The sequence below is a fragment of the Pleurodeles waltl genome, chromosome 2_2 (assembly GCF_031143425.1).
Source record: "Pleurodeles waltl isolate 20211129_DDA chromosome 2_2, aPleWal1.hap1.20221129, whole genome shotgun sequence".
Classification (NCBI taxonomy): domain Eukaryota; kingdom Metazoa; phylum Chordata; class Amphibia; order Caudata; family Salamandridae; genus Pleurodeles; species Pleurodeles waltl.
Genome location: NC_090439.1, coordinates 71,829,032 through 71,973,210, shown reverse-complemented (window position 1 = coordinate 71,973,210; position 144,179 = coordinate 71,829,032).

The following is a 144,179-nucleotide window of genomic DNA, read 5'->3' as shown; positions in this document are numbered from 1 at the left end:
TTCGCAGCAGATAAGTGCATTTTATATTTCTACTCTGAATTGTGTGTTTTATTGTCATTGTACTTGCTTGTTTGTTTAAAAAATTTAGCGTCGCGATTTAGCGCGCCTCTCTGTGTGTACAAGCGCACCTCTGCGCTTTTGTTTCCGGCCTTTTTCTTGCCGATTTTTCAGCCCAAACTGGTGGAGTGTGATCCACGCAGTCTTTTTTCCCGTTTTATGCCTTGTGCGCGCGCGCGCGCGCACACAGCTCGCTCTTGAGCCGATCCTTCGTTCTATTGGAACGATCGGCTCGGCGAGTTGGGACGCACGTGTGCAGGAGGCTATTTATCCAAATAAATCCCAGATCTACAGTGTAGATCTCAGTGCTCCCTGACCCCCCGTTCTTTGATACAGAACGAGGGTTGTAAAATTAATATTAGGCTTCTGCCTAGAGTGCCTGCAGGCAGCTCCCTCCACGTTCTATAGTGGGCACATCCAGTTATTTGCCTGCTTTGGGGTTTTTTGCACTCCCCCTGATATCTGAAAGTTTTTAATTGAACCCCACTCAATATTGGGTGCATTCAAACAGATATTTTACACTTTGTCCAAATACTTTCCAATTTCAAGTGGCTCAGTGAAATGATCAGGACAGTGAATACTATACAGAAGAATTGGGTAACCAATTAGAAGTGAATTTAGTGGAAGCCCTTGATACCAGGGTCCAGCAATCGGTTAACGATGCTCTTGTAAGAGCTTTAGGTCCCTTTTCAGGGCAACTTTTTGATTATGCATGCTCTCAAGGATGGGTTCAAGGCCAACCCTCTCAACCGGAGGGAAAAAAGGCAAAAGGAAAAGCAAAAAAATTGGAAGAGCCTACCACTGATATTAGTAGCTTACATGCAGACGCCTTTGATAAACTTCGGAAGAAGCACAGCGGGGAACATAATTACAGCTCAAAAAAGGATGTTGCCTTTTCCCCTTCTTCCTCAGATAAAGATTCCTCTTCCGAAGATTCAGACGACTCAGAACCTCCAGTACCTAGTAAAAAAGCTAAGAAAGTCGCTCCGCCTTCTCTTGTACTAGATTTCGATCCCTCTGAAATCATACACCCCAGAGCTTCCAATTGGGTTCTTCCTCCCGAGGTGGCCCAATATGTGCAGACTAACATCAGGAAAAGCTTTGACAAAGAGGTTCGATCTCGTTTAAAAGCTGAATGTCCCAGACCAGATCTAGAAGGGAGAGTCTCTAATACTCCGGAAATAGGCCCAACCATGGTCACATTTATGAAAAAATTTGCCAAAGATCCCAAAAAAGGATTAGCTAGATCATGGCGTAATTGTCAAGATAAACTGTTGGACCTTTCCGGTCCCCTGACTAAGATTCTCGAATGGCTTACGTGGCCAAAGAGTCAGGCTCCCCGGTAGACACAGACATCCTTATTGGCTGGGCTCAAAGAGCTGTTTGTCAGTTGAGGAACACTAATTGCGCTATATCCTCCGAACGTAGGAAGTCTATTTTGATGCGCATTGACCCTAAATTATCTGATCTAGTATCTTCTGAAGCGGGACCCTCAGCTGAAGGTCTTCTTTTTGCCTCATCTTTTATTAAAGATCTAGCCAAGTTTTGTTCCACCTTTACATCTCTAGACAAGGCTCAGATGTCTCTTAAAAAAGTCTTTAAACAAGGCCTTTTTATCAGGGCCGGTCGTTACAGAGGACGCATGGCCGGCCGAGGATCATGCAACAGTCCCCAGAACTATTATCCCAGAGGCAGAGGTGGTTGGTATGGGGAACAGGACCCCACCTTCTACCCCACTCGCCATAGAGGAGGACGCCACAGTTTCCCCAGAGGTCCTCGCAGAGGACAGCAAGGTGCCATTCAAGACACTAGTTTCTCAGGTGAGCATTATTCCTTTTTCTCAAGTCACTCTTGGGGGCAGAGTGGCATTGTTTATAAAAAATTGGAGAAAGATTACCGGAGACCCTTGGATTCTCCAATCAGTCATGGGTTTTCACCTAGAGTTTGTCAGTACTCCCATTCAACTCAACCCTCCGCTTCAGATGTGTTTTTCCCTAGAAAATCAAGCTTTTATAAACAAAGAAGTCCAGGCCTTATTAGAAAAAGGCGCAGTACAATTTTCCAACCCTCATCCTTACGGTTTTATCAGCCCTATTTTTGTAGTAGACAAAAAAGGGGGAGGACACCGTCTAGTCTTGAATTTAAAGGACTTCAATCAGTGGATCCTATACCGACATTTCAAGATGGAAGGCATACACATGCTAAGAGATCTTCTGTTAGAAGGGGATTGGATGGTCCGGCTGGACCTAAAAGATGCCTATCTGTCAATCCCAATTTTTCCTCCACACAGGAGGTTCCTTCAGTTTTTGTGGAAGGGTCAGTGTCTAGAGTTTCTTGCTCTCCCCTTCGGTCTGTCATCAGCACCTTGGTGTTTCACGAAGATAATGAGACCGGTTATGGAATGGTTAAGATCCAAGGGTGTCCGTTTGATCATTTATCTGGACGATATTCTCTTGATGGCTCAATCTCCCCAGATCCTTCTGTCTCATTTGAACTGGACCATCAGTCTTCTGCAAGATTTAGGTTTCCTTATCAATGTGCAGAAATCATTATTGAGTCTGACCCAAGTGATAGATTTCCTGGGGTTTCGGATAGACTCAGTGTCATGTCAGCTTCTTCTACCCTCTCAGAAGATTCGCAACATCAAGAGGGAATTGAGGTCTCTTCTGACCAGGTCGACGTTTTCCTTAAGGAACATAGCCAGGGTAGTGGGGTTGCTAGCCTCTTCCATTCAGGCAAATCTCCCAGCCCCCTTAGACTACAGAGCTCTACAGAGACTCAAGATCAGACATCTCCAACAGGGTCTGAGTTATTCAGAGCAGATCCCATTGACTGTTGAGGTAAAATCAGAGATTCAATGGTGGCTCCAGCATATGGAAGCCTGGAATGGCAGAGCGATTTTCGGGTCTCACCCGGAAGTGGTGATCGAATCCGATGCCAACCGTTGGGTTGGGGAGCACGTTGCAATTCTCTAGTGACTGGAGGCAGATGGTCAGAATGGGAACAGACACTAAACATCAATTGCCTGGAACTTCTGGCGGGTTCCTTCGCAATAAAGAGTCTCTCCCCTCAGAAGACGGATCGTTGCATACTTCTACGGATGGACAATGTCTCAGCAGTGAGGTATGTCAACAAATTGGGGGGAACGAAATCCAGAGTCCTGGCAGAGATTGCCAAAGAGTTTTGGCATTACTGTCTAACACAACGCTTAGTAGTCATTGCGGAGTATCTACCGGGAGACTAGAACATTGTTGCGGACTGGAACTCCAGGTATCTGACAGATTCCAGTGACTGGAAACTGGATCCAATGATTTTCTCCCAGATTATCAAAGAATGGGGCAGTTGCGATGTAGACCTGTTTGCATCCCGCCTCAATTTTCAGATTTCAAAATTCTTCAGTTGGCGACCAGATCCCTGTGCAATGAAGACGGATGCTTTTCCTCAAGACTGGTCTCAGTTTCAAGTTTATGCGTTTCCACCTTTCCTAATGATTGCCAGGGTGTTGTTTCAGGTCCAGAGACAGAAGACAGAGATTGTTTTAGTGACACCCTTCTGGAGAGCACAACCGTGGTTCCCAGTAGTTCTGAATTTAGCTTGTGCCTTTCCTCTTCTCATTCCTCCTCGTCGGAATCTTTTTCTGAATCCGGAGGGCCTTCAACATCCAATGATCTCGTCAGGGAAACTGACTCTGTTGGCATGGTTGATTTCAGGTCAAGATGGAGTTCCTCAGGACTTTCGCAACAAGCGGAGGACTTCATTAAACAGGCCTGGGTCGGTAGTACCCATAAAAGATACGACTTAGCCTGGCGCAGATGGAATAATTGGTGTGATGGAAGAGGTGCCAATCCGATGGAAGCACATATTGAGTTAATCATTAACTTCCTAGCGGAATTAGCTAGTTCTGGTTTAGCTTATCGGACGATTCATAATTTTAGATCAGCCATTTCAGCGGGACATATCCCTGTTGAAGGTAAACTTGTAGGAGAACACCCTCTAATTTGTAAATTACTGAGGGGCATTCGTCTGTCTAAACCACCTCAGGCAAAATATTCAGTATTATGGGATGTTAATGTTGTTTTAAAATTCCTAAAGTCCAGGCCTGCTAATAAGGATTTATCTTGCAAACAACTTTCGGCCAAATTGACCATGTTGTTATGTCTCATTTGTTGTAAAAGAGTATCAGATGTCAGAGCGTTAGACTTATCTGGCAGGGTATATTCGCCAAATGGGGTTACCTTCACAATAACTAGAAGGACTAAAACGAATTACAAGTCGGTATCATATCCAATGTATCCTGACAATTCTAAGTTATGTGTAGTTCATTGTTTAAAAGAATATGAAACTGCCACAGAAGGTTTTAGACAGGATGTTAATGGGCAATTATTGATTTCCTTGCAAAAACCATTTAAACCAGTTACATCAGCTACCCTAGCTAGATGGATGAGATGGTTAATGAATTAAGCTGGTATAGATACCAAAATATTTGGAGCTCATTCTGCTAGAGGAGCTATGCCTCCAAGTCTTATGCCTTGGGTTCTCGTATAGAGGACATTATGAGGGCTGCAGATTGGTCTTCAGAAAATAAGTTTCGTAAATGTTATCACAAGCCTGTGTTGGATGTAGCATCTGTAGTAATGGGACAGCTTTAAACTAGCATAATCGGAGCCTCCGGTCCTGACATAGAATAAAGAAATGTGTAGCTTACACGTCAAGAATTTTCAATTCTATCAAGGACACGGAGGCGAGGATTATCCCACCCATAAGAACTGTTAGTATTGAATATAAATCGTTAACTGATGAGATTGTTGACTTATTCCGTCCATTTGATACCAGTTATAGGAATATTAATTTTATGGAAATTTGTTCATTTTTGGGAGTATTACCTACCTGTTTTATTGTTATAGGTTCTGATCAGAAGAACTCCTGAGTTCCACGACTTCTTGTAAGGCTTCGTGCGTTCATTTCGGTGGGACTGTTTCCCCATTCGAGTTGGAGTCTTCAAGCTCAGGGTATCTGATAAGAAGAGGATCTTCCCGATTCCTGAGTTACAGTTTGATGTAAGAAGTTTTGATTTCAATGGGAACTATATCTGCCTTGACCAAAGAAAGAGGAAGTGACATCGAGGGTCAGGTGTTATATGGACAGAGGTCGCGATAGGTGATTGGACCATGTGACATTGAGTAGAGCATCATGGGATGTTAAGTTTTTTGTTGAACTTGTTTGTGATTGGCTGCTGTTTTAAGTCAGTAAAGAAAGAGAAAGCATAATCTTCGCCTCTGTGTCCTTAATAGAATCGAAAATTCTTGACACGTAAGCTGGAATTTTTTTTATTATGCTTACACTGCAATAAAGACACAGGGCAAATTAGCTATAGATGCATTACACGTAGGAAGGCTTTGTATATATAGGCCAAAATCTGAGCATGACACTTTATTTGTGGGAACGAGTGAATGCAGGCATTTGTTTTTGTTTCAGAGTAAATGGACGTTCATGTTAAATGGATAGGATCCAGCGATCCCTGGGATCTATTATATATGTGGGCTTAATGCTTATTACCATCTTCCAAAGGGATGGTATGGGACATGTTATTTGGGAATAGTTTTCCCAAAGATCTATCAAATTGATGACGTAAAGCAAATTCCTAAAATGTCTGAATTACAACATGCTAGGCAAAAGAGAGAGACAGCGGGTGCTGTCGTTGGTGACATATTTGGAGCCGTAATTCCTTCAGTGGGGGTTATCTTAAACTCCATAAAGATTCGAAAGTTGTCTACTATTGTGGATAACATGCTGACAAACTTCACAGGGGCTATACACCTGATGCATACGGAACTTGCAGCCGAAAGAGCTATGACTCTTCAAAACCGGCTTGTTTTAGACATTCTTTAAGCAAAGAGTGGCAGAGTCTGTAAGATGCTTAATGAGCGCCATTGTTGTGCATTCATTCCTGATAATAGTAGAAAGATTAGAGGTATGCTTACTAACCTAACAAGAGATAGTGCAGATTTGAAGGAGCTGAAGGAACCTGGAATCTGGGAAGAAGTTGGAAAAGGAATTACCAAAGTAGGGAATTGGTTTAGTAATATTTGGAATGGGGTTCTTGCAAATATAATAGTATATTGATTGTCCTGATCTGTTTATTTGGACTATGGTTATCATGCAAAATTAATAAAAGAGTTAAAAGAGATTTGGCAAAACGCAATAAAAGAAAAGAAGAAAAAGAAAAAGAGAAAATGTTCAAAGAAATTTGGGAAAGATCACATAGGGAGGAAGAAATTGAGATGTGTAGCCTAAAGAAAATGAAAGGTTGTGAAGGGAAAGGTTTTGTGTGATGACAAGTGTCATCAGAGGAGGGACTGAGAGAGCATAGCTTATATACTTAGAAATTAACATGAAATGCTTATGAGCCAATGTGTAATAATGCTGCATAGAAAATGTATCAATGTATTTTGCTAACCGTGCGCTTGAAATATGCCCACGGGGAGTGGCCTTCAATATATACAATGACTAATGAAATTGATTAATCATGATGAAATGTTATGTTAAAGTATGATTTTGCACTAATATAAAAGAGATTATGGGGGTAATTCGGACCTCAGCGGTAAAAGGCAGTTACCGCCGGTCAGAAGACCGCCATAACACCGCCGCGGCCGCGGTAACCCGCCAGGGTCATTCTGACCCACAACTGGCAAACCGCCAAAAACCCGACCTCCACTGAAGGCCGCCACATCAGCGGTCAGTGATAAACTGGAGATGACCAAGCCTCCACCGTCACGCCAACAGAAATACACCCATGCCATTACGACCCACGAATCCACGCGGCGGTCTTTCAACCACGGTATCCCATTGGCGGTACACACCGCCGCGGTCAAAATACACGCACATCTACAAAACACTGCCACATTGGACAATTACAAATACACACACCTGATACACATACAAACACCACTCCCACACAATCAACACAATATAAAACATACACCCACATCACCAACAAACCCCCACAAATCGAAATTCAGAGACAAGGCGCAATACACAGAGAGAGAGCACAGGGAACGCAAACCACAACACACACAGGAACCCAACATCATACCCCACACTACATCTACGCACAATACACCACACACCACTACACTCATCACCACAAACACCACCCCACACCTCATCCACACCACCCCATGGCACCCCAAAGACACCCCAGGTTCTCGGACCAAGAACTCAGGGTCATGGTGGAGGAAATAATCAGGGTAGAGCCCCAGCTCTTCGGCACACAGGTGCAGCACACCACAATAGCCAGGAAGGCGGAGCTATGGCAAAAGATCGTCGACAGGGTCAACGCTGTGGGACAGCATCCCAGAAATCGGGAAGACATCCGAAAGCGCTGGAATGACCTACGGGGGAAGGTGCGGGCGATGGTGTCAAGACACAACATCGCTGTGCAGAAGACTGGCGGCGGACCCCCACCCACTCCACCCGAATTCACAGCATGGGAGCAAGAGGTCTTGAACATCCTGCATCCTGAGGGCCTCGCTGGAGTAGGCGGAGTAATGGACTCTGGTAAGTCTAATCTCAACTACTTCCCCCCCCCAACCACCAGCATGCCAACCCACACCCCCACCCTCACCCCCAACCCCCCAGCACATATCCTCCCTGCTAATGTCTCACTAGCACAACCCACCCAAACCAACACCAACCCCTGAATGCCAACACTAACCATGGACACCCATCACCTAAGCATGACCACTGCACATACCCATCCCCCCCCAAACCACCCTCACAACTCCTCCCACAAGGAAATGCCAGCACTGGGGGACAAGGGCACCCACAAATCGCACGCCATGGCACACACAGAAGCAATAACCATACTCTTTTACCCCTGCAGGGCCCGAACGCCAACACACCGGCCCGGAGGGTCCAGAAATGTCCATCCCACCCCCAGAACAGGTCCCCAGTGATGACAGCAGCTCTGTCGACCTAGAACCTGATGACCAGCCCGGACCATCGGGGACCTCTAGACAGTCGGTTCCCCTCAGGCAGCCACAGCAGACCTACCCCCCTCTGGAAACCCCAGCACAGCACCCACCCAGTGGGCCCATGCCTCTGTCTCCAGGACAGGTCAAGCAGCGGTGTGTCTACCACTACAGGGCACCCAGGGCAACCCACTACCCCAACAACAACAGGGACCTGGGGGCAGTGGTAGTGGGCACACCGGCCAGGGAACAGAGGCCCAGGAACAAAGGGTAACTGGGAGGGCTGCTGTGCGACAGAGGGAGGACAGGCCTAGGGAACCCACTGTCCAAGAGGCCCTCACCACCATCATGGGAGCGTACCACCACTCCCAAGAGACGATGGCGACGGTCCTGGCCAGGTTCCAGGAGATCCAGGCCATGCAGGAGGACCAGTTCCGCAGCATCAGTTCCGCAATGGGTACAATCGTGGTGGCACTCAACCAGATTGTCACCACATTGCAGGACCATGTGGCCCCCCAAAGGGCCCCTGCCACTAGCATGGAGGAAGAACAGCCCACCACCTCCGCCGGCGCTAGTGGTCAGGAGGCCCCGACACAACAGCAACGGGCCACCCGGACCCCACCCCCCGCAGAACATGAACCACCCCGCAAGAAAGGCCTGAGACCTAGGAAGAAGACAGAGTAGGATGTCACGACCCCCGCCATGCACGGATCCACCCGGATGACATCCCACTGTCCCACTTGTTCACCCTGTCCAACCTTGAACTGCCCCTGCTCCACCTTCCACAGGCATATGGACAATGCACCTGTGCGAATGAGACTCTGGACTCTGCCATGGACATGCCTCCACCATCACCCTTTTTGAACTATACACCAATTGTTGCACTTCAATAAACACAATTATTGCACAAAAACCATCTGGAGTCTGCTATTTATTTTTTTAAACCAAATGTATTCGATATAACCAACCAAAAATGTTCAATTACATTGTGATGACAACATACCAGTGTCACACAGCGGTAGTCCATGGGGAAATAAACCAGAGGGCACTCCGTGGGGACCAGATCACTGAAATAGGAAGGCAAATTCACAACTAAGTTCCCATACATTGGGGTGACAGGTCAGACAGTAGAGAGCCAGTACTGTTACAGATATAATAAAATACAGGAGTAGATTCTTACCCGTGTGTTACTGGAAATACTGCAGTATCACTCTGTCCCGGTTGTCTGTGTCGTCCTCTTCGTCTTCCTCCTCTTCACTCTCCGCAGGCTCCACAGTGGCCACAACACCACCATCTGGACCATCCTCCTGCAGGAAAGGCACCTGGCTTTGCAAAGCCAGGTTGTGAAGCATGTAGCAGGCCACGATGATATGACACACCTTCTTTGGTGAGTACATTAGGGATCCACCTGTCATATGCAGGCACCTAAACCTGGCCTTCAGAAGGCCGAAGGTCCGCTCGATCACCCTCCTAGTACGCCCATGGGCCTCATTGTACCGTTCCTCTGCCCTTGTCCTGGGATTCCTCACTGGGGTCAATAGCCAAGGCAGGTTGGGGTAACCAGAGTCACCAATTAGCCACACACGCTGTCTCTGTAGCTGTTCCATCACATAAGGGATGCTGCTATTTCGCATGACGTACGCGTCATGCACTGACCCTGGGAACTTGGCATTTAAATGGGAGATGTACTGGTCAGCCAAACAGACCACCTGGACATTCATCGAATGATAACTTTTTCGGTTCCTGTACACCTGCTCATTGTCTTTGGGGGGGACCAAAGCCACATGGGTACCATCAATGGCACCAATGATATTGGGAATGTGTCCAAGGGCATAGAAATCACCCTTCACTGTAGGCAAGTCACCCACCTTAGGGAATATGATGTAGCTCCGCATGTATTTCATCAGGGCAGACAACACTCTGGACAATACCTTTGAAAACATAGGCTGAGACATCCCAGATGAAATGGCCACTGTAGTTTGAAATGATCCACTAGCCAAAAAATGGAGTACTGACAGCACCTGCACTAGAGGCGGAATCCCTGTGGGTTGGCGGATGGGTGACATCAGGTCTGGCTCCAGCTGGGCACACAGTTCCTGTGTAGTGGCAGTGTTGAGTCTGTAGGTGAGTATGACATGTCGTTCTTCCATTGTCGACAGGTCCACCAGCGGTCTGTACACGGGAACATTCCTCCGTCTCCTCGCAAGTCCCAGCGGACGGTGCCTAGGAAGGACAACATGGAGCACAGAGTCAATCAACCCACAGGTAAGTTCCCACAGCCTGCACAGTACACGAATCTCTCTGGATTGAATGGCTTGTATGAGTGTCGATGTAAGGCCTAGCCATGTGTGACGCAGTAGGAATTAAGCCATGTGGGCCCTTGAAATGGCGGCTGCCTGACCTGTGAAGTGTGACAATGTGAAGTGAGGTCATTGCGCTGGTGTGGCACGCCGTGCGGTAGGCGGTCGGAGACCGCGGCGCAAAGCAGCATTGGTTAACATTGAACCCTATGGGTTTCAGGAGCCAATGACGATGTGCGCCGGCGGTCGCGGTACGCACCTCCGTGGTACGCACCGCCGCGGGCGTGACCGCCATTTTCTCTCTGCTTAATCACACGAGACCTGAGCATCAACAGGAGAGGACCTATACTGCAAGTGCTGCTGTGACCTCGGTCTGGAAGTGACAATGGCTGCTGCGACTGGGGAAAGGGCCCCCGCCTTCCGTTCCGAAGAGTTGGAGAAGCTCGTGGACGGGGTCCTCCTCCAGTATGCGCTACTCTACTGTCCTCCAGACCAACAGGTGAGTACACGGGGCCAATGCATAGTGGGCAATGCCTGTGATGAGTGGGGTGGATGTACGATGGAGGGGAGGGGAGCGAATTACGAATGCATGGCACGACAGATGAGAACATGTGCCACATGGCAAGTTTGGGGAGGGGGGGCCACTCACATGGAGCATGCAGAAAAGTGATGATGTTTCTTTCCCCCCCCTGTACATGTCACATAGGTCAGCGCCCATCAGAAGATCGATATTTGGCGTGCCATCGCCAAGGACGTCCGGGCCCTGGGGGTCCACAACAGACGGGGCACCCACTGCCGCAAGAGGTGGGAGGACATCCGCCATGGGAGCAGGAAGACCACCGAGGCTCTGCTGGGGATGGCCTCCCAACCTAGGAGGGGTGCCAGTCGTACCTTGACCCCCCTGATGTCCCGGATCCTGGCGGTGGCCTACCCCGATTTAGATGGGCGCTTGAGGACATCACAGCAGACACAAGGGGGTGAGTACCAGCACATTCAGCTATATTTGTGCGCAGTGGAGATGCCTGGGTGGGGGAGGAGGGCTGTGGGTATCCCTAGGCCAGGGCGATTTCTGTAGGCTATGCCCCTCCATGAGGTATAGTCCTGTGCCCCCGACCCCCATCTCTGTAGGGTGCCTAGTAACGCTATTCATGGACCTGTGTATTCTGTGTGGGCCGTTGTCGCCCATAGGCTTGTAGGGCATGTCCCAGTGAATGAGTAGTGTACCCCAAGTGCGCAGCGTAGTGCAGGGGGCTTCTGTGTCTGTCCTCTCCGCCAAGGGTGTCCCCAATGCATGCACTCAACTTGTATTTATTTCTCCACCCCCCCAATTTTCTTAGTTTTTCTGTGAATGTGTGCATTAGCATCATCAGGCGGAGGAGAAGTGGCATCGGCGCAAGAGGGAGCTGCATCTCACATGGCCCCGGAGGGCCATGCAACGGACTCCGACATGACCAGTGAGACGGAGGGCGAGGGGGGCTCCACCACGGGGACCCGTGCAGACGTCAGTGACACCGACACGTCCTCGGATGGGAGCTCCCTTGCGGTGGCGGCAACATCCGTGCCCACCGAAACTACAGGTACAGCCGCCACCCAGCGCACCAGCTCCGCCCTCCCAGCAGCCCCTCGGCCTTTGGCCCATGCCCGCACGGCCAGGAAGGCGGGCATCTCCTTCGCCCCAGGCACCTCAGGCCCTGCCCCAGTCACCCCTGCTGCCCTCAGTGAGGAGGTCATTGACCTCCTGAGGACCATCATTGTTGGGCAGTCTACCCTTTTGAATGCCATCCAGGGTGTGGAGAGGGAGGTGCATCAAAGCAATGCATACCTGGAGGGCCTTCACTCGGGTCAGGCTGCCCATCAGCGATCGTTCAACGCTCTGGCCTCAGCACTGACGGCAGCGATTGTCCCTGTCTCCAGCCTCCCTCTTCTAACTCCCTCCACCCAGTCCCACTCCCCTGTTCCTCTGCCTATCCCATCCACACCTACAGACCAGCCTGCACACACCTCAACACCCAAGGGAAGCTCATCCAGACATAAGCACCACAGAACACACAAGCATTCACACAAGCAACATACAGATGCAGACATGCCAACAGCCACTACCTCCTCTGTGTCCCACACCTCCTCATCTCCCTCCTCCCTCCCTGTGGCGTCTACACTCACACCTGCATGCACACCACCATCAGCCAGTACACCCATCACCAGCACACCCTCCAGCCCAGTCTGCACACGTGCAGTCACCACCCCCACTGCCATGTACACGTCCCCTGTGTCCTCTCCCAGTGTGTCTGTCACCCCACTTCCAACCCACACAAACGCAGGCAGGCACCCAACCAACAGCCAGCCACCTCACGTCAGCCTCCAGCCCAAGCACCTGCACCCAAAGACACCAGACTTGACTCTCCTACAACCACATCCTCTTCCTCCACTCCCATATCCACTCCAGCTACCCTTCCCATTGCTCCTAAAAAACTATTCCTCTCTAAAGTAAACATCTTTTCCTCACCTGACCCACCCCCTCCATCTCGTAAGAGTTCCAAAAACACCTCAGCCACCACCAGCCCATCAACTCCCAAGAACGTCGTGCCTGGTTTTTGGAGTCCGCCCTTTCCTTGGGCAGGGACATCGGTCAGCAGCAAAGGCACAGCCAGCCCCCCCCCTGGGAAGAGGAGCAAAAAACTGAAGGGCAGGTGCGAGAGGCCTGATACGCCTGCCCTCAAGGAGGGTAGCCTTGCACCGTCACCTGCCACATCGGGTAAGGGAGCCAAGGGCCACGGAGAGTCTGCCAAGGAGGGCAAGGGCAGCAAAGCGCCAAAGGCATTGAGCAGCCGACCTGGCCATGAGGGCCCCACCAGCCCCATTCCGGGGGTATCGTAGGAGACCCAGGGCCCCAGGACTCCATCACAGGAGGGCCCCGCAACGGAAAGGTCCGATGCTGACTGAGCGGGAAGTATTGGCCAGGTGTGGTTCACTCAAAACACAAGACAGGCACTGCTGAACAGGGCCCCGCCAAGACAGGCACCACTGAACAGGGCCCTGCCAAGACAGGCACCGCTGAACAGGGCCCGCCGTGAGAAGCACCGCTGAACAGGGCCCCGCCGTGAGAAGCACCGCTGAACAGGGCCCCGCCGTGAGAAGCACCGCTGAACAGGGCCCCGCCAAGACAGGCACCGCTGAACAGGGCCCCACCGTGAGAAGCACCGCTGAACAGGGCCCGCCGTGAGAAGCACCGCTGAACAGGGCCCCGCCGTGAGAAGCACCGCTGAACAGGGCCCTCTTGTCAAGCACCGCTCCGCTGGGCCCTCCTGTCAAGCACCGCTGAACTGGGCCCTCCTGTCAAGCACCACTCCGCTGGGGCCTCCTGTCAAGCACCGCTCCGCTGGGCCCTCCTGTCAAGCACCGCTCCGCAGGGCCCTCCTGTCAAGCACCGCTCTGCTGGGCCCTCCTGTCAAGCACCGCTCCGCTGGGCCCTCCTGTCAAGCACTGCTCCGCTGGGCCCTCCTGTCAAGCACCGCTCCGCTGGGCCCTCCTGTCAAACACCGCTCCGCTGGGCCCTCCTGTCAAGCACCGCTCCACTGGGCCCTCCTGTCAAGCACCGCTGAACTGGGCCCTCCTGTCAAGCACCGCTCCGCTGGGCCCTCCTGTCAAGCACCGCTGGCCCATTGGCATGCCCGGTTCTGTGTCGGGCAGGGCTTCATGAGGCACTCTGCCCACCATGCCTCCTCCATGACCAGTGGACTCTGTAATCCACCTGATGGACTGTGGCTTTGCACTCCCCAGGATGGCACAGTGGGCAATCCACCCACTGTAGAGACTTGAGAGACTGTGGCTTTGCACTCCCCAGGATGGCACAGTGGGCATGGAGGCCCTTCGTGGATCTGGCGTCGTGGACTCATGTGGCTGAGGTGACCCCCCTTCCCTTCCCCCTGAGGTGCCAGTATTTTATTATTGTGATGCCCCAGCAGTGTTCTCTCCAATGGACTCGATCTCGTGTGTGGGCTTTGCCCATGTGTTGCTGCACATTGGCCCACGGACATTTGAACTTTACAAAAATGTGCCAGACTTTTGCTACTTGTATATATATAGTTCTAGATGTGTAATAATTCTGTATATATTGCTAAGTTCGCTATACTTCATTATTGCTATAATATAGTTCTATTTTTACAATCATTGCCTTTTGTCTTTACATTTTTGTTTTGGGGGTTTGGGGGTGTCACTCTGACTTTTTAATCTGCATTGGTGTGTAGGTATTTCGGTGGGGGTGAGGGTGGGGGTGGGTGGGTGGCATATGTGTGTGCCCGTAACCTTTCCTCCTCCCCCCTCCCCTGTGTCGTAGGTGCAGTACTCACCGCTGTCGTCTGCGGCGACCTTCGTGATCCTGGAAGATGAGCGGGAAGGCAATGGCTGGGAGGATGTGGAGTTCCGGTTCCATGCTGTTCCGATTCCGCGTGGAGTGTGTCGAGGTGAGCGTTTTCCATTGGAAATGTCTGTTTCCGCCATGTTTTTATCGGCGGGGCTCCCGCCCCGGAAAAGGTGGCGGATTGGTGAGTCGTGATAGGGTGGGCGGTACATTGTCTGCCGTCTGGCTGTTGGCAGTGACCGCCGCGCTGTTTGTTTGTGCCGCCGTGGCGGTCAGAGTGTTAAAGCGGCGGCCTGTGTTGGCGGTTCCCGCCAGGGTCAGATTTCCATTTTTTGAACCGTCAGCCTGTTGGCGGGTTGGCCGCCGCTTTAACACTGACCGCCAGGGTCAGAATGACCCCATATATGTTAAAGTTCTGCTAATAAATCATTAGGCCTTAGTTAGCATGAGTCGAGGCCTAGCTGCCCAGTTTCATATTAAATGTGTTTTTCTAACGAACAGTGTGCTGACTTGCTGAAGGACATGAACTCGTATTTTTCCAAACCTAGAAGATGAATGTAACTGTAGTAGATCCGTTCTCATGAAATTCGACTTGCTTAGTGAAACATTCTTGCTAAATGCAACAGTGTAGCCTACTCGCAGGTACAGACAATGGAGCCACTGACTGAAGATGCAAAGAGGACCACGAGAGTATGAAAACATACAGGACATTCTACCTGCTGAAGACGTCATTCAAAAGGACCAATAAGAACTGTTATGGGGTGACAATTTTGGGGTGACAATTTTAATGAAGTCATTGAAACCCTACTGGAGGGAGATAATGGGGTGCCGGCCCCAAACCAATTAAAATTTAGGGGACTGTACAACAGAAAGGGGATAAAAACCCTTTACACAAGGAAGTAGATTAGACTAGGGAACTAGGAGATAGAGGAGGGGGAGATGCTGTTGTGAATTTTGCTATGACCCAGACACTTTGTCGCTCTGCATAGAGACTTTGCTGTTTGGTTCTTAAAACCATCCTTGCCTTATTTTGCCCGTTTACACTTTACCTCCTTATGAGGGAAGTGCCCCTTTACCCGACTTGCTGAATTCCTGGCTGATGGCGAATCAACTGATGCCCTGAGGACAAAGACTGAATCTGTGTGCTGACCCAAAACAGAGGGTAACTATATGACAATGAAATTGTAATTGTATGTTTGCTTTTCCTTTCTAGGTACCAACTGCTTCTTTTGACAGCGACCATAGTTAGATGTTTTCCAAATTGGTGTTGCTAAATTGTTTTGCACGAAGCCCAACATGCCAATGCTAATTCGAGGTTAGATGAGGGGTTCACTAAACAAACGCAAATAGACAAATAACTGAATCTATGCTTTGTTGAATAACGTGATAATGATAATCTGCTAAGGATAACCTATGTTGATGTCGTGCCATATTCTAATATTCGTGATTCTTGCTTTGATGAAATCTTATCAGAGTTGCCATATTGTGACTATGCTAATGTGTTTCTTGGTTTTGAGACTAATAAACTTACTAGTAGAATTGTAATCAATAGGGAATAAACTTCATATAATAGTACTAAACTGGTGTGGATATTCATGACTGAAGGGTCATGGTGGTTCCTGAGTTTTATTAATGTCTTTGACTAATCTGAATTGTCTTATTACAGTAAACCTTGATGACGTTATTGACATATTGATTGACATGCTGATTAGTTATCTCGTCCTAAGGTGTCTTCAATCAGGGTCAAAAGATTTATTGGCCTAAAACGAGTCCCAAAGTGAGTAAATTAGTCATAAAGGGACCCGTTAACACAAGTTTAAAAAAAATCGAGGCATTTCAGTAAGTGCCAATGAGCTAAGATCAGCATTAAGCCTCTTGCACTCATCAGAATAGTTGTATTTATTATTCAGAGATATATGATCAGTTATCCTCAACCCTGTAAGCTTCTTAAAATGCACACATTTTGCAGTCAAATACAGACTTTTCATTGTGGATGAAAAAGTTCAACTCTCTGAAAAAGGTCAGTAAATCGCTATTTTGTCTTGAAATAACTGCTTTTATTATTACTTGTAAGACATATTTAATCAAAGAACATTATTTTGCCATTGTAGTCTCATGTACTCTTAGCAGATATGAACAGAATCTGACTTTGATGCCCATTTGTCATGCTCAGATACCTGGGATGTTGGTCCTGTGGTGGGAATTGCTTTCACCGTTATGCTTAGGATGACATAAGTGTGTCAAGAATACACACACTGTGTCAAGGATTTTGACAGTGCTCCCATTACACCATGAATATCCACACTTTTGTCAAGAATGGCCAAGTGTCAGTGTTGGCCACCATTATGTGGGCACCATCAATGAGCCATCAATAGACAAAAGTATATAAAGTGTGCTCATAATATGTCAAGGAGGGCTACATTATGTTGAAAATAAATACAGATTTGTCCAGAATGTTCCCAATATGTCAGGAATTAACACCATTAGCCCAGAGCTACAAGTGTGACCCGGGTACTCACAAATATGCCTGGTATGTCCTCAAAGTCCTGATATCATACGTTATGCTACAATAAGGCTTAAGGCACCTACTTTTCTTCACACCTGTCATTTTCTCAGTGCAAATCGTCCTAGGCAAGGATAATTTCAACAGAGAGGGAATTATTGCTTTAAATGAAAGTAGGTGACTGTACGCAAAAGAATGCACACACCACGGAGAGATAAACATGACAAACTGTTTCACAACACAACAGGTACATTCAGCTAGACATTTGACAGGCACCACTCACAATGCAAGGGCCTCAGGTTGGAATAAGGAAAAAAAGAAGTAAAAAGGTCCAGTGATCCTGGACAATTAATGGTCTTCAAAGGTCCCCAAGGAAACTGAAGAACCACACTTTAGGACGTCAAAGAGGAGCAATTGAATGCACAGAGCAGCAGCCATCACTAAGGCCCATATTCATACTTTTTTAGCACTGCATTTTGACGCAAAAACAGCACAAATGTACAAAATCCAACTGTGTTTTGCAAGTTTGCGTCGCTTTTGCGTCAAAAAATTATGCAAATGCAGTGCTAAAAAAGTATAAATGTGGACCTAAGTTCATGGATTCATCAGACAGTTCCCCTGGAGAGGAAATGAAGTGAATGTTCAGTTGCGCTGTTTAGTTGTAACAGGGAGTTAGCCAGCATGTTCGGCTTCACTATTGCCTTATTGTTATCTCCATCTGTTGAGACACTGTTGCTCAATGTCTCAGGCTTTATCAATCAAATAACATCTCCCTGAAATTAACTTGCAACTGAGAAGAGCAATGTGCTACGTGTGGTCTTAAAGTTGAGGGACCGTTTGTATAAAACCAGAACTGCACAGACACATCACCTAACCATATAGGGAGCCATCTGACCCAGGGCGTGAAAGTGTGAGCTCAGTGGGAAGAAGGGACCAAAGACCGTTTGGCAGGGGCCAACTGAGACATACACAGAGTTGAGAGACAGGGCCCTGAGAGAGACTAGAGAGCAGGTAAACAGAGGCAACAGATGACACTGGGAACGGGCAAAATGGCATGACCAGAGACTAACATGACACCGAGTGGGGCAAAAGGGCCCAGGTTTCGGAGACGAGGGGGTAACAGACACAGGTAAAGGAGTAACAGGACACAACCGGAAAGAAGGACAACTAGTCACATGGAGGGGATAACAGGACATAACAAGAACATAAGCAGGACATGTGCAGCAGTTGGGAGGGAGAGGAGCAACAGGACACAACGATGGGGCAACAGGGCATGGAGATGGGAAACTGAGTACAGGGATTGGGATGGAATATGGTGCCAAAAAGGGACAACAGTACACTGCATGAGCAGAGCTGCAAATTATAGTCATAGAGAGCCAACATGTCCACAGAGAGGTGCAGACACCAAAGGGGTTAGGATAGGGAGTGCTGGCAGACACTGTCTGAATTTTACTTTCCAATTACAGGAATGTGTAGGTGGCATCTGAGTAATTTATATGTGTGCTGCCTTTCACTCTTTACTAATGGCTCTGTGCACTATGTTTAGATTGTGTCATGTGTGTGTGTGTGTGCAGGTTATATGATTTGCTTGGTGTATGATTCAGATTAGCTTGAAATAATATCACTCCAGAACTTACACCATTTACACTCTCGCTCCACATCAATTGCATTGGTCTTATTTTGTGGTTTCTGGGTCCACAAAAACAGGACAGTTCTTCCACTCAATATATTTCCTTAAAGTCGGCGGTCTCTTTGCCTTGCTGCACTTTCATTCAGTTTTTGGATATAGGGCCAGATGTATTAAGGTCCGTATTTGTGATTCCCAAATAGCGATTTTTACTGAATGGCTATTTGGGATTCGCAAAATGTGATGTTACAAGGCAATTGCTGAATGTTTGCGATTACCAAAAATGTGCAACCGCAAATAGTGAGTACCAAATAGCGATTCGGTAAAATAGCGAATTAGTATTTGGAAATCGCAAATTGTGATTTTTGTATTTTGGAGCAGCCTGATGACATTACAACTAGGAAGTGAATCGTATATGCTGTTTCCAGAAGCCTGAGCCACAGGAGCAGGCAGAGAGACCCAGCACAGCACTGGGAAGGTACTCAGGAGAGTCTGCCAGGACAGAATGGCCACTGATGAAAATGGCAAGAACACAGGAGGGAGAAAAGGAAAATTGAAATTCAGTGAGCAGGAATTGGAGGTGCTCACAGAAGAGGTGGTCAGAAATAATTGCCAGTCATTTGGGAAGAAGTCACTACATGTCCCAAAAAGTGAGAAAAGAAAATTGTGGCCTGACATCCGGACCAAAATCAGCACAGTGGGTGTTGCGCAGCGTACAATCAAAGAGATACGCAAGCACTGGTAAAACGTATAATCACGTGCAAGGAGAGGGTAGCAAGGCTGAAGGAGGCAAGGAGCACTGGCGGAGGGCTATCCACCCAGACACCGTCCACCCTCTTGGAAGATATGGTGGAGTCAATATTGCTGCCTGAAGCAGTAAGTGGTGTCATTGACATAGACACCTCAGACATACCCGGGACCAGCAAAGGTGAGGGCAGTAATGATTTGAATCACCATATGTGCATGTACAAATGTCCCTTAGTAATTTTCAATGTCACCATGCGGTGTGAGAACCAGTCCATGCCACATTGTCCATTCAACACAACAATGCCTTATGGGAGTGGTAGTCCAGACCCCAAATGTGCATCTTCTGCCAAAATAGAAGTATTGTGTAAAACCAAACAGAGAGACAATACGAAACACATATAGAGATACAATGCCAGGGAAAATGTTTAACACAAAAGTAACTGTTTCATGACACATGCAAAAAGAACGTATAGAATGACATACTGCGCATTGTTGTTACAGATGTTCTTGCACCTGATGCAGCAGAGACTGAAACAGGAGGGAATAAGAAAAGTCAGACACAGTCTGATACCAACAACACTGAGTCTATCATACCAGCACCACCCAGATGCAGGGCAAGAGTGGAACCCCTCCCAGATTTCACTCATGACTCTGATGAGTTACAAGAAAATGTGTAGATGCCACAGTCCGAAGGTAGATGCACCCACAAACAGCAGTCCCTGTTTCAGTGCCAGTATACTCCCTTCAGGAAGCGTTGTGAAGAAGGCAGACAAACCACAGTGGAAGGTGAGGGCCCATCTCTGTTTGGTGGTCTTGACGCATCCATGTTGAAGGTATAGCACCTACAATGTAAGCACATGAGATCAATCCACAGGCAGTTGGTGTCTCACAATCACAACATGTACAAGCTGCATGAAGGAAAACAAGCTATAGTAGAACACCAAAGGAAGATGACAACTGCAATTTATAGACTTTGCACTGTACTGCAGCAGGTGCATGTCACCCACCATAGGCGCCATCACCAAATGGTGGGTAGGTTGGATGGGTTCAGCAGATCTGTAAATCGATTCACTAATGCAACTGCTTTGCTGTCACAACATGCTCTGGGTATTCAAGTGGAAATGGCACATTGCAGTTGGGACATTGCACAAGGATTGGTGCAAGTCACTAATGCAGTGGAGACAATGCAGACAGCTCGGAGTGCTGCAAACAGTGATCTGGGTGGTGTGGGCAGTGAGGGGCTCTTTAGCCTCAGTAGTGTCACAGTCTCTGTAATGGATCCTAGGCATTGCAGTTCCAGGCACAGTACTGTCTCAGTACCTTCAACAAGATGTGCAGCTGAGCCCACTGAGAGTTCTAACGGAGTGCGTGGACGTAAAAAGTGATTTGGACATGTTCTGGGCCTAGCATATTTTGTCGCTCTGCATTGGTATATGATGTTAATAGTATGACATTGGATTGGGTACTGATTGTGCTATTTTGAAATACCCATGACCTATGCCCACATAATTGACCTGGAGTTAAGGCAATAAATGTGATATCTGTAGCAAAAAAGAAACAAGATGTGGCGTTGTCATTACTTACATTAGAAATAGTTGTGCGTAATCTCAGCACGTCTTTGCCTTCCATCTGCTGCTCTGGTTCTGTCTGCTGGTTGAAGGAGTGGCAAGGGGTCGTCTCTTCGGAATCCGTCTCTGTCGGTTCTACTGGTATACCCCGTGTTGTAGCAGTGTTATGCAACATTGCGTATGCGGCCACAATCTTGCAGGTGGTTTCTGGACTGTATTGGAGTGAACCGCCACTTTTGAGCAGGCACCAAAAGTGACTCTTCAGCGGTCCAAATGTTGTCTCTATCACCCTGCGTGAACTCCTATGTGCCGCATTGTATCACTGCTCACTTGGCATGGCCCGATTGAGATACAGTGTCAGGATGAAGGACCGCACTGCATATGCACTGTTTCCTACAATGACAGGAGTGTCATCTTAGTTATTATTATTTGTGACATCACTTATACAATATACATCATTGTTCTCTGTTACATTACCAATTAGGTATCCTTCGCCAAATTTCCGTGCTAGAATTCTTGTGTACATTCCACTGTGCCTAAAGATGTAGAAATCATGTGTACTACCAGGGTGTCTGGTCACTAGATCAGTTATGATGTGGGAAGCATGGCAAATGACCTGGATCTTCATGAAATGGGTATTTTTATGACAGATTGCCACATGTGTCCCATCAATGCAGCCAATAACGTGGAAATTGGACTACCTGGTAGAAATGTAATTTAGTTAGCTAGAAATCCTGTGTTGGGGAATTTTATGTGCAGATAAAATTTTGTTATTATAGCACTGCATTAAATATGCATGAAAGCAAACTTTGAGATACACCTCCAGGTGCTGCTATGACCCTCTGATAGTTTTCTGAGTCTAAGAGGTGCTGGGCCTCATAGCCTCAGGGATGGGAATAGAATTTGTTCTCTGTGTGTGTCACTGCAGTAGGGGTTGTAAATCTGCTATTGAGTACAGTATCGTGACATCGTTCAACCTGTACTTGTGATATATTTCCTACTCCTTTTGATCAAATAGAGTGATGCACACCCTAAAAATGCACTCCTGTCTCCTCCTCCCTCTCCTTAAACTAGCCAGGGTCCTCATCCTCCTCGCCATGACGTAGAGTACAGCCATTGTGGAAAAGGACTGCTGGATTCTGGGGCTCTTTTTATATGTTGCACCTGTTTACCACCTGATTTCATTTGGTGGTAAATTGTACATGCAAAATCCCCGTTTTGCGACTACTCTATATTTCCGACTGCTTCATACATTGGATTTGCGATTCCTTATTTGCGAACCGCAATTTGCTAAACCTAGTCATATTTTTAGGGAATCGCTTTTTTAGCAGTTCCTTAAAAATTCACTGTGAATTCCTTTCATTCATCGTAGAAGGCTTTTTTGCATTCTCAAACTTTGGAATTTTGCGATTTGTACCGTTTGTGAATGCAAAATAGTTTGATACATCTGGCCCATAGATTTTAATGAATAGAGGACTATTTGTTTTAACTATTTACCTTTTGGTTACTCATCTATCATTTTCCTACTCTTTCTTTATCCTTGTGCAGAAGATCTGAGAATGTGCCTGTGCCATTGTCAGCCTAGAATTAAGCAGTTCTCTGGATGCAGCCTCTGAAACTGAACACAGGGGTTGTGAGGGCAGGAGTGAAGTGTGTTTTTTATTGTTCTGAGGTGCGATGGAGACAAAGATTTTAAAGGGATCAAAACAGAATGATCAGACCAGAGATCTGGTTTGGTGTGGCTTCTATTGTCAATTCATAAAGATCAATAGAGGGCGAGAGAACTAAAATAAAGCTTCCACTCGACTTCCATACAAATACCTTAAACATCAAAAAGAGTGGAGATTCTCCATACAAATGAGCAGGGTTCTTCCAAGATGATATTTGAGATCCTCACCAGCCTTTTCTTACCAATGATATCCTCCCTTTGGTGTACTGATGCAGATGGCATCATCATTGGGCCTCATAGTCATTCCTTCACCTAGGAAGGACTGTAACCACTGGTCATGGAAACATGTTGGGATCTGTGAGAAAGTGCAGTCAAAGTGAAAAAAGTTAAATAAGTATCTTACAATTACCTTTATGCCCAGACAAATTATTGATTTGTTATGACTGGAATACAGTAAGAATAAAAGCTGTTATGTGATTGGAACAATTACTTGTCCTTCACATCAAATGGTTTGGTCAACATGTTTCAGCCTACTTGTGCCCAATAGTTGGTCTACAGCTTTCTTCAGGACCCCTCAGTAAATAAATCCCACATAACCAAGAAGGATATTACCCCATGGAGCCCCTATGCTTATGACTAGAATGACTTCAAGGACCTGTTGAATTGTTCGTCTGTTCTAAAAACCAAAACACAAAATCAGTGCTACATACTAAACTGTGGTGGAATAAACGCAAGCTCTACTATTTGCAGACATCTACTATATTTTTTGGACCAAATTTCTAACCCCATCCTTGTTCATCAATTCATATATATGCACATATCATGGCCAGTTGAAGGCTACAGCTGAAACACGTCACCATGCTTTGTGTGTTATGACAACCCGCACACTATTAAGTTGGAGAAAATTTTAAACTAAAAGTATTTAATCAGACCTGAAGTGTGCTGCCTCATCTGTGATCTCCCTTGGGGCCAGGTGAATAATTTATGCTGCAAGGGGAGAAAAAGGGTGTAATGGGAAACATGCATGTATCTATGTTCATACAGCCTTACTTACTATTGCAGACTCCCTATAAATAAAATTCCCTAAATTTAATGCAGACACAGTAATCTTCGCCAAGGAAGCAAGCTATTTAGGTTGTGGGTGGGCAAACAAATGACCTGATAAAAGCACTTCAAGATAATGCTAACAAACCTCTTAAGATGTCATTAAAAAAAGCCTTCTTCATGAAAATAAAATACATATATTATAGACATGAGTGCTGCGCCTTCATCCAATGAAAAGAAGAAAAAGAGAAATGTGAATGTACTGTCATCTGTTCATTATCCCTGACTGTCACATACACCTATAATGATGGAATTCAGACTTGCAACGTACCTCTAAATGGGAACATTAGTGTATTTATTAGGCTGGGGGGGTTGAGCACAGCCACAGGACAATACATCATATAAAACAGAGAGGCATATCAATCTTACCCTGATTGGGAACACACTCTAAATGTATTAAGCCTACATGAGCATGACATTCTCATAAGGGCAGTTCTCCCTATGTCTGAAGTCTAGTATTCTCTCATCGAAGAATCCTGTTATCACCTAGGATTGTGAATTCCTAAAATGACTACTTCTGAATGGTGGGTAAAAAAGGCTAACCCAAAGTCAAAGCTCTGCTGTTCTTTCATAATGAGTCCTAAGATCAGCTGGAATTCACTGGGTACCCAGATACAGCCCACCAAGATTATAATCCCATAACATGCGACCCCTAAACATATCAGCTGATTAAGTGACTGCAGGGGAGCATATTTTTTTCATCCTTCACCAGCCATTTTCTACCAATGGTATTCTCCCTTTGGTGTATGGATGGCTGATAGCATTCGTTATTGGGACTTATTTTCATACATCCAACCAGGAGGCACTGTCACCACTGGCCATGAGGACATAATGGGATCTGTGAGAAAGTACAGTGAAAGTGAAAAAAGTGTCTTAAAATTATTTTTATGGCCATACAAATTACTGATTTATTATGACTGGAATAAGGTAAGAAAAAACCTGTTTGATGTGACTGGAATGAATTAATTGTCCTCACATCAAATGGTCTGGTCTATATGTTTCAGTCTACTTGCACTCAATAGTGAGTTGATGACTTTTAGTAAACATATACCACATAACCAAGAAGGATATCGCCTCATGGAGCTCCTATGGCTATGAGTACAATGACTTCAAGGACCTGCTGACTTGTTTGTCTGTCCAAAAAAAAACAAGCTCTATTACTTGACGGCATCGATTATATTTTTTGGACCAAATTTGTAACCCCATCCTGGTTCACCAATTCATACATATGCACATATCTATGTTCATACAGCCTTACTAACGGAAGCTCCCCATATATCACATTCAATAAATGTAATGATGAAACAGTCATCTCCCCCAAGGAAACAAGCTAGTTAGGTTGTGGGTGGTCAACCAAATTAAATGATAAAAACACTCCAAGATAATGCTAACAAACTTCTTAAAATGTCTTTTAAAAGAGACTTCTTTAAGAAAATAAAAGACAACGTCTATGATGGATGTGAGTGCTATGCCTCCGTCCAATGAAAAGAAGAAAACAATAAATGTGCCCAAACTGCCATCTGTTCATTATACCTGACTGGCCCATACATCTATAGTGATGAAGTTCAGCCTTGCAAGGCAATACTAAATGGGAACATTAATATCCCCATCGGGTTGGGGGAGAAGAGGCAATCTATCATATATAAGAGAGGGGTCCATCAATCGTACCCTGATTGGGAATACATTGCCATGTAAAACTGTTGCGCAGGTTCTCATTGTCTTAATGAGAATACTGAATTCGGGTAGAAGGATCGCTTGTACTGCTGTGGACTGAGTCTTATCCCGCACCATGTGACGCCTGTCAGCCTAATCCGGGTTTTGGTCTGGCTAACTAGCAGTGCCTCATCTCCACCCAAGATAGGGATGATTGGCAACCGGGCACATGACATAAATTAATCCTCAGGGGAATCGTGGTCACTCAGATCTCATCGTTTTTTTCAGTTACATTAGTCTCACGTATGCAATTGAAGTAACTGCATCTTAGATAACTAGGACGATGAAGCACGATAACACTAAGATTGTGACAAGGAGAGTAAAACACAAACATAAGGCTACCATGTTGTCACTAAGGGTGTTAAGGATAGTTTCTACCTAGGCTATTTTAGAGCACAGCATGTTCGGCTCTAATTCTGCCCTTTGGGTTTCTCCTGGGAAGACATCATCCCTCATACCTGAGCAAGAGGCCTGTAGTCTAAATAAGCAGCTGCAGTGAAGCACTCAACAATCAGCATACAGTCGTGGTCATCTGGCTGGAATCTCCCTCTAACGAACATGGGTCAAAGTAGTGTTTTTATAATAAAACAGCTGATGTTCCAAGAAAGGATCCCCATGTAAGAATGTGTATGTTTCTGTGAACATGGAAGACAAAGCTTACCACTTTTTCTGGCAGCCTATCTTACTGCAGCCTAGAGAAAACCACAGGGTGAAAGAAATGTCTTGATTAAGAATGCAGTACTGACCTAGGCGAAGAACAGCTAGATATAGAAAATAAAACAAGACCGCAAACGTAGCTATTGTTAAAATAATATAACAAAGCTAAATAAAAACATATTTAGGTTGAAGTGCACAGCGGTGTGAGAAAGTAGCCTCTTTCCAGCATGGTTACCCCCACTTCTGTCCTGTTAGTGAGTGTATGTCAGTGTGTTTTAACTGTCACCGGGATCCTGCTAGCCAGGACCCAAGTGCTCATAGACAAAAACCTATATGTCGGTATGTTTTGCCTGTTTCACTGGGATCCTGCTAGCTAGGACCCCAGTGCTCATAGTCTGTGGCCTAATGTACATGTTGTCAGTAGTGCTTGACTGTGCCACTGAAGATCTGCTAACCAGAATCTCAGTGCTTATGCTCTCTCTGCTTTTACATTTGTCACTATAGGCTAGTGACTTTATTTACCAATTTCAATTGGCACACTTGACCCCCCTTATAAGTCCCTGGTATGTGGTACCTAGGTACCCAGGTCATTGGGGGTTCCAGGAGATCCATATGGGCTACAGCATTTCTTTTGCCACCCACAGGAAGCTCAGACAATCCCTTACACAGGACTGCCATTGCAGCCTGTGTGAAATAGTGCACACACTATTTCAGAGCCATTTTCACTGCACTTAAGTAACTTATATGTCTAGCCTTCACTAGCAAAGGTGCCCCCACATAGTTAAGGGCCATTTCCCTGGACTTTGTGAGTGCGGGGACGCCATTACACGCGTGCACTACATATAGGTAAATACCTATATGTAGCTTCACAATGGTTACTCCAAATATGGCCATGTAACATGTCTAAGATCATGGAATCGTCCCCCCAATCCAAATATGGTATTGGGGAGCCAATTCCATGCATCCTGGGGGCTCCACCATGGACCCCAAGTACTGCCAAATCGGCTCTCTGACGCTTGCACTGCAGCTACAGCTGCTGCCACCTCACTGACAGGGTTCTGCCCTCCTGGGGTCTGGGCAGCCCAGTCCCAGGAAGGCAGAACAAAGCATTTCTTATGAAAGCAGGGTGTTACACCCTCTCCCTTTGGAAATAGGTGTTACAGGCTGGGGAGGGGTAGCCTCCCCCAGCATCTGGAAATTATTTGAAGGGCACAGATGGTGCCCTCCTTGCATGAACCAGTCTACACCAGTTCTGGGACCCCTTCTCCTCTGCTCTGGTGGGAATCTGGACAAAGCAAAGGGGAGTGACAACTCCCCTGTCCATCACCACCCCAGGGGTGGTGCCCAGAGCTCCTCCAGTGTGTCCCAGACTTCAACCATCTTTCTTTGCAAGGTGTTGGGGCACTCTGGAGGGCTCTCAGTGGCCAGTGCCAGCAGGTGACGTCAGAGACCCCTCCTGATAGGTCCAAACCTGATAAGGTAGCCAAGCACCCTCTCAGGGCTATTTAGGGTCTCTCCTGTGGGTTCTCTTCAGATTCTACTTGCAAGTTTCCTTCAGGAATCCTCTGCAACAACTTCAGACTCTTCTGTCTTCGGGTCAACTGCTGCCTGCTCCAAGAAAAGCTGTAACTGCAACATAGTGTCTACAAGAGACACTTTTCTTTGGTAACCTCAGCTCCAAGTAAACAACTGCAACAGTTTCCATGGTGTGCACACACTGGGGACTCCCTGTCTTCATCCTGCACCAGAAGGACTGAAGAAATCTCCCTTGGAGTGACAGAGTCACTCTCCTGCTCCAAGCATGCACCTTTCAAGACGAAGACTGGTACCCTGGGACTCCTCTAACAGTGACGAGTGTGCTCCTAAGGACACAGAGGGTGAACATCATCAACATAAACTGTGCTGAGGTTCTGCTGACACAATTTGGAGGAGGTAAGACCTTGCGTTCCCCAAGAATAACAGTACCCCTGTGTACTGCATCTTCTTCACCTCCTGAAGCCTCTGTGCACTCTTTGCTAAATTCCTTCATGCACAGCCTGGCCCAGGTCCCCAGCACACCATCCTGCGACGCTCAACTAGCTGAGTTGTTCTCTGGTGGCGTGGGACCTTCTTTTGTTGTGCTGCATCAACTGTGTTGTGCAGCTCCTTTAAACCCGGGTCCTTTGGCTCCTGGGAGTGCTGGCTGGCATCCTGAGGGCTCTCTAAAGTGCTGAAAGCCACCCTCTTCCTCCTCACACAGAGATGAGGCCCCCAGGTCCCTCCTGGGTCCATCCAGTGCCATTTTGATGCAAAATGCACTTTTGTCATAGCCAAGGCTTGTTGGCGACTTCCAACCCGAAATCTCATCTGCAACAATCTTCACGCCGTGGGACATCTTTTGCATCATGCAGAAACCTGCTGGCATCTTCCTAGGGTGCTTTTCTACAGTCTTAGACTAACTGGGGACTCTTCTTTTGCACCCTCTTCTGTGTTGGCAGGGGCTCCTGTCCTTCCTGGAACTTCTTTCGACTTCTGGACTTGGTCCCCTTCTTTTGCAGCTCTTCAGGTCCAATAATCCAGCAGTTGTTCTTTGCAGACTTGGTTGGCTGCTGCAAAATCCCAAAAACGAAGTGCAGTGTGTCCTAGGGAAACTTGCAGTACTTTACTCCTGCTTTTGTGGGCTCTGGGGTAGAGTCATTTACTTACCTTTATGGTACTCTTACTATCACAGCGATTCTGCACACACTAGACTTGTCTAGGGGGGAATTTGTGATTCGCATTCCACTTTCTTAGTATATGGTTTGTGTTGCCCCTAGAACCATTTTCTCCCTTTGCAATCTATAGCATTTCCTATTGTTTACATTGTTCTATGACTATTCACTTGTCTAATTTTGGTGTCTAGTGTATAGATTGTGTATAATACTTACCTCCAGAAGGAGTATTGTTTCCAAGATATTTTTTGTACTGTGTCTCCCCAAAAAAAAAACCTTTATTTTTGGGAACACTGAGTATTGTCTTTACTTGTGTATAAGTACTGTGTAACTATAAGTGGTATTGCAGGAGCTTTGCGTGTCTCCTAGTTCAGCCTAAGCTGCTCTGCTATAGCTACCTCTATCAGGCTAAGCTGCTAGAAGACTGCTACATTTCACTAATGAGGGATAACTGGACCTGGTATAAGGTGTAAGTACCCAAGGTACCAACTACAAACCAGACCAGCCTCCTACAGGTGGCAGGCCTAGTTTGCTAAAACAAAGTGTATAGATCTATAGCTAAAATGCCTACATAACAAAACAAAGAACTAGAAATCAACAAATACCACAACATATGCCAGTATGTCAATTATAAAATTACCCCAACTGTGTGGAAACACAAGCTCTAAATAATCACCTCCTTCATCTCGTAGATAATAGTATGTGCTGGAAACTGTTCTAGGTAAACTACATTAACATGCAACCTTTTGCTGCAAGATCCACAATGGTAACAATGGTGTGCACCTCTCAGAAACTTCACTGGGAACACAAATAATTCAGGAGTGCCTCTAACAGTGAGAAGCTTTTGCTAAAAATCGAAATTGTTGTACCAGAAATGTCCCTCTTTTTGGCATGCTCCCCCAATTTCTGCCTTACGTCAGTGTGTTTTTGACTGTGTCACTGGGATCCTGTTAGTCAGGACCCCAGTTCTTTTGGTTTATGGGCTGCTTGTCAGTGTGTTTCACTGTTTTCTAAATTGTCACTGAAATCCTGCTAATCAGGACCCCAGTGCTCATGCTCTCTCTGTTTCCAAACGTGTCCTTACATACTGGTAACTCAGTATTTCACTCCAAATTGGCATACTGGTCCCCCTTTATTTGTCCTTAGGATATGGTACTCAGGGCATTGGGGTTCCAGAGCATTGCTATGGGCTGTAGCATTTCTTTTGCCCCCCATAGGGAGCCCATGCAAAGGCTTCTACAGGACTGCCATTGCAGCCTGTGTGAAATAGTGCATGCACTACTTCACAGCCATTTTCACTACACCAGGTCACTTCTAAGTCATCTATATGTCAGGCCTTCCAACCCTAAAGGCTGGGTGCAAAGTACCTGTGTGTGAGGGCACCCCTGCAATAGCAGAGGTGCCCCCGTTGGTCCAGGTCTATTTTCTCAGACTTCATGAGTGCAGGGACCCCATTTTACATGTGCACTGGACATAGGTTAATACCTAAGTCTAGATTCACAATGGTAACTCTGAATATGGCCATGTAAGATGTCCAACAACTGGGAATTGTACCCCAATTCTGATTCCAGTATTGGTTGCACAATCCAACGCACTCTGGGGGCTCCACAGTGGACCCCCAGTACTGCCATACCAGCCTTCTGAGGTTTTCCAGGCAGCCCCAGCTGCTGCCTCCTCACAGACATGTTTCTGCCCCCATGTTACCCGAGCAGCTCAAGCCCAGGAAGGCAGAACAAAGGATTTCCTCTGGGGTAGGGGTGTGACACCCTCTCCCCTTGGAAATAGGTGTTACAGGCATGGGAGGGGTATCCTCCCAGAGCCAATGCAAATGCTTTGAAGGGCACAAATGGTGCCCTCATTGCATAATCAAGTCTACACTAGTTCAGGGACCCCCAGCCTTGCTCTGGTGTGAACCTGGACAAAGGAAAGGGGCGTAACAACTCCTCTGTCCATCACCACCCCAGGGGTGTTGCCCAGAGCTCCTCCAGAGTGTCCCTGGGTTTATCCACCTTCGATTCCAAGGTGGTAGGGCACTCTGGGAGCATCTGAGTGGCCAGTGCCAGCAGGTGATGTCATGGACCCCTCCTGATAGGTGCTTACCTGGTTGGGTGACCAATCCCCCTTTCAGGGCTATTTAGGGTCTCTCCTTTGGGTGTTTCTTCAGCTTCAGATTGCAAGACTCAAGCAGGAATTCTCTGCATCCTTTACTTTATCTTCTACGGACGGAACAACTGCTGACCGCTCCAGGAACTCTACAAAACTGCAACAAAGAAGCAAATTCGACTTCTGCAATATTGTATCTTCAGCTCCTGCCAACAACTGCAACAGTTTCCAGGTCATGCATCATCCAAGGACTGCCTGCCTTCAGCCTGCACTAGAAGAACTGAAGGAATCTCCTGTGGAGTGACAGATTCACTTCCCTGCTTCAGCAGGCACCTATGTGCAGCGACGACTGGTGGCTCGGGTTCCCTCTCCAGATGACAGGCTTGGATCCAGCAACACGGGTGGTAGACTAACGTAACTCCAACAGTCCCAACGTCCAGCTGTTCAACTTTGGTGGAGGTAAGAGCTTGCCTCCCTAGGCAAGACAGTACCCCTTGCACCATGTGACTTGCAGTTGCCAAGGCTTGTGTGTGACCTTCTAAGAAGTTCTTCATGCACGGCACAGCTTAGGCCCCCAGCATACAATCCTGCAACGCACAGCTTCCTGAGTGGTTCTCCGGCGTTGTGGGAATCATTTGTGTCGTGCTGCCTGGGCCTTCATTTGCACCTTCTCTGTCCTCATGCTGTGGGACTCTTGTGCAAAGTGCCTGGTCTTCTGAGAGCTCTCTGAATTACTGAGAGCCCCCTCTATCAACCCCTCCTGGGGAGAGGCCACCATGTCTCTCCTGGTCCCGGGCAGCGCCATTTTCTGCTGACCGCAAGCTTTGCATGTGGCAAGGCTTGTTGGCGGAATCTAGCAACGCAAACCAGACTGCATTCATCCATCCAGCGTGGGACTTCTTCTGCACCAACCAGGAACCCGCATCTGTCTTCTTTGGTGCGATACTGACTTTGACTTCTCACCAGTGGTTCCTTTTTTGCACTTTCACCAGGGTTAGCAGGGGCTTCTGTTCTCCCTGGACTCTTTAGTGCTTCTTCGACTTAGTCCCCATCTTCCACAGGTCCAGGAATCCATCTTTGGTGTCTGCAGTCTCTTCTGGTTCTTTCATAATCTTCTATCACAACTTCTTGTATGTTTCAGAAAACGTACTGTGATTTACTCCTGTTTTCCTGGGTTCTGGGGTGGGGTCTATTACTTACCTTTGGTGTTTTCTAACACTGCCATCGCCCCTCTACACACCACACTTGCCTAGATGGGGGATCGATTTTCTAATTCCACTATTTTATGGTTTGTGTTCCCCTAGGCCCATTGCAACCTATTGTGATTTTCACCATTTGCACTGTTTTCTGACTGTGTACCTACCTGTTTCTGGTTACTAGTGTATATATTGTGTAATTTACTTACCTTCTAAAGGAGTATAGCCTCCAAAGTCTATTTGGCATTGTGAGTATTGTCTTTCATGTGTGTGAGTACTGTGTGACTACAGTGGTATTGCAAGAGCTTTGCATGTCTCATAGTTCAGCTGCTCTGCCTACAGCTACCTTTAGACAGCCTGGCTTCTGGACACTGACTACATTTCACTAATAAGGGATAAATGGACCCGGTATAAGATGTAGTTACCTTTGGTACCCACTACAGACCAGGCCAGCCTCCTACAGGAACTAATCGGGAAACGTTGGAAATCCAAAGATCATGTGCGGCAGTGAAATGGTACTTGCCTTTCCCACCTACCACATTTGTTTGGGAGGGCTTACTGTTACTATTAAGATCAAATATTCTGATATAAGAGGCCTGATATAAGAGGCCCTAGCGCTACCTCAACACATTTCACTTAGCACTCATCCCATACCTGCACAACACACAGAGCACACAAATTAATACCCACACAATACACACCAATCATTACCCACTCACCTCATAGCACCTACACCTCATCACCAATTCATTTTACTTTAAATTTTCTCTACCTCACTGTCTCATCCACCATTACCACGTCCCCACAAAAACATCCACAGTTCACTGATGAAGAGTTTAGGGTCATGGTGGATAAAATTATCAAAGTAGAGCCATACTTATCGGAGCACAAGTCCAGCAAACATCAAATGCCAGGAAAATTGAGTTGTGGCAATGGATAATCAACAGCGTGAATTCTGTAGGCAGCTATCCACACACAAAAACGAGGACATCAGGAAGAGGTGGAATAACCTCAGGGGGAAGGTCCATTCCAGGCAACAGCTGGCGGTCCTCAAGACTGCTGGTGAATCCCCACTGCCTCCCTCTGCAGGCACATCATGGGAGGAAAAGGCCTTGGACATCCTACATCCTGAGGGCTTGACAGGAATACCTGGGGTAGTGGAGTCTGATAAGTCACTACACCATTAATGTCAAAAAAAGTTTTGTATTGCATGCGTAGTGATCACCTTTCACCACTTCATTAACCAACCCATCCACCATTCCTTTGTCCAAATGCCAAATACCACTCTCTGGCATGTCACATGTCAACTAAACTCACATGGGGGCACACTGTCAGTTTATGACATGGATAGTACAGGGACAGACAGCACTACAACTCAAAACAGGCAGTAGTCCACCTATAAGGAAACCAGAACAGTGTACTACAATTTAAATTGCCTTGCATGGTAAACTAACAATAAATTCAACCCACCTGAATGCTCCACTATTGAACAGTGCTATACTTTGTTTACAGGAGGAAAATGACTTAGATGGCTTGGTCCACAAAGAATATATCATCCTTTCCTACATTACTATTGGTACATGTGTTGGTGACATGAGTTTTGACTATCATAATCCACATTTGGAAATGCCAATTAGAGTAGTTGCATGTTTGCACATTTTCTTTGTGAAGTTGAGTATTACTTGTATGCAACATTCTGTCTTGTGTTGACCATATGATAAGGTCCCTTGCCTGGTACATGAAATCAGGTCAAATGTTAATATGTGTAGATTTTGTGATATGTGGAAATCAATGTTACCACTATTTCCCATAGCATGGTTGTTGGTTGACTATGTTGCTGTGGATAGGGACCCAGTTTCATGTGGCCAAGTCTGCTTGTCAATGACTGGTTGCTGTGATAGCTCTACTGATATCATGGTATTGTAGGTGTGAGATAGCTAGCTTAGCTGGTGTGTGACAAGAATTTTATTGAGGTGTGTACATTGTATCTTGTTGTGACATGATGTTGGCACTAAACTGGTACAACCTGGGGTCGTAGTACAACTAAATGTGATGTTATTGATGTGTTCAATGTGATGTAAGTGGTATGTAAAGAATTTGATGACCCTACCTCACTTTCTGTCTTCCAGCATCAGCATTGGCAGGAGAAGGAGAGGGGGCACAACCTAGTGGGGAAGCTGCTTGCCATGGGACCTCCATTCATGAGAACACCAACACTGAGGGATCCAGTGGCCCGGAGGACGAGGGGAGTGTTACGGGGGAGTCTAGATCCACTTCATCATCTTTGAAATCCTCCTCCAGTGGACACTCCCTGGTGGTGGCAGACCCATCTGGGACCACCCCAGCACCATCTCTGTCCGCCACCCCCCTTTCTAACACCACACTCCCTGTAGCTCCCCACTCAGTTGACTGTGCCTGCTCACCCAGGAGGTGGGCATCTCCTTCCCACATGCACCTCTGCCCCAGCCCCTGTTAGCCATGCTGCCCTCAGTGAGGAGGGTATTGACCTCCTGAGGTCTATCTCTGTGGGTCAATTGACTATCGTGAATGCCATCCAGGGACTGGCAACTCAGATAAAACAGCATTGCTGTAGGGCATTCATGGTGCACTGGTTGGCCTATAGAGATCATTTCAGGCTCTTGCCTCAACACTGACGGCAGGCAGTCACCCCTTGTCTACTGTCCCCCCTCTACCTTCCTCTTCCCAATACCAATCCCCCCTTCCCTGACCCAGCCAAAGCACCCAAGCAGACAGGCATGCATCCACCTCAACATCAAAGGGTTTTGCAGACAAATCAAATCACCACAGGACACACCACTGGCATAGACACAAACAACATTCACATGCACTCACAGCAACATTCACAACCTGCCCTGACACCCCCGCCACCCCCAGCATCACAGACAGCACACCTGACACACATTCAGACACCACACCAACGTTCACAGATCCAGCCACCACACTCATCCTACTCACAGACAGCACCCCAGCAGACCCTCAGACATCCACCCCAGTCAACACAACCGCAGAAACCACTGACCCTTCTACATGCAGCACATCCACCATACCTGCAGTCACAACCCCAACAGAGAGCCACCCACCTACTATGGCATCCCGCAGCACCTCCACCCCCTCAGCCCAAGACACATAAAACACCCTCACTCACCCACCCAACAGACCTCTCACAAACATGCGCCCAAGACATCCACACCAACACCTCTTACATCCACTCCCTCTCCCTTACACCCAAACCCTTTTGCTATGACCATTCTCCTGTGTGTCCTCTTCCATGTGACACCCCTACATGTACAGTTTCCCTCCCCAAGGACATCCCGTCACCTCCAAGGCCTCCTGTAGCCCCTGAGAGGACCCACGCCTATCTCCCACAAAGAAGTTGAACCCTTCCAAGAAGAGCCAACCCTCCCCAAGCCAAAACCAAACCACCCTCCCAAGACAAATCCCAAACCCATCTCCCAAGCCTAAGCCCAACCACGCCCCTCTGCCACCACCACCCCCCAGATCATCCCTGAGGTACCTGCCTGCCCCCCTTGATGCCCCTACCTGTGGAGGTTACATGGCAGTCAGGAGTCAAGTTTGGACACCATATCGTGCCTTTTGGACACAAATTTCCTGTTATGTTGGAATGGCCAATGGCCTTTAACTTTTCTATTTATTGTTTTTAATACATAAATACTGACCAACCAGTTATTGGTTTTCTGGTTACATTTTTGTCTGGCTAATCCTTTCCTAGGTTAGAATTGTTCTTGGCTGACCTTGGTTGTGTGTGTGTATTTGTATGTGTGGGGCTTGTGCTTCTTGAGTTGGTTGAGCAGTTTGTGAGGGTGTGTGCAGTGATTTTGGGTGTGTGTTGTGTGATGGGCATGTGTATGTAGCAGAAATGTTGACGCACCATCTGAAAGTGGCTGCAAAAATGACGCACCACCTGCATTGCGGCTGAAAATCGATGCATCACCTGAGTGGGGTTTGTGTTGTTTTCAGCAGCCGCAAGCAGGTATTGCGTCCACGATGCAGGTGATTCATCGATTTCCCAGCCACGATGCAGGTGGTATATCGATTTTTCAGCTGCAATGCAGGTGGTGCGCCATTTTTACAGCCACATTCAGGTGGTGCATCAAAAGTTTACCCGCAGGGCTGCTGCGCATGTATTTCTACCTTGGTTCCACCAGCTCCACCTTTCAAGGGCCCAGGGACTGGATAGGGCACCGCTTGGCAGGGTAGGAGTCTGAACAGAGAGTGTAAGTGCTGGCATAGGAAGTCTTTGATGGCCCTGAGACTTCAAAACAGGTGGCAAGCTCAGTCCAAGCCCTTGGAGACACTTCACAAGCAGGAATATATCACAAAGTCCAGTCTTTGTCCTCTTTCAAGCAGAAGCAGCAACTGTAGGCCAATCCAGCAAAGCACACTCACAGGGAAAGGGGCAGTACTCCTCCTCCAGCTCTTCAGTTCTTGGCAAAGGTTTCCCTTGAGTAAATAAGTAGACTAAACAGCCCAACAATCAGTCTGACCCAGACAGGAAATACACAATCAGGCAGAGTCACAGAATGGCCTAAGCAAGGGTATGCCCACTCCATAAAAGTGGCCTTTTCAAACTGACAATTTAAAAAACAATTTCACCAAAAGATATATTTTTCTTTACATTGTGAGTTCAGAGACTCCAAACTCCATATCTCCATTGGCTCCCAAATGGAAACTTCACTTAAAAACGTTATTTAAAGACAGCACACATGTTAACCTACCTATGAGAGGGATAGGCCTCACAACAATGAAAAACGAATTTGGCAGTATTTCACTGTTAGGACATGTAAAAACACACGAGTACATGTCCTACCTTTAACATATACTGCACCCTGCCCATGGGGATACTCTGGGCCTACCTTAGGGGTGCCTAATATAATATATGAAAGTGAAAGCTTTGGGCCTGGTAAGTGGGTACACATGCCAGGTCGATTTGGCAGTTGAAAACTGCACACACAGACACTGCAGTGGCAGGTCTGAGCCATGTTTACAGGGCTACTCATGTGGGTGGCACAACCAGTGTGGCAGGCCCACTATTAGCATTTGATTTACAGGCCTTGGGCACATCTAGTCCACTTTACTAGGGAATTACTAGTAAATCAAATATGCCAATCATGGAAAAGCCAATTGCACATACAGTTTACACAGGGGCAGGGAGCACATGCACTTTAGCTCTGGTCAGCAGTGGTAAAATGCCCAGAGTACCAAAACCAGCAAAAACAAAGTCCAGCACACAGTCAAACCATGGAAAGCAGAGGCAAAAAAGACAGGGAAGACCACACCAAGGAGGCTCTGTCTAACAGAACCCTTATAATAATATGTTGGATTAAGACTATTGGTGTAAAGGCTTTCAGCGGTAGTGTGTGTGCAATCAAGCAATCTGGATGCAATGAACAGCCACTGTCATCTGTGCAATAAATAGACATGAACATTGTGAACAGTGCACATTCTATTGGGATACACCATTTGCTGTTCCTTTGTTTGTAGGGGCCATGCAAAAGCAACTTCAGGAGAGACCATTGTTAAGCAAAGTGTGGACTGGCTTTCTAATGGCACTGGACAGTGATATGTATCATATGCAGGTGCATGGCTTATATTAAAGGGATGGTCATGCACATGCAAGCCATCCAGGGTGGACCCACATTCAGTGTGGTTTCCTGGAATATTGCCTTTCACAATGTCAAGGAAATGTAAATGGGACTTACACTTTGGAGCCTGCAACAGGGAACAGTATCCCATGCACAACAGCTGTCTAAAATGGGGACTGAAGTGTAACTTGCATGAAATGATGTGCAGTGTTTCTGGAACTGAGCTGATGCTAAGTGCTTGAAAGTGGGTTAATAATTTGGGAAGGGGGCATTTACTAACTTAATAAACATAAGGGCAGATTTAAGAAAAGTAGCACTGCATCCAATGCAGTGCCACTTTTCTTGTGCCCTTTAGCGCCCCCCTAACGCCACCATGTGTTTGCCGTATTCAAGATAATGCACACCATAGAGGTAGTTAGGGAACTAGCGTCAACATTTTTTATGTTAGTTTGATGCTTTGCAGGATTAGGGTAAAAAATGTTGACGCTAATCCTGCAAAGCACATTGAGCTCATTATAAATAATGGTGTGCCTCCTTTTAATGCCTGCTCTGTGCAGGTGTTAAAAATGATGCAAAAAATGGCACAAAGAAATCTTTTAGATTTCTTTGCACCATTTTTTCAGCCCCCTCTAATGGAGGAAAAGCCCCCCTTGCATACAATATGCCTGGTGCAAGTATAATGTGGCGCAAGGGGTTAGAAAGTGGTGCAATGCATTGCACCACTTTTAAATCTGGCACAGTGATTTTGGCCTTGTTGGGCCACAGTAGCATAAAAAAAATGACACTAATGTTGTGCAAGGTGATACTAGGCCCTCTTAAATCTGGGCCATACTCTTTATTATCTCCAAAGATTGTTTAGTGAAACTCCGTTTGATCTCTGATAGCTGTGGCACACCCAGCACACAGGTCTACAGAGAAAGGCTTGACATATTCAAGAAGTACGAACAATTTTAATGTTGATAAAACAATCCATTAAAATCTGCAAACCAGTTTAAAAAAAGAGAGAAAGATTTAGTTATCAAAATACCAAATGTATCAAAATTGGACAAAGGGAACTAGAGATATGAAATGTTAAAGCTCTGAGGCAAAAAGTAACTAGAAAAAAATAAAATTCAATTGAAAAACATCAGTTCTGGTTGAATGGGACCTACACTCAATTTCAGGCTGACTGTGATAAAGTGGAAGTGGCAGATAGTAAGACAAGATCTCCTCCATTTGTTTTGGGCTATTTAGGCTCCAGAGGAAGGTCTTTAAAATCCTTCCTTTCATTGCAAAGAGACTTATTATTATCTCTTGGCTGGATTATGGCAATGCATTGTATCTTGGTTCCCCTAAATCTGTGAAAAAAAGATTTAGGTTGTGCAGAATGCCTCTGCCTGTCTTCTTCTAGACATAGCGAGCATATCTCCTCTCTCCATTTGCTTCCGGTGGACCACCGCATGTAGTTTAAAACCTTGTGTCGCGTCCACAGGTCATTATACAATAGAAGCCCTCCCCTGTTAAGGACTCTAGCCTCTTTTCATAAGCCCATTAGAAAGCTCAGGTCTTCATCAGCAACCCTAGCCTCAATCCCCAGAGTAAAAATATCTCTGAAAACAAGACTGAAATAATGATACTGGATATAGCCCTCTATTAGGTCATAACCCCACTATCCTAGATTCCCTGGAGGATCCGCCCTCTCCTAAGGAATATATTAAGAGCCTAGGAGTCTAGATGGATCCTCGACTTACTTTGGACTTTCTAGTGGCATGATAGATTTCCTATAATCCTGTTTTAATGAAATATCATAGGTTTTTCTCCATCTTCTTTCCAGACGTCTACATTCCCTTTTAAGATGGTGAAGATGAGACGTAAATCAAGGAGAGCCTTTTTTAAGAAGTTGTCTGGTTTTAGACGCATGGGGAATCAGAGTTTCTCAGCTTTTGGTAACCCACCCATTAACTGACTCTAGAAGGCCAGCCTTATTCTCCATAGGGGACGGTTTCAGTCTTTCAAGAGTCTTAAACTAGTCGCTAGTTTTAAGCTTGTGCCACCGCCAGTAGGGTTGAGTTATAATCTGAGAGGGTCTACCCATGGTATAGATGGCTAGGTTAAGCGTGACTAAAAAGTGGTCAGACCACACCAATGGAAGAGGGGACATGGAGGTTAGATCAACTAGATTGGTAAAAACTAAGTCAATGGTGTGGCCTTTAATATGAGTGGGACCACTAACTAATTGGACCACCTCTAAGGCGGCCATATCAGAAATAACAGTTTTAGCGGCAAAGTTATCTGAGTCCTCTGCATGCATGTTAAAGTCACCAAGAACAGTAAGGTTCAGTTTTTCACACATTAGTTCAGCGATCTGATCAGGAAACAAATGTAGAAAGGTTTCAGGAGAACCGGGAGAGCGATAAACCAGGACATCTAAGAAGGTGAACCGGGGGTTTAGTTGAATAGAGAAGTACATGCTTTCACAGCCAGGTATGTGGAGAGACTGTGACGTGACCTTTACCGACTCCCTGTAAAATAATAGCAATACCACCACCTCGTGAGGACAATCTATCCAAACTAGTTATTTAATAACCATGGGGTAATGCCAGAGCCACATCAGGGGATGACCCCTTGTGTAGCCAAGTCTTAGTAAGGAACAAGTCACTAGGTGTGAGATCACTCAAAAGTAAGTGTATATCAAGTTTATGGGCTGCCAGGGAACAATAGTTGGCCAAAAGAAGAACACTAATTGGGCCATCCTGGCATGATGGAACTAACACCGACTTAGAAAGCTGGACCAGTGGTAGGTGGCACAAGGCCACCTAACATTAATGGTGTTTAGACAACAATGACATCCTTCAGGCCTGTGCAGGCGCAGACGGCAGCAGATGTGCTTGCCTTAGGCGCGCCTTTGGCATGCCCACGGCATGCCCGCTGTGCACGTCAGCAGCATCGCGCCCCTTATATGGGGACGAGAGCAGAAGAAGACAGCAACTAGAATGCTAACTATCAAAGATGGCGGCTAGAAAATGTGCCCAGAGGAGGAAAAATGGTGGCCAATAATAGATGTCGATTGTGCGTGCTCCACCACCAAAGACCACTGAATATGGCCAAAATGGAAGCACCGATCTCTCAGCAGGATTGTCGCCAACTCTCCCTAAACCACACCTCTATTTAGATTAGGTCTTTTCTGCCAACTGTTCCTGTCCCCTTCATAGATGCTGTTTTGCCAGATGTTGACAACACACCTGCCTTCTTGCCTTCCAGGGACTAGAGGCCAGGCTTCACAATTAACTCAATACTTGAAAAATGAGTGAAAAAAACTTTCATTCATTTCGTCAGCATGTTTAAAGACTGAGAAATGTATTAAGGATTTAAAATATATCTAGACTTGTTTCTAGAAACCGTAGCCTAAACTTACATAGAGAAAACATATTTTGGGGCATTCTAGCCAGCTATTTGAAATATATAGTGTGCCACATTTACATATATGAATAGGTATAAACACTGGGCTTCCAAAGTACAATGTAGGGGTGGCATCTTATTATATAAAGTAGCTTTTCCTGCATTGCAAAGTCACTTTTCCTTCCCATGTGTCAGGGCATTGCTTTTACACTGCTGCTGAACAAGAGCACGGTGACGCATCTGACAATCATGTATTTTTCTTGCATATATGAGTGGTGTCAAAGCACACTGCAGTCCAAATAAGATATTTAAGTCCCATCCATTGGTGCATTTTCTGCACAATTTACTATGGCCTTACAGAAAGATCCATTTGGTGAAACCAATTTGAACAGTGCCATTTTCCTAAGAGGACTGGTTTTGTGCATGTAGATGTCCCTTCCTGCACAAAATCAATCCTGCCTTCAATGGAGGTACCTTGCACCATGGTGCAAGGATGCATGCGTGGCACTAGGCTGCAATTAGCGCACCAGTGAATGAGAGGAGTTTAATGTGCCATATAATGTCAAATATTGCTTATTCCTGCCCTCTCTTTGTCATCCATGTGTCTTCCTGCACTGCATTGTGTGACATTTTGATAAGTCTGCCCCTGGGCATCCAGACCTGCATATAATGCTGCTTGGACATGCTTTGGCATGCTTCATAGCTAAGCATTGATCAGAAATTGTATTTTGTCCATGCAGTATTGTCTCCTAAAAGAGGAAATAATTTCTTCTTTTCTCGTAGACAATTCACAAATTATGTTTATTCAGGTGACTAAAGAATGCATATATAATTGTTATTCAGTCTTTTTCACATCTGGTTAATTGTATCATACTGTGGGGAAACTGGACTTATTGCAGAAGCCCCCTAACTTTTTGCCCCCATTTTTAGATGATATTGGGGTTTTCTGACTCTGGCTGTGCCGTGGGCACTGCTAACCAGTCTCAGGGACTGTGCTGTTGAAAATTGTATATGCAAAATAGGCCTAATTATAATTGACTCTGACGACCTACCTATAAGTCCCTAGTACATGGTAGGACATTTAGGTTTAGGGATATCAGTATAGTTAGTGCACCCATAGGTTCACTGCTGTGGTCCCGGGTGTCATTGTAAAGGCAGGCTTGCTTTGCTGGCTGTTTTTAAGTTAAGATTAACCCAAATTCGACCTTAGACTTAAAAGTACTTCCAAAGTCTCAAACAACCTTATTTTTGCATATGTCACCCCTGTGGCCTGTCCCAGGTGCCTCCAGGGTAGGGTAAAGTGTAAATATAGGCAGGGACCTTATAAAAGATGTTTTAGAGGCCCTGTTGAGGGAGAAGTAGATACATTTGTTTGTTTCCCATTGTAGTCAATGGGCCACATAAGCTAATATTGGGAGACTTTATTTTAAAATAATAAAGTCTTATTTCTAATAGAGATTAGCTAAATATAACAATTTTGGTACCAAATGAAATGGTATAATAAATCCATCATCTTGCCAATACTGAATTTCATATACTAGCACAGGGAAATAGTTTTAGAACTCTTTCTGAAAGTTACCAAATTCAGCCCTGTAGTTCCCTTTATTGAATGGTTAGCCTCTGGCAGTCTGAGCCAGGCTACCTTAAAGAGGTGTGAAGTGACCAGGGCTGAGACAAAGAAAGCATCTGGTAGGCAGAGAACTGCCAGCAGCAGTTGGCAGAGCAGGATGGGGGAAGAGTATCCAAACTGGTCTTCAAAGGAGGGAAAGCCACTTGGGACAGAAACTGGACCTCCCCCATGTCCTGTTCCCCCAGACAGATCAGTGCCCTCCTGAGTAGATTAGGGCAGGGGCTGGAAGGGGTGTGTTTTAAGGAAGACGTAGCCACACCAGTGGGTGCACTCAGCCAGATCTAACCTCGAAGGATGAGTTTTTGACATCTTGGATTTTTAGAGGATGTTCTTTCTGTAATGGACTTTTGCCACATTGTAGAAGGCTGGGTTTGGGTGTAGTGGGTACCTATGGTACTTACACCTTATACCAGATCCAGTTATCCCTTATTAGTGTAGTGTAGGCAGTGTCTAGAAGCCAGGCTCTCTAGAGCTAGTGTGGATAAGCAGCCAAGACTCATCTAGGAGACATGCAAAGCTCATGCAATACCACGATAGTCACACTTAATACTTACACACATGAAAGAAAACACCCAGGCCCATATTTATACTTTTGTTGCGCGGCACTTGCGTAATTTTGTTATGCAAAAGCAGCGCAAACTTACAAAAGAGAACTGCAAATGCAACACTAAAAAAGTATAAATGTGGTCCTCAGTGTTACAAACATAGAGGTACTTTATTTTGGTGACACAAACACCAAAAATACCATAGAGACTATACTGCATTAGGAGGTAAGTAATACACAAATTAGATACACTAGTATGCAGAAATAGGCATAACTACAGAAAACTGTACAATTAGTGAAAATCACAATAGTTAGAAATGGGCCTGGTGGAGCACAAACCATATACTAAGAAAGTGGATTGTGAAAGTCAGTCCCCCACCTAGGCAAGTGTAGTGTGTAGAGGGGAGCTGGGAGTACTAGAGAAGCCCAAAAGTAAATACCACAACCCGCCCCAGCATCCAGGAAAACAGGAGTAAATCACAGTAAGTTTCCCAGATCACACACACTGAAGAAAAGAAAACTTATGCAAAACCCAGAAGAGACTGCAAGACACCACCAGTGGATTCCTGGACAAGAAGAACTGTGGAAGAAGGGGACCAAGTCCAGAAGCACAGAAGAGCCCAGGAAGAGCAGGAGCCCCTACAAACCAGGATGAAGGTGCAAAAGTTGACCCATCGGTGACAAAGAAAAGTCAGCACTGCACCCAAGAAGACAAAGTCGGGTTCCTGGAGGGTGCAAGTGATGTCCCACTCCGGTTGGAGGATTGTAGTTGGGTTTGCATCGTTGGAGTCCGCTAACAAGCCTTGGCACTTGGAAAGCTAGCGGTTAGCAGAAAATGGCGCTGCCGGATGCCAGGAAGGACCAGGCAGATTCTGGCCAGGAGGGAGAGTCAGAGGGGACCCTCAGCAACATAGAGAGTCCACAGAAGACCAGGTAGCACAGTCAGGGGTCCCACAGGATGGGGACAAGAAAGTTGCAGAAGAGGTCCATGCAGCACTCTGACAAAGGCTCCCATGCTGCCAGAGAACCACTCAGGAAGCTGTGCATCACAGGATAGAGTGCTGAGGGCCAGTGCTTCAAGGCATATGAAGATCTTGGAGAAAGGATGCCAACAAGCCTTAGCAGCTGCAAAGGACGAGGTGCACTGGGAACTGTCTTGCGTAGGGTGGCAAGGTCTTACCTCCACCAAAGTTGGGCAGTTGGAAGAGAGGACCTTCAGTACCACTTCAGTCTACAACCTGTGATGCAGGATCCATACAGCTCAGCAGGAGAAGGGATCCACATAGCAGGTCGTCATTGAAGTTGGTGCCTGCAGAAGCAGTTGAGTGACCCCTTCACCCAGAGGGAGATTCCTTCTTTCTTCTGATGCTGGCTGAAGACGGGCTGTCCTCAGAGGATGCAAAACCAGGGAAATGTTGCAGTTGCTGGAAGTAGCCAGAGATACAATGTTGGGGAGGCATCTTGCTTCTTTGTTGCAGCTTGTAGGTTCCTGATGGGCCCAGATGCAGTTTCTTCAATCAGAATTAGAAGTGGAGGGTGCACAGGATTCCTGCTGGAGTCTTGCAATCCAAATCTGAGGAACCACCCAAAGGAGGACCCTAAATAGCCCTGAAAGGGGGATTGGTTATCAGGCTAGGTGACCACCTATCAGAAGGGCATCACCTGCTGGCACTGGCCCCTCAAATGCTCCCAGAGTTCCCTGTCAACCTTGAATCCAAGATGGCTAAACCCAGGGACTCTCTGGAGGAGCTCTGAGCACCACCCCTGGGGTGGTGATGGACAGGGAAGTGGTCACTTCCCTTTCCTTTGTTCAGTTTCATGCCAGAGCAGGGACTGGGGGTCCCTGAACTGGTTTATGCAAGGAAGGTACCAAATGTGCCCTTCAAAGCCCTTGCAGTGGCTTGGGGAGGCTACTCCTCCCAAAGCAGTAACACCTATTTTAGAGACATTATGGAAGTCCTAAGTAAAGTGAGTTACAGTAGTTGAGACGCGAAGAGATGGGAACTTCAAAGATACTTTTGTGGAATGAGATTAAAAGAATAGGCAGAACATACCTCATGATTTTCAAGAGGAAAGTGGAGGCAGCTGTAGTCTTTTGTGATTTTAAAGGCTAAAGACAAGTAAACAGTTACTCCCAAACTGTGCACCGACTCATTAGATTGAGGGCAGAGCCATTCAAAAAGGCCACTGCTCATCTGAAGACGAGGGAACTGCAAGTGATATTAATCATCATTATTTCGAAATTCATCCCAGGGAAGTTGAGGTCAATCCTTTTGGATTGAAAAGTTTTGGGCACTGTGGTGTTTTCTTTTGCCAGCTGAGGCATTAATGCGGGCTAGAATGTGTAAGTTATTGGTCATTAATTTCATTCTCAAGCTTGAGAAGTTGGGAGCAGGCAAATGCTTAACAGAGCAAGAAAGTGACATTTGTAATATTAGGAGACGTTTAGGAAGAGGGAAGACCTGGATTGGGTGAGCAGCAATAACTAACAAGCATATGCTGATGACTGGATTCCCACCAAATGAGTGACATTATACAAGGGTAGTATTGTCCTGGCAATAGAGTGATGAAAAGTGATTATTTTACCAGACATCAGTGACAAATAGCAAATCATGTTTTGAGTTAATAATGGGAAAGTAGAGTTAGTGACTATGCTTGGGGAGGGTGAGAATATTAGTAAGGCAAGGCCGGACTGGTCGTAGCTGGCATCCTCTGGAGAATGGAAGTCCACTTTTGATATTTGGGGACTGGTTTTGTAGCAGAACAGCAGTTGTAAAATTACTGCAGAGTTCCTTGTATGTGGAACAGTTTTCAGGAAGCGATAAAAGTGTGAAGAGAACTTTTTTTAATGTACCAGCCGGAGAGAGATGGAGTTTTCTGTTGTGGCAGTTTTGACTCATCTAAGGTAACGCCGAGGGTTACTATACCTGCTGCCCAGAACGTACTATGCAGAACACAGAACAGTTTTTTACGTGCAAGGCACAATGGTATACTTCTTTTGTTATGTAGATCCTTTTGCTATTCTGGAGGTCATAAGTCACAATCATAATGTAGCACAATGAGCTATGAACTGCCATCAAAGAGTTGCATACAAACTGCATGGTACAGGCAGGGGTGGTTTCTCTTTAGGGCTGAGGGGCTGTAACCCTTTGAAATTCCTACACAGTCATATAAAAAACTTAAATAGATTGATTTGGTTAGAGACACGATTGTATCTCTGAACAAATCCATGCTTTTAAGTCTGAGCTGTTAGTCCCAGGCTGCCTGCCCTGCCTCACTTTGAAGCATGAGTCCGAAGCCAGGCAGTAAATCATCTTTCTACACTGTGACGCACAACACAGGGCTGACTGCTCTAAAGCCCCTCATTTCCATAGTGGTCTATGGTAGTATCCACTATAGGTCAGTGATGCTTTTAGAGTCATGATTTTGGGCATCAGAGACTTCATCCGTGCGTGATGGCAGCCATCCATCATTCATAGGCATAGAGCCCACCCTTTGCCCATTCATTATGCAGTAGGAGTGGATGAAAGCACGTGTGATTTAATGCATTCACTTCGGTAACTGTAAGTGTTATAATGCTAATCTTGTATAATTTTTATTGTACTGAGACCCCTTGTCATGTTAACCTCCCCCATTTGACACCCCAGGCCCTGGCTGCAGATCATTGGCTCCTTTAGAAGTGGAGCTGCTATATTTGTTCCTCTTGAAACTGTTTAAAAAGGCGAGCAGACAGGATTCTTGCTCCTTTGTGAAATGGATCCAAATATCCGAGTCAAGCACAAGGGGAGAAGAACATGCTTACAATAAAGTCAGTTATCCGATGTATGATGACAAAACTAGCCCTATCTTCATGTCCTTAATATTAATGCCACAAACGGATTAATATGCAATGAATGTTAAAATGTGTTTAACGTGTGTCAGCCATTTAGTGGCTATTGTTTCACGTTTTACTTAATGTTGCATCACCCAAGAGTTATCTGGTTCATCATGCTGTGTTTCTGTGCATTGTATTACCTCTGGCATAGAGCACACTTTGACTTGTGCCAGGTGGCAGGTGTTTATGAGGGGCTTTGATTGACAGTACTGGTGCTGAGCCTGAAGGCAAAGCAAAGTGCCTGAGAGCGGGTTGGTCTCTCTGCAGAGCACACAGAACAGTGGTGATGTATTCCAGTTTCAAATGAAATTCAGTGTAAATGTATGTGAAGGGGTGCTTAGAGGTCAAAATATTTAGAAGGCAAAAGCAAAATGAAATAAAGTGCTTAAATGTCAATTAGTGCAGTGTATGTTTGGGGTATTAAAATGAGAGAGATGTGAGGGACTGCATTTAGGGGAGAGAGAAAAGAGGGTGCTGAAGAAGAAAGAGGATGATAAAAATGTGCAGATGAATGAGACATATAGAGAAAAAGGGCATACATATCTAACGTAAAGCACATTTAACTGAAGGCCCTACTCCCTCCACAGGCGTCAATAATATTTAATTCACAGCCTCACAGTTTCAGAATTGAAACATTTCCAATGTTAATTACTTATAACTAAGCATTGTAATTGCTCATTTATATTAAACAGCTAACAACCATTGACAAAGCCAATAGTACTGACAGGTGTTAGATGTATGTCAGTTGTTGTGTTATATTTCTGGATGCAATAACATCTCAGAATGAAACCAAAATACAGGCTGGGTGAGATGAGAACCACAGAAATGTATTTTACATGTTCCCTTTTAGAGAGCTCCCACTTTTTTCATCCCACTTAAAGATTTGTCTGCACGTATGTCTGAATGATTGATTACAGCCAGCAGCTGTGGGGTGCTCCCTGATGCCTGGTTAGAGCATTTTCTTCCACAGTTGATGCTGCACGCAGTGCAAGACACTGGGCAAGCTAAAAACACTTAAAAGGACCTGAAATTGTCATGCTGTACAATGTGTACATTAAAGTAACTGTTGAACGTATTAATGCAGTATGATATGGGGCGGTTTTTAATGTGATAAGTATTTCACAACTATACATTCCCACTGCTTAATAAACCTTGCTTTCTCACTAAACGCATTTGCTTTGAAATGCTCCAATTAAAATTGTTCTATCCTGGTACACTGTAAAGTCATCATTAACTATGCTTTAAAAACTAATCCAATTGAATCTAAAATGAAAAATGTGTTGTAGATGCACTGTTTTTGCGATGCACTCTATGGGGCTGGTCTGACAGCCCTGCACTAAGGGCCTGATTCAAAGTGGTAAACATACATTTGTGTAAGTTCTTGCTTTTTTAGAATTCATTCTAAATTTTAATAGTAAGGCCTTTCCTATCTTTTTTTATGTTTGCATTTCTCATCACTAACTACAGAGTATCCGCACTCATAAATCTACTATTAAAATGCAGTATTGTTAATACTGAAAAAATGTAAACTTACACAAACATGCAAGTTTACCATTATGAATCAGGCTCTAGGTGTGCAAGGGAGCCACAGGCCTTGCTTGTGTACATCGGCAGTGGATTTAAAACACTTTGGTGGTACAGAGCAAATGGTTGGTAGAAGGTTGTGCTATCACGCTGGATTGGGGGGGATGGGGCATAGGAATAGTATGGGCTCCTGGTTGTAGAAGATAACAAACTTGTTGCCATACATTCTTATGGTGTGTAGGGAAGAACAGATGAGATTGCCTGCAGCATGCAGCAGGTGTGCCCCCTGTAGGTGTATGTTGTATACTGTTTTGAAATTAAACTAACTTGCATTCCAACTTAGGTGAGTGATACCCACTGTGAAGGGACCAGGGATTAGTGGAAGCTGGTTCCCTAAACATTTGGTGGGGCAACCAACGAAATATTTAAGGTACTGGCTGCATGTGGAACCACGACTGACTGAATACAAATGAAAAATAAAAAATGCACTTACCACCGCTGACTCGACATCTCCGGTCCTCGTGAGTCACCTGGTGCTCTGAGTGCAGCAGTGGAATACTCCACACTACTCTAGACACTGCTCTCAGGCTGCTGATAATGTTCAGCAACATAACAGCAGTGCCAGGGTTGTCTGGAGCAGGCTGCCTCAATGCTCCTGCTCAATATGCCTGCTCTTCACCTAGCTGTCTTTAACAGCTGGGTGGAGAGTTTTACACAGGACATTTCAGGCTGGCCATCCCAACACAGCTGGCCAAAATGACATGTGCAATGTAAACTGGTGTAGTGAGCACCACTTCCCTGCTGCCAGTCAGCAGCAGTGGCACTGCCCCCAAACACAGACCATTTTATTTTTCACCTTTGCGGCAGCGCTGGCCACAAGGGGGTGACGCTCCTCTGCCCTAATGGAGGGGCCGCCGCTGCCAGGGAATGTTGGGGAAGCAAGAATATGAATCCGCAAGCTTCAGCAGCACAGAAAACACAGAATAGAAGGAAGTTGGGTACAAATATAAATGAAAGCAAACAGAAGGAATTAAAATAAAGAAATCAAAGAGTGCCCCTGAGTTTTTAACTAAAAAACAGGATGAAATAAAAGATATGCAGGTATGTTCAGTATCCTCCGAAATCACTGTGGAAATCAACACTGAGAGGGTGAATAAAGTAAAATGTAAAACTGGTGTGTCATAGCAGTGCCATCAATACTTGCAGAGCATTAATGGCATGTCACACCTTTATCTGCTTTAAGTTAAGCTAATCTCATGCGCGCTGCTGTATGCAGGGTATGCCCAGTATGAGGGCAACATGGGACACAGACCAATAAAAATTGACAAAGCTCCGGCTGCACGAACAACGCTGCATAAAAGAGATTAAAATCAATTATGACAAAAAAGTAGATAAAGAGATCAAAGAAAAGAAACGAGTTTTAAAAAATCGATTTAAGTAGGAATACCCCTCATCTTTCCTTGTGACACTTAACTATTCACACCTTCTACAGGAGTTCAAAAAGGATGTTCTGAAATGAAACATGCAGCATTTTTCCTGACTTGGCAAACTAGATATAATGAAGATGAGCATCCTGCCTAGGGTAATGTATCTGTTCAGAGCATACCCCATAGTGTTTGCCCGAGTAACTCCTAACAAACTGCATTCCTTAATCAATAATTACATTTTAATATAAAACACAGATGATTACAGTGAAACATCAGTATAGTTTGGATATGTAAAGGTGCCAGGCATTTCCTCACCTACACGTGTATCACCAAGCGATCTATTGGGTTATTTGGTGGAGTGGGGCAAACTTGAAATATGAACAGTGGTGTGCAATAGATCACTTAATAGCGGCCCCTCTAATGTAGCAAGTGCCATGGCAATTACAAAAATACCGGAGTTGGGGTTTCTATTGCTCCCGGATTACATGGGCCACATTAGCAGTCTGAGATGGGGTCGCAGTTCAGAGGGGATTCATAACATTCCACTCCCCATTCACCTGTTCTTGTTTTCATCCTGAATTTTAGCCAGCTAAGGGCAAAAACAAGCTTTTAAAATGGAGGGAGGCCAGATGTATGGTGGTGTACCCCTGTTTGAGAAAAAGCGATTTAAACATTTTGAAGATCTCATGAGCTAATTCAAACTGGAGAGGAGAGGTTTTTGTAGCCACAGGCCAGACACAGTAATGCGGGAATAATTTTCCGTGTGTGGTGCTACCATTAACTTTACATCACTGAAGTCATAGGGACTGTGAAAAATGCAATAGTGAATGAAAGAACACGTGTTACAAATGTATTCAGCAAGCGTAATAAGGGTGTAGTATGTAGCTGGTGGTGCCTTTTGGAACACACTGTAGCAAATATAGGCCCATATTTATACTAGTAAACTCTTCGCTTCCATCACAATTCAAAATTACAAAAAAAAATTGCTTCATGTATGTTTCTGATAGCTGATATATGCTGAAACATTTGTACGGTTCATTTACATTGGTTGTAATGTTGTGTGATAAAAAAATGACAGCCTTTCCTTTCACCCTCATGTTACCATAGAAAAATTGTCACATAGTTCACCTTAAAAAATCCTCTCACTTTGGAGCCAGAGAAAGAAAATTAAACACCAATCTCCATGTTAAAGGAATAAGTAACGATTTGTCAAAAGATGTAGCCTGAAGTTTGACCTCGGTCATTGAACACACAGCAAAGGTGACAAGATAAAAACACATTCCAGGGCATTTTTATTGCTCATTCTCCTTCTGAACTTCTGCATGGTAATTTGTGGGGGCGTTGCAGTGCCCCTGCTTTCTTCGCCTATGGTCAGGCATTGTTTTCTCTAGAACTAAGATAAAGGAAGGCAACTCAAGACAGCTTACAGATGTTTAAACTGAATTCAGAATACTTCTCAACTCAAACATTCCATCTCAGTTTTAGAGAAAACCTGTTAGATTACCAATCTATACATGAGATTCTAGCGCAGAAGAAGTTGGAATGAGAACTGTGAAGGACTTCATTGGATAAAGAGTGGCGTAGAATAAAGGACAGAGCAAGGAGCTGTGTGATAAGGAAACGCAATGCAGAATAGTTCCCTACTTTTAAAGAATTCCATAAAAACTGGAGGAAATAAATAACTCTAAGCAAGGAGATTATTGGAATAGTTGAGGAGTATCAGGTTCTCTGTTGCAGTTGCTGCGGCACTGTCCCAAATGGGAGCGGTATTGGCACAAGGTAATGAAAGGGTTAGAGAGGGGCTGTGAGGTAACCATGCTTGACTGAAAAATCCTTAATGCAATTCATGCAAAAGCGCTTCTCCAGATGGTATAATTTATAAAAATATGCAAGAAACAAAACGAAATCAGTGCTGATTGTTCAAATTGATCAGAAATAAAAAACGATATTTATGAACAATGCCAGATATAGAATAATGATTCAAGCTCCTGTGTCCATAAAAGAATTAATCAGTTTGAGAAATGTACTTTTATTGGAATACCTTTACATATAAACTTAAACTATAAACAGGGTTCTTGCAGGGATGCTGTCCACTCAATTATTAGTTTACTGTTCTCAGTTTGGTTCATTATTTACCAATGGACGTCATGTAGGGATCACCTGGTGTCTCAGCTGCGACCTCTGGTGGCCCCTTGCAACCCCTGCCACTGCATTTGCCAGCCCTGGCCTCAGAGGTAGATAAATCACTGCCAAAAACAATGTGGTAGCTTAGCGCCCCCCTACTGCCACCATGTGTGCCGCGTTTTAAAGTAGGGGGCAATAGCATCATTATTTTTTATGCTATTGATGTACTCTGCAGGATTAGCACCAACATTTTGCAGAGTACATAGGGGGCAATTGTATTCAATGCCATGCCCCCTTTTAACGTCTGCTCTGAGCAGGCATTAAAAATGCCAAATAAAATGACTCAAAGAGATTTCTACGCAAGGTTTTTTCAGCCACCCTAAAGAGGCATACCCCCTTTACATACATTATGACTGGGGCAGGCATAATATAGGGCAAAGGAATTTCAAAGTGGTGCATGCATGCATTGCACCACTTTGTAAATATGGCGCAGTGTTTTTGGCCATCTAACGCCACAATAGCGTAAACAGAATGATGCAAATGTGTCATTAGGCTGGTGATAGGCCTCTTAAATTAGCCCCGAAGTGTGAAGTGTGGTGAAGCATAGACGTCCAAAATATTCTCCTTAGCAGGGTAGCTATACCAAAAAAATACTGCCAGACGTAACCAGAAAAATGACACTACTGCCCCTTACACATTGCCGGGGTGCGCCGTATTTTAAATACAGCACACACATGGTGACAGTAGGGCGGTAAAAGGCAGAAGAAAAGTGGCGCTACGCGCAGTGCAGCACCACTTTGCTTAAATATGCCCCAAAATGTCTAGTGGTCTGGAGCTGTGGTGCAAGGTGAGGCTCTAAAATACCCCTGGTATGTAATAAATATCCTGAAATGTTTAAGAAAGCATGATCATTTCGAAAAACAGAAATTTTAAGTCAAAATGTCAAATAGTATGGCAAACACTGGATTGTACATATAAACGCATAATTATATAAAACATGTAGTTTTGAACTAAAAGCCCAAAAAGGATTCCGAGTAAATGAATCTAGCTAGATATAGGTCGCTTCTACACAGAGACTACTATACTCTTCTAAAAAGATACCTAAATTGAGTAAAGCTTGTGCACATACTGGAAACTATCGGCAATGCTCGATTTCTTTATGTACCTATCACATTCAAGCTACAATCCACATAATGCATGTAGCAAAGAGTACCATAGTGGCAGAGGCACCTATACTTGATTTGTCCTTAATATGAGTAACAGTATAATGTGAACTTGAATGTCCAATCACAGAAATGTCCAAACAGAAAAGTATTCCAAAGTAATGGTTTAGTAAGAATCTTCTAAGAATAAACAACGATTCAATCAGTCTTTCGTTTTACATTCGGAACATCTTCAAAGCTGTGAAATCACAATGAAAGTACAATTAATTCTCCAGAATGGCTTAATAATACAAATTAATAATTCGACATACACAATTGTTTCTGAAAAATATAATTTACACATGAAAATGTTCGTGAACAATTACCAAAGTAGTCGATATGCCAATGCATGTGTCAACCACCACCAATAAGGGAGCTGGTATGAACTGATGGCCAGAATTAGCGTAATGCTTTTGAGTGTTGACAAACCCAATAAAAGGGCAGAGGATAACTCTATGAAACGGTTAAAAATTATAAAGATATGGATGAGTGTGAATAAGTCCCAGTAACGCTGAGATTTAATTGTGCAACATGTAGCGTTCCAAAGGTTAAAAAACATTACCTATGATGTCATTTGAGCGATCTGTTTTGAGTCCTGGTCCATGGAATGGACTACGAATACAGTGAATACGTGTTACAGGCAAGGAGTTGAGTTTTTGGTGGATGATCCGGATATGAGGCCCGGTCTATGTTAGACCATCATGTTTGATAGCATTTTCGCAAAGCAAACCAAAAGATGTCTTGAGAAGTAACTCACCACAGACCTCAATTATAATAGTATGTAAACTAAAATGCACGCTTGCATTATACAATACGTTTAGGAGGACCCACTTCCCCCAGATCTAATATGCCACATATCTGGATTATTATGTGATAATCTAGATCTGAGAAGAGTTTTATTCTATGTGCATACATGTAATAAAGTTTATATAGAGGGCTGACTTTACCGCTGGTGGTGCCCTGTGTAACAGTATTTTTTTGCGCCCCTTCACCCTGTGACCTTCTACTTGGATTCACTCACTATCACCTGGCGAATTTGCCCCCTCATCTCTCCTTAGCCCCTCTTTCACATACATTAATTTGTTTTAAAACGCTTGTAAAGGTTGGCTTTACTAATCTACTCAGCTATCCACATAAAATATGGTTCTGTTCTTTGCAGGAGGCATATTAACCCCCTAAGCTACATTATGGTGTGACAAAGCTGGCCGTAGACAAAACTTCTATCTCTCTCCAAGGGACATTAATCACAAGAGTAATCTTGACAATTTATCTGCATCCTGAAGGCTGGACACACAAGGAACTTTTCAGCAGGTGTTTTTAAATCACAAGTTTTGTAAGTCATTGCTAAACACAGCGCCCCACTGAGGTCAGCGTCCCCCAATCCAGGGCACCACTTGCACCGCCCTAAAGCCGGCCCTGTTTCTATAGGTCATGCTAGTATACTGCTGGCCAATATTACAGAAACTTTTTGGTCAATTCATAGATGTATAGCGTGATTTTATTATGTTACATCAGAACACACCCTAGTGATTATGAATGAAAATCTAATTCATTGGCACCTGTGATTGGGGCGGTATTACCTTGGGCTATTCCAGAAACCCATAATATGTAGTGAACTGGGGTCAGAATGCACATGAGAACCAAATAAGAGAGACATCCTATAATTTAGAGGAATGTCTGTATAAAATACATGTAAACTAATAATTGATGAGAAACAATCTACTGAAATAGAGTGCAATGTCAATCAGGGTTCTACTAGACATTAATACTTGCTGAAAAGAGTTGCAGTCCATAACAATATCTCAAATGCAAAAGGATAACATCCTATAAATCAAAGACATGATTCACTGGTGAGTCACAAACAGGCTCTGCAATCCCCAAAATAGGGCTGATAACTCTGGGTCAATTTTAAAACAATGAGTTGACGTAGAATAGGATTACCAACTTTGAAGCTATATTTTGATACAACAATCATAGAGGACATCGAAGGTATTTTTCTATAAAGACCTAGCTTTGAGGGTGATGGTTTTAGTTCCAGCAGGTATTATTGGCAGAGGTACTTACCGTGGTATTGATTTAGAGTGAAACACTTGTTTTGAAGATGGGATGGTAAATTTGACTTCAACAGTGCTATTACAGGAATTGTTTGCAAGAGAGTTCTCATCATAACTTATGTAGTGTGAAATACTTGCCAGATGGCCTATGCAAATACAGCAAGCTGGATGAAAAAGATAATGAAGCCTCAGATTGGTGAATTATAGTTGTTGGTGCTCTTTAAAGCCTTCGCTGCCAGGCCTTTTCCCCCTCAGGTGCCATGCCTTTTTTTGGCTATTTGGGGCATTCGCACTTAGGCCCTCATAACATTTTGTCCACAAAAGCTACCCATGCCAAATTTGCGTCCTTTTTTTCCAACACCCTAGGGATTCTAGAGGTACCCAGACTTTGTGGGTTCCCCTGAAGGACACTAAGAAATTAGCCACAAAAATGGGATAAAAGGGCTGCAGAAGAAGGCTTGTGGTTTTTCCCCTGAAAATGGCATTAACAAAGGGTTTGCAGTGCTAAAATCACCAGCTTCCAGGAACAGGCAGACTTGAATCAGAAAGTCAAATTTTTAAACACAATTTTGGCATTTTACTGGGATATACTCTATTTTTACTATTTTTAGGGCTTTCAGCTTCCTTCCACTTAGTGACTGAAATGGGTGTGAAACCAGCGCTGGATCCTGGAAAGCTAAACATTTCTGGATATTAGACAAAATTCTGAATTCAGCAAGGGGTCTTTTGTGTAGATCATACAAGGTTTCCCTACAGAAAATAACAGCTGAAATAAAACAATATTGATATTGAGGTAAAAAACAGTCATTTTTTTCACGTTTTACTCTGTAACTTTTTCCTGTGATGTCAGATTTTTCATAGCTATATGCCATTGCATCTGCTGGACTCTTCTGGTTGCTGGGATATATAGGGCTTGTAGGTTCATGAAGAACCTTAGGTACCCAGAGCTAACAAAATGAGCTGCCCCTTGCAATGGGTTTTTATTGTATACTGGGTGTACAGCAATTTATTTGGTAAAATATAGAGAGTCAAGAATAGGTATCAAGGAAACCTTTGAATTTCAAAAATGTGCATAAGATAAGGTGTTGAGAAGCAGTGGTTAGTTGCACATCTCGGAATTCCCATACTAGCATTTGAATTACAGTGCAATTCTCAAACAGACGTCTTTTTTACACACTGTCTTACATTTGGAAGGCAAAAATTAAGAGAAAGAAAAGGGGAAATAACATAGTTTTTCTATCCTGTGTTCCCCAAGTCTCCCAATAAAAATGGGACCTCACTTGTGTGGTTAGGCCTAATGCCCGCGATAAGAAACGCAACAAGGACACATCCCGTTTTTATATTGAAATCTGACGTGTTTTTTTGGAAAGTGTGTAGCTGTGGAACCTGAGAGGATCCACACATTTCCTTCCACCCAGCATTCCCCCAAGTCTCACGATAAAAATGGTACCTCACTTGTGTAAGTAGGCCCAGTTCCTGTGGCAGGAAATGCCCCAAAACACAACTTGGACACATCACATTTTCCCAAAGAAAACAGAGCAGTTTTTTGCAAAGTGCCTAGGTGTGGATTTTGGCCTAAAGCTAAGCTGGCACCTAGGGAAACCTACCAAACCTGTGCATTTTTGAAAACTAGACACCTAGGGGAATCCAGGATGGGGTGACTTGTGGGGCTCTCCAGGATCCTTTGCACACCTAAAACCCTCGAATGAAAAACTTTTAAAAAATCACTTTTTCCTCACATTTCGGTGACAGAAAATTCTGGAATCTGAGAAGAGCCACAAATGTCCTTCCACCCAGCGTTCCCCCATGTCTCCCAATAAAAATGGTACCTCACTTGTGTGGGTAGGCCTAGTGCCCGTGAAAGGAAATGTCCCAAAATACTATGTGGACATATCAAAATTATCAAATACAAAACTACCTGTTTTGGCTGGGGGGGGGGGCACCTGCGTTTTTGGTCGTGGGCTCAGCAGTCATATAGGGAAACCTACCAAACCCAAACATTTCTGAAAACTAGACACCGAAGGGAATCAAGAAAGGTGTGACTTGCGTGGGTCCCCCAGAATCCTCAGCAAACCTCAAATTTAGCTAACAAATGTCATTTTTCCCACATTTTGGGTCAAGTTTCCTACCACTCAACTTTCCCCTCAGTCTCCCAGTAAAAATTATACCTCACTTGTGTAGGTGGGCTAAGTGAATGTGACAAATACTTGTTGAAATTGAGGGGGAACCAAAACGGCTCCAAAAGGGCAGTTTGAAAAAAAACATTTTCAGGCTGACAAGGGGGGATGAATTTTTATTGGTATAGATGAGACAATGCTGGGTGGTAGGAATTTTGTGGATTCCTGCAGATTGCAGAAGGTTCCATAACAAATATGTTGGAAAAATGTGTGATTTCCATCAAAGTAGGAGGTTTGCAGGACACTGTGGGTAAGAAAATGGTGCGGCATGCATGTGAAGCACACCACCCTGGACTAACCCAGATGTTTAGTTTTGAGATGTGTCTAGGTCTTGTGGATTTTTCGACATGGCAGCGTCCCAAGGTCCAAAAAGTGCAGCCCTCTCCATTCCAAGTGGGACAATTTTGAGAGTTAGACAAGTTCTCATGGCCCAAATGTAAAACCAAAACACAAAATAATCCACTGTCCTCTTGCTTGTCATGGGATAAGATGTTCTAATGTGTGGGAGGAGAGCTGAAAGACTGTTACCCCCTTCAGTTGGGGTGGGGGCATAACCATGCCCATACTGGTTGGTAGCCACCACCCCACTATTTTGTTTTTTAAGTCCCTGGCATCTAGTAGGTTTTCCGGCCCCCTGGGAGTGAATCAGAGGTAATTGCCCCATCTGCCCACCGGTGGGCAGAACAACTTTGGCCCCGTTTATTTGGGGTGGAGGTATGGTCCTACCCCCCCCCCCTCTTTTTTCGAAAAATAAATCTTTCCTGGTCTCAAGTGGGCATTCTGCCCCCCTCAGGGCAGATGGGCCTTCCAAAAATAGGCCGATCTGCCCCCTTTGGCCATCTGTAATGTGCCCCCAAGCGGAGTGACCCTTGCCCAAACGGCTACCTCCCAAACAAAACACAGATATAGACACACACCAATCCCTGGTGCCTAAGTGGTTTCTGCCACCCTGGTGGCAGTTCGGCCTATTAGAACAGAAATAGCCTAAAACATATTTGCCCGAGGGGAGCGGCCCTTGCCTAAGGGGCAGAAATGGCCTAAAATACATTTGCCCCCCCCCCCCCCGGGGAGTGACACTTGTCCAAGGGATCGCTCCCCTTATGCCAATTTCCCTTCTAAAAATGATCCCTGGTATCTAGTAGGCATTTCAGCAGCCGGGTCGCTCAACAATCCGGCTGCTGAAATGCTCGGAGAGATATCAAAGGGAAGGAGATATCTTTCCTTCCCTTTGATGCCTCTCACGCCCCCATCACATGATTTGAAGAGAAATACTTTTGCATTTCTCTTCCAATCCGCGCTAGAAGCTGAGCTTCCAGAGCGGTGGAGTGGCCTGTGAATAGGTCAGCAAGCGATCATGCACTGATGTCACTGGGGGGGTTATGTGGGGTCAGGGGTGGAAGGGGAAGCGATTCCCCTTTCAGCCCTGCCATGGAGGGGGTGGGGGTGTGGCCATTGGGGGAACACTAGCGCTTCCCCCAAGGGCCAGTACTAGGACGTAATGGGTACGTCCGTGGCTCCTCAGTGTCGCAGCAACAGACGTAACCTTTACGTCCTTGGCGCCCAAGGGGTTAATAGGAACACAGAGTGGATGCCAAAGTAGCACCTTTTAATAAAGGGCTTCATACTTTGAAAGGTGTTTTCCTGGTGCCTTAGGAAGTACCATCTTTGACTATTCAGTGTAAGACTCTTTTTAACTATAAATGCAAATATATTGACAATTTATTTGTATCAATTGGGCAACATATCAGTTTTAAATCTGAAAATTGAAAAATCATTTTGAGCCCCAAAAAAGTTTGTTTTGAAGCATTATAATATACTGAAACTCATTAATGAATACAAAGGCTTATTTTTTGTGTTACATGTGGTTTTGAAATCTAAAAAACAATATAATTATAAAATATTAATTTGTTACCATATGATCTGTGATAAAGAAAGAGCTTGTTATTTATGTGATTACATATATTATTATGGAATTATTATGTTTGTTTATGTACTATAAAATATGTGAGGATGATGTTTTATATATACATGTCCAATTTGAATGCATTTGAAAAAATATTGAATAAATATAAATATTCAGTTTTACATGTAATTGTGATTTTGTGTTTTTTTGTAGAGTTAGCATATGACTCATATAGTTATTTATAGTTGCACCTATGGGAATAGATAGTATTTTACTGTCTTTACGACTCTGTCCACATGGTCCTGTGGGGTTCCTATCTTTTTGTTCAGCATTGATACAGTGTAACACATAATGGGCAGTTCAATGTAAAATTGTGAACCAGTGGTGTAAGTCACACTGGATGCATCTTGCCTATATCAAATACAGTTTATAAATCCACTGGAACTGATAGAGTTTAAACCATGGATCATACTTAACGTAGTGGTCCTTAACTCACACAGGCTATGTGTAATTGATAAAAGGTTTATAGCAGTGTTAGTATAAACCATGCTTGGACACAATATCAAGAAAATAATTAACTTCTTATTGTTCAAAACCTTCTCCCAATATGGCTTGATTAGAGAAGGAATAGTAAATGTCACTCCTTTGCTGCTCAACACTCACCCCAATTTTATTTAGTTTGGAGTGGGAATGGGAAATGGCACTCCTTTAGTGTTCAACACCTTCCACAAATTGATTTACATTGGAGTGGGAATAGTAAATGTCACCCCTTTACTCTCCAACACCTTCCCCAAATTGGTTTAGATTGGAGTGGCAATATTAAATGACACCCATTTAGTGTCCAACACCTTACCCAATTTGGCTTAGATTTGAGTGGGAATAGTAAATGTCACCCTTTCAGTGTTCAGTCCACCACTTCCCCCAAACTGATTTAGATTGGAGGATGAATAGTAAATGTCACACCTTTAGTGTCTAATGCCTTCCTTAAATTTTGTATAATAATGACATGTCACAAATGTTTCTAGTTTTGTTTCAAATTTTCATTTATTCTATACTTTTAAATTTTTTATTGTATGCCCTTCAAGTAAAAAAATAAGTAAAAAAAAAAGTTAAGTAAATAAAACATATTTTCATTAAACAGGTAAATCAAATTTATATACATATGTATGTTGCACATTTTCAAATCTTATTTTTCATTAACACGTTTATTTAACATTTCCTAACTTTTTTATATACATATTTCCAACACTACTTTAAGATGTTTTATTAGTATATTAAATAATTGTACATACGCTATACTATTATTTAATTTACACTTTACATCGTTTTATAATTTTTTATAACATCGATATATTTTACATGTTTAATATTGTTTAAACATTTATTCAACATTTTTACAACATTACCCATTTATTTCCGTGGGGAGTTAGTCTTTTATTTTAGTTTCATTTAGCTTCCATTTTTGTTAACGCTACCTTTTATTTTGCAATCTATTTGTATTCGTTTTATTCTATTTTCTCATAAGCAGACTACTGTAAGGTGCTTCTATTCATTACACCAGGTAAGTCAGTTTCTAAGGATTTTGTAAGGGTCTTGAGGGTGGGGACGGGTTGGGAGGGAGTTTTAATAGTTAGTTATGGAGTTGCTTGTGGGTTTTTGTATATTTAGATGTATTGCTATTAGTGTGTTATATTTAGATGTTTAAGTGTGATTTATATCTATTTTTGGGAATGTAATGTGTTTTGCAAATGGTTCTTTAAATTTACTTTACAGTTTTTTGTCTACCAACGCACTCGGTGGGCATTTGGAGTTACTCTTTTGTTTTTAACTCCTTCACTGCTAAGCTTTTTCCCTCTCCTGTGTTGAGCCTTTTTATGGCTATTTGGGGTAGTCCACCTTTAGGCCTCCATAACGTTTTGTCCACATGAGCTATCCATTCAAAATCTGCATAATTTCTTTTCCAACATCCTGAGGATTCTAAAGGTGCCCAGGGTTTGTAAATTCCCCTGGTGGGGACCAAGAAATTAGTCAAAACACAGCTAAAGTTTGGTTTTTTGGGGAAAAATGGGAAAGAAAGTGCTGTAGAAGAAAGCATCAGATTTTTTTACCTGCAATAGGCATCAACAAAGTGTTTGCAGTGATAAAAGCACTATCTTCCCAGCTTTCAGGAACTGGCAGGCTGGAATCGGAAAAAAACAAATTCAACACAGTTTTGGCATTTTACTTAGACATACTCCATTTTTCCTACTTGTTATGCTTCCAACCTCCTTCCAGTTAGTGACAAATATGGGTATAAAACCAATAGTGGATCCCTGGAAAGCTATACATTTCTAACAATGTAGACAAAAATCTGAATTCGGCAAGGGGTCATTTGTGCAGACCCTTCATGGTTTTCTTTTAGAAAGTAACAGTTGAAAAACAAAAAATATTGAAATTGAGTTGAAAAAACAGCCATTTTGGTCTACCTTTTCATCTGTTTTTTTCCAGCTTTGGCAGATTTTCAAAAGCAATATACCCTTATGTTTGCTTGACCCTTCTGGTTGCGGGGATATATAGGCCCTCATTCTAACCGCGGCGGGCCAAGTTAGCGCCCGCCGGCCCAGCGGGAAAGGGGCCTGCAACACTGAAGCCGGCTCCGAATGGAGCCGGCGGTGTTGCAGGTGTGCAACGGGTGCAGTAGCACCCGTCGCTCTTTTCACTGTCTGTTAGGCAGACAGTGAAAAGCAGGCTCGGGCCCTGTTAGGGGGCGCCCGGACACCCGTTCCCGCCATCCTGTTCCTGGCGGTAAAAACCGCCAGAAACAGGGTGGCGGGAAGGGGGTCAGAATCCCCATGGCGGCGCTGCTTGCAGCGCTGCCATGGTGGATTTGGGCAACCGGGGGAAATCCGTCGGGAAACCGCCGGACCCGGTTTTCTGACCGCGGCTTTACCGCCGCGGTCAGAATGGCCCAGGAAGCACCGCCAGCCTGTTGGCGGTGCTTCCGTCATCCGCGACCCTGGCGGTTTTTACCGCCAGGGTCGGAATGACCCCCATAGAGCGTGTAGGTTTACCAAGATCCCAAGGTATCTAGAGGCAATAAACGAGCTGCACCTTGCAATGTGTTTTCATTGTGTACCTGGAATACAGCAATTCATTTGGTAAACTATGAAGAGTGATCAATGGGTATCAAGGAAACCTATTCCTGAAATGGACACAAGATATGGAGTTTAGAAGAAGTTTCTATTTGCACACCTTTGAATTTGAGGGTACCCATTCTAGCATGTGAATTACAGGGCATTTCTCAAAATGACTTCTTTCTTACACATTGTCTTGCATTTGGAAAGCACAAATGCAGATAAAGACAATTGGTAATAACACTCATTCTGCTATTCTGTGTTCCTCCAAGTCTACCAATGAAAATGGTTCCTCGCTTGGGTGAGTAGGCCTAGTGATTGTGAGAGGAAATGTTCCAAAATGCAATGTAGACACACCGCATTTTTCCACTGAAAACTGGCAGTTTTTTTTGCAAAGTGCCTATCTGTGGATTTTGGGCTCTTGCTCAACTGACACCTAGGGAAACCTAGCAAACATGTACATTTTTGAAAACTAGACACCTAGGGAAATCCAGGATGGGGTGACTTGTGGAGCTCCCACCAGGTTCTGTCACCCAGAATCATTTGCAAACCTCAGAATTTGTCTAAAAGTCTAATTGATACCTCACTTGTGTGGGTGCCCAAAGCAGAATCAGCCTAAAAGCAAATTTTAAAAAAAACTGCGCTTCTGAACATGCTTTGGTGCCCCCTCAACCTCTACACATTTTTGCCCTTTCCCTTAAACAGACACTTGCCCCACCCACAAATGTGTGGTGTCATTATTTTCAGACAACTGAGGGGAATATTGGGTAGTAGTAATTTTGTGTCAGCACAGTGATCCCACACAGTGGGAAAAATGTGATTTTTTTAGCTAAATTTGAGGTTTGCCGGGGACTCTGGGTAAGAAAACATTAGGGGAACCCATGGAAGTCACACCTCCCTGACTCCTCCAGGTGTCTAGAAACATCTGGGTTTTGTAGGGTACCCGAGATGGCTCAGGACCAACAACTGAGGTTCCCCCCTTGCAATAACAGTAATTTTATGACAGATAATTGGGTTGTGTCCACATTGTGTTTTCGGTTCTTCCCTGTCATCGACACTTGGCTCACCCACACAAGTGAGGTTGCATTTTTAACAGGAGACCGAGAGGAATGCAGGGTGGTAGGAAATGTCTGGTTTATTTCTGCTTCTGGAAGAATAAGGCACAGATATGCAAGGAAAATGTTTGATTTTTAGTCACATTTTGGGGTTTGCAGGACATTGTGGTTAAGAAAACTTGTTGGGATCCAAGAGAGGCACAGCATTCTGTACTTCTCTGGGTTTCTAGTTATCAAACATATTTAGAGTAGGTAGATTTTCTCTAGACAAGAAGCAAGCATGTTACCAAGTCTCTTACTTCTGTGATGTCCCAAACACTCAAATTGTGAAAAAACACCCTTAGGTTTTGTTAAAAACATCCCTTACCCACCAACCTAGTTGGTGGCATCCTTCATCATTGGGGTCCGACCCGAAGCACTTAGCATGTCAGGGGTGTGCTTTGATGCCTCATTACAGCGGAGGGTTTTTTCATGATAACATATGCATATTGGTTGGATTAGGCAGTGAAATATTTTACTAACAAGAGATTTCCCAAAATTGAAATGCTCTGTCAATAATTGATAGATCAAAAAACTGATAGGGTACCAACCACTTTGCAGGCCATTCGCACTCCTTTTATACATGACACAAGATCATTCACACCACAAACTGTGGGCCCAGCACATTACAACGTTTACAAGAGACAATGTAGAGATAATGTACACCCTGGCAGAGAAAGACAGAAAAGACAATTATTACTGTACAACCAAATATTCATCAAGTATACACACACATTGGTTGGATTTGGTATGAGATTGAGTGATGGTTCAATAGATCAACTCTTGAGGTGTAATGCCACATCAAGGTACCAACCACTTCACAGTCCATTCACACACCTTTCATACATTACACACACAAGACCATTCATGCTGCAAAGCACATTACAACACTCACAGTAACAGACAGTGCATTTCAAAGTTCCATCACTTTTGCACACCCACATGACTGACACACCAATCACACCAGCTGATGGAATGTGTGGACTGGTGTTTGGCTAGCAGTATGTGTAGTGACTAGCAGCAAGTCACTACTCACAAACACCAGCACACACCACCAGCAAAGTGCCAGTCCTCACACACCATCAGCCAAGTGCTAGTCCACACACACTGCCATCACATTTGTTTAACAAAAAAGAAAACACAACTGTAAGTAAATACAAAAATACAAACACAGCTCTAACTAAATACCTCACACTAATGCCAACCGTGAAACTGAGCAAAAATATAAAATGATACAGACCAGGCAACGCTCACAGGTGCTTCCAGAAAGTTTTTTTTTTGTGTGGTACATTCTGAAAGAGTTGGCAACACACAGTCCAGGCTTAGAAACACAATCAGGACAGTGCAAACAACTCTCCTTCGGCATGCCTCTTTCCATACAGTCTCTACATCACTGACAGGGATTGTTTTTTTGGGGCATGGGAGGAATGTGATCCTTAAAGTGGAGATATTTCAGTCTAGCCTCACCCTCCAGCACTCCACCTATAGGAACACTTGCCTTTTCCACTACACAAGGATGCTTATCACTGATTACAGAAACTGAACAAAAGCCATCTTTGATTCTGGAAAAAAATCCTTGAACACAACAAAAGCATTAATGGTTGATAAATGGAAGAGATTCGTAGCTAACTTCTTATACCAAATACAAGCCTTCTGAACAGCAGTGTAGGTCCCAACCTCCGATCTATTCTATCTATCCCACCCATGTGCTTATTGTAGTCTAAAATGTAAACAGGTTTGCACACTTCAGCAACCTGACCCCAAACAGGTACAGGTGAAGTACCTTCATCATGGATGGTAGCCAGCATGTAGACATCCCTCCTGCCTGAAAATGTCACAGCTAGCAGTTCATCATTAAACAAGGCCCTTCACTGTCCCCTAGCAAGTTTTTTACACACAGGCTCCATTGGATAACCTTTAAGGTCAGAGCGGACTGTGCCACAAGCAACAGTGTTAACTTTAAACAACTCCCTGAACAATTGCAAACCAGTGTGGAAATTATAGGCATATCCTGTACTCCTCTCAGACAGCAAATACCTCTTAATTCCAAAATGTGTCCTCTTGCTAGGAATGTACTGCCTAAAAAACAAATGGCCCTTGAATAGGACCAAAGACTCTTCCACAGCAATTACTTTCCCTAGAACGTGGATCTCTGAAATCAATCTACAAAGTCATCAAGGACAGGCCAAATCTTAATTGATAGTCACAATCAGGGTGATCTCATAGCAACGCTAAAGCATTATCAACAAAATGTAGCTGCTGAAGCAGAAGCAAACACCAATCACAACTAATGATTGCAGGAAATATGGAAGTTTCCATCAAGGGACTGGTAGACCAATATGAAGACAGCAACAGCTTCCTTATAAAGCCCATTAAAAAAGTTAAACCCAAAATATTCTCTCGTCCCGATACATGGGTGTCCACCGGGTAGCTCCCTAGGGGGGCCTAAGTCTGGCACTGTTGTTCCTCAAATACTGTTCAGCATACAAATTAGTCTGCTCAACAGTCTCACCCAAAACTACATCATCGATAAACAACACAAATAAATTTATAGACAGAAAGTTTCCGATATTCATTCTACACCCTGCGACACCAGTATAGGCAGGCAACTCCAACGCCACCATGTTTGGGGCAACTCAGAGTTCAGCTCTTCCAATGGGAAGCCTTGCAGCCCCAGGCTACAATCTAGATGCCTCTTGCTGCACTATCAGCACATCAGTGTCCTCCTCAAAAACAGTTACCTCATCTGCTCTGAGAGTGGCTTCAACATCAGATGATTCCTCTCGGACAGAACATATACTGCCAGAATCTTGCACTTCCTCCTCTGCCTCAGATGCAGAGTCATTCTCATAATCATGGTCAGAGGAAGATTCAAAAAGCATATCAACAACCTACTAAGGGGTAATCCTAGGCTGGCTAGCATTGATCCTTACTAATAAAAGCAACTTGACAAATAAGTCAAGAACAAACAACACTGTTTAACATAAGGAATAAACAAAGTGTGGCTTTATCACAAAGATCTATATATTCAAAAACAATGCCACTCACTTGCCAGAGACAGCTAGAGCACCAGTACCTACTCTGCACAGACACAGCAAGCACCAATGATATCCCACTAAAAAGGAAACACAAAAATAAATTACACAAGAAAACACAGCACACATTGTGCACACATCTAAGGAGAATTTCACACACAATAAAACATAAGCTAACTATGCTTCTATTATTACACCATTTGCCAAAAGCTCATTCATGCAAGGCAACAACACTCATTTGGGGCAAACAGAACAAAAAAGGTTTTTCTTACCAAACACATGCAGCTACGCAAACTGCAGGTCTACCACTGCCAAAACTACAAACAGGAGTCACAGAGGAGGAATCAAAAGCTTTGAACTAGAATAAAAAAGAGAAATAAAAGATTGTGAACACAAATGCAAATAATATGCTGGTACACAAACACTGCACTGCACAACCAAACAATCAGAAACTTTCCCTAGTGTCTAGCCATTTTCTACACCGCTTTGGGGGCAGATGGGCCTAAATAAAATGGCTGATCTGCCACCAATAGGGGCAGAAATGGCCAAAATACATGCTCCCCAAAGGGGAGCGACCCTTCCTCAAAAGGCCGCTCCCCAAACACATAAATAATGCTTCAATTTTTATCCCTGGTGACTACTAGTTGCCTTGAGGGCAGATGGACCAAAGAAAAGAGTAAGCCCTAAAGGTGGACAGAAACTGCCAAAATACATGTCCACCAAAAGGACAGCATGTCTTGCCCAAAGGACCGCTCCCCGAATAGACAAATGATTATTCCAAAGAAATCCCTGATGTCCAGTGGTTGGGGCAGAAACTGAATAAATACATATTCACCAAAGGGGAGCAACCCCTGCCCAAGGGGCCTCTCCCCAAACAAACAAAGCACAGAAAATAAATCCTGGTGTCTAGTTGCTTCTGTCCCCGTTGGGGACAAATTGGCCTAAAATAAAGCAGGGGGCAGAAATGGCCAAAATACATTTCCTCTAAAGAGCAGTGACCCTTGCTGAAGGGGCCACTCCCCAAACAAACAAAACGTGCCACAAATCATCCCTGCTCTCTAGTGGGTTATTCCCCTCTGTGATCCACCACAAAGGGGGCAGAAATGGAAAAATTACATTTCCCCCAAAGGAGAGCAACCCTTATCCAAGGGACTGCTCCCCAAACAAACAAAATGTGTCACAAATCATTCCTGGTGCCTGGTAGTTTCTGCTCCCTTGGGGACAGGTGGGCCTAACAAAAAGAGGCTGATCTGCCCCCAAGTGGGGGCAGAAACAGTAAAAATTAATGCCCCCCCAAAAGGGGAGCAACCCTTGGCAAAGGGGCCAATACCCTACACTACAAATAAAACAGACCAACTGTTCCTGGTGTCTAGTGGGCATTCCCGCTGCATGATTGCGGCGCAGCATGAATGCTCAAAAAGACATCAGAGGAAAGAAAAGCCCTTTCCCCAATGCCTCTTTAAAAAAAAAAAAAAAAAAAGAAACAACCATCCTCAGGAGAAATTTACCTGATTTTCCAATGACGAGTTGGAAGCAAATGGCTTCCAGAGAGTCAAGGGTAACTTCTAATGACGTCAGCACACAGTGCACACTGACATTATTAGATCCTGCTGACAGGGGTGGCACTGGAAGTGCTTCTGCTGCCATCCCTGGTGGGGGGCACACAAGGGCATCTCACAGGGGGATCACCAGCACTTCCCCCGTGGGTGGGAGCTGGGATGGCCAGGGGCTGTCTAATGCACACACCCACCGCTGTGTCGGATGGGGCCTCAGCTGCCCAAAGCACAAAAGGGGTGAAGGAAATCGGTTTTGGTTTATAGTAAACCAATGGTTTTTATTATGATTTGCGTTTTTTCAGGTTTCCTGGAGTAGTTCTTTTTTTTGGGGGGGGTGGTTGATGTTTATGGAACCTAGATACTTTGGATTGCTTTCATGAATTGTGATTGGATTTGCTATATTTTTGCATTTTTGGATTCATTTACTTCATTTTTGATGGATTCTTATTTTTCATTATGTGGAGACAACCAAAGTGCTGCAGATACAGAACAGTAAGTTTTATTCCTTTCATTAATTTTGTGTGGAAAACGTGATATTGTATTGTTTATGTCCAATATATGTGATAATTATGTGGAATTGTTTAGATTATGTGTTGTTCATATTTTATGTGATATATTGAGCTTGCTTTTAACTATTTTGGGTGGTGATGGTTAATTGTTTTGAAAATATATTATATATTTGTATGTACCAGTCTCTATTTACATTGTAATTTTAAATAATTGTTTTACCGATCGAATAAAAATAGTATTTTTATAATTTTATTTAAAAATGGATTGTTGATTTAGAGTTTGTTATAGTTTTGGACTTTGGCAGGTTAATATTTATTTTAAAATATACTTTCGGCTATGATTTGTAAGTAACCTACTCCTTTGGTATTTATGAAGAGTTTGACTTTAAACTGCAGCATGTCATACATTAGTTTTGTTTGTTTGCTAAGTTTATGGGCAATCTGGCTAGCATATTGCTCCATTTGTAGTACTTCGTAACTTTTTTCTTTCCTTAGTGCTTCTATAAATTTGTATGGTGTAGGTTGCGTTCTGCCTAGTGTGGGTTGGAAGGCGATGTGCCATCCTCCATCAGCAGTTTGTTTTGAGTTCCTGTGCCAAGTTGCTGTCATAGTCATTCTACCATGGCATTTGGAATGTGGGTTGGTGTCTCTCTCCGCAGCAATGCAGTCTGGCAAACCAAGGGGCATATTTATACTTGTTGTGCACCGCATTTGCTTCATTTTTTTACGCAAATTTGGTGCAAAACTAACTCCATATTTATACTTTGGCGCTAGACCTGTCTAGTGCCATATTTATGGAGTTGAAGTAATTTTTTGGACGTGGGGACCGACTTTGCATCAATGAGATGCAAAGTGGGAATTCCCATGCAAAAAATGACTCTAAGGCCCTAGCGACTTATTTATCCTCCCGTTCAAAAATCAGGCAACGGGAGAAGGAGAGATCAAAAAATGTTGCAAAGCTTGCTTTGCACCATTTTGTAATGCCTGGGTCAGGGCAGGCATTAGGGGACCCGTGGGCCTATTTCCATGGTGGAACACCATGGAAGAAGCCCACAGGTGCCCTCCCCAGGACCCAGGGACTCCCCCACCCACACCAAAGGGACAGCGGAGGATGGGGGACCCCATCCCAGGTAAGTATAGGTAAGTATTTTTTTTAAATGCCGTTGGGGGCCCTGGCCATGCCCAGGGGACACTGGTCCCCTGTGCTGGTCATTGGGATGGTGGGCATGACTCCTGTCTTTTCTAAGACAGGAGTCATGTGGTATGGATGATTTTGCATCAGAAAATGACTAGGCAAGTACTCTAACCTGCCTAACGTCATTTTTTTGTGCAAAACCACCTTCTTCCATACAGCCAGCCCCACCCGACTAACGTCATTTTTTTTACGCTAGCCTACCCTTTGCACCCGCTTGTACCATTCCATAAATATGCTGCCCGGCTAGTGCATAGAAATGGTGCAAGCCGGTGCTAAACAAAAAGTATAAATCAGGGCCCAAATGTCTTCAAAATAGTCCATTAGAAGGGTATATTTGTCCTCATTTTATTGGTGGAAAGGGCCTTCTCTTAAATTAAATTAAACTGCAGTGGTTGTCTACCTCTGTGACAGCAAGTGCTATAATTTGTTTTTATTTCAAAGGAAATTTGGCTTTTTGTGGAATATTCTACACTTAGGGGGTCATTCTGACCTCGGTGGTAAAAGGCACTTACCGCCGGTCAGAAGCCCTCCATAACACTGCCGCGGCCGCGGTAAACCGCCACGGTCATTCTGACCCGCAACTTGAAAACCTCCAAAAATCCGACATCCACAAAAGTCCGCCACACCAAAGGTCAGCGAAAAAATGGCGATGACCAAACCTCCACCGTCACACCAACAGAAATACGCCCATGCCATTACGACCCACGAATCCACGCGGCGGTCTTTTAACCGCGGTATTCTATTGGCGGTACACACCGCCGCGGTCGAAATACACACACCTCTACAAAACATCCCCACATTGGTCAATTTGAAACAAACACACCTGAGATACATATACACACCACTCCCACACACCCAATACAAAATAAAACACACACCCACATCACCCACAAACCCCTACGACAACAATTGCGAATCAAGGACCGAGAGAGACAGCACTGCTTAGAGTAGACCATCACACCGAGGCAAATCACAACATCACACACACAATTACCACGCACAAAACACCATACACCACCACACACATTACACTCCACAACACATACACCACCCCTCACCTCATCCACACCACCCCATGGCACCCCAAAGACACCCCAGGTTCTCTGACGCAGAACTCAGGGTCATGGTGGAGGAAATAGTCTGTGTAGAGCCCCAGCTATTCGGGGCACAGGTGCAGCACACCACAATAGCTAGGAAGATGGAGCTATGGCAAAGGATAGTGGACAGGGTCAACGCGGTGGGACAGCATCCACGCAATCGGGATGACATCAGGAAGCGATGGAACGACCTACGGGGGAAGGTGCATTCCATGGTATCAAGGCACAACATTGCGGTGCAGAAGCCTGGCGGCCGACCCCCACCTATTCCCCCCGAATTTACGGCATGGGAGGAGGAAGTCTTGCACATCCTGCATCCTGAGGGCCTCGCAGGAGTAGGCGGAGGAATGGACTCTAGTAAGACAAATCTTAACTACTACTTCCCACCCCCACCCCACCTGCATGCCAGCACATACCCCCACCCTCACCCCCACCCCCATCACACCAACTCCTTGCAAAATTCTCACCATCGCAACCCACCCATCCAAACACCAAGCCCTGCATGCGACCACAAAGCATGGACACCCATCACCAAAGCATGCCCACTGCACACACACATCACCCCCACAAGCCAGCCTCACAAAAGCCCCCACAAGGGAATGCCTGCACTTGGGTACACGGACACCCACCCATCACACGAAATGCCACACACAGAAGCTATAACCATACCTTAATACCCCTGCAGGACCCGAACGCCACCACACCGCCACGGAGGGTCCAGAGATGTCCATCCCAACCCCCAGATGAGGCCCCCAGCGATGACAGCAGCTCTGTCTCCCTGGAGCCAGACGACCAGCCCGGCCCATCGGGGACCTCTGGACAGTCGGTTCCCCACAGACAGCCACAGGCTACACCAGACCCAACCCCCTCTGGGAACACCAGCACAGCTCCCACCCAGCGGGCCCATGCCTCTGTCTCCAGGACATGTCAATCAGCGGTGTGTCCGCCACTACAGGGCACCCAGGTTGACCCACCACCCCAACAACCACAGGGACCTGGGGGCAGTGGTAGTGGGCACACCGTCCAGGGGACAGAGGCCCAGGGAAACAGGGGAACTGGAAGGGCTGCTGTGCGACAGGGGGGGGGACAGGAACAGGGAACCCACTCTCCAAGAAGCCCACTCCTCCATCATGGGAGCATACCACCACTCCCAGGAGACGATGGCGACGGTACTGGCCAGGTTCCAGGAGATCCAGGCACAGCAGGAGGAACGGTACATGGGGTTCAGAGAGGAACTGAGGAACATCGGTTCCGCAATGGGGACCATCGTCCTGGCCCTTAACCAGAGAGTCACCACATTGCGGGACCATGTGGCACCACAAAGGGCCCCTGTCACTAGCCAGGACCAGGAACAGGCTACAACATCCGCCGGCGCTAGTGGACAGGAGGCCCCCACACAACGACAGTCCACCAGAACCCCACCTCCTGCTGAAGAAGAACCACCCTGCAAGCGGCACCTGAGATCTCACAAGAAGACAGAGTAGGATTGCAAGACCCCCGCCAGCATATGATACCCCCTGATGTCACCCCACTGTCCCACATTGTCACCCTGTCCAACCTTGAATTGCCCCTGCTCCATCCTTCCACAGGCATATGGACAATGCACCTGTGCGACTGAGAACTGGACTCTGCCATGGACATTACTCCACCCCCACCCATCCCCGCTTCCCAATCATTTACCTATATGTAGCACTTGAAATAAATCACTCATTGCACTTAAAATAACAGGAGTCTGCTTGTATTTTTCACAAATGTATTACACATAACGGTGCAATTATGTTCAGCAACATTGTGATGACAACATACCAATGTCAATAAGCTTTAGTCCATGGGCAAACAAAGCAGTAGTCACGCAGTCGGTCATATAGCTCTGAAAAGGGAAGGGAAAGTCACAATTAACTTAAAAGGAACTGGGGGGAAACACAGACAGTAGAGACGCAGGAGGCCTTAAGTAAATGTAAATTGGGGTGGCTGTTTCTTACCTGTGTGCTACTGAAAGTATTGTTGTATGACTGTATCCCTGTTGTCCGTGTCGTCCCCGTCGTCTTCCTCCTCTTCACTCTCCACAGGCTCCACAGCTGCAACAACACCACCATCTGGACCATCCTCCTGCACAAAAGGCACCTGGCGTCGCAAAGCAAGATTATGAAGCATACAGCAGGCCACGATGATATGGCACACCTTCTTTGGTGAGTACATTAGGGATCCACCAGTCATATGTAGGCACCTAAACCTGGCTTTCAGGACCCCGAAGGTCCTTTCTATGATCCTCCTAGTTCGCCCATGGGCCTCATTGTACCGTTCCTCTGCCCTGGTCCGGGGATTCCTCACTGGGGTCAGTAGCCAGGAGAGGTTGGGGTAACCAGAGTCACCCAATAACCACACACGTGTCTCTGTAGCTGTTCCATCACGTAAGGGATGCTGCTATTTCTCATAACATACGCATCATGCACTGACCCAGGGAACTTGGCATTTACTTGGGAGATGTACTGGTCTGCCAAACAGACCACCTGGACATTCATCGAATGATAACTTTTTCTGTTTCTGTACACCTGCTCACTTCCACTGGGGGGAACCAAAGCCACATGGGTCCCATCAATGGCACCAATGATGTTGGGGATATGTCCAAGGGCATAGAAATCACCCTTCACTGTAGCCAAATCATCCTCCTCAGGGAAAACAATGTAGCTCCGCATGTATTCCATCAGGGCAGACAACACTCTGGACAAAACCTTAGAAAACATAGGCTGAGACATCCCTGATGACATGGCCACTGTTGTCTGAAAAGACCCACTTGCCAAAAAATGGAGTACTGACAGAACCTGCACCAGAGGGGGAATCCCTGTGGGTTGGAGGATGGGGGACATCAGGTCTGGCTCCAGCTGGGCACACAGTTCATGTATAGTGGCTCTGTCAAGTCGGTATCTAAGTATAACATGTCTTTCTTCCATTGTCGACAGGTCCACCAGCGGTCGGTACACGGGAGGATTTATCCTTCTCCTCGCAAGTCCCAGCGGACGGTGCCTAGGAAGGACAACATGGAGCAGAAAGTCAAGCAAACCACAGGTTTGTTCACACAGCTTGCAAAGTAAAAGAATTGCAATGCATTGAAAGGCTTGTATGAGTGGCAATGCACGGCCTAGGCCTGTGTGACGCAGTTGAAATTATGCCATGTGGGCCCTGGAAATGGCGGCTGCCTGACCTGTGAAGTGTGACAGTGGGATGTGAGGTTAATGCGCTGGCGTGGCACACCGTGGCGGTAGGCGGTCGAAGACTGCGGTGCGAAGCCGCATTGGTTAACATTGCACCCTATGGGTTTCATGAGCCAATGACGATGTGCGCCGGCGGTCGCGGTACGCACCGCCGCGGTACGCACCGCCGCGGGCGTGACCGCCATTTTCTATCTGATTAATCACTCGAGACCTGATCATCCACAGGAGAGGACCTATACTGCAAGTGCTGCTGTGACCTCGGTCTGGGAGATACAATGGCTGCTGCGACTGGGGAAAGGGCCCCTGCCTTCACTGCCGAAGAATTGGAGAAACTTGTTGATGGGGTCCTCCCCCAGTATGCGCTACTCTACGGTCCTCCAGACCAACAGGTTAGTACACAGGGTGCACGCTGAATGGGCTATGCCTGTGTTGAGTGGGGTGTATGTAAGATGGTGGTGAGGGGAGTGAATGAGGAGTGCAACGCACAACAGATGGGAACATGTGCCACATGGCAAGGTTGGGGAGGGGGGGCCACTCACATCGACCATGCAGAAAAGTGATGATATTTCCTTTCCCACCCTGTACATGTCAAATAGGTCAGCGCCCATCAGAAGATCGACATTTGGCGAGCCATCGCCAAGGACGTCCGGGCCCTGGGGGTCCACAACAGACGGGGCACCCACTGCCGAGAGAGGTGGGAGGACATCCGCCGCGGGACCAGAAAGACCGCCGAGTCTCTGCTGGGGATGGCCTCCCAACGTAGGAGGGGTGCCAGCCGCCAATTGACCCCCCTGATGTCCCGGATCCTGGCGGTGGCCTACCCCGATTTGGATGGGCGCGTGAGGACATCACAGCAGACACAAGGGGGTGAGTATCAGCACATTCTGCTATCTTTGCGTGTAGTTGAGGTGTCTGGGTTGGGGAGGAGGGCTGTGGGTAACTCAAGGCCAGGGCGCTTTCTGTAGGCTAGTCCCCTCCGTTAGGCATGGCCCTGTGCCCCCGCCCCCCACCTCTGTAGGGTGCCAAGTACAGCTATCAATGGTCCTGCATCACCCATGTGTGCATTTGTCGTCCATAGACCTGTAGGCCTAGTCACAAGAACTGAGTAGTGTACCCCGATTGCGCAGCGTAGTGCAGGTGGCTTCTGTGTCTGTCCTCTCCGCCAACGGTGTTGCCAATGCATGCACTCAACCTGTCTTCATTTCTCCCCCCACCCATTTTCTTTTTCTTCCTGTGCATGTGTGCATTAGCATCATCAGGCGGAGGAGAAGTGGCATCGCCGCACGAGGGAGCTGCATCTCACATGGCCCCGGAGGGCCATGCAACCGACTCCGAGTTCACCAGTGAGACGGAGGGCGAGGGGAGCTCCACAACGGGGACCCGTGGAGACGTCAGCGACACCGTCACGTCCTCGGAATGGAGCTCCCTTGCGGTGGCGGCAACATCTGTGCCCACCGCCACAACAGGTACAGCCGCCACCCAGCGCACCAGCCCTGCCCTCCCAGCAGCCCCTCAGCCTTCGCTCCGTGCCCGCTCACCCAGGAAGGTGGGCATCTCCTTCGCCCCAGGCACCTCAGCCCCTGCCCCAGTTACCCCTGCTGCCCTCAGTGAGGAGGTCATTGACCTCCTCCAGACCATCATTGTTGGGCAGTCTACCCTTTTGAATGCCATCCAGGGTGTAGAAAGGGAGGTGCATCGGAGCAATGCATACCTGGAGGGCATTCATTCGGGTCAGGCTGCCCATCAGCGATCGTTCAACGCTCTGGCCTCAGCACTGACGGCAGCCATTGTCCCTGTCTCCAGCCTCCCTCTTCTAACTCCCTCCACCCAGTCCCAGTCTCCTGTTCCTCAGCCTATCCCATCCACACCATCAGACCAGCCTGCACACACCTCAACACCCAAGGGCAGCTCATCCAGACATAAGCACCACAGATCCCACAAGCATTCACACAAACAACATCCAGATGCAGACATGCCAACAGTCACTACCACCTCTGTGTCCCCCTCCTCCTCGTCTCCCTCCTCCCTCCCTGTGACGTCTCCACTCACACCTGCATGCACACCACCATCAGCCAGTACTTCCATCACCAGCACACCCTCCATTACAGTCAGCACACGTGCAGTCACCACCCCCACTGCCATTTACACGTCCCCTGTGTCCTCTCCCACTGTGTCTGTCACCCCCTCTTCCAAACCACACAAACGCAGGCAGCCACCCACCCAACAGCCATCCACCTCACGACAGCCTCCAGCCCAAGCACCTGCACCCACAGACAGCACACTTGACTCTCCTACAACCACATCCTCTTCCTCCACTCCCATACCATACCCACTGCACCTACCCTTCCCATTGCTCCTAAAAAACTTTTCCTCTCCAAAATTAACCTCTTTGCCTCACCTGACCCACCCCCTCCATCTGGTAAGAGTCCAAAGAGCACCTCAGCCACCACCAGCCCTGCATCTAGTATCACCATAGTGCAGGGCTATTGGAGTCCACCAGCCCCTAGGGAAGGAACATCGGCCAGCAGCAAGGGGACAGCAAGCCCACCCACTGGGAAGAGGACAAGAAAAATTAAGGGTTGGCGCGAAAAGCCTGAGACGGCTGCCACCAAGGAGAGTGGCCTTGCCCCGTCACCTGCCACATCATCTAAGGGAGGCAAGGGCCAGAGAGCTGCAGCGAAGGAGGGCAAGGGCAGCAGGGCGGAGAAGACATGCAGCAGGCGAGCGCACCAGGAGGGCCCCACCAGCCCCATACCGGGTGTGACGGACGACACCCACGGGCCCAAGACTCCATCACAGGAGGGCCCCGCTACCGCAAGGTCGGAGGGCGACTAAGCAGGGAGTCTTGGCCAGGTCTGGCTCCCTTGAAAGACAGGACAAGCACCGCTGAACAGGGCCCCGCCAAGACAGGCACCGCTGAACAGGGCCCCGCCGTGAAGAGCACTGCTGAACAGGGCCCCGCCGTGAAGGGCACCGCTGAACAGGGCCCTGCCAAGACAGGCACCGCTGAACAGGGCCCCGCCGTGAAGAGCACCGCTGAACAGGGCCCCGCCGTGAAGGGCACCGCTGAACAGGGCCCCGCCAAGACAGGCACCGCTGAACAGGGCCCCGCCGTGAAGGGCACCGCTGAACAGGGCCCCGCCAAGACAGGCACCGCTGAACAGGGCCCCGCCGTGAAGGGCACCGCTGAACAGGGCCCCGCCGTGAAGAGCACCGCTCCGCTGGGCCCTTCCTGTCAAGCACCGCTCCGCTGGGCCCTTCATCTCAAGCACCGCTCCGCTGGGCCCTTCATCTCAAGCACCGCTCCGCTGGGCCCTTCATCTCAAGCACCGCTCCGCTGGGCCCTTCCTGTCAAGCACCGCTCCGCTGGGCCCTTCATCTCAAGCACCGCTCCGCTGGGCCCTTCCTGTCAAGCACCGCTCCGCTGGGGCCTTCATCTGAAGCACCGCTCCGCTTGGCCCTTCATCTCAAGCACCGCTCCGCTGGGCCCTTCCTGTCAAGCACCGCTCCGCTGGGCACCGCCTTCTCAAGCACCGCTGGTCCATTGACAGTGCCGGTTCTGTGTCGAGCAGGTGTTCACGAAGCACTCTGGGCACCATGCCTCCTCCAATACCAGTGGAGTCGGTTATCCATCTGATGGACTGTGGCTTTGCACTCCCCAGGATGGTACAGTAGGCATGGAGGCCCCTCGTGGATCTGGCGTCGTGGACTCATGTGGCTGAGGTGCCCCCCTTTTCCTTCCCCCTGAGGTGCCTGTTGTTTTATCATCTGTTGCCCCTGCAGTGTTCTCTCCAATGGTGTCCGGTCTCCTGTGTGGGCTTTGCCCATGTGTTTGTACACATTGGCCCACGGACTATGGATATTTAATGGGCTGTGCAGGACTTATTGACTATGTTTATACTTTGCACTATGTTTATTATTTCTTTTGTATATTTCATATGGCATTTTACCATGACTTCAATGAACCTATTTGATACATAAATTTGAAACTTCATTTTAATTATGTCTTTGCATTCTTCTGGGGGGTTTGGGGGTGTCACTCTGACTTGTTGCTCTGCATTGGTGTGTAGGTATTGGGGGGGTGGGGTGGGGGGGTGGGTGTATCGCGTATGTGTGTGCACGTAACCTTTCCTCCTCCCCCCTCCCCTGTGTCGCAGGTGCAGTACTCACCGTTGTCGTCTGCGCCGGCGTTCGTACTCGTGGTAGATGAGCAGGTAGACAAGGGCTGGTAGGATGTTTAATTCGGGTTCCATGCTGTCCAGATTCCTCGTGGAGTGTGTGGAGGTGAGCGTTTTCCCGTTCGTAGTCTGTTTCCGCCATGTTTTTATCGGCGGGGCTCCCGCCCCGGAAAAGGTGGCGGATTGGTGAGTTGTGATAGGGTGGGCGGTACATTGTCTGCCGCCTGCCTGTTGGGGGTGACCGCCGCGCTGTTTGTCGGTCCCGCCGTGGCGGTCGGAGTGTTAAAGTGGCGGTCTGTGTTGGCGGTTCCCGCCAGGGTCAGAATTGCATTTTTTGGACCACCTGCCTGTTGGCGGGTTGGCCGCCGCTTTATCACCGACCGCCAGGGTTGGAATCACCCCCTTAGTGCTGATTTTTGGAGGCAAACCCATACACTCTGATTGAAATCATAGTAACAGCCTTGTATGGTTGTGAGGGGTTATAGTTTTGGATTAGTTTGAATCATGGATTGTTTGATGGGAATAGAAGTTATTTGCATTATGTTTCAAATTTTTTAAGAGGCCGTAGTAAGTGCTGCTTTGTTTATTTGGAAGTAGGGCATATATAAAAGATATACGTGTGTTTTGATACTAATCATTTATGCTGTATATCTGAGTGAATGGTTTGGGCCACATTTTGAATGTAATTTTATGGCGGTTTATTAGCTTTCAAGTTGTAGATTTTTTTTTTTTTAGGAGGTCTATGTAAAAAGATGTGTTCATATTCATTTACTATTTTACTTTTTTAAATGTTATAACATTTATATTTTAGTTTAGTATTATTTATTTAGTTGTTGAGATATATATATTTCTTCTTCAATGGTTTGTTGTGAGATTCCAGCAGTTTTCTCGTCTTGCAGTATTTGTCATTTTTTAATAATTTAGTTGTTTAACCCCCTAAGTGCCGTGGGCGAGCTGGTTACGCCACAGCTGGACGTAACCAGCTCATCCTGCACCCAGCAAACGGGGGGACTGCTGGCGCTCCCCCATTAGCCTCCCACCCCTCTCCCCTGGGCACCCCCGAGCCCTCCCAGTGACGTCTGGAAGCTGAGAAGAAATGCTTGCATTTCTCTTCCGATTTGGGGCAGGGGAGATCAGAGAGACATGAAAGGAAAGGTGTTTCCTTTCCTTTCATGTCTCTCTGAGCACCCTTCCTTTCATGTCTCTCTGAGTATTTCTGCAGTACAATCGTAAAGCGATTGTGCTACAGAAATGCCCACTAGACATCAGGGATTGTGTTTACATTGTATAAACACATGAGGGGAGCAGCCCCTATTAATTATGCATATCTGCCCCCAGGGGGGTCAGAAACCTCTAGATGCCAGGGATTGTTTACTTTCCCTAGGGGGGAAATTTATTTTAGGACATTTATGCCCGCCTTCGGGCTAGATCGGTCTATTTTTATTAGGCCAATCAGCCCTCAAGGGGGGCAGAAACCACTGGACATCAGGGATTTTTTTAATGACAATTTTACAAAAGTGGAGTGACCCCTTAGGCAAGGGTCAATCCCCTAGGGGTCAAATTTATTTTAGGCTATTTCTACCCCTGTGGGGGAAGATTGGCCTATTTTAATCAGGCCAATCTGCCCCACGGGGTGCAGAAACCACTAGGCACCAGAGATTTTTTCTTTTTTTAGAGATAGTGTAAGGGAGGCAAGGGTTGCTCCCCTGGGGGGCCATTTTATTTTAGGCCATTTCTGCCCACCTTGGGGGAAGATCAGCTTATTTTTCTTAGGCCAATCTGCCCTCAAGGGGAAGAAACCACTAGACACCACAGTTTTTTTTGTGCCAATTTCACGCAAGGCGAGCGAACCCTTAGGCAAGGGTCGCTTCCCTGGGAGGCAATTTTATTTTAGGCCATTTCTGTCCCCCATTGGGGCACATCGGCCTATTTTAATTAGTCCGGTCTGCCCTCAAGGGGGGCAGAAACCAATAGGCATCAGGGATTTTAATTGTTTTTATTTTTTACAGACGGGCAGCGACCCCTTAGGCAAGGGTGGGGGCAATTTTATTTTAGGCCATTTCTGCCCCCCTTGGGGACAGATTGGCCTATTTCTATTAGGTCAGAAACCATTTAGGCACCAGGGATTGGTGTGTGTGTTTTGTTTGGGGGCAGGTAAGGGTCATTCCCCATGGAAGCACATTCCTATGGGCCATTTCTGTCCCCAAGGAGGGCAGATTGGCCTATTTGTGTAAGGCCCATCTGCCCCTAAGTAGGGAAGAACCCCCACCAGACCCCAGGGAAGACTTTTTTTTTTTAAAAGAGGGTGTGGGTATGGCCATACCCTCACCCCAAATAAATGGGGACAAAGTTGTTCTGCCCATCAGTCGGTAGATGAGGCAATTACCCCCGATCCACTCCCCGGGGAGGCAGAAAGCCTACTAGATGCCATGGAATTTAAAAAAATAAAGAATTATGGGGTGGTGGCTACCAACCAGTGTGGGCATGGTTATGCCCCCACCCCAAATAAAGGGGTAACAGTCTTTCAGCTTTCCCCTCGCACACTAATAGATCTTATCCCAATGGCAAGCAAGAGGACATTTGATTATTTTGGGTTTTGATTTTACATTTGGGCCATGAGAGCTTGTCTAACTCTCAAAATCAGCCCACTTGGAATGGTGAGGGCTGCACGTTTTGGACTTAGGGACGCTGCCATGTAGAAAAATCTACGAGACCTAGACACATCTGAAAACTAAACATCTGGGTGAGTCCAGAGTGGTGTGCATGTGAAGCTGCATGTATCTGTATTTTGGCTAATTTCTTGGTCTACTCCAGGTGAACCCATAAACTCTGGGTACCTTTAGAATCCATAGGTTGTTGGAAAAAAAGGATGCAAATTTGGCATGGATAGCTTATGTGGACAAAAAGTTATGAGGTCCTAAGCACGAAATGCCCCAAATAGCAAAAAAAAAGGCTCGACACAGGAGGGAAAAAAGGCCTGGCAGCGAAGGGGTCAATTTAGTGAAGCTCTTCTGTTGTTGACTTAATTGTTTGTTTGTCAACACTGCTCCTGGAATACCAAATGAGTATTAAAACCAGCTGTAACAATACTGTGAGCAATATCAGAGAAAACTTAAGAAATAACTGAAGTTTAAAAATTAAGGAGCAGGTTCCGTGCCCTTGTGCCGTGCAAGGGATGCAAGGGTAATGCAAAAACTAGGTTAGATTTATCAAACCACACAGGACCACCTTACATGACCCTGCACGGCTTTGCAAAAACAGAGTAAAGTAGTACAGCGCAAATCACAGTATTGCTTTACTCTGACCCACAAAGGCGTTCCGTAGTTGTCTATGGATGTTCCCATGCATCCACCCATGGATTTTGGCTCATTCACAAACTGACCAACACCGGTAAACCTGGGAGTGTTTCAAAATGCTTAGCCTCCACAGGGGAGGTCTAACGAACATTTTGCAACACATATAAAAAGAGGAAAAAGCCTCAGAGGATTGTTTTTTGCAGGAAGGTGTCCCTTTCTGCACTAAACAATCCTGTCTGTAAAGCAGGCACCCTTGCACCATAGTGCAAGGGTGTCTGTGATGGCACTAGGCAGCCAAGAGGGGACCCGTGCAAGGAAAGGACAGAACTTCATCGCATTATGTTAAATATGGCGCATTCCTGCTCTTTCCCTTTCACGCTGTGCAGCAAGATGGCATGCTGAGCAGACCTCCGTGAAAGCTACATAAATAATCCCCTTATTTTCCCTATTTGCTGTGCTGCAAAATCATGTTTCAGCTATTGAAATATAACTTTGCTATTATTTTGGATGTAAAGTTTTGAAAATGTGATTAATTCCCACATTAAAGTCTGACTTAAATTTGGTGTTCCTAGTTGATATCACTAACCAGATCTGAGTTATCCATTCAAGTTTTGGAATTTGAGGTAGAATTTGTTTATCTTTATAATTCAGCTGAATTTGGTCTGAGAGATCCATGTTTGTGTGGTGTCTGCTGAAGCATATTCCTTCTCAGGATTATGCTTTGGACGAGGTTGATAAACCTTTTCAACCAGCATAAAGGTGTGGAGACATAGGAATCAACTATACAACAAATCAATTCAGAATTACAGTATGACCAATAGGGTCACACAAGGATACTCCAGTCTGAAATAAAGTCCAACGGTTTTTATTACAGATTAAGGCTCAGAGTAATGTAGATAATTCTCAAGACAGGAATGTAAATGTGCAGAATAATAATAGGGTGTCCAAACCAAAGTTTAAACAAACTAACATCAAAAAGTCTATGAGCCTGATTAGAGTTTAGCGACGGGTTACTCTGTAACAAACGTAACTGATATCCTGTCCACTGTATTACGATGTCCATATGAGATAATTAAATCGCAATATGGCAAACGGGATATCCTTCCTGCACAAAAACAACCCTACCAACAATGCAGTCTGCGTTGGCGCTAGCCACCAAATTGTGCACTGGCGCGAGCTGAAAGGACAGGAATGCCCTGTACTTCATAAATAGGGTGCATTAGTCCGCTTTTAATTTGGCGCAGGGCAGCGCAGCAAAAATACATACAGCACTACCCTATGCCTATTTTTTTAAAATATACCCCAGAATAAACAACAACGCAGCAAAGTATGGACGGTATTTAAACAACTGTTATTCATGTATTACCATATTTGTGTGCTAAGACTCTTAACTAAAGTGTAATATCAGTCTTGCAGATTAAACTTTAATGCAATTACCACTTCTGGGCATTATGCCAAGATTTACCATACGAATTTTCCATTTAAAATGACGGAAAAAGACAAACCGTATTCTTTGAAAAATATTATTCTGTCATCAATTTACAACAAATTTGACACGTCCGTCTGTATTGGCAGCTCTTTTTTTATTTTTCTCCAGTTTATGCAGCGATTAATGGGAAGCATATCTGTTAGGTACTAACATACATTTATGGCTGATTTCAGCATATTGGGCATCAATACGGTCTAGGCAGGCATACAAGACTCCTATTATACACTTAAATCGCCAACAGTAGCAAGATCGAACACTCCGTTTACTCAAGGAAGTAGCTGTCGGTACAGAATTCAGATACAGTGTGACACCGTAATTAGACATAACAAACTTCAAAGTCCAATTAGCTGCGTGGAATTACAATATAATTCTTTGCAGTAGTAAACGAGACAAAAGTTACACCGAGGAAAACCAGAAGGTCCCACCACAATATGTTCTTTTTTTAATTGGAAAAAAAATCATAAATACAAATACATTCCATTTAGCATGTTACTTTACATATAAAACAACACTATGCAAGTGAGAATGAACAGTAAGAGGGAGTTCATCCAAAGTCAAGCGGCTGGATACTAACCTTCTATGCAAGAGATGGGCATCCAATGAGTTTACGATTGGCAGCTAGATTGACTGACATAATTCACAGACCTAAGGCAATAACCAAGCAAAGTATAACGAAATCACAACATTTCACACTATTGTACATGAAGTAGAGCTCACAAACTGTTACGCACCTATACAGTGAATAGACAGATCAGACAACGATATCCATATGCGATAATGATAGTCGGCCTGACTCCTCTAATTGTTTAGGTAAATATAAGCCCACAGATCCATCTGCCACAGTGGACTCTTCAGAATTGATTCATTTCCACATCAAGTGCTTCCATAGGAATTTTCGTTTGACCTCATGGTCATAAGGTTGAATCCTTACAGGTGCAATCAGTCGTCAATCTTTCTGACGGGCCTGTCAGCAACCGCCAGAGGCCGGGCCACCCCCCTTTAATTTTCGTTTGGGGCCCTTGGTTACTTGGATCTGGACACTACGCAGTAAGAAATGGGGAAGCGGAAGGCAGATGACATCTCTGCGCCACACTCTGGTGCTAAAAAACATAAGAAGCGAGCCAGTAGGAAAGTAGATGACCCTCCCAAGCCTACTAGGAAATTAATTTCAAACTGTTGACTCCCTGTTTGAGGAAGTAAAGGCAATATTGAGGAGCCCATCTATTACCGCCCCCCAAATTCTGCCACTTTTACGCACAGGAAGATCCCTGATCTCTTTAGTAAGAAACCACGGACACCTCATCTTACTGTGGAAGTGGACCTTTATTCGCCTCCTATAACCGAGGCTGCAATTCCCTCACCATCAAAGAGGCATATTTTGAACGCTGAAGCTGTCGAATGTACCCAAACTAAGGACTCCCCGCACTCAGGCTCTAAGACTGTAATTTCTAGTGACATTCCCTGCTCAAACAGATTTTTACCCCTATCTGCTTCTAGTGGGAGCCTAGGTTGTCCTCTACCCCAAATTTTAGCTGAACCCGATATAGAAGAACAGGACTGGTTGACTCAGCATAAAGGGGTACCCGAACTGGCAATTATCTCCCAGAATCTGGATGATTTAAAGTCCTTGGTAGTGGTAATCTTGGAAATAATTTCGGGACTATCTGATCAGAGGGTAACATGTAATTACGAACTGCCCAGCATGAATGACCACAACCCTGAGCCGACCGGGGGGGGCTAACATGCTAGCAACATTAGATACTAGGGATAACCCAATTATTTTTCCCAAATGCTTAAAGTCGGGGGAGAAGTCCACGAGCACGGTAACGAACAAAAAGGGGAGTTGCCCATCCCCTCCTATCGATACTCCCATTAACACTGGGCGTGTGCCCAATTTTGCCTCAAAAAACAATGATTAGAGCCTTCTCTATCAAATCCCTTCTTTCAAGGAAGCTAAGGATGGTATGGGCGTACAGGTGCCTGCCAGTTCACCCAGAGTTTTACATCGAGGCCAAACTAGACTAATTCAGGTGACTGATTTAAAGGGAAGACATGACCAGAGCAGAAAGGATGCTCATATCTACATGACAGGGGTCCCCAGGTTGCCTGCCGGCTACAGAGAGTCTTCTGTCTCTCACTAATAAAGTTATTTATTGGATTCACATACAGAGGAAATGTCTCTCTGTTATTCAGTCTGATTTTCGGTAGGTATGCAGACATGCCCAACCAGATTCAGATTTTCATTGTATTTCAATTCTTCTTCTCGATACCACCATGGTCGATAACCTTATGGCCTTCAATTCACGGACTAGCCATCCTAGAACTGGCAGAGACACCGGAATTGGCCTCAGTATGCACCCTCTGGGGGAGTAAGATACGAAGGAGTGATAGCTCATTTAACGTTCTTGTGGGAGGGGCTCAGGTTCCACCTAAGACCAATCGACCTTTTATGACTGAGATCCCTTCCCCTTTGTTATCCGATTTAGATTAACTAAATGTTGCTCCACCCACAGAGCTCCCCATTGTAGTCACTACGGCCTGTAGAGACAAACAACCAGGGATTTTGGAGCTCACTGCACCACTGAGAGCCAGGCCAACACGTGTGCTTCCTGAACTTAATATTATGTCTTGGAATGTAGCTGGAATAGAGAAAAAGTTGGAAGATCCCGATTGGGTCAATCTCATTACCAAGCAAGATATATGTTTTTTTTCAGGAAACTTGGGCAGAAGAGATGATATATGTTGAAGGGTTTACACCATATTTTTCTGCAGCTCAACCCGCCTCCGGAGGCTTTGGTAGACCTATGGGTGGGCTTATGATCTTATTAAATAAGAAATTGAAATGTGATCACTCTGTACTATCCCTTAACTCATTAGACTTATTGGGTGTTAGACTTAAATTCCAACCTGGTTTTATAGTGATCTTGCTCAATGTGTATGCGAGGTCCGTCCCCCTTAACATGGAATCCAGGGCACTTGCTCAGTTAGCTGAGTACATGGAACTTCTGCATCCATCTAATTATCTGGTGGTTGGGGGTGATATAAATTGTTCCTTCGTACTCAAGAACCTTATAGGTAATCTGACAGTTGAAGAAGATGAATCCTGGGGTATTCCCCAAACGAAGGCTGATACTCCCAGCATTGGCTCTTGTGATGCTATGCAGATGGCTTCCCTTTTCTTACGATTTGGACTTAGAGAATGTAATGGTCGTACGAGATCTGACCCAAATCGTGCTCCCACTTTTGAGTGAGGGCGTTCTTCTAGCACTATTGATTATCTCCTGGTTGATATTAGGCTCTGGTCAAATACTCTGGATATGAAGGTGGAACCTCGCTATGATAGCGACCACCACCCTCTGTGTCTTATTCTGTCCAATCAAGCATTCGGGAGAGCCCAGCATCTAGAGACTACTGATGTCCCGATCCCCCATTTGAATCTTAGGCAAACCTGTGTCAGTTGGCCAAAAGTTATTTCTAATCCATTCCTGACTAAGGAACTGTATTCCTCCTTTTTACAGCTGTTCTCTAGTTTTGATGAGCAAGAGGTTGACAGTATTGCGATCCTGATCATCCATGTGGAATTGACAAATGTTCTACAGAGGATTTTTTATAAAGAAACCACTTCTAGGCATACTCTCGATGTAGGAAGTTGGCTCTGTATACACTATTTCAAAGTAAGGAATAGTATGCAAAGAGTCCAAGGGTTCCCCTTAGAGGTAAGATAGTGGCAAAAAGAGATAATACTAATGCTCTCATTCACACATAAGCTTTATTCGTCCAATAGACCATCAAAGCGATACAATACAATACAATATAAATATAAATAAACATCATAATATCGTACAAAATTTAAAAAGAATAAAATCCATGTTTGCCCGACTTAGAACAATTTCAAATCATTGTAAATAAAAGATGCGTATGCGCCATGCCGTTACTAAGAACTTGCTTACTGCATAAATTGTCACATTTGAATTATGGCTTTTTAAAATCCTCAAAGCTAAAACATAATTCCCGACAGATTTTGCGAATCCATTTAAACCTTGGGGTTGAGTAAGCGGGACAAAAAAACATAAAATGTGCTACTGTTTCGGAAGAAGTGCCACATGCAGGACAAATATCAGAGCTTAACTTAGGTCCCCATCTGCTCGTCAGGGCCTTCAAAGGTAATGTTCCGAATCGAAATCTGGCATACAAACTTTTGCCTAGTAAATCAGGTATTATATCTAGATATAGTTCGAACTCTGGGTACCATTTGAAATCAATAAACAAATTAGTTAAATGACCATTCGATTTTTGGGAAATGTAATTATTACGTATGTGGGACCAGTAAGCTCCTTTCAGTGCTTTTACATGGGACTTCACAAGTTGCTGGGGATTCTCCCAAAAGTTCCTCAATCCCAGCGTACAAAACCAACTGGATACGTGTTTAATCCATGGGATGGACATAGAGTTAGGGCTTTTTAACAATTCTAATAAAGAAGACTTATATATGGCCAGTTCGGGGACTATCCAAAGCCTCACCCAATATAATAGAGGCCGTAAGATAATTAGGTCAGCCATTCGTTTAAACCCTAGGTCTAAAAATAGGGGGGTTAATGGGGTGCTAGTAGGGCAAACACATAAAGCCCGTGCAAAGCTATTCTCAATTTTGGTTATCCTGCTGCTATCTGACATGCCCCAAATCTCTGCGCCGTAAACAGCAGCACCCTGTGCCTTAGCCACGTAAATCTTTACTGCTGGATACACAACTTTATCGATCGTATTCCTATAAAGGCGCAATATGGATGCTGCCCGATGTTGCAAAAGCCCAGCACTCTTGCCAACTTGTTCCTCCCAAAGGAGTGAATCTGTAAGTCTCACACCCAAGTAGTCAATGGAGCTAACCTGGTCCAAAATAGCTCCATCTAACCTAATAGTACGTTTCTTACAAGGGCCAGAGCGAAGCACCATCAGTTTCGTTTTCTTCGAGTTCAGCTCTAGACCAAAATTCCAGCAGAATGATTTAAATCTGTCCACAATAATTTGCAAACCCATAGGGGTTTTTGAAATGAATAGAGAATCATCCGCAAAAAGGAGAATAGGGATTTTCTGATTGACTAGGGTGGGAGCATCATTCTGACATGTCATTAATTCTTGGACCACCTCGTTGATGAATAAAGAAAACAGAAGTGGCGCAAGCACACATCCCTGACGGACACCTCTTTTAATGGGAAATTTGTTAGTCAATTCACCTTGATTGCCCCATCTTACTTGCGCGTATGTGCCTTCATGCATGCGTATCAATAGATGGATACTAATGCTCTATTTTGTGGTAGTGTGGTCGAGCAGTAGGCTTATCAAAGGAGTAGTGCTAAGCATTTGTTGTACACACACAGGCAATAAATGAGGATCACACACTTAGAGACAATTCCAGGCCAATAGGTTTTTGTATAGAAAAATATATTTTCTTAGTTTATTTTAAGAACCACAGGTTCAAATTTTACATGTAATACTTTAAATGAAAGGTATTGTAGGTAGGTACTTTAGGAACTTTGAATAATCAAAATAGCATATACAGTCTTCACATAAATCACATATAGCTATTTTAAAACTAGACACAGTGCAATTTTTCAACAGTTCTTGGGGGGAGTAAGAGTTAGTTAGTTTTTGCACGTAAGTAAACCACCTACGGGGTTCAAGTTTGGGTCCAAGGTAGCCCACCGTTGGGGGTTCAGAGCAACTCCAAAGTTATCACACCAGCAGCTCAGGGCCGGTCAGGTGTAGAGTTCAAAGTGGTGCCCAAAACGCATAGGCTTCAATGGAGAAGGGGGTGCCCCGGTTCCAGTCTGCCAGCAGGTAAGTACCATCGTCTTTGGAGGGCAGACCAGGGGGGGTTTTGTAGGGCACCGGGGGGGTCACAAGTTAGCACAGGAAGTACACCCTCAGCAGCACGGGGGCCGCCGGGTGCAGTGTGCAAACACGCGTCGGGTTTCCAATGGAAATCATGGGAGACCAAGGGGTCTCTTCAGCGATGCAGACAGGCAAGGGGGGGCTCCTCGGGGTAGCCACCACCTGGGCAAGGGAGAGGGCCTCCTGGGGGTCACTCCTGCACTGGAGTTCCAATCTTACAGGTCCTGGGGGCTGCGGGTGCAGAGTCTTTACCAGGCGTCGGGATCTGGGAGACAGGCAGTCGCGGTCGGGGGAGCCTCGAGATTCCCTCTGCAGGCGTCGCTGTGGAGGCTCGGGGGGGGCAACTCTGGCTACTCACGGTCTCGCAGTTGCCGGGGAGTCCTCCCTGAAGTGTTTGTTCTCCACAAGTCGAGCCGGGGGCGTCGGGTGCAGAGTAGCAAGTCTCACGCTTCCGGCGGGAGACGCAGTTGTTTTAAAGTTGCTCCTTTGGAAACAAAGTTGCAGTCTTGGATGAACAGAGCCGCTGTCCTCAGGAGTTCTTGGTCCTTCTAGAGCAGGGCAGTCCTCTGAGGATTCAGAGGTCGCTGGTCCCTGGGGAAAGCGTTGCTGGAGCAGTGTCTTTAGAAGTGGGGAGACAGGCCGGTAGAGCTGGGGCCAAAGCAGTTGGTGTCTCTGTCTTCTCTGCAGGAATTTTCAGCTTAGCAGTCCTCTTCTTCTTAGGTTGCAGGAATCTGAGTTCCTAGGTTCTGGGGAGCCCTTAAATACTAAATTTAAGGGCGTGTTTAGGTCTGGGGGGTTAGTAGCCAATGGCTACTAGCCCTGAGGGTTGGTACACCCTCTTTGTGCCTCCTCCCAAGGGGAGGGGGTCACATTCCTATCCCTATTGGGGGAATCCTCCATCTGCAAGATGGAGGATTTCTAAAAGTTGGAGTCACCTCAGCTCAGGACACCTTAGGAGCAGTCCTGACTGGCCAGTGACTCCTCCTTGTTATTCTCATTATCTCCTCCGGCCTTGCCGCCAAAAGTGGGGCAGTGGCCGGAGGGGGCGGGCAACTCCACTAGCTGGAATGCCCTGTGGTGCTGTAACAAAGGGGGTGAGCCTTTGAGGCTCACCGCCAGGTGTTACAGTTCCTGCAGGGGGAGGTGTGAAGCACCTCCACCCAGTACAGGCTTTGTTACTAGCCACAGAGTGACAAAGGCACTATCCCCATGTGGCCAGCAACATGTCTCGAGTGTGGCAGGCTGCTAAAACCAGTCAGCCTACACGGGTAGTTGGTTAAGGTTTCAGGGGCACCTCTAAGGTGCCCTCTGGGGTGTATGTTACAATAAAATGTACACTGGCATCAGTGTGCATTTATTGTGCTGAGAAGTTTGATACCAAACTTCCCAGTTTTCAGTGTAGCCATTATGGTGCTGTGGAGTTTGTGTTTGACAGACTCCCAGACCATATACTCTTATGGCTGCCCTGCACTCACAATGTCTAAGGTTTTGCTTAGACACTGTAGGGGCACAGTGCTCATGCACTTGTGCCCTCACCTATGGTATAGTGCACCCTGCCTTAGGGCTCTAAGGCCTGCAAGAGGGGTGACTTATCTATACTGCATAGGCAGTGTGAGATTGGCATGGCACCCTGAGGGGAGTGCCATGTCGACTTACTCGTTTTGTCCTCACCAGCACACACAAGCTGGCAAGCAGTGTGTCTGTGCTGAGTGAGGGGTCCCCAGGGTGGCATAAGACATGCTGCATCCCTTAGAGACCTTCCCTGGCATCAGGGCCCTTGGTACCAGGGGTACCAGTTACAAGGGACTTACCCGGATGCCAGGGTGTGCCAATTGTGAGAACAAAAGTACAGGTTAGGGAAAGAACACTGGTGCTGGGGCCTGGTTATCAGGCCTCAGCACACTTTCAAATCAAAACTTAGCATCAGCAAAGGCAAAAAGTCAGGGGGTAACCATGCCAAGGAGGCATTTCCTTACACAACACCCCCCCAAACGAAAGAGGATGAGACTAACCTTTCCCAAGAGAGTCTTCATTTTCTAAGTGGAAGAACCTGGAAAGGCCATCTGCATTGGCATGGGCAGTCCCAGGTCTGTGTTCCACTATAAAGTCCATTCCCTGTAGGGAGATGGACCACCTCAACAGTTTTGGATTTTCAACTTTCATTTGCATCAGCCATCTGAGAGGTCTGTGGTCAGTTTGAACTACAAAGTGAGTACCAAAGAGGTATGGTCTCAGCTTCTTCAGGGACCACACCACAGCAAAGGCCTCCCTCTCAATGGCACTCCAACGCTGCTCCCTGGGGAGTAACCTCCTGCTAATGAAAGCAACAGGCTGGTCAAGGCCATCATCATTTGTTTGGGACAAAACTGCCCCTATCCCATGTTCAGAGGCATCTGTCTGCACAGTGAACTGCTTGGAGTAATCTGGAGCTTTTAGAACTGGTGCTGTGCACATTGCTTGTTTCAGGGTGTCAAAGGCCTGTTGGCATTCTACAGTCCAGTTTACTTTCTTGGGCATTTTCTTGGAGGTAAGTTCTGTGAGGGCTGTCACTATGGATCCATATCCCTTCACAAACCTCCTGTAGTACCCAGTCAAGCCAAGGAATGCCCTGACTTGTGTCTGGGTTTTTGGAGCTGCCCAGTCCAGAATAATCTGGATCTTAGGCTGGAGTGGCTGAACTTGGCCTCCACCTACAAGGTATCCCAAGTAAACCACAGTTCCCTGCCCTGTCTGGCACTTGGATGCCTTGATAGAGAGGCCTGCTGATTGCAGGGCCTTCAAAACCTTCTTCAGGTGGACCAGGTGATCCTGCCAGCTGGAGATAAAGACAGCAATATCGTCAAGATAAGCTGCACTAAAGGACTCCAAGCCAGCAAGGACTTGATTCACCAACCTTTGGAAGGTGGCAGGGGCATTCTTTAAACCAAAGGGCATAACAGTAAACTGATAATGCCCATCAGGTGTGGAGAATGCTGTCTTTTCTTTTTCTCCTGGTGCCATTTTGATTTGCCAGTACCTTGCTGTTAAGTCAAAGGTACTTAAGAATTTGGCAGCACCTAATTTATCAATCAGTTCATCAGCCCTTGGAATGGGATGGGCATCTGTCTTGGTGACAGAATTAGGTCCTCTGTAGTCAACACAAAACCTAATCTCTCTCTTTCCATCTTAGGTGTGAGGTTTGGGGACTAAGACCACTGGGCTAGCCCAGTGGCTGTCAGAGTGCTCAATGACTCCCAATTCCAGCATCTTGTGGACTTCCACTTTGATGCTTTCCTTAACTTGGTCAGACTGTCTGAATATTTTGTTTTTGACAGGCATGCTGTCTCCTGTGTCCATATCATGGGTACACAGGTGTGTCTGACCAGGGGTTAGGGAAAAGAGCTCAGCAAACTGTTGCAGGACCTTCCTGCAGTCAGATTGCTGTTGGCCAGAGAGGGTGTCTGAATAGATCACTCCATCTACTGAACCCTCTTTAGGGTTTGATGAGAGGAGATCAGGGAGAGGTTCACTCTCAGCTTCCTGGTCCTCATCTGTTACCATCAACAGATTCACATCAGCCCTATCATGAAAGAGCTTAAGGCGGTTCACATGGATCACCCTCTTGGGGCTCCTGCTAGTGCCTAGGTCCACCAGGTAGGTGACCTGACTCTTCTTCTCTAGCACTGGGTAAGGGCCACTCCATTTGTCCTGAAGTGCCCTGGGAGCCACAGGCTCCAGAACCCAGACTTTCTGCCCTGGCTGAAATTCAACCATTGCAGCCTTTTGGTCATACCAAAACTTCTGGAGCTGTTGGCTGGCCTCAAGGTTTTTACTTGCCTTTTCCATGTACTCTGCCATCCTTGAACGTAGGCCAAGTACATAGTCCACTAGGTCTTGTTTAGGCTCATGAAGAGGTCTCTCCCAGCCTTCTTTCACAAGAGCTAGTGGTCCCCTTACAGGGTGGCCAAACAGAAGTTCAAAGGGTGAGAACCCTACTCCCTTCTGAGGCACCTCTCTGTAAGCGAAAAGCAGACATGGCAAGAGGACATCCCATCTCCTTTTGAGTTTTTCATGGAGCCCCATGATCATGCCTTTTAATGTCTTGTTGAATCTCTCAACAATGCCATTAGTTTGTGTATGGTATGGTATAGTGAATTTATAAGTCACTCCACACTCATTCCACATGTGTTTCAGGTATGCTGACATGAAGTTGGTACCTCTGTCAGACACCACCTCCTTAGGAAAACCCACTCTGGTAAAAATACCAATGAGGGCCTTGGCTACTGGAGGGGCAGTAGTCGACCTAAGGGGAATAGCTTCAGGGTATCTAATAGCATTATCCACTACTACTAGTATGTACATGTTCCCTGAGGCTGTGGGAGGTTCAAGTGGACCCACAATGTCCACACCCACTCTTTCAAAGGGGACCCCCACCACCGGAAGTGGAATGAGGGGGGCCTTTGGGTGTCCACCTGTCTTACCACTGGCTTGACAGGTGGTACAGGAGACACAAAACTCCTTGACTTTCTGGGACATGTTGGGCCAATAGAAGTGGTTGACTAGTCTCTCCCACGTCTTGGTTTGTCCCAAATGCCCAGCAAGAGGAATATCATGGGCTAAGGTCAGTATGAACTTCCTAAACTCCTGAGGCACTACCACTCTCCTAGTGGCACCATGTTTGGGATCTCTTGCCTCATTGTACAGGAGTCCATCTTACCAATAGGCCCTATATGTTCCAGTTTTCTTGCCATTGGACTCTTCAACAGCTTGCTGCCTAAGGCCTTCAAGAGAGGGACAGGTTTCTTGCCCCTTACACAACTGCTCCCTTGAGGGTCTTCCTGGGCCTAAGAGCTCAACCTGATAAGGTTCTAACTCCATAGGCTCAGTTCCCTCAGAGGGCAGAACTTCTTCCTGAGAAGAGAGGTTCACTTTTTGTTGTTGTGTTGCAGCTGGTTTCCCAGTTGTCTTTCCTTTTCTCTTGGTAGGCTGAGCCCTTTTTCCATGCTCCAGCTCTACTTTTTCACCCTGAGCCTTGCACTGTGCCCTTGTCTTGACACACACCAGTTCAGGGATACCCAGCATGGCTGCATGGCTTTTCAGTTCTACCTCAGCCCATGCTGAGGACGCCAGGTCATTTCCAAGCAAACAGTCTACTGGGATATTTGAGGAGACCACCACCTGTTTCAGGCCATTGACCCCTCCCCACTCTAAAGTTGCCATAGCCATGGGATGTACTTTAGTCTGATTGTCAGCGTTGGTGACTGGATAAGTTTGTCCAGCCAGGTATTGACCAGGGGAAACCAGTTTCTCTGTCACCATGGTGACACTGGCACCTGTATCCCTCAGGCCTTCTACACTTGTCCCATTAATTAAGAGCTGCTGCCTGTATTTTTGCATGTTAGGAGGCCAGGCAGCCAGTGTGGCCAAATCCACCCCACCCTCAGAGACTAATGTAGCTTCAGTGTGACACCTGATTTGCTCAGGGCACACTGTTGATCCCACTTGGAGACTAGCCATTCCAGTGTTAGCTGGAGTGGAGTTAGAAGTGGTACTTTTCTTGTCTCCAGTTTGGTGTCCAGGCTGATTACAGCTACGACACCAGGCCTTTTTGGGATCAAAGTTTTTACCCTTGTACCCAAAATTGTTTTGTGAAGAGGCTCTGGGCCCACCCTCCTGTGCAGGTTTTTGGTGGCCTGTTGAAGACACTTTACTATTTTAGTTTTTGGATGTCTCAACACTCTTCCCCTGGGGAGGCTTTGTGACCCCTTTCTTTTGGTCACCCCCTGTGGAAGTCTTGGTCACCCTAATCTTGACCCAATGGTCCGCCTTCTTTCCCAATTCTTGGGGAGAAATTGGTCCTAGGTCTACCAGATGCTGATGCAGTTTATCATTTGAACAATTACTTAATAGGTGTTCTTTCACAAATAAATTGTACAGCCCATCATAATCATTTACACCACTGCCTTGAATCCAACCATCCAGTGTTTTCACTGAGTAGTCCACAAAATCAACCCAGGTCTGGCTCGAGGATTTTTGAGCCCCCCTGAATCTAATTGTATACTCCTCAGTGGAGAATCCAAAGCCCTCAATCGGGGTTTCCTTCATGAGGTCATAAGATTCTGCATCTTTTCCAGAGAGTGTGAGGAGTCTATCCCTACACTTTCCAGTGAACATTTCCCAAAGGAGAGCACCCCAGTGAGATCTGTTTACTTTTCTGGTTGCACAAGCCCTCTCAAAAGCTGTGAACCATTTGGTGATGTCATCACCATCTTCATATTTAGTTACAATCCCTTTTGGGATTTTCAACATGTCAGGAGAATCTCTGACCCTATTTATGTTGCTGCCACCATGGATGGGACCAAAACCCATCTCTTGTCTTTCCCTTTCTATGGCTAGGAGCTGTCTCTCCAAAGCCAATTTTTTGGCCATCCTGGCTAACAGGAGGTCATCTTCACTGAGGCTCTCCTCAGTGATAACAGAGGTGCTGGCCCCTACTGTGAGGGAAGCAGCATCTCTGACTATTATGGTTGGAGTCAGGGATTGAGGGTCCCTGATCTCCCCAATTAGGACTGGAAGGGGAAATTTTCCTCCAAGTCACTATCTTCCCCCTCTGTGAGGTCATCATCAGAGGGGTTGGCTTTTTCAAACTCTGCCAGCAGCTCCTGGAGCTGTTGTTTGGAGGGTCTTAAGCCAACTTGGATTTTCTTTATTTTGCAGAGAGACCTTAGCTCCCTCATCTTAAGATGGAGGTAAGGTGTGAGGTCGAGTTCCATCACATTCTCTTCTGCACCAGACATTATGGGCCTCATTCTGAGGCTGGCGGGCGGCAGTAGCTGCCCGCCTGGCGGGAACCGCCAAATAGCCGCTCTGCGGTCGAAAGACCTCGGAGGCCATTCTGGTTTTGCCGCTGGGCTGGCGGGCGACCGCCAGAAGGCCGCCCGCCAGCCCAGCGGGAAACCCCTTCCCACGAGGAAGCCGGCTCCGAATGGAGCCGGCGGAGTGGGAAGGTGCGACGGGTGCAGTTGCACCCGTAGCGAATTTCACTGTCTGCACAGCAGACACTGAAATTCAAAGTGGGGCCCTCTTACAGGGGCCCCTGCAGTGCCCATGCCATTGGCGGTTCTGCTGGAGATCTCAAACTGGGGAATTTTCTGCTTCATGCAAATCAGCCTGGGGTGCGTGTGGACCTATAAGAGGGACATAGCTCGACAGTCCGTGGGAGAGTCCAGATTCTGCCCCCCTGATCCTGCCCATTGCCCTTTGACAGCCTTATGAAGGGCTTGCTGAGACGGGTTATGACTACTGAATAGTCTTCCTGGGCTGAGAGAAGGGAGAGGCGGGGCACACCTGCATTTGTAAAGGCTGTGCCCTGGCCTCACACAATAGGGTTGTTTACCCCCAAATGATGTTTGGAGCCTGTGCAGGAGGAGAGAGGGGACACTCCTAGAACCAGTTGTAACTGGTTGACACCTCCTCTCCTCGTCATTGAAAATACTTTTTTTTCCCCACAATTTAGACATGAATTGACATTCTTGGGACACCAGGGACTCATCTGGAACACGACACAGAACGCTGCTGAATGGACTCACCCGGACCCACCTTGGACTGCTGGTGATGTGCTGACCTGTGACCTGCTGGGTCACTAGGAGGATCTGCCACCAGTTGCATCCCTTGTGCTGGTCTGTTAGTTGGGCCTGGTAGCCCCGTGCTCCCACCCCCTTTCTGTCTCCAAGGGCAGGGTGCTGTGGCCCATGACCCCTGCAAATATCAAAAGCACGAGGAGTGCTCCATCTTCTTTTTTGGCGGTACACAGAGTGCAGCCCTTTATTTGGGGGCTCCTAGCGCCTCGTGAGCACTTTAATGAGCCCCTGGTGCCAGTAAACACTTTGCTGCACAAGTGTCTGAATCCCACCGCTGCCACCAATGTTAGAAATTAGGTTTCTGGTTGGCTAGGGTATGCACCTAATCCAGACAGAACAAACCTACTCTAGTCAGGGCAAGGGAGTTACACGTCCAAGATAACCTCTGCTCACCCCCTTGGTAGCTTGGCACGAGAAGTTAGGCCTAACCTGGAGGCAATGTGTGAAGCGTTTGCACAACATACACAACACATGTGACGCATTATGCACACCACAAAGTAAACACAACACTGAGCTATATACAAATACACTGTATTGCACAAAACATAATCAGACCAAACATTACATGTCAATAACACCCTGCTACCTTAGCAGTTGTCAGAACATTACACAGGTTACTAATACTGTGCAAGACTAAGCAGTTGTCACATTAGAACACTTAAGTACTCAGGATTCTGCAACATAAGCAGTAGTCAGGAACCACAGTAGAGAAATAAATGTGTTTGTCATAACCACATCATAAATATCCATAAAAGTAACCTTAGAGAGCATATGGCAAGCCATAAAACACATATCAGCATGTCATGCCCATAAAAGGAACATCAGCACATATATGTGACATCAGAAAAATAGGAAGAGATCATATAATCCCCCCCAGTGTCCCTCTTAGAATCATTAGACACGAATATGTCCAAAAAGTACCTGTATCCAACACCAACTCGAATCATGACCCAGTCCTGTTACACCTACACTGGCATCAGCCCATTCCAAGACTCCCACTTGGAGGCTGAATCATAAGTCATTAGAATACCAGTTATATAAGAAAACAATTAGAGAAAAGATAGGGACCTTTTTTACAGACAACACTGAAACTGCCTCCACCCCCCTTGTGGAGTGGGATACATTGAAGTCTGTGATCCAAGATTGCTGCCTGGCAGAGTCCATGGGTATCTGAGCAACGCTGCTCCGTGAGCTCACTGAAGCTGAGGAAAAGCTAATAGAAGCAGAAAGGCAACTCCCTGGATACCCGAAATTGCATAACACACTGCTAGAGGCCAAAGAACATGTGGCGGTTCGTAATGAGTGACGACCTTCTTTTGACTATACGGCTTACATAGAGTGGTTTCACATGGAACACGACCGTTCTGGCGGATTATTAGCTTGGCTAGCCAATCCCACTCGAAGAGCAATGCTCATAGTAGAGTTAAATCTCTCCTCCCGGAAATGCTCTTTATTCCCAAACTGACATTAAGAACTGCTTCATGCAGTATTACCAGAATTATACACGGGTAGTGCCCCATATGATAAAGCAGCCATGCAGGGATTCCTTGCAGCAGTTCCTCTCCCACGCATTACTGCTGATGAGGCTGATGGCCTAGGTGCAGACATTTACCCACAGGAAATTCTTGGGGCAATTAAAGGGGAGAGGGTGAAACTCCAGGATCAGATGGATTCTCTGCTGAGTTCTTTACCACCTATGCTCCAGATCTCGTTCCTAAACTGATTGACTTTTTTAAGGCTGCCATAAATTCCAGAGGCCTACCACAGACCACTAGGGAAGCATTTGTCATACCCCTATTGAAACCAGGAATGCCTGAAACGTTTTTCAAAGCCTACCAGCCACTCTCAATATTGAATATTGACTATAAAATATTGAGAAAAATCTTAAACAGTAGACTACTCCAGTTCATGACAAAATTAATTAACCCCGATCAAGGGGACTTTATTCCAAGATGGAATACCGCCCTCAAATTGAGGCGACTACTGACGCTCTTGGAGGCCTCCTCATATGTCAAGGAGTGAAGTGCTGTCCAGCTGTGGGCACAGAGAAGGCCTTCAATAACCTAGAATTGGGCTACCTCTATGGAGTTATGACACAGATGGGGTTGAGTAGAGAGTTTTTAGACTGGACACATCATCTATATACTATCCCCACTACCCCAGTCTGCACAGGACAAAACATCTCAGATATCTATACCTTTGAGTAGGATATACAACAGAGCTGTACTCTCTTGCCCCCCCCCTTTACAATAGCTACAGAACCCCTTGCATGTCTGGCTCAGTTGGGGTCCCATTACAGAGGCAACAAAGTGGGCACCACTATCGACAGAATAGCAGTACATGCAGACGACCTCCTGCTCTTCCTCAACACTGGGGATGACCTCACTGGGGCCGGAGCGCTTTTGGAGAGCTTTAGTGTCCCATCAGGTCTCAAGGTCAATTGACAGAAGACCATACTGTTCCCCACTGGGGTGGGTACCAGAAACACCTAGCTTTTGTTTATCTCCCTTTGGGAATCCAATTGCCTCTCCTACCTTGGGGTAAAAGTTTGTCATAACCAATCAAATATTTTCAGGTTTTTGGAGGACCCTATAGATTTTTGGAGGACCCTACCGCTGTCAGTGGCAGGATGGATAGCCATACTGAAAATGGTGGTATTACCTTGTTTTTTTAAACTTTTTGGGACACTCCCCCATTGGATACCTAAGTCATTTTTACAGAACTCAATACCTATTAGTGCCCTTCATCTGTGGCCGGAGTCGCAGGTGGGTGGTATTCACCATACTGCAACACCCGACCTCTCAGGGAGGACTGACAGCTTCAGATTTTGACTGATATTATTTGGCCACCCTATTCTAATGGTATATCCAGTGGATGGCAAGCACACAATCACCAGGTAGAGAAATGGGCCTGTTTGTCCCACTCTTGGGAGACCTTGTAAAAACACTATTGAGAATAAGCCTTACTCCAACGACTAACCTGAGGGAGTTCACAGTCATTCAGAAGTGTTGTGCCAGCAGCTTGCGGAAACACACACTTGGATTCCTTACTCCCCGGACTTACTGCTCAAAATGCTGACATCACTACTGCATGGGGGCACCTGGGGCGGACTCCAGGAAGGGACAATTGCTGGGGTCGACAAGGTGGGACACCTGTTCTGCGAGTCTGTCCTTCTCCCTTTTGACAACTTTCAAGCAGACTTCAACCTATCTCAGGGTCATCATCTGCTTCATGGATTGGTGACAGCAACCTTCTACCGCCACTGGAAATCAGGAGGCACTGAACCAAAGGCTCAGCTCTGTTGCCGATATGTGGCATTGTCAGCCAACACTTATAAGGCTGTCACATGCCTATATAGATCATTACATGCAGACACACTCTGCCTACCCGAGGGCCTGATGTCCAGCTGGGAGGCAGATTTGGGAATTCCCATCCCGGAAAAGGCTTGGGAGACTATACCAGAAGAAATCTCCAGGATCTCTAGGATTGCACAATTTAAACTGATTGGCTTTCACGTATTACACAGGGTCTCCTAACCCCAGATGGAATTAACAGGTACTTCAGGTTGGCTGATGCCTTCTACCCTAGGTGCTGAGAAGTGAGTGCTAACTTTTTACAAATGACGTTGTTTTGCTTTCATTTAAACACATACTGGCAGGGGGTTATACAACACTAGCTGAATTAATAATCAGAGATGTCCCCACTACCCCAGGCCCTTTTCTATTTCACTGGTTCTCTCACGCCTACAAAACTAGAGTGACCAGCAAATTCTAGGAATTTGCATTTGATACTGGCTGAACACGAACTCACCCACCACTGGAAATATTCGAGGGGCCTGTGCCTTCTGATGTGGTGCAAGGAACTGGGGAAGTGAGTGGGCTGCGAGGGGGTCCTGCTGTTGCATGAGGGGCACCACAGAATTGTGAAGTTTGAAAATGCCCATGCATGGGAGGCATTAGTCGACAATTTGAAGAATCCAGACCTGGCTTCACAAAACATTTTGCCTGCAGCCTCACCCCCCTCGGGTACCCTCACCTCAGCCCAATACCTAAAGTTATCCCAGTAGCTACTTCCCTCGCCAGTCTGTTGCGCAGGAACTCTACCCTATCCCATACTTGCACTTGTGGTGGCTTTATCAGATTCTTTATCTAACAGCTTCTTCAATCATCATTTACTACCACTTACACAATGCTGTGATGCTCAAACTAAGAGGGAGGATATCACCCATCTTCAGCCTGGGACCTACGTTTGGGAATACCACTCCCACTTAGGGCAACAAAAGCAAAAAGAACAGATGATGGACAGAATGCAGAACAAATAAAACATACACCACCAGTCACCGATCTGAGTTTTATCCATGGTTTTCTTGCTCACCATGCCACCCAGTTTGGACCCAGCCATATGCAAATCATTCTTGACTCTGCTTTCCATGGTAACAGTCCAGCCCGAACTACTATGCCAGGTCTTCCCTGGACCACAAACAAGCATCTTGGGACCAGGAACCGTGGAACCCATGCTTGCCTGGCAGTTGACTTATGAAGGTGGTAATTCCCTCTTCTACCTCTAAATCATTCATAATAGACCGTAGCTTAGAAAGTGAAACACAATCAAATGCTATTTGAGGTCCATAAATGCCAGAAAAACAATGCACTTCTTAGCAGCTGTATATTTACCTATTATTAAGCTTAAATTGAGGGATTGATCCAGCGTGCTCAGACCTTTTTTTAAACTATATTGTGTATGTGATAAAAAGTTATTTGCAGTTGTCCAATCCTCCAGCCAGTCCAACAGGATTAGGCCAATGACCTTATCTCTCCAATCTAACAGGGAGATAGGCCTAAAGTTCTAAGGATGGGATTTATCTCCCTTTTTTTACATTTGTACAATTACAGAGGAGTTCCATGTTTTTGGTAGGCCATCCCTAGCTACCGCATTAAAAACTTTGACGAGCAAGGGGGGCCTAGAGATTCTGACAATATAAGAACACATCTGCAGAAATCCCATCAGGATCTTGGGCCTTGCCCCTGCGGCTTTTCTTTAAGGCCCCTTGGCCCTTAGCTAAGTTGAACACCAAAGGGTTAGTCAACGTTTCAGAATTACTTTGTCCTTCTACGTCTGTCAGCTGATTTGATTACATGTTGGAGAAATATTCTATCCACCTAGATTCCATAATGTGGATTTCAGTTGTGGGGCATGAAGAGTTCTTAAATTATGGGACGTTTATCACTTTCCAGAAGGCAACATTATCTTTTTGGAGGCTCATCGTCTGAAGTTCCTGCCAAGTCACCTCCTTTAAATGACTTGTTTTTTACTGGCTACCAGGGCTGCCTTGTAATGTACGCATGCCCCTCTAATTATGCCAGCATTCTGGACTTAACATGAAGACCCTTATACAGATATATGGGGGCTTTAATATGAGCATTATCAAACCATCCACACGATTCCCTTACAGGCGGGCAGCTATCACAAGTTATTGTCTGGCTGATTATCGCCATAGTATCAGAGAAGGCTGACCTAATCATTGAGGCCTCTGCTAGGGTATCAGACATATTGCAAGTTCTGCATGCTTTTGTTTAATAATGGAGGAAAGGAAGTTAATATATTGCACTTTTTACCATTTAATAGAAAAGCTGTTTCTTTCTAGCCAACATTGGTTTGAATCCTAATTTGGCGCAGGATTTCAACACACCAGCTGACCTCACCTTCACTGTGAGGGCTACATGATCACCATAGCCAGTAAGTTTCTATCTTAATTCCCTGTAATTAAAATATACTCAATAGTTGACATACGGGCATTACTCAGAAAGGTAGGGGCTACTTTCATTGCCCAGCAATAGGTTTAATTTGACCAAAAGATTATTTATGCATTCCTGTATTCATTTTGTTTAAAATGGGCTAGGGACTCCTCATTGATGTCTGTGATCCCATAGACTCATTTGGCATGTGAGGTGCAAAAGCGGGTGTTAAAATATGCCCATATCACATGCAGAGGTTTTGGGTGTTCATTGCAGGTAGTCTGGAGAACCATATCCAAAGCGACCATCACCTGGGGCCTCTTTGTATCAAAACAGTTGTTATAGAAATTATTTAGCCGCAGGTCCCAGTCTTCCTGTATATCAAACACCAGTGAAAGAAAAAAAGCAATTGTAGAACTTAACTACCTCCCAAGGGAAAGTGTCTTAATGTAGTTGGCTAATCCTACTTTTGCCCTTCTTGCACATTATGGTAGTGTTGGAGTACAATATGTACTATATCCGTCAATAAAAATTTCCTAAACCTCACATGTTCCCTGTGGGCATATAATAAGGTAGTTTGTGATAAATTACTTTCAATTAGCTAGGGTCAGCTTTTTCCTTAAACCTGCAATATCCCATGAAAGGAACCCAACTTTATTAAAATTGCTGCTGTTATGTCTGATTGACGGACCCCAAGGGTAGGATTTTTGGGGCAGTGTGAACTGTCTCTGATGAGGCTATCTGCAGGGGACTTGGTTCAGACAGGGGACTATAACTCACACACCCGCCACTGTATACTGTACATAGGGAGTCAGTCTTGTTATTCAGATCACTCAAACACGCAAAGCGATTGTCCCTCTTTCAATTGACTTAGGAGACGCAAGCAGCCTTTCAGGGATCGGGCGGAAAGTGCAGTTCGCAGCTATAAAAACCCAAGCCCACCATATTCTGGCGTGAATGACACTTCACTATTGGGGAGACACTCCTAAATAGTCTATAAATGAACTCTAGTGGTACAAGTATATTGTCTTTTGGCTGAAGTTAATGAAACAAACAGGTCTGAAGGATTCTTTCAAACAGTGCTGGCACAAAAAAAATAATCACAATACATTCTCTGATGAAAGCCTTTGCTCCTTTGCCCACCCAGTTAACTCACTTAATTATTGTGTTTTGAAACAAAATATTGGTCTGGCGTATCCTAGAGCCCAACCATTGTACATTTTTGTTCTTCAATTCACTCTATGATTCCTGTTTATTTTCTAGCAGAAGGGGAATCCCTACTAGTACGTATTGGACAAACTTAGGTGGGAGATCTGAGTTGGGCAAAAACATATTAGGGAGTTTGTGCATGATGGTGGGGGAGAAGAAGCACTAGTAGCCAGTAATTATTGATCCCCTCCCTGATGAGGGGACACCATGCCTCGAGCCGATGGAATACTATAACACACTGTAGTACCCTTCACTCCCGTAACCAAGTCCTTAGTTTGCATCATAGTGGAAAGTAAAACCTTGCTATTGTCATTGCTATTCGTGCAGGCTGCCGCCTTGGCTAATTGTCCCAAAGTCCAAAGACATTACTCTACAAGCATTTCAACTGTAGTAATTCATATTGTGAGCGCATCTAGGAGAATCACCATGTGTTTTTCCACTGCAGAGAGAAGGGCTTTGCATTGAATCAGGGCCAAATCCTTGGGTGCAAGTACTATCTATCTTTTTGGTACAAGCAGCAGCAGCGTCGCCTGTCAATATAGGCTGTCGGATCAAGAAAGCACATGCTGCCCTAGGTTTGAGTTTCTTTTTAGGAGGTGGACCCAGAGCCTGTGTAGGGTAAATCTGGGCTACTTGATTCACAACAGGTACCTCAGGGCACTTGCTAATTGCCAAGCCCCCTCCCGGCCTCAAAATACTTCAATAGACCCTCCAATGCTGCCTTGTTGCAGGGGGAGAACCAGAGTTCTGGATTGGCACTCAACCACTCTTGAGAGCAATTTCACAGTTGGTTCAAGTTTAGCCTCTGTGCTACTAATCTCCTTGTTTAAAGGTCCCGTAGCACCAGACAAGAGCTGGCTGCCCCGTAACCATTGTTGTGTGCTTTGTTTTTCCCATAATCGCTAAGGTGTCCTATATCACCCTTTGCAATAGAATTATTTGGTCACACATTAGTACTTCCTTAATAACATGCCCCCCCGGGCACTTACGCAGTTGTGTACTGACAGGGCTCACTGGACAGTGGGTCCCAAGCACTCCAATGGTCAATGTGAGGCAAATCCTAAAAGCCAGTTTGTTACAGAATTGCAGGACCAAAGTGGTGGCCCTGCCCTGCTTTTTCCTGACACTGAATGGGCACATGATGGACCCTCCCTTGACCCAGGCGCGACCTGCGTTATCTTGCACCATGAGGAAATACCAATCGCTTTATAGCATGACCCATGGCAGCAGTGATTGTTGTATTTCAACCCCTTCTCTTTGGAACAGTGCAAGCTGGGGCTTGGAACCCCCTGCAGTACCCAGCAAATGCCAGTGGCAACAACTGCAGCGTCCTGCACCACAGCGAAACACCAAGCGCTTGTAATGCTATTTATATTTGACCACCTACTCCATCTTGACCACTGACTCCATTTTATGCTCAGTTTTAGGTGCCGTCACAGTGGTGGTGCAGGTATTTTTACACAAAGCTTGTTCTCTACATTGAATGTGATTTTGCTCTTCTCACCAGAGCAAGGAACATATTGTGGGGGATGCAGAGTTGATAAGAGTGTACCACGGTGAGAATGTTTTCAGCAGAGAAAGGTACAGCTCTGTCTCAGGAATGAGCATTGGGGCAGTGCCAGTTCTTTTGCGTGTTTTCGACGCAGACCAAGTACAACTAGCATTTGAAGTCAATAACCGATGGGAGGGATTAATTACTAGAATTCCTCTTGAGCTAATTCAAGGTATATAAAGTGTGGAAAACTTAAAACTGACACTGAGGAACTCATTTGGGGAGTGGACACACTGCCCAATCAGATTCTGTTGGGAAGTTCTCCTGTCGCAGACTTTCAGGGTTCCCCATGGCGATGCATCTTTATTCTTGATTATCTAGCTTGGCTGTGTAGAATGAACCAATACAGGCATTTACAGTTTGCACTAAATTGAGAGAGTGTTAAATTTGTTATGGTCCCTGTCTACTGTCCAGGTTGTGATAATGGAGACAGGCCTTATAAATAGAAGTGGTGGATAAAGTAGAATCCCGAAGGATCTAATCCGTAACCTCAGCTTCAATAGTGGGTTAAAGGTCTAATCATTATGTAGCCAATGGAGAACTGCCTTGCCTTTAAAAGATCACAAGCCATAAGATGCCAAACTTTGCTGTCATACGGAATGGTGAAAGGCACATCAACATGGTTTGTTTGCAGGTAAATGCTTTGTGTTAGAGTGGACGGATTGATCAATAGTCTCTCCTTTATAGATCACAGTATCAGAGGACAGTGAAGTTGTTTCCTAGGGTGGATGAGAATTTTTTATGGATGATTAGGTAATATTTCACCCAATACAAAATGATGGGAAGTTACTATTGTGTAGAGAGTAATGCCCCACCTACTTTACTATGATGGGAAGCGATAACAGGATGTTTAGCTAACCATTAGTATCCTCAATAATAAAGGTGATGTTATGTGTCTTGAACGATAAAGTAGAAAATATGTTTTCCAGAACTCCACTGAGGCATTTAGGATTGTGAGTGATTGGCAATGTAAGGCGGTTGTTCTGCTAGGCAAGAGCAAAATGTTATATAGCAATTATTGCATTACTTTTCTAATATACTGTTGATATGAATTGATCTTGTGGATGATTTTTAAATGGCAAGATGATAAATATAAGTGGTGTACGAGTACACACATTTAGTATATTTATTAAGCACAAGTCCCTCAGTTTAGAGTTTATTACCAGCGAAATTGAAATCAATGGGCATAATGGGTACTTGAACCATTTACTCTTTATGGTATTGAGGAATATGTGGATTTATGAACTAAATACTAAGAACTAATAGTGTACAAACTCTACGTTTTGGTATTAGGCCATGAACTAATTGTTAAATAAGGAATGTATTTGTAAGGTGAGGTGTTCTGACTTATGGGAATGTGTGTTATGATACCATATGTTAAAGCACATTAAGGAATATTGAAGATGATCTTGAAATTGTCCTACTGTTTATACTGAGGATGTTGCATTAGTAATGAAATGATGGCTAGAACGAGAGGTGTAAATATTAGGAGACTTGGATGTTTTTTAGTGTAAATTTGGTTATAAATGTCTTTTACAACTCTGATGAAGATTCTTGTCGGGATGAAACACATTGACTGGGCTGTCATTGTCTGTCTTATAAAGAGAAAATGAAGATTAAAGATTGATTATGTCTTGTATAATCAGCTGCATCTGAGTCTCCTTATTGGATGACAGATTGTTGATAACATCACCTCAGCATCACAGACTTTTAGAATTCTGTTTCTTTGAATATGTGATTGACAAATAAAGAATGTGAGTCACAAACACACTCTACAATACCCTGTGCCCCCCCCCCCCCGGTAGCTTGGCACAGAGCAGTCAGGCCTAATTTAAGAGGCAATGCATATTTGTGCAACACTTCAAACAATAAAACAGTAACATGTAAAAATACCACACCTTGTTAGCAAAATAGAGCTTAATATCATGAACAAACCAAGACCAAAATGACAAAAATCAGTATAGCGCAAGATATGAATTTTTGATAATAAGCCTAGTTGTAGTGCTTACAAGCATAAAGCACCAACTGGTTTCAAATTTAAAAAGTCAGGCGAACCATGACGGAGCACTGGTTGGATGCCGGGACCAGTACCTTGGTTTGCAGTTGCGTCGACATTGATAACACATTGTAAGGTGCAAAGGAGGCGATGGGTTGACGTTGATCCCAGAGATGCAGGCGATGCGTCAGCTCTGAGCTGTGCAAAGTCAGAAATGCATCAGGAATGAAGAGGCACCATGCAGTCAGCGATGCGATGTTCCTGATCCTCTCAGCAGCAGCGATGCATCAATGGTGATGCAGTGTGCTAGATCCTTGCAGCGATGCGTTGGCGACGATAGAGATGCACCAGTTCTGAGTGGTACAACAGCATTGATGTGTGGATTTGGACCAGAGCATCACTTTACATTCACTGCCAATGGATTCATACCACCTGGAAGAGCAAGCCTCAGAGACGGCAGAGTCCAGGTGCAAGGGATGATGAGTTGAGATGATGTGGCCCTGGTACTACAGAAGAACAGGGACAAGCTAGCAAGCCCTTAGAGGGCTAGCAAGCCCTCAGGTTCTGGGTTCAAGAGTTGTGGGTCCAATCATTCTTACCCGGGCAAGGAGGGCAGCAGGCAGCAGTTCAGCAGAAAGCAGTTTTTCCAAAGCAGCAGTCCAGCAGCGTAGGAGTGCTTATGGCAGAACAGCAGGCCTTCACCCTGGCAGAGTACTCACAGGTCCAGAAGTGTACTGAAGTGGTGGTGTCTGTGGTCCAGTATTTATACTTTGGTGCCCTGATTCTGGAAGGTGGGAGAAGCTTCTAGACAGTGGTTTTGAAGTGCAAGGAATTCCCTTCCGTCCCTACTCTGACCCCAAGCTGGCTGCAGGGAAAATACAGGGTCGTTAAGCCCTTTGTATGTGGACAGGCAACAACCTATTGAGGGGTAGGTATGAGGCCGTGGCCAACTCTGCCCTCCCCAGGATGGCACATCAGTCATGCCCATGCCCCCTTTCTGTGTGGAGTTCTAGAGGGAATGAAGGAATGTTCAAGTTCAGTTGTCACCACATCCCAGACGTCTACTAGAGACAGGCTGCAGGCACACAGGGTGTAAGAGCAGGAAAATGGCAACTTTGTAAAAGTGGCATTTTCAAAACTCTAATAATTAGTCCAACTTTACCATAAATAAGATTTATCATTACAATAAATACAATTCAATAGGTACTAAACATGAGAGTTCTACCCCTTCCCAATTAGTAATACAACTTATTAAGTGTAATAATGAAATCCCAATGTTTTCTGATGAGAGTGGTAGGCCTCATAGTGGTGAAGAACGATTTTGAGAGTTTTTCACTACCAGAACATGTAAAACTTAAAAATATATGTTTTGCATTTTAATTGCATAGCACCCTGCCCAATGGGATACCTAGGGCCACCCTTAAGGGTGACTTATATGTAATAAAAGTGGAGTTTGAGGCTTGGCAAGGGGTTTGAACTGCTAAGTCGACTTCAGTAGCATTTTAAAATATGTCCCAGTCCTGCCATTGCAGCCCTGGGACATGTTTTAAAGTGCTACTTAGCTGAGTAGCACTAGCAGTGCTGCAGGCCCACTAGAAGGATTTAATTTACAGGTCCTAGGCACATGTATTGCATTTTCCTAGGGACTTATGAGTAAAATAAATATGCCAATTAGGTATGTACCAATTAGACCACATTTCAGGGAGAGAGCATTTGCACTTTAGCACTGGTCAGCAGTGGTAAAGTGCTCAGAGGTCCCAAGGCCAATAAAAAGGAATCAGCCAAATTTGAGGCAATCAGACAAAACGTTTAGGGGAAGATCACCCTAAAGCATTCAGGTCTAACACATGGGGTGCAAAGTAACAATGGACTGGGGTGCAGCCTCGAGTAATCACCAGTGGCTGAGATTAATCTAAGCATTCCATCCATCACTTGTTTGCATATTTTAATGTGAAGTAATATCATCAAATAAAATTACTGGCAAAGTAAATTCGAGCTTTCCTTGGATAGTGCCAGAAAAACAGCCTTAACACCCAGGTATTTACTTATTAAGTTGCAACTAGGATTCATTCTTTACATCAATGACAAATGTCCCAATAGCTGCCGCATGAGGTATGCCAGGTTTATACATGGTATCCTCTCCCAGTGAAAATGTACACCACTAAATAGTACCACGAACGTAGTAGAGGTGGTCTTTAAAGTTGTGCTTTTGATGGAGCATAGACCGCCATGCACCTTGGGTTGTTTTGACAAAATCACTGAGCAAAACAAAGTAGAGGCTTTTTCCTCTGTTCAGAAAGAATTCAGTCTTGAGCTCCAAAGATGCCATGGCCTTTTGCTTTAGAACTTGTCTACCAACAATCCATGCTGTGGCATGGTATAATTGGGCAGCCTGGAAGACTACAAGGGATCTGTAGTAGCAAAAAAAAGTTTTAAGATTGTTTATTATCAATCCCATTTTATTCATGTGATTCTTATACCTTAACTGCTATTTTAAGGACAATGTTGATATTTTTTATATATACTTGTTTATTATCTTTTTACTTCGTATGGCTTGTGCTAATAAAGACTGGCATTGTAATAAATTGCCAGTTAATAAAAATGAGAGGTACCTCCATGTACAATAAAATGTATCTGGTATTAAAGGCAAAGGCAGGTAAATGTCACTCTAAAGAGAAAATAATTGAAAACAGTGAGGGGCTGAAAGAGAGTAAGGCCCATATTTATACTTTTTGATGTAAAACTGTGCAAATGCAAAGTTTACCACCGGCTTGCACCATTCCTGAGCGCCAGCCAGGCACCATATTTAAGGAATGTCGCTAAGGATCAGCTATTGTCAAAAGAAAAGATGCTTGCCGGGGTGAGTGGCGGTAGAGGAATATGGCGTTAGGGTGCCTGAAATTACGCTAGACTGGTTAACGCCAATATCTATGGTGTTAACCTGCCTAGCGTCATATCTTGACCAAACAGCACCCAAAAATGACTCCTGTCTTAGTAAAGAGAGGAGTCATGCCCACCACCCAATGGCCATGCCCAGGGGACCAGCGTCCCCTGGGCATGGCTGTAGGAAAGTCCTCCTTTTTGCCCTTGTCACCCCCAAACTTTTTGGACAGGTACTGGTGGTTACTGACTCTTGGCTGTGCCATGGGTACTGCTTACCAGTCCCAAGGCCAGTGTTCTGTGTAAAGTGGATATGCAAATTAGGCTAATTATAATTGGCAAAATTAACCTACTTATAAGTCCCTAGTATATGGGAATATAGGGAATGGAGGTTTGGGGACCCCAGCATAGGTAGTGCCCCCATAGGTGCACTGCTGAGGTGCCCAGTGTCATTTTAAAGGCAGGCCTGCCTTGCTGGCTGTTTTTAAATTAAGGTTACATGCAAATTCGACTTTGGAATTAAAGGTAGTTCCAAAATCTTAAACTACCCTATTTTTACATATGTCACCCCTAAGGTGTGCCCTATGTGCGACTAGGGCTGGGTGCCATGTAACTATAAGCAGGACCTTATAAAACATAGTTTTATAAGCCCTAAGGAGGTAAAACAGCCAAATTTGTTTTTCCCTCATTGTAGTGAATGGCCTCCATAGACTAGAATGGGGAGACTTTATTTTAATTTTAGAAGCCCCCTTCTCAGATACCACAAGTTTGGTATCAAATGAATTGTTATAATAAATCCCACAACTTCCAGTTGTGGGATTTAATATAACTTGTTCAGGTAAAGAGTTTTAAACTTTACTTGAAAAGTTGCCAACTTCAGCCCTGCAGTGTTTTTGCTGTTTTGATCTGATTGGCCTGCCTCTGGCAGACTGGCCAGACTGCCTTGATGAGGTGTGAAGTGGCCTGGCTCAACACAAAGAGATGTGCATGGGGGAGGAGGTCTCCCCTCAGCAGATGAGGAAGCAGGAAGGGCTGCCAAACTGGTCTTCAAAGGCAGGGACGGACATTTGGAGCAACCCAGCAACACCCTCACATCCTGCAAACCCAGGCAATTAGGTGCCCCCTTGATTTGATTAGGAGAGGGCAGGAGAAGGGTGTGTTTAGGATTTTTAGCCACTCCAGTGGGTGGGCTCAGCCAGATGTAACCTCCTAAAATCACTTTCAGCCATGATGGATTTTTGATGATTGATTTTTGCCACACTTCCCAGGAAGTGGTCATCTCAGGGGGAAGGACCCTGCCTCTGATTGGAGAACCAGGCCCCTCCTGTCTTTCAACCAGGAGCAAGAATACAACTGGCAGACCTGCACCCACACCTCAGATCCCTATCAGATTCCAACAAGGAAGAACTACAGAAGAAGAAGGACTGCCCTGCTGGACCCCTGGCCTGCACCTGGACACTTCACTTTGGAGGGCTGCACTAGCTGCACACTTGGGCTTCACCACAAGAAGGACTTTGCCTGGCTTCAACTGGTTCAAGGAGGGACCCCCTGTATGCTACATATGAAAACTTGCTAGCCAGAGTACCCTGCACCAACTCCTGAAGAAACCAACCAGCTGACCACTGTCCAGTGACCAAAAAGGAGTTTGCGCCAGGTGCATTCAGGTAGTTGTAGTCCGCACCCTCAAGGAGCATCTCAGAGCTTCTGTAACCTTGGGGTGAACTGTGGACCCAAAAGAACCTTAAAAGAACATCTGGAAGAAGATCCAGAAGTTTGAAGAAGTTTGGAGAATTTTTTGAAAAATGCTCCATAGAGAGACCGACCCACCGCAGCAACTCTAGCTGGCTTGCCTCAACCACGACTCGGCCTGACTTGCAGGTTCGTCCCAGTGAAGAAAATCTCCAAAAAAGTGACTACGTCCAAACGTAGGAAGTTGACCGGGACCTATCAGGCAGTGTATCCAAAGAGGGCTCCAAGGACGTCGGATCAAGATTCAGGTTTGACCCGGTTGAAGGATTTTCACCTCGAAAAAACAACTAAGTCCGAAGGTAAAACTCTCCACCAAGGGTTCCCGTGGTCGGATTGGACTTGCAGGTTCGTCCCGCTGAAGAAAATCTCCAGAAAAACGACTAAGTCCTAAGGTAAACTTTTGACCAAGGCCTCCCTTGGGCTGTAGCTGAGCCAAGCTCCACTGCAGTCGGCCTTAAACTTGGCTTTGCCCTGGTCGAGGTGCGACCAAATGACCAGATTGGCGCTTTTTGTTTCTATGCACTAGAAAGCATTAATTCTTTAAAAATTCATCTCTCCGGTTCCCCTTATCCAATTTTATTCGTTTTGGTGTCATTTTAAAGCTAAAAATATTTCCTATTTCTATAAATTGATTTTGGATTTTTAAACTTTCCTGTGTTTAATTTAATTACTGTTTTGGGATATTTGAATGCTTTACGCTTTGTCTCCTAAGTTAAGCCTTGTCGCTCGTTGCCAATCTGCCAAGGGTTGAGCTAGGTTTAATTTACTGAGACCTAACTGGACCTATGTGGAGGTTAGTGGCTTATTGTTAAGTGTAGGTACTTACCTGCCCTTACCAATAACCCATTTTCCAACAATTGCCATTAGACCCAGTGCCATGCAGGGGGGTCCATGTAAGGGCCCCCCAATGGCACATCAAAACATATATATAATACTTACCTATAGTTACCAATACTTACCCAGGATGGGGTCCCCCATCCTGTGGCATCCCTTTGGTGTGGGTGGGGTTGTACTTGGGCCTTGGGGTGGGCACCTGTGGGCCCATTCCATTGTGTTTGGCCATGGAAATGAGTCCACAGGTAACTTAAAGCCTGGTCAGACCCAGGTGTTAAATAATTATGTTAAACAAGCTTAGTGTCAATGTTTGGGTCCGCCTCCCACCTGTGTATCATTTTTGCACCGGGAGATAAATATGGCGCTAAGGGCTTAGCGTCATTTTTTGGATGGGAATGCCTACCTTGCATCTCATTGATGCAAGCTGGGTTCACGCATCCAAAAAATGAGAATAACTCCAATATTTTGATGCTTGACGGGTCTAGCATCAAAATATAAATATGGAGTTAAGTTTGAGACATTTTAGTGTAAAAACATATGATGCTAAAAAGGCGCAAATAAAGTATAAATATGCCCCTAGATGTGCATATTTGTTTTGTGAGGATTGGTAATTTTAAAGGCAGAATTCATTTTAGGCTAGGTGACAATTGTTTGTATCAGGCTAGAAAATGTTGACACACTTCTGATATGTCATGCCATCAATTGACAAACTAAGTAATCCTGTTCTCGGCGCAGATTACTGTTTGTGTCTGACCAGGATAGCAAGCTGTGTGCAAAACAGGCGTACAAGTGAGTTTGCCCTTTCACTTTTCATCAGGGGCCGTCCCATGATAGGGTTTATTGGCAAAGTGCAGAACTGAGGGGCTATTTGATGTTCTTGCAGTGCATAAAGTGAATATATTTAACCCAATGTTTCTCTCAGTAGGGCTTTACTTTCAGACGGTACAGCTCAGAAACAGTGAGCAAGGTTTGCGTGAAAATAAAACACTAAGGGGCAGATTTATGGAAAGGGGCGCCGCAACGAATGCAGTGCCACTTTCCCTGTGCCCCTTAGCACACCCCCACCACCACCATGTGTGCGCCGTATTTAAAATACAGCGCACCATGGCGCGGGGTAGGGGGCAATAGCATCACTCAGTGTGAAGCTATTCATGTACTCCACAGGAGTAGCACCAAAATGTTTTCACTACTCCTGCAGAGTACATATGAGACCATTCTAAATAATGGAAGCCCCCTTTTAATGCCTGTTCTGAGCAGGCGTTAAGAGTGGCAAAAAAAATGGCGCAAATAAATCTCATAGATTTCTTTGTGCCATTTTTCAGCCCCTCCTAACGGGGGAATGACCCCTTTGCATACATTATCCTGGTGGGGATTTCAGCCTCATTGGGCTACATTAGCGTAAAAAAAATACGCTAATGTGGCACTAGGTGGTGCTAGGGGTTCATAAATATGCCCCTAACTCTGAGGAATATCTGGTTAAATGAATTGGCTTTATGACCTGCAGGCGCATAGAATAAGCACTTGGCCTTTGCACTTGGTATTTTACTGCACCAGAAAGGTCCATCATGATACGGCCCCAGGTTTTCACCAGGTAAATAGTGTGCAAATCAGGGGGTGAACTGCAGAAAAATGTTGTTTGTGGATACTAGAATAGACAACTCATACTTAAATTGTGCCGGTTTGAGAAGTGAAACCAATAATTAGGTGGAAATCTGTGCATTTAACAATCACCGTGGTCTGAACAAATGAGAATTAGCAATTGACAGTATGCTCCTGTGTTTTTGGGAGAGCCATAAGGGCTGATTTATAAATTAGCATGCTGCCCATTTCTTCCCCAGGGCAACAGAGTAAACTGCTCCACCGCCTTCATGGAGATTCCACCAACCAAATTTAGAAATACCTTCTGATCCAGTGATATTTCTATCACAGGCAGAAACTGCCGGCACAGCGGTTCCTGTCAATGCATGTTAGTTTGATGGATGGCTTCATAATATGATGGATGGACACGGTGGAGATAGCAGTCGCAATGCCGTAGGCCAGGCGGAGAATACTGCCATATTATGACCATGGCGGTGTTCCCAATGGGACACGGCCAATATACCACCAGTAACGCCAATGCGAACGGACTGCCGTGGCCAGCGACAGGCTTCTCCAGTCTGGCAGGGACCATGTTACTATGAGGTTACACACCACCAGGATATCCGGTGTGGTCAGACTGCCACGAAAACCCTGGTGGAAACAACCCATATAAAAGGACACACTCACCTTCAGGAACACAAACACGTCCGGAGCCGCCATGGAACCAGAACTTGAAGTCTTCCCACCGCTCCTGATAGAATTATGACTCCAGAGACGGCGACAAAGACAAAAAATGTAAGTACACCTACCTAGCCCAACTGGAGGGAAAGGCATTAGTACACACTCACACACAACACACACATCCGGGATGGCAAGTGACAGCTGCAACAAACTAACACCCGTACCAAGACACATATTCACACGAACATGAATGCACGCACACACCACCAACAACACAATGCCACACAACACCATCATAACACATCTCACAGAGTAGAAAGCACAAGGAAACCTCACAACACATGCTGCAACACAATCATCACATACACAAAACACACAAATACCAAATTGCACAAATACAACACATCCATCATGAAGGAAAGAAAGGACATCAAGAACAACAGGCGGTTGCCCATATCTATTAAAACATAAAGAGTGAATAAATAAAAAAATGTACAAACAGGGCCAACTGGCCAGTCCAAATAGACCATGTGCCACAGGCTCATATTGCACTTTTGCATACCCCAACTTGACTCCTGACTGCAAAGTGGCCTCCACATGGTAAGGGTATCAATGGGGCAGGTAGGCTCCTCAGGGGTGATGGGGTGGTGGTCTAGGGGTGTTTGGGTTTGGGAGGGGGTCCTTTGGTTTGCCCTTGGCTTTTGAGGGGGGATTTAGCCCGGCTTTACCCTTACTTTGCGCCTCCTTTGGTTTGTCCTTGGGTGGGGGGAGCTTGGGTTTAGGGATGGTTAATTTTTTGGCAGGGGAGAGGCATGGGCAACACCAGGGTGGGCAAGGAAGTACTGGGAGGTAGAAGGGTTGGGGAGGGACAGGGTGCATTTTGAGGGATCACAGGGTGGGAGAGTAGTAGTGAAGAGGGAAAACTCATTAAGGAATCTTTTCTTAGGGACACAAGGGAGGTCATGGGAAAAACGTTTGGGAGTGGAGGGAGAGGGAGTGATTGGGAGGTGTGTACATGTAGGTGTCTTGGGTGCAGGTGCGTGGCTGGAAGGCATGTGTGTGCTGGGTGTCTCTTGGGTGTGTGATTGCAGGTGTGTAGATGTTTTGGAAGGACAGGGTAAGGAGGTGCAGGGAGATGCCATGGTCAATGGGTGACTGTTGGGGTGGTGCCTGCAGGTAAGGTTGATGTGCTGCATGTGGGGCCATTGGTAGTTGTGGTGAGTGCTCATGCGGTGAATGAGGTGAATGTATGTGGGTCTGGAAGTGTGGTGACAGTGGGCATCATGGGACTAGTGGCTGAATCAGGGAGTGTTGGTGTTGTGCCAGCAGGTGTGAGTGGTGTGGTGTCTGTGAAGGAGGGGATGGTGTTGGGGTCAGTGTAGGGAGTGGATGTTGTTGTGTGTGCAGGTGTGTGTTGCTTGTGTGCATGCCAGTGGTGGGTCTTGTGGTGCTTGTGTCTGTCACAGCGAACCGTGTCTGTTGAGGTGGATGAATGGTGGTCGGACTGCATTCTCTGGATTTGTGTGGGGAGAGGCGTATGCGATTAGGCAGAGATAGCTGGAGGGGGGACAGAAGAAGAAGGGACACTGGCTACTGTCAACAAGGAGGCCAGAGCCTGAAAGGATCTCTGCAGGCCAGACAGGGCACCATGATTGCCTTCCAGGAACGCATTGCTCTGCTGAGGTACCAGTCCCTGGATGCTATTAACAATGGTTGTCTGACCCACAGAGTTGGACCTCAGGCGGTCAATAGCCTCCTCACTGAGGGCAGCAGGGCTGACTGGGGCAGGGGCGAAGGTGCCTGCGGCAAAGGAGATGCCCACCCTATTGGGTGAGTGGGCACGGACACTAGTAAGGGGGGATCGCAGTCACAGATGGTGTAAGGATGGTCCCCAATGGATCCACCACCACCAAGGAGTGTCCACTGGAGGAAGAACCCAATGATGATGTTGAAGAACCAATCTCCCCTGTGGCACTCACCGTCCATCCCACTGGGTCCCTCAACCTCGCTAGATGCAGCCTCCATGGTCCCATGGGCTACTGCATCCCACCTCACCTGTGCCCCGTCTCCTTCACCAGATGATGCTGATGCACACAAAGGGAGAGAAAGAGAAGGGTGGGAGCGAAAAAGAGTGGTGGGGAAATGGTGAAAACCTTACTCTCCCTGACATATATGAACATGTACACACAACACTTTACATCTCATTCCAGGGAATGCCATTGTCAAGGCACTCCAAGTCTGCTAATACCAATTACACATGCAAAGCTTTAAGTCCTAGTTCACATCATATGCGCACACAGCTAGGAATATGGACATGTGGAGGCTGTGACTTTGCTGTACTACTAAGATATGTCTGGAACATGTGACAATTCACAAGGATTTCTTAAATTGTTACAGTAGTTGGGTCCCTGGGTCAACATCCGAACTAGCAGCACTCCATTATAGTAAGGTCTAATCCACACACTGACATCTGAATGAGCAGCACTTGCTGTACCATCAGCCCTCATCTCAGAACTATTAGCAGTATCCCATTGTTTTGTCACAAACACATCTGTGTACTCTGATGGTGACGCATGTTGGCATAGTCAGCTATCACTCTATTATGCCAGACCCATTGAGGCCCTTCTCACGGAGGACACGTTGAGCAAGACCAACATGCAGTCAGTGACAGCTACTGTACCATGCCAGTGCAAATGCAGTTGCCGTAGGGGACTTACATAGATGGTACAGCATCGACAGCTCTGATACAAAAATGGATTTGTATGGAGCTGGTCATATAGAATGAATAGGGTGTTGAAACAGGCCCACCCATGTCAAGTTAGGAAGTGCACTTCACTAGCACCATTGCCTTGTCACACTTACTCCATGGTTACCCTGTCAGGGTCACTGATACACATTGTCAATGTGCACCTTATAGCGTACACATTCACAGTATGTCAGTATGCAGCCACCCAATCCCATCCAAGGCCCTGTCAGGTGCCAGTTCACAGTCATTATTCACCCCCTTGTGGCTGCTGTGCTACCCTCAAGCGCCCATCCACCTCAAAGTAGGCCACTGCTAAAATGCCGGCCATTATGGAGGGTCAGGGTCCAACGGGCAGCCCTCCCTCATTGGGAGGATATACCCAGCTGAACCTCCTCGATCTTCAGGGCCCAGCAACTCAGATCCTTCCACCGCTTTCTGCAATGGGTGGTCTGCCAGCTATGGGCCTCCAGGGTCCGCACTTGCCTGGCGACGATCCTCCAAAGTCCCTTCTTCTCATGGGCACTGACCTGAATGGGTGACAGACAGGAGGAGAGTGGGATGAGGAGTGGCACTACATCAACAGCAGTGGCCTATGTACACCACACACACACATCTCTATCCACAACTATCCAAACCGATCACACTACATATATCCATGCCTCCAGCATGCATGCACACTGCAGCCAGTATGGCACCGCCACTCACAGTAACACACCCCTATCACATACATCCATGGCATGGGGATCACCTCTTCCTCTGGTGCCCCATCCTGCTGTCCATACAGGGATAGGACCCCTTCCACGAGTTTCTCCACTTCTTCCTGGGTAAAGGCCGGGGCCCTATTGTAGGAAAGTACCATCTTGCCTGCCATGTTACCCCCATATTTCACTGTATATATGTTATTTTAGTCTATGTGTGACTGGGACCCTGCCAGGCAGGGCCCCAGTGCTCATAAGCATGTGCCCTGTATGTGTTTCCTGTGTGATGCCTAACTGTCTCACTGAGGCTCTGCTAACCAGAACCTCTGTGGTTATGCTCTCTCTGCTTTCCAAATTTGTCACTAACAGGCTAGTGACTAAATTTACCAATTCACATTGGCATACTGGTACACCCATATAATCCCCTAGTATATGGTACTGAGGTACCCAGGGTATTGGGGTTCCAGGAGATCCCTATGGGCTGCAGCATTTATTTTGTCACCCATAGGGAGCTCTGACAATTCTTACACAGGCCTGCCACTGCAGCCTGAGTGAAATAACATCCATGTTATGTCACAGCCATTTACCACTGCACATAAGTAACTTATAAGTCACCTATATGTCTAACCTTCACCTGGTGAAGTTTGGGTACAAAGTTACTTAGTGTGTGGGCACCCTGGCACTAGCAAAGGTGCCCCCACATCGTTCAGGGCAAATTCCCCGGACTTTGTGAGTGCGGGGACCCCATTACACGCGTGCACTACACATAGGTCACTACCTATGTATAGCGTCACAATGGTAACTCCGAACATGGCCATGTAATATGTCTATGATCATGGAATTGTCACCCCAATACCATTCTGGTATTGGGGGGACAATTCCATGATCCCCCGGGTCTCTAGCACAGAACCCGGGTACTGCCAAACTGCCTTTCCGGGGTCTCCACTGCAGCTGCTGCTGCTGCCAACCCCACAGACAGGTTTCTGCCCTCCTGGGGTCCAGGCAGCCCTGGCCCAGGAAGGCAGAACAAAGGATTTCCTCTGAGAGAGGGTGTTACACCCTCTCCCTCTGGAAATAGGTGTGAAGGGCTGGGGAGGAGTAGCCTCCCCCAGCCTCTGGAAATGCTTTGATGGGCACAGATGGTGCCCATCTCTGCATAAGCCAGTTCACACCAGTTCAGGGATCCCCCAGCCCTGCTCTGGCACGAAACTGGACAAAGGAAAGGGGAGTGACCACTCCCCTGACCAGTACCTCCCAGGGGAGGTGCCCAGAGCTCCTCCAGTGTGTCCCAGACCTCTGTCATCTTGGAAACAGAGGTGTTGGGGGCACACTGGACTGCTCTGAGTGGCCAGTGCCAGCAGGTGACGTCAGACCCAATCCTCCTAACCTGGTAGCCAAACCTCCTTATCTGGCTATTTAGGGTCTCTGCTTTGGGGAATTCTTCAGATAACGAATGCAAGAGCTCACCAGAGTTCCTCTGCATCTCCCTCTTCACCTTCTACCAAAGGATCGATCGCTGACTGCACCAGGACGCCTGCAAAACCGCAACAAAGTAGCAAGACGACTACCAGCAACATTGTAGCACCTAATCCTGCCGGCTTTCTCGACTGTTTCCAGGTGGTGCATGCTCTGGGGGTAGCCTGCCTTCACCCTGCACCAGAAGCTCCGAAGAAATCTCCAATGGGTCGACGGAATCTTCCCCCTGCTAACGCAGGCACCAAAAGACTGCAACACTGGTCCTCTGGGTCCCCTCTCATCCTGACGAGCGTGGTCCCTGAAACACAGCAACTCTGTCCAAGTGACTCCCACAGTCCAGTGACTCTTCAGTCCAAGTTTGGTGGAGGTAAGTCCTTGCCTCCCCACGCCAGACTGCAAAGCTGTGTACCGCGTGATTTGCAGCTGCTCCGGCTCCTGTGCACTCTTCCAGTATTTCCTTCATGCACAGCCAAGCCTGGGTCCCCAGCACTCTGACCTGCAGTGCAAAACCTTCTGAGTTGTCCTCCGGCGTCGTGGGTCTCCCTTTTGTGACTTCGCGTGGACTCCGGTTCACTTTTCTTCTAAGTGCCTGTTGGGGTATTTCTGTGGGTGCTGCCTGCTTCTGTGAGGGCTCTCTGAGTTGCTGAGTGTCCCCTCTGTCTCCTCCTCCAAGTGGCGATATCCTGGCCCTCCTGGGCCACAGCAGCACCCAACAACCTCTACCAAGACCTTTTCAACTAGCAAGGCTTGTTTGCTGTCTTTCTGCGTGGGAATATCTTTGCAAGCTCCATCGCGACGTGGGACATCCGTCTTCCAAAGGAGAAGTTCCTAGTCCTCTTCTTTCTTGCAGAACTCCAAGCTTCTTCCAACTGGTGGCAGCTTCCTTGCACCTTCAGCTGGCATTTCCTGGGCTCCTGCCCCTCTCGACACTGTCGCGACTATTGGACTTGGTCCCCTTGTCTTACAGGTACTCAGGTCCGGAAATCCGTTGTCAGTGCATTGCTGGTGTTTGTTCTTCCTGCAGAATCCCCCTACCACGACTTCTGTGCTCCTTGGGGGTAGTATTTGTACTTTACTCCTACTTTTCAGGGTCTTGGGGTGGGGTATTTTTCTAACCCTCACTGTTTTCTTACAGTCCCAGCGACCCTCTACAAGCTCACATAGGTCTGGGGTCCATTCGTGGTTCGCATTCCACTTTTGGAGTATATGGTTTATGTTGCCCCTATACCTATGTGCTCCTATTGCAACCTATTGTAATTCTACACTGTTTGCATTACTTTTCTGTCTCTTACTTACCTAATTTTGGTTGGTGTACATATAACTTGTGTATATAACTTATCTTCTTACTGAGGATACTCACTGAGATACAGACATATTGTCATAAAAATAAAGTACCTTTATTTTTAGTAACTCTGTGTATTGTGTTTTCTTATGATATTGTGCATATGATATAAGTGGTATAGTAGGAGCTTTACATGTCTCCTAGTTCAGCCTAAGCTGCTTTGCCATAGCTACCTTCTATCAGCCTAAGCTGATAGAAACACCTCTTCTACACTAATAAGGGATAGCTGGACCTGGCACAAGTTGTAAGTACCTCTGGTACCCACTACAAGCCAGGCCAGCCTCCTACACCTATCACCTGCAGGACGTGACATAATGGCTTCCAGAGACGGTACACAGCAGCTCACATAGTGGAGGTCTTGCTTGCACGAGTGCCAGGAGTCAAGTGAGACAGTTTGCAGAAAATTGCAGTCATGACCGCTGCGCACCGGACCGTCACTGCCGGCAGTGATCACCATTGCCCATAGTCCCTATAGGCAGCAATGGCAAACAATGGGAAGTTACTCGTGGTTATGATCGCCTACCGCCATGACGGCATACGCCAGCAGAATTGCATCACTTCCAACTGTCCTGTGCAGCTAGACAGGTGGCTGCCATTTTATGTACAGTTAATGGGTTTTTTGAGAAATGCGTCATGACACTGAAATGTCCCGATTAGTGCACAGGCCCATGTATGTACATCATACATAGTCACATAAATGTGTGATGTAACACATATGTAACATGAAGTAAATATGCCCCTACATGCTGGCCCGTTGGCTGTTTTGCTACCTAATTCACTGTCATATGTACATGCATGTCTGGGCGGGACAAATATGTGCACACGACCTGCACCATCACACCTGTATTGGTTGACACATACCATGTACAGGACCAGTTATTGCCAGTATGCATGCCATTAATGACACTCCTACATACCCTATGTAGTTACTGTCACCCGTTCAGTCATGTCTGTATTGTTCAGTGTGTATCATAATATATTGGACTTATGACATGTTTGCCTTGCACATACATGGAATTATATTTCCCTCTCTATCCTACATACCATGTAATAAGGAGAATGAGGAAGGAACCATTGTACTGTCTGTAGTCGACCTCCCACCTTGGGAGAGAGATCCATTGTACAGACCTAGAGATTGAGTCGTGTCACCATCATGGACCTCTGTACTCAGTTGGAGGCTGATCTACTGCCTGCCATCTGCAATCCGAATGCCATCCCTCCCATAGTCTAAGTTTTGTCAGTGCTGCACTTCCTTGCCACTTGGTCCTTCCAGTGTACAGTGGACTTGGCTGCAAGGATGTCACAACCCATGTTTAACATTGTGTTGTGGGATGTACTGTCAGCTTTCCTGAAGCACCTGAACAGTTACACCCAGTTTCCCCAATCTGCGGATTTGGCCACTGTGAAGGCTGACTTATATGAGCTGCGACACATCCCTCACATGTAGGGGCTATTAATGGCACACATATTGTTTTGCTTCCTCCATGTGTCAACAAAGAGGTCTATCAGAACCGGAAAAACTACCACTCTTTGCGGACCAGTATATCTCCCAGGTGACTGCCAAGTTTGCACAATCTGTTCATGACACGTACATAATGAGGAACAGCAATATCCCAAACATGATGGCACGTCTACAAGAGAGGGCTTGGCTAATTGGTGGGTATCTGTGTGGATGGGTGTCTCGGTAGTTGCTATATTCTATGTGTCTGTTACTGGTTTCTAATAGGTCCTGCCTGTTTTCACACAGGAGACCCTGGTTATCCTAACTTTCCTTGGCTGTTCCCTCCAATGCAGAGATACATTACAACAAGGCCCACAGAAGGATGAGGAGTGCAATTGAAAGGACATTTGGCCTACTCAAGGCAAGATTTAGATGTCTCCACATCTCAGGAGGTGCCATCCTCTACAGTACCCAAAAGGTGTGTAAGATAATTGTTGCCTGCTGCATGCTCCACAATCTGGCCCTCAGATGTCACATCCCATTACTGGCAGATGAGGAGGTAGCTGCTGGACCTGTGGGTGGTGATGGACCATGGAGAGTGATGAGGAGGCAGATGAGGATGGTGTAGCTGAGTCCAGTGCGGAGTTGATCAATCAACACTTCCAATGACCAACAGGTATGTTGTCTGTGTGATTTTGTGAATGACATCTTAGTACTTGGATACAATGAAATATCCATCCTGGCCACGGTTATCAGTTGGAATGCCACATTTACCCTCCCCATATGTGGCTGATGAAGGACGGCTGAATGTATGTCTGGAGCAGTGTAAGTGGTCAACCCACTGCCATACTGAAAGGTAGGCAGGTTTACATCTACTTGCAACACTCAAGTTATGTGCAATGTGTCATGTCATCTACTGTCCAGAAGTGATACACGCTAAGGACTGTATGAAGAGTTTCATTACATATCGTACCTGCTGGCCGAGGCACTGATGGCAAGTTGTGTCTGCATACAGTTCAAGGTGTTGTTTAACACCCACTCCAGATGCCAGCACCATGTTTTTGGTTGTGAAATTAATGTATTTTCTGATGTAGAGGTGCAATGTGATTTCCTCTGTTTTCTAGGCACATGGCAATGGCCATCACAGCAAGTTCTTGCATATCTGCATGGGGTGGCACCTTGACTTAGATCCTGAATTGTGTCACTTTGTAGTATTTTTTACTAGACTAATGGGTCTACTCTGGTGTGTGCCTGGGCTACTAGCTCTCCTTTGAAACTCCTAATAAACCATCTGTGGTGTCCTAAGTTCCCTGCAGAGGATGCATACCTCTACTGTGATTCGCACTGGATGTAGGTTGATGGGTGGTACGTGACATGTCATTTAAGTTTGTTAACATTTACACATCATACAATGAAGACACATATGCATGTTCTATGCTCTACAGTGTTTATTGTGCATATTGGGTTCAGCAGTTGATGAGTGGGGTCATGCTAGGTGAAATCCTCATAGTAGATGGCCTAGCTGTAGGTATTACAGGTCCAGTGTCAAAGGGCCATAGGAAAAGGTGAGCTGTGGCATTGAACATTCAACAGGGTGTGTCAGTGGCACACAAGGGAGAATGTTCAGGGGATGTTCACTTCCTGATGGTGATTTTTGTCTTGGCATCCACTCCAGCGGAATTCCTGGATGGACGACCACGTTTTTGTGGAGTTTCGTCAGCTACAGAGGGAAGGGTGTCAGTGGCCTGTGGGTTCCCTGGCAGGACATCCAGTCGACTGGCTGCTGCTGACATAGGCGGCTCAGATGAGGGGGGGGCAGTGGAAGGAGCATGCTGGTGGGTGGAGGTGGGATACAGGATGTTGGGGAGGTCCCTGAGCACCCCTGCAATGGTGGCCATGGAGGCTTTGAGAGTCTTCCGCTGCTGCATGGCCTTCTGGTGGTATTCCCTCTGCAGCCTTTGGTTTCCCCAAGATGGTGATTATTTGGCCCATTTTTTCCTGGGATTGCCAGTATGCACCCAGGTCTTGTGAAATGGATGGGTGCATCTACGGGGCAGACAATTGATTGTCATGTCCTTGTGACACAGGTCTGGGGACGAGGGGTTGGCTGTGATGTTGTTGTTACTAGGTGGGGTGTTGGTTATGGGCAGGGTGAGGCTGGGAGTGGAGGACTGACCAGATTTCCCCAATGGGCCAGGTAATGGTCCATGCATCCTGAGGCGTAGTCATCACTGGGGCCTTCATCCTGGAGAGGGCTGGCTGCCTCTGGCATTGTCTCCATGGTGCAATTGGCTGGGGTACGTGTGAAATGAGTAGAAGAGTGTTATCTGGTGATCGTGTGATTGGTTGTGATGCATACAGTGGCTTCACTTGATTCCCACTATGGCAATGACAGATGCAGCATGGCAGGCATTGTTTGTAGCTCGTGAGGGAGATGATACGTTAAATTATGAAATGGGGTATGGGAATTGCATATCTGTCATTGCCATGAGTTTTCCTCATTCTATGCATCCGGTTGGAGTGGGGGATGCAAGGTTTCTACATGCAGGTGTTTTATTATGCAGTCCGGTTCATAGGTATTGCAGTGGATGTGCAGATGCATTGTGGGAGTTGGAGTGTTTGTTATTGGCATTGCTATCTGTTCACTTGGAAGGGACTATGTGGGCATTGTGGCTAGGTGGTGTTGCTGCATGCAGGGCAGGGATAGTGGGTGATTGGGTGTCTGATGGAGTGGTTGATAGGGTGATTTGGGGAGTGATAGGGTGGTGAGGAAGCATGCTGGACAGGAGTAGTTGCTGCTGGAGGAGTGTTAGTGACTTACCAAACTCCAGTCCTCCGGGTATTCCAGTCAGGCCCTCAGGATGCAGTATTGCCAAGACCTTATCCTCACACGATGTGAACTCTGGGGGAGGAGGTGGGGGTCCACCACCAGTTTTGTAAATGGCGATCTGGTGTTGTGATGCAATGGAACGCACCTTCCCCTGTAGGTCATTCCACCTCTTCCTGATGTCCTCCCTTGTGCATGGATGGTTGCCCACTGAGTTCACCCTGTCTACAATTCTCTGCCATAACTCCATTTTCCTGGCTACGGAGGTTTGCTATACATGTGCTCTGAACAGTTGTTGCTTTACTCTGGTGACTTTATCGACCATGACCCTCAGCTCATCGTCTGTGAAGCCTGGGTGCTTTTGACATGATATTGTGGTTGTGTTGTGGGTGGTGGTGTGTGTTGTGTGCAAGGGTGCAGTGTGTGGTGGTTGGTGGGGTGTGGGTGTTTTGTCATGAACACTGTTGTTGTGTGGTGCTTTTGTGCAGAGGCGATGGGTGTATTGTGTAGCTAGTGCAGTGGTGTGGTGTGTGATGCCTGTGTAGTGTGATGTGGCTATGGTATTGGAGTGCTGTGTCTTCTGTGTGCTCCTCTTTGTCAGTGTTGTTTCTCTGGTTGCAAAGGTTTGTCGGGTGTGTTATGTTGTGCAGTGAGCAGGTGTTTGTGGCATATGTATGTGTCTGAAGTGTGGGGTATCCGTACTGTCCAATGTAGTGGTGTGTTCTGGCTGAAGTGAGTTTTTAAGCGCTGCAGTTCAGACTGCCAATGGTTTACCACTGTGCAACTACCACTGTGCTGATTTGTGGGTCATAATATGGAGGGTGGGATGCGGTAGGGATGGCAGTGCTGGTGGTGGGGCTGCCTCTTTCCCACCCTCAGTTAAACTGGCCGTGTTGGATTTGTGGCTGTTTTTTGACGGTCTTCATTGTGGACTTTTAATACAGCGGACGAGATACCACCAACACTGGCGGTCTTTTGGCGCCCGCAACCATGGCGGTCTTACCAAAAGACTGCCAAATTCGTAAAGTGGGGCTAAGTATTTTCTGCCGGTGTCAAACCTTTGGTCCATCCAAATCTAAATTAGCCTGGCGGACAAGAACATTGGCGGGGAGGGAACTCTGTCACTGTTCCCTCTTTGCCAATATATAATATATATAATCAGGTCCAGGCGATAAGAAGTGAATCATCCAAGGTTTGGACATTTGGATTTGTGCTAGTCACATGAACCTTTGGTGAGTATGAAATTCTAAGTTCAGGTGGGCATGCAGTGCACTGTATTTAAAGTAAAAACATTCTGTAAAAAAAAGGGCAAACTCAATCAGACGATTGTAACATTTTTTTAGCCCTAGGGTCATACCATGATGATCCCTTTCTTCATGCTGCACCAGTGAATGAGGGGTCTTTGTGTTTCTTTTCCCCGTCTTCACAGTACATATCACTCTAAAAATAGGAGTTAAGCCATGGGTTGAAGACACCAGGCAGTAATGTTTGCAATGTAGAAGTAAAAAAGAAACATGCATACCCTTACTGTCTCAGTGCAGCACAAAGAATGGGATCATGGCCTCTTCACTGATAATCTTTATTATTTAGAGCCCAAGTCTTCCTTGTCACTGTACTGACAGAGTGTTTGGTCCCCATTCAACAGAAGTTTCACCACGCCACAACACAGACTTCTGCCCCCTTCAACACGGATTCCTCATGCCATTCACCCATCATGCCTCAGGATGGGAAGCCACTTCATCCCCACTTCCTGTCATTTACAAGCTTCTACTCCTATTAAAGCTGAAAACTTACATAACCAGTGGGAAGGGAAAACTTGACAGAGACAAGGAAGACCTGAAAGTAATTAAGATTATTGGTAAGTGACTTAACTCCTATCTTCTTATTTGTCTTCCTAGCAACCCTCCTGGCAAAGTGAGCTGATACCAAAGAGTAATCATTTGCTATCAACTACACTTTTGCCTAATAAACATATGTGGGAGTAGCTCACGTAGCCACATTGCAAATATTAAACATCAAAACCCCTTTTAAAGCAGCCTACAAATCTGTCACCCTTCATGTTGACCTCACTTGACCCTGAGTTGACAGTAGTTCTACTAGGCTTTCATAGGATACTACAATGTCTTGCTTTTACCATCTGCTTAGGGTTGAAGGAGAGAATCTCATCCCCTTTCCATGAAGAATCAAAAGTACAGGAGAATGATTCACTGGCTTTTTAGCAACTTTGACCTTCAGAATAAAAGGGGAGGTCTGGGCTCCTAAAAGCTCTTATAGCTACCCACTGGGCCCACAAATAAAACTCCTAGTCCTAGCAGGAAACCATCCCTTAAATAATCAAATAATGAAACTGGGTCACTAGAAACAGGGCACAAATGTTTGATTCTATGTAACCTTTCATTGTTCTGCCAATGCCTAGAGTAGGTTTTTAACACTGATGGATGCATAGACAGCCAAATAAATGTAACCCCTCCCAAGGTAGAATTCAAACTCATTACGTTTGCTGTGAGAAAAGTGATGTATTATATGGGGGCTTTGCCCAACCTCGCTGTGTATTAAGCTCACAAACCCATATCAGGGTCAGTCATTTGAAAAATATTTCCTGGTGGTCCTAGAGGTATGATTTTTTGAGGAAACAATAAATCACAGCTTTTCACTTAGCGGAATAAAATCATTGTAATTGTCTGCAACTTTGGGCTTGGGGTAAGCTAGGACAAGTAACATGAAAACAACTATAAAGACACTCTTGCGTCAAACATTTCCGTTGAATCACAGGGACCAATAAGGTGCATTTGAATAGTTACTTCACAGTGAAAACATTCTCCAGTCCAGTTCCAGGCTTTATGGGTGAACCACAACTGACGTCAGTGTAGTGGTTCTGATGCAAGAGTTACGGGATGCTGAAGACGCCTACGGAGGCTGAGGATGCCAAACTGGTGATGGTGGCCTTCCTGTGGCCACTCCTCTGTCCACAAACAAGGTGGGGCGATTTCGGCCAAAGGGGTCAATGTCCCTTGAAGTCTGTGTGACGTTTGGACAAAAAACAGTTGCCACTGGTCTACTGGCCTCTGCTTACAGTGAAACCAGTGGTTCCCTTCAACTGCTTGTAACTTCAGTGCTGAAGGATCCAACTGCATTTTGAAGGATCTCTAAGGTCCAGCAGATTCAGGAGCAACTTTTGAGGCTGAACTTGGGTGGTCAGTGGTGATCAGGCACTCTTGGCTGCAACACACCAAGGCAGGCTTCTTCAGCTTTTATGGCCCTCTGACTATCATAGGGAGTCGGCCAACAGACATTTGGAGTCACCTTCTCTGTCTGGGGCTCGAGATGACTTTTCCATGAGCACCACACCAGAGGCAGTATCCTTCTTTCGCTAGCCCAAAGTGCAGTAGGTTCAGTCCAGTCTTTGGTCCAGCCTTTCTTTGCTGAGTCCAGGGACCAATAGGGCAGTTCTTTTTCAGTGCTCTCTGAAGGACAAAAGTGATTTAAGGTCTTGGTGCTAGGGGCCTACTTTCATGCCCAGTTCTTGCCCTTTCGGAATGCAGTGATTACTAGCCAGTGGACTACTAAGTCCCCTCCCACGTAGTGATGACTTCCTGTGAAGTGTGGCATCGGTTTAGCCCAGAATGCACCAATCTGCCCAGCTCCCAAATTGGCTGAAACCCCTCTCTTGGCATGTAGAGCTCCCTAGCCCATCCAAGAGGTGTGATTACCTAGGGGCTACACACCAGTGGAAAACCCATTTTGGCAGCAGCTTCTCCCTCTCTGCCCAAGATTCCAAGATGTCAGCCTGTCGGTTAGAATAACAGAGCAGCCCCTCTTGTGTGTGACTAGCATTTGCCCTACAAAGGTGGCTTCCCCTTCGAAGCTCGCCGTTTGGTCTCACATCCTGTTTGACATTCCTGCCAAGAGCAGGTCACACTTTCTGCCTTTGCAGATCCTTTTAGTTCCTTTCTGAGAATTGTTCACATCTACCCCCAGGAGGGCAGAAGACTGTCTCAAGGACAACAGTTTGTGTTCAATGGTAAACAATCACTGGAAAACTTGGGCATCAAAGTGACAACATTCTAAAGTTGCTATTTGTGTGTATGTTACAGAATATTTCACTCCAGCAGCAAGGGAGGTTTAATGCAATTATCTTATTGATGCCTTGCAGTGCCATATTTAATAGTCCCATTCAGAAGCTAGGACGCCTGAGTTGTGAGTGTGCAACCCTGTACTCGCTAAAGGGACTACTAGCATTCCCACAATAAAACCGACAATGTGCGATTTTCACTGTTAGAACATGTAAAAACACACACCCTACCTTCTAATATACAGCATCCTGCCTTCATGCTTTTTAAGCCTGCCATATGGGTGACTCATATGTATTAAAAAGGAAGGGCTGAGCACTGATTTTACTTTAAATGACAAAGTTGAATTGGCAGTTTAAACTGCTCTGACAGCCAGCAATGACCATTGGGAGTGAGGCTTTGCTTTGTCAAATGCATGGTGCCACAATACGTGCTGCAGTCCTCAAGGGACTCTTAACCTACAGACCATGGGTACCCTTAGTACCATATACTAGAGATGTATAAGTAAGTTAACTTCTACCAAATGTGGGTAAGGCAATTAGACATATGCTTTCAAGTGGTGTGGTCACAGCACTGGCACTGAGGCCTGTTTTGCAGAACTCAGGACACATACAGAGATGATAAAACAGCAGCATCAGTCCAAAACGTGGGGGTGATCATGCATAAAGAGGCATTGCTTTACATTTCCCTCTCAAGTGCCATGCCCCAGATGAAAATGGGCCAAAGACACATGATGAAGAGGACAGTCCATTAGTGGGTGGGGCAACAATTGAATCACCCAAGATATCTGTACTGTTACGGGGGGGCATGGCCACTGCTTCCATTACAACACCACCCGAAAAACCTTTGCCTGGGCTTCCTGCACCTTTCCTAGGACCCTCAAGACTAGGGGAATAGGAGTTAAATACAGGAGTGCCATGGGGCATGGAGAGGTTCGCTCATCCACTTTGCAAGCCACTTGACATGGAACTCTAGTCCAAGTTGCAGGTTGAGTGCATTCTTCTATATTTTCTGAATCTTTGAGCTATGTGGTAGAAAGTTTCTTTAGGGCTAACTCTATGAGGAAGGGAAGAATCTGCCCAGTTGGCACAAAGACCGATTCTTCCTCCCGGGAAGATGAATTTCATGCAGGGAGAAGTCTGCTCCCATGTACAAATCTCCTGCACCAGAGAAAACAAAGACTGCCCCTTTCAGCACCCTTGGTGATTAACATATGTCATAACAACACTGTTGTCCATCCTGATTTGGAAATTGAGCCCCTCCAGTAAAAGAGATGAGTGTAACAGCGCCAACTGGACTGATTAAAATCAGTCCAGTTGGATGAGAATATCACAGACTATTCTCCCCATGCCAAACTGTTCCCCCATCTTTCCCCCCTCACTTATGTGGTCAGAGTCTTAGGGTGGTAGACCGCCAGAAGAAACCTCTGACCAGATTCTCTTGATTCAACCACTACTGCAGTACCTGCTCAACTTCAGAGCATACCAGGACTCTCTACTTATACTTATGTGATTTGAAGTCCCAATAATGCATCAGGTGATTGACTAATCGGTGAGCATAAAGTCTGGCCGATGGCAGAATTACCAATGATGAAGCCATTGGACCTTGAACCTTCAAACACTCTGTCACTGTTGGGCCTTCTTAGACTAGAAGTGCTGAAATGTATGACATTAATTTCTGTCTCTGGGAGGAGGTCAAGAGCACTTTCCCCAGATCTGTTCTAAAGTGTGCTTCAATATATTGAAGTTAGTGCACCAATGTCAATTGAGATTTCTGGTATTTTAGTACAAAAAAGTGACTTTCTAGTGTCTAACAGACCTCTTTTACTTTAAAAGACAAAAAAGAGATCAATGAGTCATCCAAATATGGGAAGGCCATAATTTTTTTTTCATGGATCAACCCCAACAGTGTTTCCAATACCTTGGTAAAGATCCTCTGAGAGGAGGTTAAACTGAACAGTGGAACCTGAAACATGTAGTGGTTGTTTTATACTGCAATCCAAAGATACATTTTTGTCACTTGATGTTATCAGTATGTGCAGGTATGCATACGAGAGGTCTAAAGATGCTAGAATGTATGGCAACATTGCCAGAAAGGACATAATTTTGAATTTGACATGTGGAATACAATTTTCTACTGCTTCCAAATCTATCATGATCATTAACAATCCAAATGCTTTCTTCACTAGAAGGATGATCAGGAAAACCTTCTTCTCTGTAACTCTGGAAACTGCACTATTGCCTTCTTCAGCAGTAAACTCTGGACTCCCTTCCAAACAAAGACCACTGTTTCAGCAGATCTTTTGATACAGGTGTAGGATGGGAGAAGGAATTTGATAATCCTGCTGAATAATGCTCTGGACCTATTGATCCGAAACTGAAGGTCTACACTTGTCCTGAAATAGCCTGACTCCTATTGCAGGTGGCAATGATCCCCAATGCAGTCCTACATTTTGGGCTGACGACACCAAATTGCTAGCTCCTGCAGACTGAGCCTGAGATTTATCAGAAGGAGGAACGCCTCTGCCACATGCCCTCCCACAAAAAGCTGATTCATAATCCTAATCTGAAAAGCTGCTCCAAGAGGAATAGAAATTCCCCTTCATTTGGAGACTTTGAAGGTGCCATAGGCGTTCTATCCTTAACAGACAATTAAATCAATGTCTCCAACTGTGCTGAAGAGCTTGTCTCCTGTGAAGGAAATATGCATGAGCAGATTCTTCTGCATATCTGCCTTCTTACTGCTATCAATGTCCCAGTGGCAGCTACTGCTGCCTTCTGCTTATCAAACAAAATATCCTAAAGGAAGCATTTCTGTTGTTCCATCATTGTTATGATCGCACCCTGATCCATTTGCTCTGGCAGCTTCTAAAAGTCCTTCAGTAAAGACTGTATGGTGTAGCTAGCAGATGAGGTTGCCCTGATCAAAACATTAGAGGCTACATGTACTCTCTTCATAGCCAGTTCAATTCTCTTGTCCATCAGGTCTAAAGGTGTGACTTCAACTGATATAATTGTACCTAGCAGGGACAACCCTACCATCAGTGAATCCACCTTCACCTTTGATAGAAACTCCTCCAGAATCCCCCATACTGGATATTTCTTGACCAGAAAATGGAAAATGTTGTGCTTAACAAACATCTAATATTAATTTGTCACCTCTTTCTACTATAGCCTAATGCAGATGTAAACTCTTCAACATCTTCCTTTGATATTGGATGATCAAATCTGCCTCTTCTTTTCTACTCCGGCCTCTGGGAATTCAAAATTCTCTCTTAGTTGTTGAAGAACTTTCTACAACTCTGCCCCTTGGACAAATCTGCCCTTGATTTCTTCTGCCTCCAGATCCTAGGCCCTGCTCAGGAGAAATCATCCAGGATTTGTAGATGCTGTGCTTTCCCTCACCTTAAATACTGAAGATAGAGCCTGTTCAACCATGTGTTGTATATTCCCCAGAGTAGATATTTGAGCTGAAGGCTGCCCTTCCTTTGCCTCCCCAAATGTGCCAAACTGATGTAAATGGTGCTTCTTAGCAACACTCTTTCTCTGCTACTCCATAATTCAGCCTGGTAGGTACAAGCAATATTGAATTAAACACAAGACACTGCAAATAATCAAGCAGGATGACTCCTGACCTCACAGCAGTTTAAATATTGAGCTCTTCCTGCTTCTCTCAAGACCATCACTATCTTAAAGTCAAGTGGTGGTCGGATTACTCAATAATTATGTTTCATAACCATTTCTCTCTTAAATGTGGTCAGAACGCCAGCCCAGGGTAAACAACACTGCTTAGATGGAACTACATCCTTCATTCTATAATTTCCATGAGTAGGGTTGCCACTTTTCCAAGAGAAAAATACTGTCACAATCTCCATATCCTCACTTGCCCCAGCACACCTACAAACTTCACTTACTGCCGCAGATCATTTATAATCATGGCCATTAAGAGGGTGCCCCCCTCCCCTGTTTGAATCTTTGATGGCAAGTTCTCAATGAACATTGTTTGCAATGTTTGATATAGTGGCTACTTCTTTGTCATGATATAGGTGCACAAACTGCTCCATTCCCTGGAGGCAGTGGTAGAAGTAATACAAGCTCTGTAATTACTTCTCGTGCAGCACACTACCTGCTTTGGAACTGTCCACAAGGATGCATGTGCAGCAGCACATGAGAAAGATCACCGCATCACCTGCCATGGAACCGCCCACAAGGACGCCTATGCAGCATCAAGATCTCTCCTAAAGTGAGGATAATGACCCACCTGCTGCCCCTCTCTGGCACTATTGGACACTTGAGCACTATCTAAGTCAATGTCAGCACTGGGGAGGCAGGGATGGACCCTTGAGGTGCAGCAGAAAATGCCCTGGGCCAGGAGGGGGGCACAGGAGGATTGGGGGCTGCTGGCCCCACACACAGAGTGTTGACACACACCACGGCTCTGTTGGGCCAACTTGGGGTCCCACTGTGGGCGGGACCTGCATGCCATGTGACTTGCGCCTGCTGGGTGTCCTGTGGCCCCATACCAGACTGCCCTGCAGTGGTGGTGGCAGTGGCGTTAACCCGGGGGTGCTGCCCCCATAACACTTGGAGCCAACTTATGATCTGATTGCAGCTGCTGGGAAAAGGGGGCAGCTGGCCTGTGCCGTCTCTCGATCTACACTGTGATTACCTACACAAAGGAAAGCAAGACAATTGGGCATGAAAGAGACCGGAGACCTTTTGGAAGGGAACTCAAAAGTCATATAAATCAGAACTGTTGGCAGCCATGCAAGGGTCTCAAACTGCTCTAGATAAATACCAAATTGAAACTGTTTCTATAGATGTCAATCATTGTAGGAAAGTCCTCCTTTTTGCCCTGGTCATCCCCAAACTTTTTGAACAGATACTGGTGGTTGATGACTCTTGGCTATGCACTGGGTACTACTTACCAGTCCCAGGGCCACTGTCTATGTAAAGTGAATATTCAAATTAGGCTAATTATAATGGGCAGTATCAACGTACCTATAAGTCCCTAGTATATGGCAGGGCATGTAGGTTTAGGGATCCCAGCATAGGTAGGTACCCAGTGTCATTTTAAAGGCATGCCTGCCTAGCTGGCAGCTTTTAAACGAAAGTTACAAGCAAATTTGACTTTGGAATTAAAAGTACTTCTGAAGTCTTAAACTACCTTATTGTTACATATAAGTCACACCTAAGGTGTGCCCTAAGTGCCCCTAGTGTTGGGTGGTGTATAACTATAAGCAGAGAACTTAGAAAAATTGTTTTGGAAGCCCTGGTGAGGTAAAATACCCAAATTTATTTTCCCTCACAGTAGTGAATGGGCTCCGTAGGCTAAAATGCAGAGACTTTACTTTAATTATTAGAGTCCCGGTAGGAGCCAGTTATTTTGTGTTTGGTATGAAACTGATTGTTTTTTAAAAATACCACAACTTGCCATTTTTGGCATTTAATGTAACTAGTTCAGGGAGAGAGTTTTAAAACTCTACCTGAAAGTTCCCAATTTCAGCTCTGTAGTGCCCTTCTCTGATTGCCAACCTCTGGCAGATTGGCCAAGCAGCCTTGATGAGTGGTAAAGTGGCCTGGTCTGAACACATAGGAAGTGCCTGGGGGTGGAGATCTGCCTCACCAGATGGTTAAATAGGGTTGGGGGAGAGCAGGCAAACTAGTCTTCAAAGGAGGGAAGGACATTGGGGGCAGCTTAGGACCTCCCCCATTTTCCGCAACCCAAGACAACCAGGTGCCCTCTTCTTTAGATTAGCAGAGGGGTGTGTTAAGTATTTCTAGCCACACCAGTGGGTGGGCTCAGCCAAACCTAGCCTCCAAAATTCAGTTGCAGCCATTTTGGATTTTTAAAGAATGTTACTCCCTGGTATTGATTTTTGCCTCACTTCCCAGGAAGTGGTCATCAAAGTGGGTAGTGGCCTGCCTGTGATCGGACAGTTGGCCTCCCCTGCTTTTCACCCCAGGAGCAAGGATACATTTGCAGAGCTCCACCAACATCTCACATCCCTACAAGGAACAGCATCAGAAGAAGAAGGACTGCCCTGCTGGACCCTGACCTGCACCTGGACATTGCACTCTGAAGGGCTGCACCAGCTGCACACTTGGACATCACCCCTAAAAGGGCTTTGACTGTCTTCAGCTGGTTTGAGAAGGGACTCCCTGCTTACTACAGGTGACAAATAGCTAACTAGAGTCCCCTGCCTCAAAACCTGAAGAAACTGACCAGCTGACCAGTAGCTAGTGGCCATTTGTGGATTTTAACCAGGTGCATTCTGGGAGATGGAATCCTAGCCCTCTAGGAGTAACTCAGAGCTTCTGGAACCTTGGGGTGAGCTATGGACTCCTAAAGTACATTCAAAGACCTTCTGGAAGAGGATCCAGAAGATAGGGGAAGACTGGAGAACTTTTGGTAAAACGCTCTATAAAGAGACTGATCTGCGTTTGTGAGTCATCCTGGTTTACATCAACCGCGATCCACCCTGACTTGCAGGTTCGTTGTGCCCAAAACCTCCGAAACCCCAGACTTCCAGGATTTCACTGAGGGGGTCCTGCAAAGGCAATCCAACAGCGTAAACTAGAAATCTGCTTTCTGTCGAGGGTCGTCCAACGTCAAAGAGAAAAAGCTCCAAAAAAAGTGACACAGTCACAATGTAAAAAGTTGACCAGGACTTCCCGCGCAGCGTTTTTGAGGAGGGCTCCTCAGACAACGGATCAAAATTCAGCTTTGGCCCGGACGAAGATTTCCGTTCTGAAAAATCGCCTAAGTCCGAAGGTAGTATCTTTCACTGAGGTTTCCTATGATGTGTATCCAAAGAGGGCTCCAGGGAGGTCGGATCGGATTGGTGACTTCGTCTCACTGAAGAAAATCTAAAATCTTCACGAAAAATAAGAAGTCCAAAGGTAAACTTTTGACCAAGGCCTACCGCTTGCTGTAGCCAAGCAGGGCTTCATCACAGTCAGCCTTAAACTTTGCCTTTGTGCATGTCTAGGTGCAACCAGATATCCTGATTGGCGCTTTTAGTTTCTAAGCGCTAAAAAACATAAATTCTTTACAAAATTCATATCTATAGTTCCCCTTGTCCGATTTTATTTGTTTTGGTGTCGAATTAAAGATAAGAATATTACCTAGTTCGATAAGTTTGTTTTAGATTTGTAAACATTTTCTTGTGTTTTATTTTATTACTGTTTTGTGATACTTGAATGCTTTAATCAATTTGTCTCATAAGTTAAGCCTTGGCTCATTGCCAAGCTACCAAGGGTTGAGCGGGGATTTATTTATTGAGACCTGACTGGACCTAGTGGGGGTTAGTGGCCCACTGCTGAGTGTAGGTACATACCTCTCTCACTAATAATCCACTTTCCAACATTTCTGTTGCGCAGTGGTGCGATCCAGTACTTGTGGTCAGCATCACACTACAGTTTTAAGTAAAGCAAATTAAAAATCCTTTAAATTGTCCTAGGGCAAAAAAAATGTTGATTTTTAATTTGGACTAATTTCAATTATTGCATTTTTGTGATTTTTCTAAATTCTTGATTCCAATTTTTGCAAACGTTTTTTGTGTGACACAAAACTAGGGAACCATAGAACTTGATCTGGCTAGCCTATCCACAATGATAGTAGTCCAGCTTAGGGGGTTGTGTACTGAGAGGGGGTTACCTGCAGCCACTAACCCCAGGAAAATGTGTTGAATAAATCCCAGATGGCTAGGGTTGAGGCCCAAGAAGTAGGCTCAGAAGAAGCTCCAGGGGACGAAGAAGTAGGGGAAGATGCCAGATCCAACCACTCAGGAGAGGGAGGGCATCTGAACTTTAGTGAGGAGGACGAAGACCGGTCCTCACTTCACACAGTCACCAGGGCCATACCAAAAGCTAGTTGGAGGAAGAGGATCCCTTCAGAAGGAGAGAACTTGTCCCTTAAAGAGAGAGATCTGGAATCCCAGCAGGCATACATAGCTTCGGAGGCAAAGAAGCTGGCCCTGGAGTAAAACAAAAATGGGCAAGGGAACAGAACGGAGATGTGGCAGCGACAAAGAAGCACCTTGAGACCCTCACGGGTGAGTAGTGCGCTTTACAAATTCCTGATTGATTGATTGTGGGACTGGATAGTGCTGGCACCTCCTCTCCAGTGACATTGGCTGGGGTACCTGTGGGGATGTAAATGATGTGTTATGGTTGATGTGTATGACATATTGTGCATCCCTGTCTTCCCCTCTATGGTTGGATTTGCCCTGCAAGCTTTCACTTTTGTATGTCAGTGTATTGTGGGCATGTTAGTTTCCCAATTCTGTGCATGCTTTAGTGATGAGTGTCCATGCAGGGCTGTGAGGGGTGTCCATGCATTGGTGCAGCATGCAGGGCTTGCATTGGGATAAGTGAGATGTGATGGTGGAGTGTGTGGGATGGAGTGGAGTGATGGGAGTGAGGGTAAGGGTATGTGATGACAAGCAGGTAGGGGGGTGATAATTGCTGAAAGTTGACTTACCAGAGTCCAGTCCTCCTCTGACTACGGTCAGTATTGCCAAGACTTGCTCCTCCCTTGCTATGAATTGTGGGGCTGGAGGTGGGGATCCAACTCCAGTCCTCTGGATAGCGAGCGGGTGTCTTGGTGCTATTGAACGTACCTTCCCCCGTAGGTCGTTCCACCTCTTCCTGATGTCATCCCTAGTTCTGGGGTGCTGTCCCATGGCGTTGACCCTGTCCACGATTCTCCACCATAGCTCCATCTTCCTAGATATAGATATTTGCTGCACATGTGCTTCAAATAGCTGTGGCTCTAAACTGATAATTTCCTCCACCATTAACCCTTAGCTCTTCCTCTGTGAAATGGGGGTGTCTTTGTGGTGCCATGGGTGGTTTGTGAGGTGTGTTGGTGAGGGTGTGTTAGGTAATGTGTTGGGGTGTATGATGTGGAGTGCGTGAGTGGTTTATAGGTGTGAGTAGTGTATGGCTCTAGTTGTGTCAGTTGTCTTGGTGTCTCTCTTTTGGCAATGATTTGTAACCATAATGGGTTGTGGGTAATGTGGGGGGGTGTTTTAGAGTGGTGTGGGTGTGTGGGTGTGGTGTGTATATGGGTGTCAGGTCTGTGTTGCTTGAATTGTCAAATGTGGTATTGTTTTGTATGTGGGTGTCCATTGTGAGCGGGGTGGTGTGTACCGCCAATGGTTTACCACGGTTGAATGTCCCCCGTGGTGATTCGTGGGTCATAATGTGTTGGGCGTTGTTTTGTTGGCGTAGCGGTGTGGGTTTTGAAACCACCAGTGTATCATTGACCTTTGGGCTGGCGGATTTGTGTATGTGGCTGAATACTGACGGATTGGTGTGTATGTGTCATGATATGGTGAACGGATGTCCACCGCCGCAGAGGTAAGTTGGCGGCGTCAGCGTGGCAGTAAGCGGCATTTACCGTCAATGTCATAATGAGGGCCTTTGTCTCCTAAGTTAAGCCTTGTCACTAGTTGCCAAGCTACCTAGGTTTGAGGGGGGATTAACTTTTTGAGACCTGACTGGGCCTAGTAGGGGTTAGTGGCCTATTGCTAAGTGTAGGTACTTACCTGCCATTACCAATAATCCACTTTCCAACAATACTCTAATAAAGGACCTATGGAAGTGTCAGATAAAGCCACAACTGCAGAAACTTACATCATGGCTTTGCAGGGGGACGTGGTGGTTCCAAAACGTCAAATGGCCAAAATGACAACAACAACAGTGGAGCTGGGTAGGCGTGGGGACAATGCAGAAGCCCATTCTTAACTATTGCGACATGGATTGTATCCTTGGAGCGTCTCGTGAGCAGGAAGTCCCCTACTTTGCCAACAGTAAAATTAACATTTATCTGGATTACACGAAGCAGGTCAAGGAACAATGTAAACATTTCTTGCTATTAAACAGAAATTGCAAGCATTGCCACTAGATGCTCTTGTACCCAGTGAGATTGAAAGTCATTTTAACAGCAAAGCCCATCTCTTTTGTCAGGCTGGAAGAAGTGTGGGAGTGGTTAGAGCTTAGAGGCGGTCAGCAGCTCATCATGCTGGAGGTAGCCAAGTTCAGACCTAGGGAATGCAGCCCAGCACTGGTCCCCACAGATCTCGGTGTGATCATGCCAACCTGAACTTGTCCCCATGGGATCACACAGAGTCACGACTGCGGTGAATGGAACCATGCAACTGAATACTGAGGTCCTGCCCAGGACCATATAGGCAATCATAGGGGCTGAAACATGTTAAGGCATTGAAGCGAAGGTCACAATAGGACCATAATATCCAGAGTACCTCCATCACATTTTGTTTAACCATACCTACCATCACCATTATTAAAGGGAAACCTTAGAGAACAGTAAAGTATTTTTAATATTTAGCTCCATGATAGGAGCTGTGTTGGTAGATCCCATCCTGGATTTTGGGCGCTGGAGTGGTGATGAAGCATTCCACTACTAGATTGGATGAAGATCACGAAAAAAGAAAATGAATCTTTTCTGCAAGGGAATAATTGAGGTTAGGCCTCTGACACTGTTGACCACAAGGTTTGCTTTATGTTCTAGGAATAATTGGTGTTGATTGATATAGGGAGTGTGTATTCCTATGAACCCCTGGGTTGCACCCAAAAATACTTCTTACTCGCTGGAGTGACTAGTCTGAGTTGTTCGGCCCTAGCTTCACTCCTATGTTGAGAGAGTAACACCAACAAGCCCTGACCTGCATAGAATAGAACTCACGAGCTACCACAGGCAGTTAGAAGAACTCTGGGACCATTTAGACAAGTACACAATACGACCATGCAGACAGAAACTGGCTTTTAGCCTGGATACTAAGCAGAGAACAAGCCCCACCAATTGCGAACCACTTGACCACACCTAAGGGCAAGAGGGTCACTTCTAGGTCTGACATAAGTGCTCAGGACACGACTACAAGTGCTTCCATGATTGAAGGTGCCTGGAAGTGACAGCTTTCTGCCTGATGTTTTACAAGCCTTCTCCGACACTCTGACACAGAGACTCCTGGAGGTCTTTCTTGAGTCTTGCGACACTGGTATTCCACCACAGACTCTGAGAGAGGGGAAAACATGCATGCTGATTAAACCACGCAGAGATGAGGTTGACCCAGCAGTGTACAGGTCCTTCACAATGAAAACGTGAACATGATAATCATTTGTAAGTCGCTTGCCTCTCGTTTGACAGTACACATGCCTCGCTTCATGTATGAAGCCCAATTCAACTTCATTTTGGGGCAAACCAAAGCACTGGGATGCATTTGAGGCAATAGTCCCATGTTTTTTTGAAGTACAACACCATGATGAGGAAATGGCAGTGGTATTCATTAATTTGGAGAAGGCATTTGATACAGTGAACTGGGGCTACCGGCTGGAAGTCTTGCATGTCATAGGTTTCAGTGCTTCATTCTGTTTGTGGGTGCATCTCCTCTATACTGAGCTTTGAGCCAGGGTGTGTGTGGGACATTTTTGTCTAGAGGCGTGGACATTGGGTCAAGGAACATACCAGGGTTGCCTTCTTTCCTTGTTTCTGTTCACGTTTACGATTGAGCCGTTAGAGATATTGGTGTGTCGGGAATTGTGGTAGTGGAAATGTCTGTCATAGTGCCTCAATATAAGCAATGGCACTCTGTTCTATTTGTCCAGCCCCAGTGTTGGTGTGCCGGCGATGCTCCGAGTGTTAGGTTTGGGAATCTCTCCAGGCTGCGGCTCAGCTGTTCCAAATCTTTGTTGTTCCCTCTCGCCACACTGGCTGGGACTTCGGCAGAGCAACTACCCAACATAGGCCGGTGCTGCGAAACCTCCCAATTTCACTACCTGGGGATTGGAGTAGTGCACACCCAGAAACTCCAACTTTTCCTTATTGTGGACAGGGAAGTTGAGTGACTTTAATTTTCGGTTCTCTTTTGGAACAAGTTACCTCTATCACTGATGGGCCGACCGGCCATAGCTAAGATGGTCCGGCTCCCTAGATGTCTGTATGTGTTACGGAATTCACTGACTGTTATACCAGAAAGGGTTTTTCGAAAGTTAGACTCCATGCTTATATCCCTCCAATGGTCAGGTAGAAGTAGGGTAGCCCTGCCAACTCTGACAGGGCAGTATGAGGAGGGTAAGCTGGAGGTCCAGCAACTCGATTTATACTATTTTTTTAACTCATTTGCAATATGGGGTCTGTTGGCTGGATCCGGCTGACAATTGGGAAATTATCTATTGATTGGCAGGGTGGCAGCTGAATACCTACCCAAACTCTTAATGGAAGGCGCTGGGCTTCCGATTGATGTCCTCCAAGTAGACAAAGACACTGTCCTATTCCAGCACAGTTTTGCTAGGGCCATGCATAAATGCGCCCAGTTTCATAGAGAACTCCGGATCTGGATAATTAACCCTGTCCGATGGATGATGGACGATATGGCCTTTCAGCTATGGCACGATGGTGGGTGTAAACTCCTCAGAGGTTTGTACCAAGCGTTTCATTTGAGGAGGTCTGGCTCAATTTTTCACTCAGACCTGGTCATTTTTTATATCATGTAGGACTGGCAGACATAGCTAGGGAAGCCAGACCCTATTACCCTGCAGCTTCCAAACCTACAGACACTCTTGGGTGCTATTGACTTGCTGTGCAGGCCATCATTTGATCTCGCTGTTTTATAAGGCCATGCTTTCCAGTGCTGTGGGACCTCCACATATTTCATGTAATGCCTGATTTAAATTGTTAAACTATTATTTTTTGCACAAACCTCCCTTACTCCCAAAGGGTTACACCATATGTCCTCCCTTCGATCAGACGCTTGTCCCAGATGCAGTACAGATGGGGACGATTTCTTGCACTTAGCCTGGCAGCGTCAGAAGGTACAGAGCTGCTGGACCCAAGTGATAGTGGAGGTACAAAGGACTGTACGCTTACATCTTGAACTCATACCACATTGGTGTTTACTGGGTAGTGTCAAACGACCAAAGGACAGCAAGCTGGCCTACAAATGTTTGCACTTGACTCTAGTCCTGGCCAGGCACGGTATCACCATAACATGGTTGGGACAGAGGGCACCTGATTTTAATTGTTGTCGTAGCAATGTATTGGAATGGTCCATAGCTGAGGAGTCACATATAAGGCTCAAAAGGCAATATGATAAAGCAATGGAGGATCTTACTGTTTGGAATGCTTTCTGTGATGTATTCCTAGATCTAGGTGTGGTGTGGCCTTGTCGGATGGGGAGGGTGCTGATAATATGGAGAGCGGAGGGGCAAAAGCAGATGGGGATGGTGAATCAACAAGATTAGTAAATGGGTCATAACATTCGTATAGGCAAATTCAGGAGGCCATATATTTGGGGTCTCAAAAAATATGTATGGCTTGATTGGTCATCATTATGTTCCTCTGAACCATTCCGGCTTTGCTGCATACTCACTGTCCTATCCATTGCTGCTGTGTTGTTTATGAGACTAAAAATAAAGTTTTAACAGAGAGGTCTCTACCTCCCTAAGTCTCAGGGGGAATCTGCTCTAGTCAAAGCGTAAAAGGATCTGCCCTTGTCTAACTAAATGAATACCAATTTAAACCTTGTAGAATCTTCGAGAATCCACATCATCGGCACCACTAGTTTTCCATTTTTTGTGCATAGTTGGAATTGACAACTTTCATCAGACTTTCATCCCACAAAACAAACATCAGGATGACCTTGGTTGTCTCCCAGATCCCGGTGCACACAGGTGAGTCTTTTCTTTCTTCAGTTCGTCAGCTCTCCTTGTCCTTGCCAACATCTCCTCCCATGCCCCACTACCTCAAATACACAACATGCCTTTCTTTAACTGTAGACTCATTCATCTGCAAATAAAGAATAACACAACACAAGCAAAAACACTGCATTGAAGCATAAGCATAGAAAAACAACATTTCAGGCCTTCGGTTGAGCTAACAACAGATGATTCAATGCACATTCGAGAAATGTAGTTATATGTGCATTTTCCTTCATAGATGTAACATAATTATGAATGACAGTGATTATACATCTTTCAATTATAACAATGTAATCCAGATACATGAATATAAATGCATGCACATTATATTTCAACCGATTGAATCCATTAACAAACCACACATATAAATTGATTACCTTTCTACTTGTGAGTGCACCTTGAATAATGTAATTCTGATGCACCACTTGACATTAGTAACATTAAAGCATACAATATATATATAGATTGTTGATTACACTTTTTGTGGCACTCCTGCAGTGCATAGTGGCACAGCCAAAGTTATGCATTCTCATTACAAATAATATGGAATATTCTTACTTGTAGCTCACAGCTTTGTGAAGTCATAGTCAAGAAAAGAAAAGGCAGGACGTGAGGATTGCATGGTTGCTTTTCTTCA